This window comes from Pseudopipra pipra, chromosome 1 (genome assembly GCF_036250125.1).
Source record: "Pseudopipra pipra isolate bDixPip1 chromosome 1, bDixPip1.hap1, whole genome shotgun sequence".
Taxonomy (NCBI): Eukaryota; Metazoa; Chordata; class Aves; order Passeriformes; family Pipridae; genus Pseudopipra; species Pseudopipra pipra.
The window spans coordinates 25,205,444-25,349,622 of record NC_087549.1 but is presented as its reverse complement, the minus strand read 5'-3'; the positions used below and the strand labels follow the sequence as shown (position 1 = coordinate 25,349,622).

Below are 144,179 nucleotides of genomic sequence, written 5' to 3'. Positions count from 1 at the left end.
GCTGGCAAAGCCCACTGTGGCCCAGGAGACCGCTTAGGGTCTCACTTAGGACCACTGTGTTTAGGATTGGCTTTAGACATTAATAACTTCCCATCCTGGCACTAACTCAAGTTGATAATTACTGAAATTATTCATTAGTCCAGTAACAATGGTAACATTCCGCTCCAGTTCTGATTGAGGTGGATAATGTTCCAAGGCTAAGGGGGACGGTAGGGCAGGTAACTGATTATTTCCAATTCACTTCCTTGGTCAAGCAAAAGGTATCCCTGGTATGAATGGTGCCACTCCCATGGAAGCCATGCAAGAGTTCTGGTATGCTCAAGGGACACTTCACCAGCCAACTCACTGCACAAAGGCCAAGGTGTAATGAGAATTTCTGAGATTGTAAAGCAGGCCCAAAGAGGTAGAGAAGGCCCGCATAGGGGTAAGGGTGCACCACCAGAAGAAGTCTTTGGTTTTGCTCTTAAGGCTGCATGAGTAGCTCAGTCATGTTAGAGAATTGTTTTTTTAAGTTACTGTTATATTGCCACTCTAAGTATCTTATGTAGACTACTAGAGTATTGTTGACCTTCAGTAGGTGTTTGACTTATCCAGTGTGTTTTATCTTGCAATTCTGTCAACAGTGTAACTGATTTTTGTTGTCGGAGGACACTTTCTTTGATGAGAATTGTCTTCATAAATGCTGCTGTTCTGCCTTGTTGGCAACACAGCTGCATACTTAAATGATGCCAGTTTGATGACAAACCACCTATTTTTTAACAGAGGCTTAGCATTATTCAAATTTAGTTGCAGAAAATATGACCACCTGAGTAAACTAGACACTACTAAATACTTGTGTGACATACAAAAGTTGACCTGTGTTTTAACCGTTAATAAGGAGAGTGTTGGAAACTTCGGAAGTAGTGAATTTGCAATCCATAGACTTAATTCTGTATATCCAGTACTGTAAAATATTCTATTTGTATCATGTGCCTGAATTTAAGGACTGATTGTGCAAGTAGGCCTGTTCATTTACTTTCTCCTACCTGAATAGAAATAGAGCTTGTGGCTAAATTGGTGCCATAGTTACCTGTGAATGACACTTGCTCTGTGCTCGTACATGTCCTGAAGTGTTTTCCTAAGAGTGTGTGTCTTTTGGCTGCTAAAATCTTGTAAAGAGGCAAACAAAAACCCTGTATGGCTGATAGTTTCTGGATGAGGTGTTTCCTGATTAGTGACCTAACAAAGAGTTAAGCAGAACATACTTTTTTTTGAAAAGGAAAGTGAAAACATTTCTGAATGACTTTTGGGGGAAATAGACTTGATTGAGAAGCATCTACTGAGAATCCTTGTGAATGAAATGTGTTCAATTGCAAGAGTTATGACCCTATAACAGTTTTCTGTAGTAGTTTTTAATCAGATGCTTAAACAGATGATTGATGGATAAGTGTTAAACATGATGCTTCTGTTTACCTGTATCTTAGAGTAGTTTCAAAAATTTGTTTTATTTTGCTAAATGAGTGTCACAGGCAGAATGGAAACTTTGAACAAAGTTTTTCAGAGAAGCCTGTCCGAGTGACAAGGTTCAGAAAGGACCCACTTGCTTTCTAAACTCGTTCTCAGAGAGGAGTCTAGCTGCACCTGGATCCAGTCTTAGCCCCAGACTTAGTCAGCAGTTTATGTTTAAAGGATTATAGGTGTAGTTGAACCTTTATACAACTTTGCCCCTGAGGGTTAAGGATGGCAAACCAAATACGTTTATATGATTAGAATAAATTATTTTTCTAAATTGGTGATTATGATAACAATAATGATTAGACTAAAAGAGCCTAATCGGAATTATTTGTTACACACCATAGATAGCTATAACTGCTAGGATATTGTTGGTTCCTTTATCAGGAACTTTGTTTGCCACACCCTCACTGCTGTCAGTTTCTGTCAGGAAACTTGTTCTTCTTCAGAGCCTTTAACTTAGGGATTGGTGAGCCCGGCTGGTCTCAGTACTCTTCAATACCAAAAGCAGTATCACCCCCTTCTCTATGCAGCACTAATAACTTCTGCAAACAGGGTATTGTCGGAGGTATTTTACCCCCACTTAGGCAGAGTATCCTGCTACAATGAGCTGTAAAAACTTTCTGATGGAGATGGAGGATCTTTCAAGCTAAAATCCTTAGCCTGGACTCAGCTTCGCCTGTGAAGATCTTGTTTTGATATGTGTGGTTTCTTTCCCTTCTCAGCTTTTTATTTAGATTGAACATGTTCATGCTTCCAAAGGTGACATCTAGCTCATACAGTTACAGGGTTAGCTTTGTAGTTTTTCTTGAGAAGTGTTAACTCCCTGTCTTTTCCAACTGCTGGTTACACTTTGGTATGGAAGGTGGAGTCTTCTGCTTAGGTGTCACAGACTTGATAATGGCTGGCTGGATACCAGTGGCTATTGTGATGAGGAAAACCTTTTCTTTCCACCGATGAGCAGTGTTCACACTTCAGTATGTAAGAGAACTTACTGAAGAGAACATACTGAAGTATGAAAGGGAACAGCTTAAGTTTGAGATGCTCCTTTCCTAACCGTCTCTTTGTCAAGACTACAGAAAAAGTAATGAGCTGCATGACCATGGTTTGGGATATGAAATGCTCTACTTTTGGTTTTGACAGGTACTGCGCCATACACAGATCTTTGTGGCTAAAATTTGTAAATATGCCCATGAACAGAACTTAAAACTGTTTCAAAAGATGCATATCTTTATACTAATAAGAACATCTAACTTTTTTTTTTTTTAGACAGATTCTGTAGCTGATGGGGTTGCAAATTTAGAGCTTGAAGGAGTAGAGCGACAGATTCAGCATCCTCGAATATCAAAAGCACAGAAGAGGCGGGTATGACTTCACATTAAATATGTTACAAATAATTGATTGACATTATGTTCAGTTAAACTTTATTGCACTAACCAAAGTTAAACAATTTTGCAGGGGAGTGGCTAATTCAGTATTGATGCTGTACCTACTGGGTGCCTTGAAAATCTGTAAATCTGCTACCTAGAGATATGTAAGCATTTTATAAATAGTTGTACTTCTCTACCCTCAGCCATGAGCTGGGAATCAGAATAGGTCAGGAAATGGGAGACAGAAAAAAGAAATTATGTAAAGCAAATGATTTTTGAAAGCATTTCACTAAAAATTTATTAAAATTAAATCGAATTAAAATAATGGATGAAATTTTAAAAATTAATTAAAATAATGGAAAATACTATGTGGAAAATATGCAATAGTAGGACTTTACTTGTTTAACAAAAGAACATTAATACTGAACTTCTTTTAAAATTTTGAGTTGTTAAGAAACACTACCTGGTGTTCTGGCTGTTAGACTTAAATCTGGTTAAGCCTCATATATTAAGCTATGATGGATTAACATTTTCATTGTACTTGCATGAATATTAGTTCAGGGCCAGAGGAGTGCTGCTTTATTGCATAGTCCATCCCCTCTTACATGATCACTGCAAACCTAATAAAAGGATGTTCATAATTCATGGCACCATGTCTAGGCAAGCTGGGAGCTCTAGTCTGGTTTTCCTATATTGTGATTGCCTGAACCAGTCTGGTCTTGATTTATGGTGAATTTCAAGAATGAAAGTGAAAAAGATCATTTCCTGTACTGCTTCCTTTTTTATTTGCTTCCTCGTTAACTTAAGCATGAACTTATGAAACATTCTATGAAGGTAATTTTTGTGTATTATTGCATCCCTTCTAGTATTCTTTATATGCATTCTTATCCATTATTTAGGTTAGGAGCAGTCTTTTATGATGTATAGTACCTAGCCTGGGGGGGTTTGTTTCCTGACGTGAGCTCCATTATTCAATCATATGCTTAAGTCGTAGGTCTCACACTTATTATGTATTTTCTGATGTTTAATTAGAATTCCCCTACTTGAGTGGTGAAATAGGTGATCTTGAAGAAATAGCTATAATTAATAGCCTTTGTATGAGTGTTGTAAAGTGTTATTTTGCATGCTGATATAATTAAGACTTCTGTCCCATAATTTTAGGTGTATTGGAGACAATTAGGATATATTGGTCACTTACAATTTGCTAAAGTTTGAGTTTAGAAGGTCCCTAATGGGTAGTACCGATTCAGGCAAATATTTCACAGATAAAAATGTACTGAGAAAATATTTGAAGAGTTAGAAGCAAGCACTAAGCCAAGAACTGTACAGGCATATTCTAAATTTTAACATTTGATGTAATTTTTGTGTTTTTAATATAAGGAGAAAAAAGCTGCCTTGGAGAAAGAAAGAGAAGAAAGGATAGCTGAAGCTGAGATAGAAAATTTAACAGGTGCTAGACATCTTGAAAGTCAGAAACTTGCCTCCCTTTTGGCAGCAAGGCACTTAGAGATTAAACAGATCCCTTCAGATGGCCATTGCATGTACAAAGCTATTGAAGATCAGCTCAAGGATCGCCAGAATTCCTGGACTGTTGCAACTCTGAGGAATCAAACAGCGAAGTATATGCAAAGTCACTTTGATGACTTCCTGCCCTTTCTTACAAACCCTAATACTGGAGACATGTATAGCAAAGGTAAGACTTGTGACATAAGAGATTTAAAAAAGTATTATAACTGTTTCTGATAAATCTCAATATGAGGTATAGATGAATTGGGACCTTTGTGGTGTTTGTTCTTGAACTGTTATTTTATTGGTTTGGCTGTGTTTTATGGAACACAAAATTATGATCTGCTATGAAACTTAGTATACCTAAATCTTAGTAATTTAATTTTTTTTTTAAAGTAATCTATCAAACATTATTCCCCATTAAAAAAATAAAAATCACAATTCACTGGTTACTAGATGGCAATCATGTTCCAGGATGTGATTTAAGTTATTATAAGCAGCTTGTCTACCAGGTTAGGGATGATTTTTTTGTCAAGTTTTATTTATTATGCCTGGAATACCACACAAATGACTGCATAATTTTTTTTACCTTAATGCTACATTCAGTTAATAGGTATTGCTGTGGATTTCCTTTGGTCACTGGGGGCTGTCTTTCCATTGTTGACAGAGATAATTGTCACAGAATAAATGTGTCCCAAGAGAATACTGAATGAAGTTCTGCAGAGCAACAGGGAATCGTGGTTTTCTGTTATAAGGGAAATGTATGAAAAATAATTCTGAGCAGCCTTTAGAAAATCTGAAGATTCTTTTTTCTCAAAATCTGTTCTTAGGGTTCAGAAGCTTGAGGGCTTGGAATTTATAAATTTTAAACTCAGTTTCTGTAGAACATGATCTGAAAAGAGTTTATTTACCTATTTACAAAGGAACTATTTGGAATAAATAGAGTTAAAAAAAAAGCTAATTTAGAAATTTAAAAAAACCCTCAACCATTGAACTACATACAGTTACAAGACTTAAAATATACCTGACACCTGGCAATTGTAAGAACTAAGTGTACTGTGGGGTTGTTTTCTAGAGTCTAAACATCCCCTGAAATTTAACAGAAGGAAAACTGTGTGCAGTGTCATGTTAGTTGTTACCAGTTCTCTGAATAAAAAGTTTAAATTATGAACTGCACTTGTTATACTCAAACTTGTTTTTATTCCGGTCTTCAGCCTTAAATTTGCTTTTCAAAACAGTTACGAATTTGGGGTTTTTTTGGCCTCTGGTGGTTTTGTTTTTCTTTCCTTCTCTTCAGTGAAATACATATTTTGCTGTATAATATGCTTGTACTTTTCTGGTTCTAGTTCTTCATTGTACAGTCAGTATTTTTCCTTAGTTGCTTATTCTCAAATAAGGGAAGTACTAAAAGTTGTCTTGTCTTTCCCTGCAGAGGAATTTGAGAAATACTGTGATGATATAGCCAATACAGCTGCGTGGGGTGGTCAGCTGGAAGTAAGTATTGTCTTGATAATTTTTATTTGGGAAATTCTGAAGTGAGTGAATATACCTTAAAAAAAAAGTGCTTCTTAATAAAGAATGCCTGAACACATAAGGGAACATAGTCACAAGTAGTTTATTAAGAACTTCCTCCTATGGTTGTAAGTTGTTTTCCCAAAGTAGTAGCTTTTCTTGTGGTGCACTGTGTTCTAATGTATTGGACGACATGCAAGTTAATGAATTCAGTAGGTCTAAATATCATTAGAAAGACTGACACTATGAGTGGGGGAAGACTTAAATGGTAGCAAAGCTGCCTAGATAAGAGTAAGGTTCAGTTTTTATCATGTAAACAAGAACTTGAGCTTTAGAAACTACATATGCATTTTTGTCTTACTGTTTTATGATAGTTACCAAATTACTGAAAGTAGGCCAATGTTGTATCTTCAAAACGATGATTAGTTTAAGGCAAGCTGTTTTCAATTAAAGTTTTAAAAGTTAAAATAATTTTGCTTATTTTAATAAGTTTATTTTCTGATAATATTTGTAATGTTGTGTTTGAACTGTCTGCTAAAATTAAATGCCTAGTCTTCCTGTCTCCTCCCTACATTAGATTTAATCCTATTACTGAATTGTTTTTATGCCTTAAAGCTAAGGGCTTTGTCACACATTTTGCAAACACCTATTGAAGTAGTGCAAATGGACTCCCCTCCCATTATCGTTGGTGAAGAATATTCAGGCAAACCAATAACACTTGTGTAAGTATGTAATTTCACTCTTAAAATTAGTGCCTTTATTTCTATAACATAGGGCTCAACTTTGGTTTTCACTTGCTCTTTTACTTTCTTATTACGTATCTGACGTTGAAATGCTGCTTGAATAATGACCATGCAGGTCAGAAATTGTTTTTGATTGACACATTAGTTTGAAGAAATTGTAATTGGAGTACTTAAAATGCTGACAATGTCTGATGTGTATCAGTCACTGTGTATCAGCTTTATAGAATGCTGCAAGGTCATTTTCCCTGTTAAATAACTGTAAAATAATTGTGAAATTGATATAAGATCTAGGAGGAAACTTTTTTCCCCTCTTCCAAGTATATGTCAATATGTGCCTGGAAGTCACCAGAATTAAAAATTGTCTTTATTAATGAATGCTCTTCTATTTAATGAATATTTTCTTTATATTTTCTGTGATCAAACTTGGCTTTATTTAAGGTGTCTTCCAGTGTTGTTACTGTTTGGCATGACATGTACTTTTAGTTAAACTGAACACTAATTCTGTAACTTTTTTTTTTTTTTAGGTATATGAGGCATGCCTATGGATTAGGAGAACATTACAATTCTGTAAAACTTGTAACAGATACTGCTACAGAAAACAGCAGCTAGCATACAAAAGTGATACATTCGCATGGATAACAGTTGCATCATGATGTGTTGGGCTTCAGGCAATTCCCAGACAGACTGGAAAGTAGAACTAAATGGAATGTATTAACAATGAGGGAAAAAAAAAAAGACATGGAAGGTTTGACTATAAATCAGACATAGCTCTTGATTTAAAACAAACCCAAACCAAATCCACATCATAATATTTTGAACTTGTTGGTATTAATTATGTTTAGAAGATCTTCTCTAATATGGTGGCTATATAGATCAGATTTTTTTTTTTAATAAAGCTTCTTCCCAAGCTGCAGTGAAAATACTGAGTAGTAAATGTTTTGGTTAATCTGCATTTCTGCTGAACAATTAAGGTTACTTGAAGGTTCTTATTCCATTATTTCTGTTAGATTTTGATGATAAAAGAAGAGTTAAGGCATTTGAAATGATTGTATTTTGGTTGATGGAATATCCTCTACGCTGTTCCTTTAGTTCTATCAGGATCTACTTGTAAAGCTGTAGTAAGGATCTCCTTCTTTATTTGGACATAGAAGACCTGGAGGCAAATCCAGTAGTAAAATACCTAACTTGGCTGAAGGAATTGCACAGTTTTTTTTAAAGACTTTCATGTGAGATTTTTGCCAAGGATTGAGTTAGGGGTTTTTTGCAGTTGACAGGAGGAACTGAACACCTGTGCAGCAAGAGCATTGCTGTTTATGACTGTACATGTTAGCATTGATGCAAGTTAACTGCACTGTTCATTCTTCATAGTCTTTCATTTGTGCATTTCAATGATACAGGAATCTTACAAAGAGCCCCTCAATGTCCTCGTAAAACTCATCTGAACTCATCATTTATGGATCTGCTGATCTCAGCACTTTGTTATCAAAAGTGTAATGTTTTATAATGCTTAAAAAAGCTGGTTGCATGCATGTAGAAATAACCACTTTGGGTTTTATCAGTAATTTTAAAGGTGATCTGGAGAACAATTAAGTTTAATTGCTTCTTTGATGCACAGAGACTTGAAAGGTGGGAATTTTAGTGTGGCTTGACTTTTTACATTAGAAACATAAATTGTTGTCTTTAAGTCACTATAAATGTGACTTCAAAATTAGAAGCATACTGAAACCAAAGTTGTAATGCAAATGTTTTTTTAACAAGTGATTTTTAAATTATTTTTTGTTTAAAGCCTTAGTTAATAACATAATTATCTGTATTTTACTGCTGCTGAGTCGGTTTGGACAAAAGTGGTTCATATCCAGATTAGACACCTTTGCCCTGGTTTGAGGATTATGACCTAACAGTACACATCTTGTAGTCCTACAGCTAGCTAGTAGATTGACATTCCTGGAACGTACAAATTAGAAAGAAAAATCTGCTCTTATTTAAGAAGGAGATAAGTGTTCACTTTATGGGTCAGATTATGTCTGATTTAAAGCACTTTGAGAGAGAGGGAGGGAAAAAAATCAGATAATTATAGCAGGGGGTTTTGGACAAGCAGTTCTTTAAACTGGTGCCTGCCAGGAAAACAAAGTATTAACAAGACCATAAGTTTTTACATCCTTATTTATCTGTTACAGTATAGCAAATATAGTTGGTTTATATATCAAACCAGCTGGGTTACTATAGAATTTGGCTTACTACCTTGATTGTATAAAATTATGTTTTTAATTTCAAACAAAAAATAGGATACAATAGCTTGGATAAAATGTTTCTATTCATAATACCATTATGAATTTCACTAAAAATAATAATCAAAAATACTCTTCTCTGCATTTTTTTGAATTGATGTGATATGAAATGCACGTGCTGCATTTTATAGATACTTGGTGAGAAAGGTTCTTTGCTTTATTTGGGTCCCAGTTTTGTTTGATTAACCGAGAGAGAAAAGATGCTGGAATCAGGGAGCACCTGTAACAACAGTTTGTCATATTGAGGATGTTTACAGTTCGTATAAAGTTAAATAATGTTCTAATGTAGAGAGTGAAAGATTCTTACTCATGCTGTATGGGACTTGCCAAAAAGTAATAAATTGGTTTATTTGTGGCAAATCTTGTTGTTGTCACTTTTTATTTTGTACTCAGATACTTCACTTCTTATTTCTTAGTAAGAATAAGCTTACCCATTTACCCCTCGTGACTTTAGGGTTCTACTGTAGTATGAATTCTCAAGCAACTGTTTATATTCAAGCAGATAGAGCTTTGCTCTGTGTGAAATAAAAGTGTTTCTAAACAAAATTTATCCTCAGCAGTTAAACTTGGACTTTTCTGAAAAGTTGTGTTTGAAAATACTGTTGAACTTCACCATGCATAAAAATGATCAAGTGAAACCGAGAGGTTTTTTTCCCACAGTTTAGCTTTTAACTTCTTTGTCAGTTTACATTTTCTCTGCAGAACAGTGGTACTTCCTTTGAGTTTCTATGCATTTCAGTAGCTTTTCTTACTTTTATCTGCAATTCACTGACATCAGTTTCTTCAGCTGCTGTATGTCTTAAGGATTCTTAGGTGTTCTTTTTCCAGATTGAGATTAGTTTCCACTAGGAATGCTCACATGAACGGGAGGGAAACTGTCTAGTGATCCACAATAAATTGTGTACAATATTCTGAAAGGGCCGAACCAATTTGTTGTTGAAAGCAATGGGTATAATTAGGCAAATTAGGGCACAGAAGAACTCACCTCCTCTTGAAAGCACCTGTGGCATTTAGTGCTCTTCTCTGTCCCTTTCACTTGCTCTGCACCAGTCTCTGCTCCCCTGTGTGTGCCCAGCTGTGTGGGCTGCAGCTAGCCCTGGAGAGCAGGTGGGAGGTGGGTGGCTGTGGGAGGGAGTGCTCTCATAAACTGTTTAAATAGTCCATGAGTTCGAGAGGTTTTTTTTAAAGAAAGAAATAATATAAAATGCAATGAAGCTGTGATGCTCTTTGCGCGCATTTGTCCAATTCTCATAACTTCTTGTGTTTATGAATATTAAAATATTGCACCAAAGCTAAAACACAACTTTACGTTTAGAGTGGTTGAGGTGGTGTAGTTTAGGAACAACACTCCCTAATTTAGTGCCCCCCTCCTCCTGCCCCAAGACTCTCCCAAACCAGGCATCCTCGCTCCCCTCCCTCTTCCCATGGGAGATACAAAAGGCAGAGATGATGGATTGAGATGAGAATAATTTACTGTAAACAGCAGTGCGATGAGAAAATGAACAGTAACAGCAACAATACTAATAACAGTGTACAAAAGAGAGGGTGGTTTACATGCAAAAATGCTCACCAGGCCCAGGACAATGAAAAATAATGGCAGACAGACCCTCTGCACCCTCTTTTTTTTTCCTGCCTACAAGCCATGCCCACCTTCTTCCTGGATGTGAGAATCCCTGACCTTCACCCCCTGTGGTGACACGAGATGGTATAGAATAACAGCCCAGGCACACCCACATGATGCCAGGCTCTGCCCCCTCACACCTACTACAAAAAAATTAACTAAAATCCAGGACAGGAGGAAAAGCTACTGAGAAATCCGTTGGCATAGTCAGAAGAGAAACGCGTGTTCTGTGTGTTTGCTTCAGGCTGCAGGTCCCTTGTTAGTGTGTCAATATTGCTCAAAGGGACCACACTTCTCAGAAATTCTTTAGCTGAGGATTTCCCCAGTTGGAGATGAGTTTTCCAGCTTCTTCAGGCTCAGCCTTTTAGGTCACAGGGAGATGTTTGTTTGGGGTTTTCTGAGCACATTGATTGCTAGAGCCGTCTGACAGACTAGAACAGCTTTAAAGGTATTTCTTGTTATTCAGCCTATTTACAGTGCTGGTGTGTTGTATTCAGTAGGATTAACTCACCTGATGCTTATTCCTTTAGACAAGTTTTCCATTCCATTCTTATCCTTGACTCTGCCTTTCTCATATGAGCTATCATACTTAGTGCTTTTCAAATAAATTATTTTATTAGAAAATAGCTGAAGAGTTGCAGTGGTGGACTGTAGTCTCTGCTGGGACTGGAGACTGTTGAAGTTACTGAGGAATTTTACCATATGATCTGTTATTGCTGGGGACTCCCGGAGCTCTCAGCTGTGTACCGTGGTGGTTGTGAGCACATCCCAGGCAAAGAACTGTGCTTACCACTTTTGGGCACAAAGTCAAAGTGAGCAAGTCACCCTTGGTTTGCTGCTTGAATTTCAGTTTGTCATTTTTTGTTTATATTTCCAAGGACCTTTCCATGATCACACCTCCCTTCAGTTTAGCAGCAGCTGCACATCTCATTAAAGCAGTTTCTATTTCTTGCACCTTATTAATGAAGGTGTTACAAGACTGGACTGGACATCACTAATGGACTTTGTCACACAGCATTAGCTATCTCACTCAGAGGATGCCTTGAACTTTTATAATTCTCTCTGAACCTGTCTACATCATGGAACACCAATCCCAACAAGCATGGAGTGTTTCTGGCAGACTTTGTTATGTGGCACCAAATACTTTGTTAGCTGGACAAAAATTACCCAAGTTATTACACAGAAATCACTCATTTCATAGGCCTTTCACCTCTTGAAAAGGCTTCTTCATCTCGGAGTTGATAATGATTTCTTTGCATGTGCAGTTCTCACTGCTTCTTCTGTGACTGCCAGTAAGAGTTCCAACCACATGATGATTTTTTTCAAAATCTGGACTTCATCCATGAGTATCTGGGTGCAGGCCAGGGAGCTAATATCAAATAGTTTGTAGTAGCAATTCTCTATTATAACTCATAGAGTACGTAATGAAAAGAGTGACTTGGAAATAGAATGTCCTAAATTCCATGGCCATCTCCCTCAGCCAAGCAGTTCTCAAGACACACTTGCATTTATATTTACTTTCTGAAGCGCTGAAAGTCCTAATTTTTCCCTAGGTCCTCTTAAAGTTACAGAGTTTTTGGAATAGAGATTTGTGTGTTGGATAATGAACTTTCAACCCCATATTAAATGATGTAATGCAGTTAAAAGTTGCTCTTTTAACAAGCAAGAAAGAGGCTGAGGTGGATATGCCTCATTCCAAACGTGGGTGACTTAAAGGGTCCCATTATGGAAAAATAATTGGAGCTTCATACCCATAATTACTTTAGCTGACATGTTTAGCTGTGCAGCAATAAAACATACATCATCTTAATATATATTGTTAATCTTGCCAATAATTTATACCATCTGAAATTACCTCACCAGGTTAGATAGAATGAAGTCAGTGAAAAGCAGCTAAGCTTGATAATTAAGCTAGTCAAAGTGGCAAGTAGGTTTTTCACTGCTTGATATATGTTATTACAAATTATTTAAATGCTAAAAGATAACATGAAATTCCTTTCTTTTACCTATAATTAGTCCTGCTGTGGATGTGTTCAAACAAAATAGGTATTTCAGATATTTCATAACAGTAAATAGACATGGTTTTATTTCATTTGGAGAACTGCATTTCAATGTGCTAAGATTTTAGGTTAAGAAATACCTCCAGCCTTGACATTCTCCTGATAAATCATGGTTGCAAAACAACTAACAAGAGAACTTCATTGTTGTGTGTGTGTGTGTATGTGTGTTGGAGTACATTTCTGTCTGTACTGCTTGGGAAAGGACATTTTTGTTTAGGTTTGTTTCTTCCTGTCTTTTCTCACCTGAGAGAAGTCAACATGGAGGTGACAGAAACTGGGAATCTTTTTAATTTTCAGAAAATCAAATTGTGTAATCGTCTGCCTTTTCCATTTGAAGATGATTATTCTTTATCTAAAGTGTATGGCATTTGTACTTATTGGGATATTTTCAAGCAATTTAGCATAAAATGAGATTACATTACATTTCGTTGACCAACAATGTCCTTCTTTTAAATATATAGATGTATAAAAGCAATAGTTCAAACCTGAAATTTGGAAGAAAATAAAATCCATATGCTTTTAAACTTTTTCTTATCGTTGTTTGTAATTTTGTAACAACTTGGAGCAATTATCTTAGTCCAAGATTTTGAACAGAACACAGTTGACTTTTTAGTCATGGCTACACAGTTCCTTAAGGCCATTAGCACTTATTTTCTGTATGACAGTGAACATAGGAAAACACAAATGTCTTCAAAACAAAGAACTGATTTAACAAACTGTTTGTGGTTACTCCTAGTTTTTGTTCATGACTGAGTTGTAAAGGATATGCTCCTATGCAAGCCTAATTTTATGAGGTGGTGTGAATTAATGGGTTCTCTTTCTATGCTATCAGTTGAGCACAGGTGCATCTTTGTGCTTGTTATACGGGCCACCGATTTGCTGTGGTAGATAAGGTCATAGAGGTTAAATGGCTTGTCTGTAATATGATGAATTGTACAACAGGAAAGAGAATTGCATTACGCAAAGATGTGGGATGAGAAATTGAGATGGAATTGTAAATCTTTGGGAAGCATTTGGATGTGCAGTACTGAGAAACAAGAAATCCTGAGCATGTACTGTTCAACATGAGCATAAATATCTCTGGAAGTAAATGAATTTTAAAGTCATGAAAGTATTTGGATTTTAAAACTCTATTGTTTTTCTGGTTCTGGATGATCTTAGATAAGGAGACTTAGAGTACTATTAATTGAAGGACTGAATATTTGATTGATTTCTTGTATAGCTGCTTAACCAAAGGCTTTATTCTGTTTTAGAATTTATAGGTTTATAAAACATTTTGAAGACATCAAATATGAATGCATTTTGGATCCCAGTGTAGGTGATGGAAGGGAAGGTTGAGGATGGTCAACACCTTAGAAAGCCAAATCTCTTAAGAGCCGTTTGAAAGTGGAACGGCTCCCAGCCAAGAGTAACAGCTGGATTTCACAAGCTTAAACAACTTTCCAACTGGATGTTGCTTATGCTCCTATTTCTGTAGACACAGCTAACATTGTGAAAAAAGAGTGAGAAACTTGAGGATCTGTTTACAGCATCTGTATAGTGCTTACCTTGTTATTACTGGCAAGTCATCCATTTCATGGAGTCAAGAGTCACGGAATCGTCATGGTTGGAAGGGATCTCCTGAGATCATCTAGCGTAAGCCCCTGCTTAGGCAATTTAAATCTCTTGGTACGTTAGCTATGGATAGAAATTAAGTTAGGTTTCTAAAGATGTTAAACTGAATGTTGACTAGACAGTAATATTAACAGTGTCTTGTCTTTTGAAGTGAGGAGTTACTAATCTGCTGGATTACACCCCCTTGATGGGGAAAGCAGGGTGGAAGTCCCTGGTGTCAGGGTGGTCTTCCTCTGTTGCCACTCTGTGTGTCCTTCCTGTCTCTTTAGGCTTAGGCTGTTCAGGATCAAAACCACCTCTAGTCATATGTATGATGGTCAGCCCCTGGCTGTGAAGTCAAGTGGCACAGCCTGGCTGGTGTCTGTGTTGCTTTTCACAGCAGCCTGTCCCACAGTGGGAGGCACAGCAGTTGGCTTTGGCTCTCTGTTGGACCCTGCTTGATGCATGCATGGCTCTAAGAAACAATCTTTATCTTTTGTGTGCTCCTCTCATTTTAAAGTTTCTGAAGTAAACTGAGGGCAGTTTGTTCAGCCCACAAGGGCATTGCACAGAATGGAGGTGCAGGTATGCATGCATGTTTTAGAGTGCAGGATGAGGATTTTTAGGGGTTTGTGCGGATGGAAAAACTTCTGGGATATAGCATTAAATGACTGACTATGAAAAAAACCCCAGAACTGGTGTAACCTTATCCATACTGACTTTTGGCTCTGGTTTTTTTTTTTTTTTTCAAGTGAAACCTTCTCCAAACTTTGCTCCATTGCCTGGAGCAGCCCAAAAAAACGCAGGCAATGAGCAAAAAATGAAGGGTCTGATGCACAAATTTGTTTTCTAGCCCTCAGTTACTTATCAGTGTGGATGTTTGCCACAAATGCTAGTTAGAATATTATACTACTTAGAATATTATTTATACTGCATTATAAATAATAAATAAATTAGAAATTAATTTCTTCTTCCTAAATTAAAAATAATCTAAGTTGCTTTTTTGCTCTCAGAAACCTTATGTTTTCTTTACCAACATTACTTACTTCTCCACTCCTTGCTCAGAGTTGCACATGACATGGCAGATAACAGGGGACCCTGTCCTAAGGATCTTTACATTTAAGTATTAATCTTGAAGACAAAATTTAAGTGTAAATTGTGCTCTTTAAGCCTTTGCCTTCTAAACCATTTAAAAAGAACCAACACTGTACAGAACATTTGACAGAATAAGAATTCATCAGTGCTTGTGGTACAGATTTGTGGAAAGTGATCTTGAAACATTGGTGCTACAGTTTTTCTTAAAAAAAAAAGAAAGTACAGCACCTCTTATTTTGAGAAGAAAATTAAAATAAGCTGAAATATATACCTGCCAATATAGAGATGATGCTGTGCTCCTACCCAGTGTAGGATCAGTTGTTGCTGCTGTGCCATAGAGCAAGCAGGGAATGCACTCACTAGATCTATCAGATTGCTCTCTTTGGTATTGTTTACAATAATTGTTAATTAGTTTCCTAGGATAGTACCTCATTTGCGGTCAAAATAAAATGTACACCAGATGGAGAGAAAATTAATGCTGAAGCAGTAATCTATTCATATACATAATTATTCCTTGTAACTCTGTAATGGTGATGGTTCTGGCTGTTTAAACTCCAGCAACAGATAGATCAAGCAGATGACATTGCTTAAACATTATTCAGGGTTTTATTGGGTAAACCATACACAATTGATGCATGATTGCTTTTTGACTGGCTTCTTTCATGTGTTTTAATTTGATAATGTGATTAACATTTTTTCATTTAGAGACTTTGAGTTCAAATTTTGAAGTTGCAGGAAGTGTTTGGATGTACAGAAAGTGTTACAGCATTTTTGCTGTAAGTCCTAGTTTTGCTTAGTTTTGAGATTTGCTTTTAAAATATGATGTATAGATTTCTCAATGTAGAAATAGATACATTTTTAAAAAAGAAGGTAAAGAACCAGGTGTGAAATGTTTGGTAGTTTTTATGTTTGTTTGTTTTGCTGGTTTTTGCTTGTTTTTTTCTGAAACAGCTTTAAACTGAAGGAGGCTCTTAGACTTCATGGAAAGTAGTGACAAAGCATGAATTACTTTATCTTAAGAATGCTGCGTTTATAATCTGCCTGTGTTTTTATTCCTGTGGATTATTTCATTTGGAAGCAAGATTAGTGTTCCTTTCTTTTATGCTAAGAGTTTGATCATTCATGTTATTTCCCTCTTTTCTGAAACTGGAGTTTTTTGTCATTTCTCACCCTTTTAAAATGACTGTGTTGTTAAAAAGGTAAACTGATTCAGGAAACATATTCCTCAGTATGCAATTAGTCAGCAATTTCAGTGGGAGTCTCAATCTGCTTGAATTTAGGGATGTGCTTAGTAAGCTTCTTCAATTAGTCCAAATTTACTTTTTTAAAAATAATTCTAGTATGTCTTCTACTCTTATAATAGATAATTGTAAGGCTTAAGAATAAGTAAGTCAAAGTTCCATAAACAGATGCAGATTTTTTTTTCTGTGGCTTTTGTGTTTAGAATAAAGGATTGCTGGAATGCAAATGTTTCTGAAGACTTTTGGCCCTGTGATAGAGCCAATGGGGACTTTGGCCTTGATCTTTTCACTTTGAACAATGAGAGCAGCTGAGAGATGGTGAACTTTTTTTTCACTGCTGTGCAAACTGTGAGCGATATCTCGGTACTGCTCCAAATATTCTGTCACCTTCCTGAATCTGAACATTTCAGTAAGAGGGTGTTTTAAAAGCACTTAATTCTATTTTGGTTTTTTTGACAGAATAAAAATGTAAACATGACATACTAAATTCATATCCCTATCATGTTAAGAGGAAGTTAAGAAGGCTGTGGCAGGTGCCCAAATGTATGGAGGTGACAAAACCAGAGCTGGTTGGGGAACCATAGTTGTGCTTCCCCTTTAAGCATCTTTAGAAAGCGATGTTTTATGTGCAATCAGGTTGGACTTTCAAATAAAAGATCAGACTATTTTCATAGCTGTCTAGTCTAAGATATATCATTAAGCATGATATAAAAACCAGTTATTTAAAAAACTAAAAGAGAGTCTATACAGGTTATATTTTTTGCACTCAATTTATGTAATGTATGTAGTGCTTTTCCTTTGGGTAGGGGATAAATCAAAATCCATCAATGATGAGGAGAAAAATATATTACTGAAGTTTAAACGAGTGCTGTCACAGAGCAAATATTCATATGGACACTTGCACAAACCTTGTCTCTGTAGGAAGAAATTCACACATACAGGTTAAACATTTAGAAACCTTCCGAAAAATGTAGCGAATTCTGTAGAACATTAAAAATTCTCTATAATTTTATACAAAAAGTTATTCTGTCCAATACAGGTTTTGTTGTTAAATGTAGATGTTCTAATTCACACTGAAATGTTTGTCCTGTTTTCCTTTTTGAAAAGCAGTTTTAATTACAACATGATGTTGCGCAGTGTTTCCTGTTTGATGTTATATTGACATTAGTTTAAGTTGTTGACTTTTTAAATAACATACTTTACAAATAAATGTACAAAAAAGTAAGGCAACATAAAAGTGGTAGATAGTAATTATAAATGTAGATAAAATAAGTCTTTGGTGTCAGACAGGAGTCTCGTTTATCAGCCACTGGGATATAAGATGACTTGAGGCAGCAGAATGTAAAAGAAGAATAGGAAAATGAAGTCATGGTTTGGTGAAGTGAGTACTGGCTCTAACAGCTGCCCAAAACTTTGGGCTCCCAAGTGTAGGTTCTCGTTACTCCTTTGTAGTTCTTTGCAGTTTGTGTAAAGGATGGTCATGAGGCATCTCAGTGCTTTACTTTCTGATGAACTGCTAAGTAACGTTTCCTCCTTCCATTTATGGATGGACAGGGAGTGTCTAAAATGGAAGAGAGGATCATGCACAGGGCTCTTCTGTCCATGGAGACTGAAATGATAGCTGAATGTGACAAATTGGTGTCAGTACGTGCAGGTGAAATCAGTCTTGCTTCTCATTCAAAATGCTTATGTAAGGACACCAGATTTCTTTGAAGTCTGCAAAGGTCTGAAAAGTTTCTCTGAATTAATCAACGTTTCTTCCTCTCATTCTGGTAAATAAGTTTTCTGTAGAAATTGTCCCAAGATGTGTTTTGAAGCAAGAGTTTTTTGGGTTTGTATTTTGTTTTGGTTTTTTGTTTGGTTGGTTTTTTGTTGTTTGTTTGTTTGTTTGTTTGTTTCAATTGGTGTTTTTTTTATTTGGTTGGTTTTTTGTTTGCTCGGTTTGATGTTTGTTTTTTTTAATTACTATATCTTGGAGAAATCTTCCCCTGTCTCCTTTGAAATCCTATTACAATTTCAGCTTTGGCAAAATTAACCCAAATTAATCATAGTTTGAAACAACAAATCTATGCTATATATGCCTTATTTTATGTGCTGTTCTGCCCAAATATTACAAATTTCTGAATGAATGATTCATTTGAGGGAAGTAATTCCAAAATGGGAAAGTGTGAAACTGATCTGTAATAAAAAAAACCCAGTGAATAATTGTACCAATGCATTTGAGCACATGGAACAGGTTTTAATGGGGTGGAAGGGAAATGCCTGTATGGGATATGGGAATCAGAACATAGAAATCTTGCATAAGAGGAGAAAAAGATTTGTAAACCAGTCTAAGAGAAGACAAAGGCAACATAAGAGCTAAAAAGTCTAAATTTCAAAAGTAACAATAGAAAAGGAAACATGAGGGGGAAAGGCAAAAAAGTAATGGTTTGTGTCATTTGCAAAAATCAGGAACTAAACAAAAGTAACTGCTAAGCACCCGACTCAGCAAACTATCCAGCCACATGCTCAAGTGCATTTTCACTTAACAAAGCACTCCACAGTCAATTAAGCAATCACTAGGGTCAGGAGAAATCTTCCCGTAACAGCTATGAGAAGGAATCTTTCCATAACAACTTGAACTTTTTTCTTTTTTAATGTAGTAAAATGTAGGTTTCACGTCCCTATTGTTTAATTTATTGTTAATCCTATTGGATTACACAAAATGAGGCTAAGAAAATTATAAAGATTTTTATAATTTCTATGTAAATTTTAAATGCATATATAATGAAAAGCATAGTTTTCGTGACTACTTTCCAAAACATATTTGAAAAATTTGCATCAATTGCTGTTTTTCTGCCATGGAAATACACCTCAAAAATACAGGTTTTAAAGCATTTAGGAAAGAGCATTGGCATGGAATGACCTGAATTGTCTGTACTCCCTCTCCATGACAAGGAAGGGTGGCAATTTCATAAGGTTTGGAGCTATCTAGGGCAAATATTGATTATTTGGGAAAACATTGATGTTCTGCAACAGTTGTTTGATAGCAGTGGTCTGTTTATCTTGCTCCTATAAGCATGTTTCAAACAACCTTTTCAAACATGTTAAAAGTGTGAATTAATTAAAGTGCACACAATTCTGTCATGATAATGAATGAACCATTTCCTTTTTGTCAATCATGGCCAAAAGTCTTATCCTTCCTCCATGCTCCCTCAAGCAGGACAGAACAGTGTGATCCAGTCATCTTTATCAGCTGTTCACCCTGTAGTTGGTGCCATTTTCATACTGTGTTTTGCGATGTAGGAAATTGCCTAGAACCCCAGGAAAGGGATCATCTTCACAGCCATAAGGTGTTTACTGAGACTACCTAATTTACTATTATCTTATGTTAAATTGTCTAATCTAAGTAACAACTGATGATTAAGAAAGCTGCAGAACTACTGCCTTTTCTTCATCAATGATGTCATTAGCAATCACATCAGAAGAGAACAAGATTATATCTTAATTAGGATGTGAAGCAGAGGTGTAAAGACAGAATGCTTTCAGAATGCATTTGAGGTCACCTAGAAAAGATTTTTTTGCTGTGAATATAGATCAGTAAGAATTAGGGCAAACTGTCCAAATCATGGAGTCCAGACCATGCAAGATTGTACAAAGAATTACTTTTTTATATAATCAATTCTATAAATGTATATAGTTGCATGAAATGTACATAGTTGCATAAAAATGTGCAAGTAGCAGCATTTAATTGGGTTGTGTTCTCAATTATTCTGTAATTTTTATGCAAATTAAAATGGATTCTGATTTGGGAATTGGGGAACATGGATCTGTATAGTGGGCACTTTGGATAAAATATGGACTCATCTAGATGTCATATTTGAATGAGCAAGCTCTCTTTTTTTTTTTAGTATATTTTAATGGATTCTTAAGAACCTGGCATGCGAGTCACTGTGCTCTGAGTCATTGTACACAGATTGGCTTGATTTTGTTCCTACACTTTGGAAGAAATTGCAGAAGTAGCAGCAAGGTTCCTGATTTCACAGCACCTGGCAAGTATACTGTGAGATTTAGTTTGAATTATTTCTAAACTTTTGGAATTTAGAAATGTTATTTTTTATAACCTATGGATGCATGTACGGGGGAGTTTAAAAGACAAATTAATTTGTGTGTGTCTAGTCACTAAGTCCCAAGCAAGGATGAGACTTTTTATTGAAATAAGCAAAATAGTTCAGCACAACTGTTTATTGTGTGAGTTTTCTGAGGTTAATGTCTTGTAGTAGTAAAGTTGTTTAGAAAACTCATGTTCTTATGCCTCTATATATCCTTCATGCTTTTTTATGGATCTAGTAAAAGCTGATATTACAATTCAGATTATTATTAGCACAGATCTTTTTGTCTTCTGTCTAATTTGGCAGCAATGGATTTTCTGTGTACTTGCTGATGATTATTAGTTAAGTTAGTTTGGCAAACAACAACTTTGGGGAGAAAAAGAATTAAACTATTTTTTGTCTCAGGTTTGAAAAGTAACCCCTTTTTAATTCAGTATCCACTGGGCATTCTTCATGTGAAACTTTCTGTTAACTGTGCAGACTACAAAGTAGTAGTCTCCTAAAATACCTGTTCAGATATTTTAAAATGGGGAAAGAAAGGGCTGTGTGAATACATTAATGCTTCTAGATTGTTTTTTTTTTTCAAGAACTGCTTTAGCTGTTCCACAGGCTGCATGGAATTTGATCTGCTGTGATCCTGGAATTCTGTCAGTTTGCTGTCTCTGAGGGCAGCAAGATATTACCTACCTTAATACTAAATTTTAATTATTACTCTTCATGGTCTTTCCTTTTTGAATGGATGTATTTTCTTTCATATATTGTAAAATTTGTTATTACTGTGATTTATATTATGACTACCTACAGATCTGGATTAATATGCTGCCTTTTAAATACACAGTTAACTTAGTTTCCTCAGTGAGGTAATTAAGTATCTGTTTCAGTTGGCTGAAATTAAGTTAGTGAGTGAAGTATATGGACACTGAAATTGCAGGTTTTTCTGATTAGCACTTTCATCGACCGATGTGTGTCCGTAAAATACTTATCAGTACCACAGTGCACTGCCAAAGTGGGTAGAAATAAGGCATTTTGAGGTTTTGAGGCTTTTACATGGAAGAAAAGAAGTGGGATAAGATTATTATGGGATGCAAAAGAAGGAATTTTGTCTACTGAAGGGTCTGGAGGCAAGGTATTGCTGATTATTCAGATAGCAGTAACTTCTCTTTGTAGAGTGTCAGAACAAAAAACTTACTGTTGAAGAAAGGTTATGTAAATTGGGATAATCTGTGATTTATATTCATTCCTCTGGCATAAGATGATGTAACACTCAACAGAGAGGAATGCAGTGAGGAGGGTTAAGCACAAGAACAATTTGTCCCTTGAACTTGTGAAAAATATTCCTGAGCAAGGTTCTGAGCAACTTGATCTGGCTTTGAAGTTATCCATTCTTTGAGGAAGGTTTGGATGAGATGACCTTCAGAGGTCCCTTCCATCTTAAATTATTCTATGCCCCCAGGGTTAGCTGGAGATAAAGTTCTTCAGGAATGCTTATTTCATGATAGTTGTTCCCAAATATTTCTCAAGTGTAAGAGTTCTGAAATCTGTTTTCAGTCCATTCTGTGACACTTAACCCTGTTTAGAAATAAAAAAAAATTAAGCTATTTTTTATAATTTGAAGGTAAATTTGAAGGTAACCTTCAAACAGCTGCTAGAAACAATTCTAAAAGGAAATGAAAAATGATATTTTCTTTTCCAGATGTTTTCCGTAAGAGATGGACACTATTGGTTTACTTATGCTCATTTTAGATATGCCAAAATTATCTAATATATCTTCCTAATAATTTAATTTTTTTTTAATTCATTAACACGTGAATGGCAATTTATTAGCAGACAGCTGTAAGGATCTCATCAGGAACAGAGTTTAAGAGGACGGTTGCATTATCAGATCTTTTTTTTTGCCTCGTCTCCACTTTCATTTCTCATTCATTAGATGACTTCAGTGAACACTGTGCCTGAGCATTAAGAGCTCCCATGGTTCAGTGTCTTGCTAATCTATCAGCTGACCTCCTGTCTTAAATTTTCAACCAGTAAACATATTTAGAATGTAGTGAGTAAACCTTTTATTGATGATACAGAAATTGATTTTCAACTAACTTCGTTATTAAACTATGTAGTTAGTATTATCCAGTTCAAAACCCATCATATCATGAGGCAGCATCAGATCTAGATGGTGCTCTTGGGCCCTGCAATAACCAAATGAAAATACCAAGCAAAGCCACTCGATGTCAGTGTTGCTTCACTGAGTTTTGCCTGGCACAGCATCACTAATGGTGCTCAAAAGCCCATTTACAGAGAATATGTTAAAGTCGAGCTCTAGCCATTTGAGCCAGGTCCAGCTTCTGTTATCACAGTCTTTTTCAGCATGATGCTCCAAAGGGCCACGGCAGACCTCGATGATCAGGACGGTATCTACATCCGCACTGATGGAAGTCTATTCAATCTAAGGCGACTGAAGGCCCACACCAAGACCTTAAACCATCTTGTCCGGGAGCTGCTTTATGCTGATGACGCCGCCCTTGTCGCCCACACAGAAGCAGCTCTGCAGCATTTAACATCCTGCTTTGCAGATGCTGCTGAGCTCTTTGGGCTGGAAGTCAGCTTAAAGAAGACAGAAGTTCTCTATCAACCTGCTCCTCAGGAAGTCTTCCATCATCCCCATATCACCATTGGCGAATCAGAGCTCAAATCAGTCCAGCAGTTTAATTACCTAGGTAGCCTCATCTCCTCGGATGGTAAGATTGATGGAGAGATAGACAACAGGTTAGCAAAGGCATATAGTACCTTCAGAAAGCTTCATAAAAGAGTTTGGTGAAACAAACACCTGAAGAAAAGTACCAAGATCAGTGTTTACAGAGCCATAGTGCTGTCTACTCTCTTATATGGATCTGAATCATGGGTCATCTACCGCCACCACCTGCGTCTCCTAGAACGGTTCCATCAACGCTGCCTCCGAACAATCCTAAACATCCACTGGTCAGATTATGTGACCAATACATCTGTTCTTGAACAAGCAGCAGTCACAAGTATTGAGGCCATGCTGATAAGAACACAGCTGCGTTGGGCAGGTCATGTCTCCAGGATGAAGGACCACCACCTCCCTAAGATCTTGCTTTATGGTGAACTTGCCACCGGCTGCCGCATGAAAGGAGCCCCGAAGAGAAGATACAAGGACTCCCTGAAACAACATCTCAACCTTGGCCATATTGATCACCATAACTGGTCTACTCTGGCCTCAAATCAGGAGGCCTGGAGACACACCATCTATAACGCTGCTGTTTCCTTTGAGAACACACGCAGGATCACTCTCGAGGAGAAAAGACAATGCAGAAAGAACCATATCTTGCAGAATATACCACCTAAGGAGTCTTTCTGCTGTGCCTTTTGCAACTGGTTGTGTCTATCTCGTATTGGCCTCATTAGCCACCAGTGTGCCTGTAATAAATGTGGATAGAGCCTTCCTAAATCTTTGTTCGCAAAGCCTCGCCATGAAAAATGAAAAGCTTCTGTTATGCCTGAATGCTCAGCTTTATCTTGTGATAATTCTGATTACTCAGAGGTGTTAGTGTGACCACAGTGCCTCCTAAACATCCTGTATGATGAAGAGATGGAGATTTTAGCTTAATCTGTTTTGCGAAGGGCAAGAATCATATCTGTTTCAATTTAGGTCCACTTGCAAGTATTCGATGACTGAAATCAGAAGTACTTTTAAAATCAGGTATTATGGAAAATGCATTGCATCCAGCTCTGGAAGACAAATTGGTAAGCTTCAGAGTTTGTGAATTATTTCTGGTTTTGATGCACTGGAATTTCAGAGGGAGAAGTTATGTAAATATCAGTAAAAAGTAATTTGCATACTTAAACGTATGCTTCTTTTGTGGCCCAGTGTTGTGGTTTAACTGCAACCAGGTTTATGTAATACATGTGATTGATACTCTGTTTTTTTACAGATTTTCAGATTTCAGGAATGCTTTTTTGAAGGTGTGGATTTTTATCACTGTTTTTGTGTTGCTCAATTTGTCAGCACTTATATTTGTCAGCACTTATATTTGTCAGCTTATATATTATTCCAGTAGCTTATATATTATTCTTTTGTGCTGCGTTCTGTGATGTATGAACTGCACAATTTGGTCTCTTTGAACTAGTTCTTCTCACCCCTTTTTTAAAATCTGATTTCCATTCCCATTCAGCTGTGCTTTCTCACGCATACTTGGAATTTCTCATAGGATTTCTCTCGGAATTTTTACCATCTTTCCTAAAGATGGTGACCTTTATGTGGCCAAGATTTTTACCTGTCTTTTTTCTTAAATCTTTCATCTAGTATCCTCTTAATCCTTTAGCCATTCTTATCTGTATTTGACAGAACTATAGCAGTATCAAAACTGAGTTCATAGAAATTGTTGGTCAGGATAGAGGACAAGAATGAATGCAAATTAGTTTCCCCACTTTAAAAAAGATGAGGAAAGCTCAATCATTATATATTCAATATATATTCAGATCTAAATCTTATATATATTTTACCATGGCCAGCCAGAAAAGTATTTGCTTTGGATTAATGTTAGCATATACTTTCCTTTATCCAGTGATGGTAGATGGGAGAACATGAGGAATTTGAGTTTGATGCACTGCATGCACTTGGGGATCAAATGATGCACATCAGCAGGAATACACCTTTAGTTAGTCAGCATTACATTAACACTGGATATTTACAGATATTTAGTTACATGATCTGTCTGCCTGAGAAAACTTAAAAAGAGCAAGTCATACTACAGAATCACAGAATAAGTAAGATTGGAAGGGAACACAGTGGGTCATCTGGTCCAACATCCCTGCTCAAGCAGGTTATCCCAGAGCACATTGCACAGAATTGTGTCCAGACACTTCTTGAATATCTCCAGGAAGGGAGACTCCACAAACTCTCTGGGCAATCTGTTCAGTTATTTCCATCATGGCATCTATACCTGTCATAGGTGTGTATAACTTCATTTAACTTCTATGAGCATATTTAAATACAAACATAGTTTTTGAACTTTCCTGCCAGTTTATGTGAAGTCTAAAAGCAGTTCATATGCAAGAGCCCAATGATTCCTACAGAATCTGCTTCCATATGAAGTGGGGATTAGTGCTTCTCTGTCAGAGTTTACCAGGAATTTTTCCTTTTGGGGTCTAGGTTGGAGTAAGGTGTTTGGTTTGGGTTTTTTTTAAATCCCTTGAGGCTAAAGCTAGAGAATCAAACTTCCTATCTTCACATATCCACCATGTATGTAAACATCCCATATATATGCAAATATATATGACCCCCTGTGGGGGTCATTTTGTGGTAGGGGTTATTCCATTTTTTTAGAACCTGTTGTAAATCAGGTTTTAAAAGCCCACCAGATCTGATCCATGATGCAATAAATTTCTCCTTTTATATATTATCTGTATTCTAATTTTTGACTATCAGTAATTATCTTTTTAATATTGTACATAGATACATTACTAGAATTATACTTTTGTGCATTTCCAGAAAAAAAAACAAAATAAAAAAAAAATTTAATCACTTGAAAATAGGCTTTACTTGTATAGGAGCATCAAAAAGCTAATTATGAAACATCTAACATTACAACAATGAGTACACTGACTTAGATGTATAAAATCAAAGGTTCCTCATGTTTACCCTTTGCTGTTCTAGAAAACTGAGTTGTATATGCCTGTTCCAGAGCAGAAGAGGGTCTCATAGTCATGATAGCTCAGGAACATTGTGACGAAGTTCAAACTATGAAAGCCTGCATAGTTTGGGAGTGTATAGATTATAGGTTTATAGCTAAGGAAAACCAGTCAATGAGACAAAGTTTAAATATCACGTGTGTGGTACAATATGTGTTTCAGTTAGGATACTGATGTGTTTTAGGAAAGTGATGGTTTTTTATGTTTCTTTAAGATTCAAATGTTGGAATATTGTGTAGTGAGGTATAGGTTTGTTGTCATACATCTGTCTTATCTTAAAAATTTTGATTTCTTTGGGGGTTTGTAAATTAAGTGTTGCCTTGTGTTATTGCTAACTAAGAGTACTTTATTAATTTCAGAGTTACAAGGAAGAGTGTTTTTCAATAGTGATGATATTACCAACTTCAGATTTATTGATAATGCAGTTTTTTTACTTACCAAAATCATTGTTGGAGTAAAAAAGTTTCCACACAAACTTCACATCTGTTGTAAGATGTTTGTACTCACGCATGCACACACCCTTAGAGAGATATCATCACTTGTTGTTGGTGAGGGACAAAAGTCTGTTGATATTGCTAATCCTAGGAGTTCAGACGCTAATCTGGGATTGAAGAAAACTGTCCAGATTTACTGTCTGTGCAACTATGAGGTGGGAAAATCTCAATTACAGACTTTTCCAAAAAGCTTCAGCATTTTGATGCAAGAAGTTTTAAGAATGAAGGCTATGTTCTTGTGTGTTTAGTGATAGTTCTTTGGTTTTCTAATGGTTTTTGTTGTTTGTTTGATTTTTTTTTTCCTGTTTCAGAATATTCAGGGCTTCTAGCAAACCATGATTTAAACAAACAAACAAAAAACTCTTAGTTTCTTTTACACAAGTACCTATATTTGAGTGCGTTTTTGCACATGCATATCTATGTGTAGAAATGTATTTTGATTTTTATTTCCTAGTAAATGCTATTATAGTTAGATGTACTGAACATTTAATCAAAACTAAGCGATACCTGACTGCTGAGTAACTCTCACTCTACTCAGAAAGATTCCTGTCCACTTCTGACCACTGAAAGTAGGTAAAGATCTGTTTTGTTAAACACTTGGTATACATAAATACCTTGATTATGAAGTCCTTGAACTGCAATTTCAAATTAAAAGCAGGGAGTCACATACACAGAAAACCAAAACCACAAACCATATGATGGATCTTGCATTTTAACTTAAATCTCTTTGCTATTCAGAAACACAGATAACTGAGAGGAAAGCCCACTGTGTCCTCGCTTCCTATCAGACAGGGCATTTAAATGTTTTAACATTTAAAGTTCTTCCACTCTCTTATCACTTTGCGTCTGAGCACTTTGTATCACACACAAGGTACAAGACGTTATTACAAGAACAGAAGTTTCTTGGTGAACTATCTTTGCTGAGAGAGCCTTTGCTGGATGGACAACCAGGAGTAGCTTTAAAGAAGAATGATTGTCACAAATGCTTTTGGCATGTCCCATGTGAAGCTGATAGTTTGCAGTCCTTCACTGCACTTTGAGCTTGTTACTCTTCAGTCTGAGTCTTCAGCCTACAGAGAGACTCTGTGTATATTTTCGGCAGGACTTATTGCTACTTGATGTTCTGCATTTACTATATAAACAAGCTTTTTACTGTCTTTTAAAAGACAAAATGTTGATGGAGTAAGACAAGTTTTCTATTATGAGCTTTACTGAGGACTTAATGCCTTCTACCTATGGCCCAAAAAACTCGCCCCCCCCGGAAGAGGCAAGGCTGCTTTCCCAGGCTTGGCAGGGAGATGCCGGGTTCGCTGGGCACTTCCCGCTCAAATTAGCATAGCCCAGCCTATATTGCACACACTCCCAGTAATACCTCGTTTTGCCACTGGAATGAGGCCAAAAGCACAAGCATTACAGGGATATAAAGCAGGAGGTTACTGGAAAGAATCACAAACTAACGTGAGATGAGACTAAATTTTTGCAAATAGCAGAAAATGTGACCTTTGCTGTAAACAGTTCTTGCATTTCATGTAGCTGTTTATATTATTGAAGCTTTTAATAAGTGTTTTCATTGAGTATAGTTACAGAACAGCTGCAGAAATCTTAAGTGCTTCTGTTCATTTTTTTTTCTCTGCAGTTTTGGAACTGAAAAATCTCAGAAGAAAACTGGAGACTGACACAGATCAGGGTCACTCCTCAACCGTGCACCCTTCTGAGGCACTGCTTTTGTGAGGTGGGAATGATGACAGGGGCAAAAAGGAAAAGAAGCACAGTCTGGAGGAAAATCCAGGCTGTTCGCTTTGAAGATATCAAAGCCTGGTGTATGAGAAGGCTGCCCATCTTGAAATGGGTGCCCGTCTACAACTGGAAAGAAAGTTTGGTTCCTGATACAGTTTCTGGGATGATGCTAGCCATTCAACAGGTGACTCAAGGTACAGCTAACTCATTTCAGATTAATATTTAATATTATTTGACTGAATTAGTCTGGTCTTCCTTTTCTTTTCTTTTTTATTTTGTCTTTCTTGTTTTATATTATTATAAAGCTTTGGTTAAAACAATGTCATGCTTATAATATAAGGAAAAATGTATAGTCTTAACTCTTAATGTGTATATAATGGATATGCAAATGTGGACAGAAATGCATTGTGTTATTGTAGTTGATTTCTGTGGAACTTTACTGTGTATCCCATCCCTCTGACAATTTTTCAAAGACTTAATATAACAGATAAGAGAGCAGTAACTCAATTCACACAGAATATGGTTATATACAATGGTTTGTCATTTAAGTGACCACCTTTTTCTCTATTTCATATGGAAAATAAAATATATCTGAATGATAATTGCACTATAAGATATGTTATTCTGAAAAAAACATCTGCATGATACTATTACCTGTGAAAGTCCAAAACAGAGCAGGAAAAATGAACAACTTTCTGGGCATAAAGGGTGCTCCTGCCAAAGGCGTTACCCAGGGAGAATATTTGCTGGCATCTGTGGTTTGTGTGTGGATTTAATGCTGTATTGCATTACCTACCACATCTCTTGTCAAGCAGCAATACAAAGTAGGGGTGGAGCTAGACTACATTTGGCAGCTTAAAAAAAATTAAAAACAGTGAAGGAAAAGGAAAAACTCCCCAAACTAAAAGCCTGCACAATGATCTGCAGAAACCTTAAGGCCCAGTAATCTTGGTTAATAAAGTAATTGCTACTTGGAAACAAAGGCTTTTGTCAGTTTTTGATGTGTGGTTTATAGTGCCACCTTCTTATGGCAATATCTTATATTTGTCTTAGCCAAATCATAACTTCTTATCTGCCTCAGATGTACTTTAACTCCTTCCTTTATGTAAATGACATACATTGTTTCTGAACAGTCTTCCATATTAGCTATGCTTAACTATCATTCATGTTGTTAAAATATAAAGGCTCCTTTAATTGAATTATGCTGGAGCTGGAAACAACTGATTTGTCTAAGTATTTGTTCTTTTAAAGTAATTAGGAACAGCTGCATTGGCTTGATTTAACTTTAAGAACCTTTATACCATAACACTGCAAAGTATCTAATTTCCCCGGTATGTGTGTATACAACAATTGTAATTAAAATGCTGCTAATAACAGTATGTTGAAATTCATCAAAAATGCTGAAGAACAAACAAGTTAAACAAAAAAGTTAAACAGCATTTCTGCACTGCTGGCAGTTTTAGCCAGGATTTTCTTGTTTGACTCTTGTACCAAGAAGTTGTAACAGATAAATTTAAGGAGATCCAGTGAAGACAGAAAATACTAGTTTGTGCTCTCTAGATTATTTTTAAGTACTCTAGAAATAACTTTATCCTTATTTTATGCTGTTTAAAAAGGAGTACATTGACAACCTTCCTTCCTGTTTTTCCTTTCTCTGCTTGCTGCTTGTCAAGATTTTGGGATGATTTTAGGAAACGAAATAGGAAGACAGCTAGATACAAAAGCATTTTATCATGTTTGTGGTGCCTTAATTTGAACACAACATATTAATTTGGACCATTAGCTCCTTCCCTAGTGTTGTAAGCATTCCAGTTATACTTTCACAGAGAGGCTCATAGATGAAAAAAGTCCCATTTTTTATATAGCACAGAGTGAAAAAATCTCAAATTTTGAGAGGTCCTGTTGTGACTCTTTTCTTTCACCCACAAGATAAAACAAGAAGTTTTGTAATGAAATGAAAGGTAGAAATTCTAATAAAAGTAGAAAAAAAAGGTAACCTGCAATAATTGACTTGTAGAGCACAGTATCATTTGGTGTTGCAGCAACAGGTTTAAGCAAATTCAAATACATTAAAATAAACTTGAGTTATGGAAGTATATGGAAAAAATGTACAGCTGTATTCACATGCAACAGTTTTCTGAGTGAGAAGAAGGACAGAGAGTAGTCCAGTAGCTCGAGGATAATTAAGAAAGGCCTTCCAACTGACCTGTGTTTTTCACAATTTCCTCCTGTGTGGTTTCTTACTCATCTGGCATTGGCCATGTTCAGACTATTCAAGTTGGCAACTGCTCTGACCTGGTGTAATGTGTCTGTGTTCCAGCATCTAATCTAAATTTTAGACAAAATTGCTGGCTTCCCTTTGTAAAGTAAAGGAAGGAAAGACGAAAGTCACTGTCCTTACTGTGTCATAGTGAAAGGAATGCAGATAATGCTTCACTCTTCCTTGCAACAGTTTCAGAAATTGCTTCTGGAGAATTCATATGTAGCAGTAGTTTTCGGTGTCTGCCTCATAAGTGAGAAAAACAAAAGAGCAAATTAATAGAAATATCAGCAATCAATGTATACAGATAATTATCGCTCCAAAAAAGTCTTTGATAAAGGTATAGGATACTTCAGAATAGCTATTCTGTGACATCTTTTATTTTGGATAAAGTTTGAAAGAGCTACTACAATTCATTTGTGATTTGCAGTGCCAAAATTATTGTTTTCTAAATGTGACTTAAACCTTCAAACTTCTGTAGGATACCTTCAAGTTAGCTACTTGAAAATTGAAACACTTGAGCTCACATATCAGTTTATATTTAAAAATCTTCCATCATGACACGCATGAACTAGAACTATGTCCCGTGGTAACAGAGTCTAGGAATGGTGTGAGAAAAGAATGCCACCTGAGTGTTTGTTTTTACTTCCACGTACAATGTGGAAGAAATAGATCTTTAGAAGATAAGGCGTTACCTTGCCTAACATTGAACTGAGGTGATACCTGTAGGGAAATGGGAAGGAAAGGTGTGGGATCATCATGATGTGCTGCTTGGCATTTGTGATGAAAGAGTCTTTGCTGAAAACAAGCAGTCATTCTTTAAGTGTTCCTACAGTTGTTTCATTGTCTGCTAAAAATGCCAAAAAAATGTTAATTCATGAGTCCCAAAATTCACTGCTGAACTCTCATGTCCTGTTTAGCTATTGAGACAATACTTGTATTGTCTCTGTGTATGTCCTCTAATTTTAGAGTACTTGATTTAATTCCACAGAATATGGAGAAAGGAGTGTCAAATATAATTATGTTTCTAAAAATGTTATAAAAATATCCACTAGGAACAAGAACCTACAAGTTCTAACAAAAAAAAGCCCTTTCAAAAACACCAATTACTGGAAAGATTCAGTTGGACTTTATTGGTCTCAGACTGCAAAGTCAGTCAGCTACAAGTCAAAAACCAGTAAAGGAAATCAGGCTTCATCAGTTACAGATATTTAATATTATTTCCAACTATAATTTAATAATACAGAGCTCAATACCTTATTTTTCAGCCATAGAATCCTTAATCATACTCTGATACCTAACATTGAAGAAATAACCTTTGAATCTAAAATAGAAATCCAGTCGAGAAGTTTGCTATATATTTTCACAGACACTTAGGAAATTTGAGCTTTTATGTTTTGGTAATCACTACTTAATTTGTCTCATATTTTTTCTCAAAAACCTGTTAATGATAGACTAGAGCAAGATATCTCTAAATTAGCAAAATAGATTTATTAATTTTAATTAATTTTCTTGTTGGATTAGTATTCATCTCTCTCTTCCCTTTCCTTTTAAAACTTATTAATACCCCATCAACAGTCATTCTATAAAGATTTTACTTTCCATTTCATTCTTTATTCCTCTCCCTTGGAAACAAATTCAATTGCTAGGTCCATGTAGATGTCTCATAAGTGCCTAATATTTTTTTTTTCCTTTCCAAACTGAAATTGTGCTAATAGAACAAAGGGGCTGCAGTGCAGGTAACTAGTTCTCTGCAATCTGCTTTTGTGTTCGTTACTATATAATGAAGATCTGGTTAATAAGAGCTAGTGAACATTAAGCTATTAGAGAGCATCCAAAGGAGGGCAATGAAGATGGTGAAGGGCCTTGAGGGGAAGCCGTACGAGGAGTGGCTGGAGTCACTGGGTCTGTTCAGCCTGCAGAGAAGGAGAATGAGGGGACACCTCATTGTGGTCTTCAACATCCTCATGAGAGGAAGTGGAAGGGCAAATACTGATCTTTTCACTCTTGTGACCAGTGACAGGACTCAAGGCAACGGCATGAAGCTGAGCCAGGGGAGGTTTTGGTTGGATATGAGGAAAAAGGTTTTTCACCCAGAGAGTGGTTGAGCACTGGAACAGCCTCCCCAGGGAAGTGGTCACAGTACCGAGCCTGCCTAAGTTCAAGAAACACTTGGACACCACTCTCAGGCAAATGGTGTGATTCTTGGGGATGGTCCTGTGCGGGGCTAAGGGGTGGACTTTATGATCCTTATAGGTCCCTTCAAACTCAGTGTATTCTATGATTCTGTGCTTGTGAGAGGTGGTGAATGACTGGGTTTACATCACTTTTTTTTTTTTCGTTCACGTATTAAACTTGACTGAGAAGTTTTCTCACTTTTGCTTTTCTGATTCTCTCCACCATCCTTTGAGGAGGAGCAAGTGAGTGAGTGGCTGAGTGGGTACTTCACTGCTGTCTAGAATCAACCCTTCACAAATATGATTCATGCAACTGAATCTAATCATCTGCTTTATCTAATCATCTGATTAGATAAATAGGATTTCCTTTGAATGTAACAAGGGATTGGCTCAGGTGTAGACACTGATGAGTCAGGCATCAAAGTTTAGGTGAGATGTGCCTCAGCCATTATATCTTTAGCATTGTGGGTAATAAACAGTTCATGTTCAACGTGGTTAGAGACAGGTCTTACTGTTTTCTTTTCTGTAATTTATCCATTTACTTGTCACAACAATACCAGAATTATTTGAGGCTTTTTCATGTGACATGAACACCCCATACTTATATGAGAAGAATGCTTTGATCAAGCTGCGTCTGAGTTTTTCTTGATTTCCTTACATGATAATTTTAAGATGCATTATGATGCAGTCTTTCCACCTAGTTAAATTTCATAAAACTGTCATCATGTTTTTTTCTATAGCCTTTGGAACATGTACTATAGTCCCATCATATCTCTTCTGAGTGCAGGTGCTTAGCTCATTTTCAAAGTGGTAACTTTTGTTGCACCAAGCAAATTATTCATCTTTATTTTCAAGGCCTTTCATAGGTGATCCTTCCTGACATTATTTATTTATTACCAAGGTCTTGATTCATGCCTCATTAAACCATTTTGTTACCCTACTTCACCTAATCTTGTCTTTTCAAAGAAATAACTTTGTGCCTTCTCTCAGGATTTAAATTATGGAATGTATGTTAGTTGGTACATGACACCTCAGTATTTGCTTTTGGATTGCTATTTAAAATGTGTTTCTTTGTGGTTTGTTTCTTTGTTTTGCTGTTTGCTTTTTTTTTTTTTTTACCTGGGTAGAACTATGAGTACTATCCACAAAGACTGGCATCTAGAAACCAAGTAGCTAGTACTGCGACCCATCTGTAAGCTTCCCTGCATGTAAGAAAAGTAAAGCTGAGTTTGCCTAAAAAAGTGTATAAAATAGACTTTCTATCGTACAGCTGAGTTCATCACAAGAGGAATTATTCCCCAAGTTGTTCTGCTTGAAAATGCATTTTAGTGTAAATAGTTTATTTATGTTCTCTATATAGGTAGGGGACACAAATGTGTCTGAAGTATCTTGGTGTGGTGGGGGGAAACAGTTTTCCCCCTGAAGTTATAAAATGGTAAAACCCCAGGGGGTGGTGACCCTTGAGGTTTTACCCAATGAACGCTTCTGCAAAATATAAACATATCACAAGCAGATCGGAAGAGAAGAAAAGTAGTTGTAGCAGTTGTAGGAGAGGTGGCCATGTTCTCAGGCCATGAGGAGAAGGGGCAGGAACCCCTCTGGGGGGCTCTGGCCCCCCCAGCCCCCAGCTAGGGGGTGCAGGGACTTGGAACAGTGTAAGACTGGGCTAAGTGCCTGTAGCTAGAAAGCTAAAGAAGTTTTCTTCACCGTGAGTGAGCAGACAGAGAAGCAGCAGCAGCAGCGGCAGAATTGCACTGACCGAAGAAACAGTGACAGAGAGCCAAGAGATAAGAACAAGCAGCAAACAGGCATTGCAGCCAAGGAAGAGAGACACAGAGTTGTCTGAGAGAGCTGAGAGAGAACCGGCAGCAGAGAGAGGACTAAACTCTACAGAGAGAGAGTGAGTTGGGGTAAGAACTGAACCAAAAGACCCAAACTCCTTGGAGACCCCTCCTAGAGAGAGGAGGATGATGGACTTTTAGTCTTGGAGTGCTACAGCTGAAAAGCTCAGAGAAGGAATGCGGAGGGGTGACCTTGGCCCCCCCCGCTGCTTGAGACAGAGCACAGAGCTCTGCAAAGGGGGCTTGGATCCCCTGAAGATATGGACCGTCATGAAGGCTTCTGCACTTTGTTGATATGACCGTGGTGAGACGACCTTGTCCGGGTGAACATAGCCCATGGAAGAGAAGACCCTCGCTTGGAGACGATGGGCCGAGGGGCTTGGATACCCCCTCGTGTGTACTGGCAGAGATCCAGCTACAGCTGCTGCATGGAAGAGAGAGAGATAGACTGCTACTCTGAAGAGAATGCTGCTCTCAAAGTGGAAAGGATCTTTCCTTCTTCCCTCCTGGACTTTTATTTGGAGGGGAGAAGAGATTTGATCCATTGTAAATACTTTTATGTCTTGGTAGAAATAGTTAAGATTGTATATAATGTATTGTAGTATTTATTTTGTACAGTCATTGTAATATATAATCCCTTCTCCCCATTTTGAGTCTCTTGTGGTGTCTGGAAACCCATATTACACCAGGTTGAGATGTGGGAGGGGGTTTGGACTAGAGAATTGGATTTTGGGGCTCTCAAACCATGACACCTCGTTAGGGCCTACTGTGAAAATTAAGGGCTCTGCTTAACACCTGCAGTTGCCTTACTCTTTCTGGATGTAAATTCCTAATGTAGGTACCTAACTTCAGGAAATGTCAACCCTGCCCCCCAAGCTTCTTCCAAAATTGTGCTTGACATTCTGATAGTTATAATCCTCTTCTGCAAGCCATTAATGACCAGAGAGACTCCTGCTTAGACAAATATATGACTTAATTTCTTTTCTGGTCGTTTTGTGAGTGACGATAATGCTTGTACCCTCCACTTTTCATTATAGCAACTTAGAGCTCTTTACACTGTGCAGTAACAGAAAAAGTATATGGGAAAATGAGGGAAATAAGACACACAAAATTACTTTTGCTTCAAACAGAGAAATGATTCATGCAATGCTGCACTGAAAATTTATGGTGCAAAGAATTCAGATTTCAATTGTTTGCTACTAATATGAATGTCCAACATTGCAACTGAGTTAGACCCTTTCCAAAAAACCCGAACCCACAAATGTTTTTTCAGCCTTAAAAAAAAAAAGAGTGTTACAAAGGTGTGAAAAACAAAAACCTGATACTTTCTGTTAAAGTATTTGGTCTGAACTGAAGCCTCAGTACAAAATTAGAACTTTGACTCAGTTTTCCTGAAGGGCGATGACTTTGCCCATGTAGGAAATGGTCAAGAATGAGGATATGTAACTGAGATTAAACACAGAAAATGGAACTCATTCAAATTGAAGGCTGAGATGGATAATCATCATCTCAGAATTCTGAAAAATTAGGTAAGTGACATTGCAGATCTGGTAACAATTACCCTAGATGATTCTGTCAAATTTGAAATTATATTCTATGATTGATAGTGAGTATAGTGTATCCCAGTTACAACTCTGTATTGCAGATGAGGAAATGGACCAGATGCAAACAATAGAGGTGTATTTCCCTTTAGTGGTAATAATAATAATGAAATAATATTTACATGTAGAGCACTAAAGGATACCAGACTGATTGATTGTACTATGAAATTCTGAAGCAAGGCTCTGGGACATCTGGTGGGTTCTGCTTCAGATTTATGTATGCATTCTAAAGATGAAACTGCTGCTGTTCTCAGTTATGAGTAGTTTCAATGATCTTTTGGAAAATAATTAACCTATTTGAAAAAAAGAGTTGCTATGTGAGTTAGGAGCTGCACAGAAGCTGATGACCACTGGTACTACTGTCCATTATCTGAAATATAGTGTGTAATTTTCATTGCCTCTGTTCATGGAAGATGATCAGTAGAAGAAAAGGCTAGGAGAAGGATCAGGAAAACAGAGATTATATTTGGGAGAAGACTTAAAAAGCTCAGATAGGTTAATTAAAACTTGAGAAGGTTTCTTCCTAATCAGGAAAGGCTTTTAAAGTAAAAGGCAGTTGCAGCACATGGAGAAATGAAAATAATAATAATGAAAATTGGAAGCAGTTCTAAAAATATTCCATTTAAATATTGGAATAAGAAGATGAATCTCCTTATCGCATAATTCCATCCATAGAAGTGCTAAATTACCTGTTTGGCTATCATAAGGGGGAACAGAACACAGGGCACAGGGGAGTTCTTTCACAAGTTTATATTCCCTTTCAGTGTCTGCTGCTATTCAAAAGAATTGTGAAGTTTTGAACTGGGGTGTATCCATCAAAAAGTTAAGACAAAGCATGGGTTTTTTAAAACTAAAATAATGTCACTGTATTTCTGGATTCAATCTTTTCTTGTTAAGTTTCTGGTGTTAGGCTGGATTAATAAACATTAATAAACATGATGCTGTTTGTTTTGAAATAAAGATCTGTCCATGTCTGTGCATACTCAAAAACTCAAAAGATTTGGACTTTCAAATTTATCAGATTTTCAGTTATGTCAGCATTTGTAGTTTTAAAAAAATATCTTTTTTGTAGTCAACTATTATGTGATATACTTCATGTAGAATTTGTATGGAGTGCTATACATTTGCTGCCTTTCCTATGACCTATCATGAACAAGAAATGCTTTGGCTCAAGTGGGTTTTGGTGGGCTGTTTTTTTGGAGGGTGGAGGGCCCTTGAGACATATTTCCTTTAAAAGTTAAATATGTAGATGGCATCTGATGAAATCAGTATTGTTATTCCTGCCAACTTTTTTTTCTTTCGTTCGACAAACCCAATAATAACTCAGTGAATCTTGGTGTGGTTTGTATGTTTTAATTAAAGTTAATTTAATCTGGAGCTGGATTTATTGCTGAATAACTAATTCCTAAACACTGGCTGGAGACCTTGCCATTAAAAAAAATGAACGACACTGCCTTCATGCATTCCAGAACTGGTGTCCAGTGTTTTGGAAGGCATGATGCCAAAAGCTTATACTTTTTTTTTCCTTAGCTTTTCGTGGAGGAACCCCAGCTGTGTCTTCTCAAGGGTGATAGTTGTTGGGGGTTTATTTCAGGCTCTGACCATAAATGAAGACATTAATATACTCTGAGCTGACTAACTGGAGCTAATAATTTTATTAAGTGTAAAGCTGTCTTGTAAATATACATCTGGCATACAAATTGCATGTGTAGATTGAATAGAAATTGAATAAGCACATTTGGAAACAGAGCCAGAAAAATCTGCTACAGAATGCATTGGAGAATCCATGTAGTTCATAAATGAATTGTGGAAGAGAGTGTCCAGTTGAACTCTGTTTAAGTTCTCCCATGCAAAGAATAATGATGTAAGCTGAATATGAAATGTAACATGTTAGTGAGTAAACGTGGGACAATGTTTCATATTTTACAACTTTCCAGCAGAGACGAAAGGCACTTATGCTGCTGTGCATGCAATATTTAATTTCTAAAGACTATAAAAATTCTTCCAAGTTATATGCTTGGAAGTTTTGCAAGTTATATGTGCTAATACAGAGCCGTTTGACAGACTACCAGAAATGTGAATTCAGTTTCTGAATGACCTCTGACTCTTTCGGAGCCTCATGTCCGGATACACTCACCTTTGTGTGACTGGATGATCTGTGTGGATGTCACATCCCTACACTGTGGTTGCCTGAGCACCATGGACAGAGACTGAGAAATCCAGGAAATGTTGATTCCTGAAGGAAGAAGAAATGACACCACATGTAATCTTCCAGATCAGAGAGATCAGGAAAATTGTTAGTGTTCAGATCCTTGGCCACCAATTTGCCAAAATGGATGCCCTTTTCATGGATTTCAAGAAGTCCAGTTCCTCTTGATTAAGGCCTGTCATCACTCATGATAGGTTTTTGTTTCTCTGCAGTGTTGATGCTTCTCAAAAACTTCCTCATAGTTACCTGCTTGTCAGAAACTTCTTATGGCTTCATTCTTTGTATATTCTTACTGAGATGCAGAGGAATTTACCTATAAACCACTTTCAAAATGCTTCTTTTGTTTTGGAGATGGCCAGATTCTTCAGGTATTATGGCTGACTAATGATTATAGCTCATCGAAGTCTCTGTGTAACAGTTTATATAATCTCTGTTGTGTTCATATATTGTGTCAAATTCATCCTGAAGAGTTCTTAATACTACATCTTGGATTGTCTGTCAAGAGTCATAGGTTTTTTCAGGCTATTAAAAGAAAATACTAGATTTTTTTTTTAATTTATTTTAATGTGAATCTAAACTTTTTTAATGTACAGAAGGTCAAGCTTTCTTGAATAGAGAAATTATAAGTGGGTCACACAGCCCACTTGTTTCTTCTACCATAATGCTTGCAGATCTTTTTTGAACATTAAGATGCAAATGCCAGTATCGGGAGATCTGCAAAGTGGTAGAGTAGAACACTGTTTTCTCAAACCTACCTTTGATGCAGTTGCCAGATGGTAAGCTGGGAGAGCTGCATTTCAGATACTATGACTAACACAACTGAGATGCTTAATTCTCACCAGACCAAAGAAGACTATTAGATGGGAAGGAACTGCACTGAACTTTCCTTCAAAAAAGAGACGATAGTTGCTAACTGTGTGGTGTTTAAAAGATTTATGGTTCACCATTCAGAATCTGTTCTTCCATCTTGCCTTTATGTTCTTCCTTTGTCTGAGGCTTTGAATGACAGAAGAACCAAGGAACGATTTTAAGCTCTTGATACTTTTGTCATTAAATAACTCAGACAGAAGGTACAATCCACACTTGTAGCCCCAGCAAACGGAGCCATTATGAAACAGAGATCTCGCAAGCACGAGGTGAATGTGCATTGAGAGAACTGCTGTTGATCTTCTCGGTTTTTGGAGATAGATGACATTATTCCCAAAGGATCATTTTGTGTTAATAGCTTTTAATCAAGTCACTGTCAAAGCATCTCCAGAACTGTAGGTTTGTATAGGAAAGCTGTTATGAAATATAATATTAAAAATGTTTTCTGTGGTGGGTTTCTTCAGTAAAAGTCAGCTATCCTGGAGTTATAAATTGAAACCTGTGATATGAGTCATTGGGCGTTTGATTTGTTAGTTTTCCAAGAAGGATAGATAGGAGACTCATTAAATATGTATTAATTCTACATTTTAGGGCATCCACAGGAAATACCTTTCTTACTACATAAGTCAGCTTTGTGAACAATGGGAGCAATTGTACTTTTCTGAAGCATCAGAGAGAGTGACCTCAGCTCTGCAGATAGCATTTTTGAGTGGGATAAGATGTATTAGTGTCATTTTGGGTTCCATAAACTTGTGGCCTGACCATCTTGATATAGTCAAATTTGAGAGTAAAAGGTTACAATAACAAAGAGTTATTTGAATATACACTTTATCAGAAAAAAACTTTTAATTTTATAGCTTTTCACAGTAAATATTAAATGATACAAATTTTTATACTCCTCAAATTAATTATAGGCTTACTACTTTTCCTGCTTCATTTAATTTCTGGTTTGAGTATCCTATTTCCAAAAGACGTGGTAGAGCTGTTCCTCAGAACAGTTCTGAGTTTCCTCAGAACTCATGTATCATGACTGTATTTCCAGATGCAGAAAATTGTTAACTGACCATACTCTGATGATTCATGGGTCTTCCTATGGAAAATATTTTTTTATTGCCATAGTTTTGGCACTAGCGTAGCATTGGCCTCTTTAGCCACCAGTGTGCTTGTAGCAAATGTGGGTAGAGTCCTTCCCAAATATTCGTTCGCGAAGCCCAGCCATGATTGAGTTAGCAGAAACTATCAACTTAAATGGAGACCTTTCTCCTGTGGTAGGAGATGGCCTTGTTTCTATTTGTATCAAGCCTGTTCTTTTGTAGGTACTTGTGTTTGACGCTGGTCAGCAGTGGTGAACATCTCTTCCTTTTCAGCACGGTGTGCCAGAGTATTGTTATGCACTTGGTGTTAATTGGAAAGGATGATTTTCAGTGAAAATGTGTCCTACAATGTTATCTTATTATAGAGAGGTAGTTAAAACAAACAGTATTAATGTACTGTATCTGAACTTACTGTTCATTATGTGTTTGCATTTCTTTTCATGGAATTTATATTCTTATATGAAAATCTTAATGTCACTGCCACAGGGGTTTCCTCCGCATTATCCGTGAAGATTATGTGAGATCCTTATTTTATGATCTATTTCTTTCGAGTGTTATTACTGTTTGGAATGAAAAAATTAAAATAATGTTTCATGTCTTTTGACTAGTTCTTGAGCATATGGAATGCATTGCAGTGAAGTTTAATATGAAAATTAAGGAAATAAGTTGAAACATACTACCAATTATATCTTTAAAAGTATTTCAACCCTTAGAATATTTTATACATAATCAGAAAGCCTGAAGTCTTTACTAATTCTATTTTATAAAGCCTCTCTGCTCTTACACATGACTGACATACTTCAATAATGAGAGTAAAAACCTAACAAACAGAGCCAGGACTTGAGTCAAAGGCTGGTAATTTAACTCTGTCCTGACTGCCATGACTTCATCATGAAATAAAATGACACACTGCTTCTAAAACTTAATACAAAGAGAACAGGGAAGGTCTGTGCATGAAATGAAAAAAACAAGGGCAGCAGCATCTGCGAGTAAAATCAAAATTCCTGTTGGATGCTGAGGGTTTGCTGGGCAGGATAGCCCCATTTTCACAGTTTTATAGGACTCATGCCAGATTTCTGTTGGCCAGTTCTTCTGACTGTAAGGGTTCATTCAGCTTGTGCCTCTCTGTTCCTCTCAGCCCTGTTCAGAGAGCTGAACTGAGATGTTGACACAGTGTGTGTGTGTATGTGACTTAGGGCTGCAATGAGCTCTTGCACTTTACCCACAACATGTACAGTTTGTGCTGGATCAAACACAGTCTGGCCATGATTGTCGAATGTTTCAGATTCAGAAGATCTTAGGAAACATAAAACCAATGTAAACACGTAGAAAAGTGAGAATTGGCTTTTACAGCTAGATGATGACAGAATATTTTGTAGTAGCTGAAGCCTTGTTTTCCTTCTAAATGTTGAGAGGAAAGAACAATGTATACTGTTCTTAGCCCTGGATTGATTGATTTCCATTGAATAGTTAAAGAGCTAGTGGTCCCTCTTCTGAAACTAAGTTAGCTCAGCCTGTGGCATAGTATGTGCCCTTCAGTTTTGTTTTGTACAACTTCTAAGCTAATTTTCTCTTGACCTGTATGATAAGGTTACTTAAAAGTGAAACATAGATTTTGTAGGGAAAATTTCAAGGTCCAAAATTAACACAATTGAAATATAAACTTTAGAATGATATGAACATAACCTATTTTCTGCAAAATGAACTTGATATTTCAAAACATATCTTTCAAAATTTCAAAATTTTAACCTTTCCCAGTAAAGAGGGAGCTTTTGTGCTTCCCTTGTAACACGAGTCCACACAAATGGAGAAAAGGATGCAAGGAAGCGGGCATGTAAAGGAACTCACCAAGGTGAGTTGTCTATGCATTGTGTAGATAGGTGTTCTGCACAGTGTGAATTGAAATTTTTGGAAATAGTATTGTTTTCAAATGAAAATGTTCTATATTTGAAATTCTCTGGTTAGACAATTCCCTCCATTTAATGAGTATCTTAAATATAGAAAGTTTTACAGATCATCTTAATTAGGATTTTTAGACCTCTTCCCAAAATGCTGGTTCAGCATTCAATACTGAATGTTGTGTATTTCCCTTATGCTTGTCTGCACAGACAGGTCCCTTCATTTCAATTATGTTGTTATAATTAAAGTGAGGCTGAAGTTGTACTTATTTTTCCGATTCCTTTACTTTTTGGAGAGTAATATAAATTAACCTTGCATAATGCTTTACTGAAAGACTGGAATATCTATGTGAGTACTATTCTACTTTTTATCTGCTTTTGGTTTTGTTCATAAAATGGTTATAAGGGAAGAACTTTTCAATGTTAAACAAGCCTTAAAATTTCTTTCTCCTATTCACTATTTCTCCCCTACCCCATTCATAGTCAGTTTTTTCTGGATAGGGTCATGCAGTTCTCTCCTGTGTTGTTTTTATTTTCCTCAGGCACACCCTTCTGTGTTTCTCTTGGGTCAGCATCTTCTTCTACATCTATTGATCATATGAACATGGATGTCACACTACAATTTCAGAGATCTTTCTGGTTTATGATAATGCTGTGCTATGAGAAAAAGGCAGAAGTGTTGATCAATAGATGCACTAATTAAAAGAGCAATGAAGTCCATTTCAGTTAAAAAGTTGTAAACCAGACAGACTTTGATATATGTCTTCTCCTCTCCAAGTCATAACTAATAGTGCTAGTTTGCTGAGCCCAGTATGGATGAAGATATCCATGTAAGACACATCTCAGCAAAATCTTTGCCATGATGTTTTTCTAAGAACAGATGTAGTACTAGACCTTGTCTGCTTCACACGGAACTTGACACTTCTGATCTTCTGGCATTTTCTTGCCTCCCCCCACCATATTTTTTATTTTTATTTATCTTTATTTATCTTTATTACAGACTCTAATGAAAATTCAAGGAGTTTTTGAATCAAAATGTTCACAATTGACGCATAAACCGAAGCCCCTAAGCAAAGACACTCTTTGGCACTCTCAATAATATTAAGGCCCCATACACCAACATTTCAGGTAAAAAATGCTTTTTGGAGCAGTCAGGAAAGCTTGGTGAGAACAATTAATCCTACACATTTAATTTTCTTTGGAGATTTTAAATGTAAACAGAAGGCAACATCATTCCATAGATCTCAATCACCTCTGTTGCAGAGCACACGTGGTCATTCTCCCAATACACACATGTATGCACTAGCTTGTGCATCCACTCAGATTGAAGGTGGACTTCAGGAAGGCACCTTGTGTGTTACACAAGCCAGTCCTTTCGTCCCTGCTGCACGATGAGGTATTCACCAAGATTTGTGGAGAAACTCTGCAAAGTTCTCCTACTCTTAGTCTCCAGTAGTAAGAATTGTGAAATGGCAGTAGAGCTTGCTCTCGCATGTTCTGAGAAGTCTCTCTTTCTGCTGACTTGAAAGGAGTCAATGCAGTCTGGCTTGCTATCTTGGGTATCTCAAGTTGAACAGCAACCAAAGCTCCTGCTTTGCAGGAATGTTTCTGTTAAAAGATGAGTTCTTGGCATATTTTGAGACTTTCTAAGAAAAAGATGGATGCTCTCTTCTATAGCTAAGCGATGAAGGTAACTAGTAAGTCTATAAAGTTAAACCCTAACCAATTCAGTTCATTCTTCATCTCAACATGAGTCTCAAATACTTTCTGTTTCTTTACAGAAAGTTTCTTTCTTCAGCTTTAAGTAATGAAAAAAATGTTAATATCTAAAGGCTTAAAAAACCCAGGCACCTAAAAAGAATGAACTTTGGAACATTTTTTTGTTTAAGAAATTAGAAGAAAGCAGAATGAAGGGGTTCCATCCAAACCAAAATTATAGATTTTGAACTGTTTGTAAGAAATAACCATCTCACTGCCTGGAGCCCTGGCAGTCTCAAACCCGTGTTTGTGAGGGTGGGAGTGAAACAATGCTACCTTCTCTTGCAAGGCCTGGCAATTAAAAAAAAGTCTGGAACTACTGATGGAGACAACTTGGAAACATGGTAGCTGGTGAACCAGTTATTTCTGCTGGTGACCAAGACTCAAAAGAAAATAAGAGGATTTTGATGATGAAATGAAAAACCTTCCACAGTTTTCCTGATTTTAATTGTGCAGTTGTTGACATGCTCTAGGTTTTAATAAATGAAGGTGGGTTTTTTTCTGCTCTTAATAAAGTTGTAGATATTTCCTCATTAAAAAAACCAAACCAAACAGAACAGTTTTATCTTCATATAGTGAAATAATTCCATTTAACTTTCTATAGGGCTGGCCTTTGCTGCTCTGTCTTCAGTCCATCCAGTTTTTGGTCTATATGGCTCTTTCTTCCCTGTCATAGTTTATGCCATATTTGGAATGGGACGTCATGTTGCAACAGGTAAGTATCTATTTCCTAAAAACCTTTTCAAAAATAAAAAACTGGAAATTGAACTTCTTTTGTTTTAAGATCAATGGAAGGAAAATATCATCTATGACTAAACATCAAATTATGTTTTTGTGCTTCTTTTTACACCTATTTTTTGTCAATTTAAGTACTTTAAAGAGCCTCATTAAGAATATATTGGAGTTACTTCTGCCATTATAATTTAAAATTGGATTGACACTTCTTTTGTAAGTGTAACTTATTAAGAGTTTCTGTGTTTTAACTCTGCTTTAGAAATCTGCTTCAGGCTAAGATTTTAACAAAGGGCTCTGCCAACAAGATATATGCAAATGGGACTGAAAAAGGCTCGATTGCCTCTTAAACCATAGAAAACACATTACTTCTCAACTGTCTAAACCACAAATCCTGCATTTTTCAGGAAAAAAAAAAGGCTTTTTGTGCCTATTACTTGCTATTGTATTAAAGCTGGAGACTCTCCCAGTGAGGGCTGCTGTCCACACTTGTAGACTAGTTAGGTAGGTAGTGAAAGGTGCTCCCTGGCTACTATGCTGGTAGTTATGAGTTACTTGTTTACCCTCAGCAGTCACAGCAGCTGCGAGAATTGAATGGCTTTGATCTCCTAGGTTAGGCTGTTAATGCTCTGTTTCTGATCCCAAAGAAACTAAATTATATGTGGAAGCTGGAAATAGTACTCATTACGTTGAACCACAAATTGTTTGCCATGCAGAAGTTGGCACTTGGTGGCCTCTGAAGTTTGCAACTAGGATGAGACAGGCCCAGTAGTAACACACATCATGACTGGGTAAAGGGAAGCAGCCTCTGTGGCTGTCAGAAGATTTAAGGAGGAGGAGGGATGTTTTCCTTAAGGAGGAGAAAAAGTCCTGAAAGGAGAAAAGATGGTTGTGGGTAATCACACACAAAATGAACTCTGCAGAACCTCATTGCTCTCATGTATGCAATGTTTTAGTAGGCAGATAGCAACATATTTTTGAGCACCTTTTTTGATCAAAAACATTCAGTTAAATTACAAAAAAAGAAAAATCTAACCAGCTGTAAATTGTCTTAGAGCAAAAGTAAAGCTGAAAGTTTGTTTTCCCTAGATACGCAAAAATTATTTGAACCTTGTGATGTTCGAAAAAGATCTGTGGATGCTGTTAGTGTCCTGATGTTGTAATGACTGTACTCAGCCCATGTGAAAAAGAGAAGCATTTGAAAAGAAGTGAAAATTTAGAATTTGGAAAATTAATTTTACTCTTGAGTATAGACAGATTAGTACACTTACTAAAACATGAACCTATATTAAAAAACTATATTAACAAGTGTTGTCAGAAGTTTGTTGGTGTAAGATTATTAGGAAGACAAGAATCCATCATATGTAGGAAAGCAGATAAGTAAGTATCTGGCTGGCATAAATTTTAGTAATTAAAACAGATGATAAAATAGGTAGGTACAAGCTGTTAAGTCTGATGTTTTATTCTTGGGAGGGAATGATGTTCAGAGAATGACTTGCTTAGTCCCACAGCTTCATGTCTGCAGATTTCTGCATGGTCACTGGTGTGGAAACCTATTCCTTCACTGATATCTATTACAGAATTTAATTTTAATCAAAAAAGGGCAGCAAAACAGTTCTCTTGCAGTAATTAAGACCTTTTTTTAAATTAATAAATTTGTGTGACATATGTTGTCAATCATTTCAGCAGAAAAGTCTCATGCACTCCTCCCACCACTCGGTTGAGCTGTTGAGCTGTGTAGGCTGAACTGGAGCTATAATGCCTGCCTCAGTTTCCCAAATGTTCCATAATTCCTTGTGGACATTGAAGACAGTCTCTTCACCTATCAGCATTTTCTGTAAGATCTGTGGTGCTCTCCATATATACACAGGCTATAAAAGTGTCCTTTGTTAGTGAGGTCAGTCATGTTAATATGAAATGGAAAATTCATCAGTGGCCCAGTTCTGTCAGCTTTTACTCACTTTAAATGTCTCTTCTTTGAGATGACTGATCTACTTTAAAAGATTATACACCTGAGCGACAAACACCTACACCTTTTCCTTCACTGTTTGTGATATGATTGATTTTGAAGCATCCTCTGAGACAACTTCATCCGTCATAATAACACCTTTAGGTCTTTGATTTAAGACAGAATTTTATGTAAACTGTTTTCAAATTCAATTTTATGTAAACTGAATTTTTTAAGTAAAAATGAGAGAACAGGCTTAAAAGAAAAAAAAAGCAGTCTGAAAACCAAAATATTTACAGCTATCCTGTTGCTTGAAAAAAATGTATTTTTGGCCTAGATAAAAAAAAGAAAATGTAATCAAAATAAACTCCATCATGGTTTGATGGGAAAAATTAAAGGGACTCTCTTGAGAAACAGTTCGCCACTTGAAGAATGGAAAGCTTGGCCATATGAGGTGGGCAGGAAAGTGATGAAATGTGACAGGTCAAACATATGTAGGAACATTAAGGGGCTAAAAAAAAAATTTAAAGAATTCCGTGGAGAGTATGATCAAACTGGTAGTTAAAGTTTCTTTAAATCCTCCAAAATCAAGACAGTGAGAAGTAAACTGGTGGCATATCTTTCTGGCAGAGGTGTAATTAGGACATTCTGTGACAAGGCCACAGGATTGTCAAGTTGTCAGTGTAATTTCATTGTCATAAGGGCTCTGCGGGGAATGCTGGGAATGTCAGACCTGTTGGTAATAAAAATAAAAATACTGAATCATAGAATCTTAGAATTACAGGATGGCCTGGGTTGGAAGGGACCTTAAAGATCATCTAGTTCCAACACTCCTCTCATGGGCAGGGACACCTTTCACTAGACCAGGTTGCTCAGTGCCCCATCCAATCTGGCCTTGAACACTTCTAGGGATGAGGTGAAAAAAGATATGTATAATTGGAGTCTGTTGGAGAGGAGTTAATATGACTTCTGTAAAGGAAAATCCTACCTCTCTAACCTCCAAGGGTATGTATGAGTATCAATAAGCACATGAAGAAAGGAAATACTTTGAATATAAGATATCAAAATGGTCAAACAGCTACTGATAAGGTTCCACACCAAAGGTCACTAAAGAAACTAAGTTGTCCTTGTGATAGAAGAAAAGTCCTTTTATTAATTATTAGTAGATTAAAGGTTAAGAAGCAAAAGGCAGGACTTCATGGCCATTTTTCAGGGTGGTGGTGTTCCTGGTAGGTTCCCAAGGAATTCATGCTGGGAATCCTGGGCCTTTATGAAGGCCACAGTGAAGGTAGCACATTGTTCACTGGGTCCTGTAACAGTAGAATAAAGGTGAGTTCAATGAGATATAATTATAAAAGACTTTTGAAGTATAGATTAAATAAAACAGTACAGCAGACAGTGAACTTCTGGAACCCGCTCTCAGAGGACATTGTGGAGGGAGAAATTACAAGCAGGTTGAAACAAACCTTTGACAAATTCATGAACTAGTCCACAAAGTCTAAAAGGGCCAGGTAAGGATGTACTTTAACACAACAGCTATGGATGCTGGCAATAAGGGCAATGGCCTGCAGAAAATGGCCAGGCTTGTGTGCTTTTCCTGGGTAACACCTCTGGCTGTCATGGCTGGAGGCAGAGTACTGGGCAAGATGGACAGTTGATCTGACATGGTAAGACATCTCTTATGCTCCTATAGCTCTTCATGAATGAGTTTGTGCTTATTAAGCTATTAGAGGGTGTCCAATGGAGGGCAACAAAGTTGGTGAAGGGCCTTGAGGGGAAGGTGTTCGAGGGGTGGCTGAGGGCACTTGGTGTGTTCAGCCTGGAGAAGAGGAGACTGAGGGGAGACGTCATTGCAGTTACAACCTCCTCTTGAGGGGAAGAGCAGGGGCAGACACTGATCTCTTCTCTGTGATGACCAGTGACAGGACCTGAGGGAATGGTCTGAAGTTGTGTCAAGGAAGGTTTATGTTGGGTATTAGGAAAAGGTTCCTCACCCAGAGGGTGGTTGGGTGCTGGAACAGGCTCCTCTGGGGAAGTGGTCACAGCACCAAGCCTGACAGAGTTCAAGAAGCATTTGGGCAATGCCCTTGGGCACATGATGTGACTCTTGAGGATGGTCCTATGCAGGGCTAAGGGTTAGACTTTTATGATCCTTGTGGGTCCCTTCCAATTTGGCATATTCTTTGATTCTGTAATTCTGTGATTTATCTGAGTGTCAGTAAACTTGCTTTATCTCAACTGCTAAAAGTTTCTCTCATAATGTGCCTCCATTTATTAGAATGCTAGGTGCTATGAAATGGGCTAGGTACCATATGTATATCATAAATTAATTGCCCTAGAAATTTGGTTCATGAACACTTGGGATTCTCAGACAAATAGCTGTTTGGTCATGTCCAGGGTGAGTTAAAATCATTTCTGATAACTTGAAATAGTTGTAAATTGTTGTATTTGAATCTCTTTCGTAAACATGTCTAAATGAATGTGCTCAAAAAAATGACATTTAATTCACCTGTAAAAATGGTATTTTACAGGAAGAAATATGTGTTAAATAGAAAAATTACCTTAAAAATTGTTCTTATCATGACAGAAATGTACAAAATGGTACCTTTACTCATAATGGCCAAGTTTTGAAAAAGAGACCATGAGTGATGAGTACATACAGATATAAAATTATTTTTCACTGATTTGTGGCTTTTTTTATAGGAACTTTTGCTTTAACTTCCTTAATATCTGCCAATGCAGTTGAGCGTCTTGTTCCTTCAGTCACCACTAATTTCACTGCAAACAATAATTCGGGAATTTTGGGCTTATCGGAGTTTGAAATGCAAAGGATTGGAGTTGCAGCAGCAGTTTCATTTCTAGGAGGAATCATTCAGGTTGGTAGAGGTCTCACGTTTACTCATGCACTGCCTTTGTGACAGCTGTGACATTTGTAATACTTTTATTTTTCTCACTTCTCTGAGAACAACTGATGAAAACATCTGGTCTGATGGTCATGAATGATGAAACTAATGTGTTTTAAGAATTTGCTGCTCCTTTGTTGAGGTGTATACATGCTGCTAGTGTGTTACAATATGAAGTAAAACCACATTCAATCAGCTCTAATATAACGCTTAGTTGCTGTTGGTGCCCCTTTTTCTTCTCCTTCAGAAAAAAGACATGAATCAGCTCCTGGTAAGCACTGACATATTCCTTTGGATTTCTGTTGCTCTTGGCTTGAAGAGAAATACTATACAATATCCAGTGATTAAAAACAGCAGGGAAAACGTTTAAATTCTCTCCAGGGTTTACACACCCATCATTAAAATGAAATAGTAAAACAGATGCCTTTGTATGATTCTCCAAAGCTTATTCAAATGATCAGAGGTCTTTTAAATTTCTTCTTTTTTCTTATTCTGACTGCAAGTGCTGAGTTCCTTTATCCATTGCCAGTTGCTTAGATCTTCAAGAAGGCTTCTCTCTTTCCTTGTAAGTATTAAAATGGAGGAAATGTTCCAGCATGCAACATTGCAACACCTCCTGGGTACCTGGCCTCCTGAAAGAAACCCAGACTCCTGCACTTGTTGCTTCGGATCCCTCTACCATGCAGAAGATGAGCAAAGAAGCCCAGGGCATCTCCAGTGGCCTGCATGCTTGGCAGGAACGGGGCATATGCTTATGCTAGTCAGTAGGAAATATTAAGAAGCATGACAATTTCTGTTGTATTTTTATTATTCTTTTATTGGATACAGGATTATGCTGTATGGTAGCAGCATGAGGGAAAGCCTGTGGACAATATACAAGGTAGAACTGGTGCTGATTGTGCCTGGCTGTGCATCCACGTGCTGTCTCATTGCACCAGTATGTGCAGTACAGCACTGCATCTTGTACAGTGTGCTTGTAAGAGCAGAGCATGCACAGAGCTCTTTGCGTGGGAATCCTGTGCTCACAGCTTGGAAATCTCCTACATTATCCCCAGAGAGGTCAGAATGCTTCAAGCAGGAAGTTGGTACCTGCATTCATTTGATCTAACTTCAAAATCCAATGCAGAAATTTTTTACTTAGTGGATGGAGAATCCCATTAGGTGTGTAAATCCTTAGACCTCTTACTCTTTCATATTGAAAAGTTCTGCTTTTTTCATATACCTTCAATTGGATCAGCTGACTTAGCCTATGTCCTGTTTAAGCTTGACTGAAATGAGAACAACTAAATCCTCTGCCTGCATCTTCAAAGCAGGTCTGATAGGGAACTGTGCCACGTGCATGGGCTCCTCTCCCGGGTCAGTAATGTCACTTGCATTGGAGTCATGCTAGCACAGCTGGTGCTTGTTGTACTGCCACTAGTCCTTTATGTGAGTTTAATGGTTAAACTCACACAAATGGTTTAATTAAAATACTTATTTCCTAGAGAGGTGCCTTGAAGCTCTTAATGCAATATGCAAGTGAAAGTCTGGATCAAGGCTGAGATTAAATTGTGCCATCTTCCCAGGTGCTGTTAAGTGTGGGAATCTATGTTTCTCATCATGATTCCAGTCTGACTAACAGTTCCTGCAATTCCCAGATAAGATGACAGGGCACATCTTGCTGTTAATGGAGAGCTGTCAGTGACCTGCATCTATTTATCAGATTAGACTAGAAATTATTTAATAGCCTGGAGTAAATGTATATTCTGGGACAAGAGAAATAGTGTGATGCATTTGGGGGCAAGAGTTTTCCACTGAAGACATCCTAAAATACAGAAAGAAACTGAATTGTCATTGTAGCTGGTATTTGGGATGGTACTTCTCTGGAAAGGGAGCAGACCTGGGCTATGGTATCTACTATGACTCGTTATTGTGAAAAAAACAGTCAAAATGCAGTGCTCTAATCAGCGCAAAAATCTGATTTCGCAAAAACAACTGATGCTGTGATTATTCCATACCTTGATCAACCTCCATATGTAGGATGAAAAGTCCCTGTCCAAAACAGCTGTTTCCTTCTATGAAAGAGTAGGTAAAGAGCTGAAGGTCCTTGGCATGAAAAGCAATTTGATACTATTTTTTCAGTAGCCTGGCTAAGTACTCTAATCAGCAATTAATGTCAAAGAAAAAAAAGGAAAAACATACAAAATAGTGAGTCATGGAGGGAAAGCAAAGGGTAGAGGTGTGTTTTTGAAATGATCTGCTGTTGGCTGCTGTATGTTTTGTGCAGACCATAACTGTGCATTTGTGTGTGAGGCAAGCTCTGAGCAAGCTTTGTGAATCTCAGTGCCATCTCGACATGAATAAATTAGAACTGTTTTCTCATCATCAGGTGAAGCTTATGAGATTTGAAATTTGGTGCTTAGTTGCTTAAATTTTTTCAAGTAATAAATTTCAGAGTCCTAAACAGCTTTTTAAATATAATGTTTGAGGGACTGTTTATAAAAGACGAAAAATATTTAGTCATCTTAAGAGGCTTCTGATGAGGATAAAATAGTATTAAAATAGAAAATAAGTAAATGTAAAATAAAAACTGTAATTACAAAAATAATATAATGAATTCACTATTTCATTTTTTAAAAGTAGAAAAGAAGGAATAATGAAAATTTTTTCCTATATTTGTGTAGCTCCTACTCTATTAAGATAAACAGGGCATGGAAAACTAGTCAAGTTAATAGAATTCTTTCCTGATATTAAATACATCAGATGTATTGATGGGGAGAGGAAGTGAGGGAACATAACAGATGCCTATGGGATAATTTTGTAATTAAAATTGGATGATGCCTTTATAACATTAAAAAAAATCAAAAAAGCTTTTGGATAAGATTTTTTCCCCTATTAATATATTATATGTGCAAGAATGCTTGCATAAATATATGTGTCTATGAAAGAACCTCAGCATACTAAATTGAAATTCAACATGAAGATTTGCTGAATAGAGGAAAGCTGCTTGCAGATCAAAATGAGAAAAAATAATTTTTTTCCTACAAAAAAAGTTTTATTCTCTTAAGACCACAGTGTTACAGAGTTCAGCTGTGCTACTCTTCTGTAAATGAGAAATAGCTGCTTATTGCATTCCAGTCTTCTACATTTTCACTAGTAAGTTTTTCAACTGCTGTATTTTGAAAACTAACATGTAATTAGTTGCTGATATAAAGTATTTGAAATAAAAATGTTTCTAGTTATCAGGAGAACAAATTTACATGGTATATTATCAGTTTACTTAACAAAAAAGGAGCACATTTGAATATGAAGGGTGTTTTTGTAAGGCTAATATTCTTGTCCAAAACTTTTCTTCCCTGTGGGGAATGTTATGTTGCTCTATTCTACGCTACACATAGTTTTTCATGAGATTATAACATGAGTCTATTATAAGTGATAATCAGGAAAACAGTTAATTTTTCTTTTACAGTGGAAATAACTTCTTGCAGGTTCATATTCTGTATCTTGAAAACTAAAAGTAGGCTAGGTGGGACAACTGGTTCCCACAATTATGGTGCAGCATACAACGTGTTAGTAGAGAAAGACCATAGAAAGAAGACTTTTTCAGGTCCTGGAGTGTGGAAAGATCACTTTCCACACCATCAGAAGCTACCAGACACTCTCGAGACAGCCATAATGAATATGAGAGTTGCAATGCAGAAGACCAAAAGCTCACAATTAAATGTCTATTGACACAGGCTGAGAAGAGTTTTAAACTGATTGCTCAGTGAAGCTGAACTGCCCACGACTGACTGGTTTCTCTACATGGTCCATAGATGTCTTGACTTTTGCAACCTCTGACTTTGAGATAACCAATAAAATGTACTAAATGAGAGTCTCACACTCTGTAGTGTTTCCCTCCAAGAGATGTTCCCCATTCCTGACCTTGTCTTCTCAGCCCATACAGCAAATCATCAGAAAGGGTACCACCACTTTTATTTGCTATAACAGTGAAAAAACCTTCCAGGACAGTGGAGTTTTAAGAGCATTAAAATTCATTCTCCAAAACTGAATTTGTGCAGCAGGTAATATGATATCAGCCTTTCAATTACTCTCAACAGAAAGTTTGATATTAGTAATTTTCAAAGAGCTGTTAAGTGATAAAAATTTTTACTGGCCATGAAGTTAAATTGACTACATGTTGAATGGAATTTTAATAATAATAATTTTAATAATAATAAACTGAGTGCGTTGTCATGGGAAGAAAATATTGAAAGTGGACAAGAATCAAAAGGGCTTGAATTTGCTTTTTGCAACTGCTCATTTTTCTTCTCCTGGCTAAATCCCCATTCTCTTCTACTTGTTGGAGTAAAATTATGGAGCAGTAAAGACAGCTGCAAGAAAAGGTTCCATTTGTATTATCTTTGTTTCATCTTGAAATTTCCTTTTTTTTTTCTATAATTTTTTTTTTTTTTAGAAATCACATCATCCACCACTTTTACCTAATTATCTGGTTGTATAACTTGTTTCCATGATCTCTTTTCCTTTACTGTGCATTCAAGGCTACTTTCTCTCACTTTCTCTTGTGTTGTTTTTTTTTTCCTCTAGCAGCTCTTGTTTTCATTTATATGAATTTAATCAAAAATGCATACCTGGTGAAAGCAAATTGTCTGACATAAACCATACTCACGGTTTGGATGTATTTTACATAACCCACAGTTATTAGCAAACAATAAAAAGTATGTTGAAATGTGATCTTTTAGTTACTATCTGTAAAGCAATCTCTTAAAATGCTGAAGATAAAAAAAAAAGTTAAGAACCAAAAAATAAATCTGAGAGTGATGCTGAAGTTTCTAAGTTCAGCAATTATGACACCATTTTCCTGTTAATCACAATAATAACTTTCTCTGAAATGCTAATAGTAACTAACACTTCTGTGTGATATTATGTAGTTCAAAGAATTGTCTCTAATTCCACGGCTAAATAAACATACATCTAATTCTCTGGAAACTAAGCTATTACCCAGTCAGAAATATCACCTTCATACAATAGAAACTGATCTTAGAAAACAAACAAAAATTCACCAGGAAAGGAAGAACTTAATTCTTATTCAACATCATTACTGTGAACAGTGTTTTAAATATCTTAGTAGGCAGACTGTTAGAACAAACAGCTAAACAAAATATCTGAAGTTAGTAATTATCAGTTTTAGGCCTGACTAACTAAATTACTACTCACTGAGGGTATAACAGTAATTATCATTATTGGAGTCCAATCTTGAACAGCAATCAATGTTCCAATTGCACGTGATACAGAGCAATTTACATGCTATTAGTGGGAAATAGAAAAAAAAATCTCAGATTTAATTGCTCAGATGGAAGAGGAAATTGCTCATGAGAGATTTTTGTGGTAAATTAAAATCCACTTTGGTATTTTTGTTTCTTTTTGGGTACTATGCTCACAGCTCACTGCATACAGGTGAATTTTATGGTGAAAAAATAAATAGTGTTCAGGCATAAAGAATGCTAACATTTGGAAGTGATACTTTTAGCTTCGGAACACACAAAAAAGCAAAGGACACAGTGATATATTCCAAAATGATGATATTTAGTGTGGTAAACACAAAATAATCCTCTTAGAAAGTATTGTAACAAACAACTATGTGCCAAGAGCATGTAACTTCAGGCAGAAGAACAGCAAATGCAAGACCATAGAAGCAAGAATCTGCAGAATTCATTGTAAGGGGAGAAAATGTAAATGTAATTTAACATGTGTCAGAAAAAAGTTAGGCATTATGTAAACTACAATAGCAGCTGTAGTCATGTAACAACTTTATTCAAAGAATTAACAGCTCTCAAATCTCATACCTCAGAGGAAAAGAATGTTTGAAGTCTGGAATAAGGGGAGAAAAGAGTTGAGCCCAGTGGTGCTTTGAATATTTGTCCTGTATTCCTATGAACTATCTGCAATAGTTGTAGGTTCTGCTGTAGTTCAGATTCCTGGATTAGAGGTCTCTCCATGAGACTCTCCATACCACTTCATAAATTTGGCAATTACTGTTGGAATTACTAATGTTGGGAATCTTGATATCAACATGATGGTAATCAGTAAGCTGGATGAAGATAATGATCCTTTGCCTACTCAGGCTGGATAGCAGTGGAGCAGGAATGAGTCTTAACAGCATCCTCACTTTTTAGGTTGCTTTACTTCCTTTTGCTGTGTTGAACTGATGTTTTCATGGTGTTGATTGTGCTCATATATTTGAAAGGGAGAGAATACTAAGAGTTTCTCTGAGTGCGATTTTGTTACTAAACTGATGTTAGAATCTGGTAAATTAGTGGTGCAAGTAAAATAGTGCAGGTAAACCCAGAGAGCTTCAGTGGATTCCATTTTCAGCTATATTTGTCCTTCAAAGACTTTTGCTTTTCGTCTTCAGCTCTTTTATCTTAAAATATATTAAAAGAACTGTGGCTCATTGTCCTATCACCAAGATGGTGCACTGTATTATAACTGCTGATACTCCTGCCTTTGTCTTTTAGGTAGCAATGTTTATGCTGCAGTTGGGCAGAGCCACGTTCTTGTTAACAGAGCCAGTAATAAGCGCGATGACAACAGGAGCAGCTACACACGTTGTGACTTCACAAGTGAAGTATCTGCTGGGAATGAAAATGCCATATATATCGGGACCACTGGGATTTTTTCATGTGAGTTCAGTGAAAGAGATGGCTTACTTCATTAGCTAACATTTTATTAAATAACATATATAGCTATATGCTATATAAAGAGTAAGAAATTTGTTATGCACGTGTGTGAATGAGCACAAGATGAACCTTCATCTTGCTTTGTCTGTTTGTAAGAATGGATTTGGAAAACTTGATGAAGAACTAGCAGAAATGGGTCTTATTTTAAAAGGATACAGTAATCAATTTCAAATAAATATATGTGTTAAACCTGATGGTCATTATGGTAAAAGGAAATTGGCCCATGATTTGTGGATCTCCTATGCAAAAAATTACCCAAAATACGTTACTTGTTGCCTTATGACATGATAAACACAGCAAGTGGATAGCTTTAAGGTAATGTTTATAAAATTCATTCAGCATTTCATACAGTAATGTTCCCGTGAGTGGTTAAGCTGCTTAAAGGATCACCATCAAAGGTATTGGCGAAAAAACAGGTTTTAATATGAACTTATGAAAGAGTGACTAACAGAGTTCAATGGCAAGTTTCACTCTATTACTTATTCCATGGATGAAGCATACATAGGAAAATTGCATTAGAATCAATTTAGAATGATTTACATGGAGACTGAGGATGAAACAGGGTAAGGATATGGATGCAAAAAGATAAGGTGTGCAAAAGGGCTGAACAGCACTTCATTATGGATTAATTTAGCATTTACGAAGTGATTAAATAGAACTTGCTATAATTATAACAGTGACCTAATTATAGATTCACAATGACATTCACACCATGATCATTTCACACTCACAGACCCAGGCAAAGATGTATACATCTATTTCTGTGCATGTACAGGTACCTGTCAAAGATTCCCTTCAAGTTCAGTGAAATACTAACAGCAAATACTGCAGTGTTTCTCAACACTTGGGTTGCACCCCAAGGTGTTTGGGGGGGTGTGGGGGTGTGTGTGTGTACCAGCCCAGGCCTCATCCTAACCAATGGTCTTTCAAGTATTGCAGACTTGAAGGTTGATGAGGGTTGAAGAGGTGCCCATGAACCCAGAGGGAGGTGCTGGCACAGCCCATTGTGGCCCAGGAGGGCTCAGATGGCCTCTGACTTAAGACATCTGTGTTTAGGTTCACAAGATGATTTGTTTTAGTCATTAATCAATTCCTATCCTGGCACTAACTCAAATCAATAATTAATGAAATTATTCAAAAGTCTAGTAACAATGGTAACATTCTATCAGTAAGCTTCCACCTGGGCCATAACCCAGCTTGGTAACTACGGGAATTTCCAAAACATTTGGAAATCGTTTCCAAAACTCAAGCAACAATGGTGCTGTCCCAGGGCTGTCAGGGAATGACTGATTATCGTTTGTTCCCTGCTTTGGTCAGACAGCTGAATTTGCTGCCACAGTGTTTTTCCCACCTGTGTCGTGCAAGAGCACCTGGTACAGTCAAGGACACTTCCACCACCCAGCTGGTTTGGTCAACACTGAGATCGTAGGGCTGGCCCAAGGGTGCGGGGTGATGTGCCACCCCAAGTATCATGGTTACTGCCTTTGGAAAGTACATATTGCTGGCTGAAAAGTTAAAGAGCAAAATATATTCTTGATGGTAACTTATTCCATCAAGCCCTGAGTTTAGATGCTGTGAGCATAATCTCTTGGCATTAGTAATATTATGACAGTAGCTGCCAAAAAGACATTTTTCTCATAATAAAACTTTACTTACTTGTTGAAGTGATACTTACATTGCACTGATAGTGAGGCTTCATTTAGTTAGCCACTAAATCAGGACACCTTATTTAAAAGCACTGACTGTATCTTCCTGCCCTGCTATGTGCTTTATTTTTTGCTATTATTTTGAGAAATTTGTTAATGGGAAATCTCTGATAAGAAAATGTTGCTTTTTAGAATGGTTTTTCATAGTATTTTATAAATTTGATAACTTTTTGTATGGATAATTCATTAATAATTTTTTTACAGGACCAATTCATTAAAGAAAATAAAGGGCCTATAATAAACACAAGCAATTTATCTTGTCGGGGCATAGCTAGAAGTATCATAGCCATTTTTATGAGTTGGCTTGTGAAACTATTACAAATGATTCATCATATATTAAATTTTTTTTAATTCTTTAAAAATCTTTTCATAAATAATTTTTAATATAAAACGTGACTAGCCTCTTTTTCATGGTGTTTCCATCGAGCCTATACTTACATATAGGAATATTCTCATCTTGTACACATAAGTGGTGTTAAGTACCACAGCCAAAACATAATCAAAGTATACATTATGAGCAATAATAAAGAACAGCAGTGATATGAAGAAATAATTCCGTGTTGGTGTGCTGATGATATCATAAATGAGGTCATTCAAATGCTTTGAAAGAAATCTATTCCCTTATCGCCTGTATTTTTTAATGTATCTGAAACAAGTTCCTTGCCCTTCACTTCTCTTTTGAAATCAAACCCCTTTGAACATTTTCCAAAGAAAAATTTTCTTGATTTTTTTTAAGGTTTTGAGTTGCTCTGTAGAATTGACCAAACGAAATTCATTCTGTACAACTTGAGAGAATAATAAAAAAGGGACAGTTTTACCATAGAAGTGTTTTAAAAGGTTTCTAGTATCTGTTCAGACTTATGGGTTGCCTTAAGAAGGTCCAATATCTCAGTCAGAAGTACCAGATTTAGATTTTAACAGCAATTTTCTTCTGTGGTGGTAGTTTTATATGAAAATTATACTAATTATGTATAAGTTAGTTTGCACATGTAACTAGAGAATGAAAGGAAAATTTGTCATGTTTCTCTGGACATGTTCTTTACTTCAAATTCTCGAAACCCAAAGACTGGTATTTTGCTTACATTTTTCTTCTTTCTCTACTCCAAAACACCTCCCACTCACAAAACCTATTGCTTTGCCTCAGGCAGCCTTTGGGTTGGCAAACCAAGAATAAGAATGTTTAATAAAGTGTGATAGAAGAGTTGCAAGTAAAGCAAGGCAGTGAAATGGATTCTTTATAGCAAGTGAGATCATGATTGAATGAACTTTGCATGTGGAGAACAAATTTAGTAGGTTGGCCTTGAACCTATGGTTTTTTTGGTTTTTACACATGGTTTACATAATTTCATTTTCTGTGTACATGGTCTGTAACACTGCAGTTAAGATGCACAGTGCAGCATCAGTTGATACTTTGCAATGGAAAAGGCAGGGTGAAGGTGAAGAAGAAAAATGATGAGGGAATACTACATGATATCTAATTTTACAATGGACAAGAAAAGCGTCATCAAGTTTTACTTAGCATCTGAAAACAGAAGAAAGTATCTGTATTTGCCCTTTATTTATGTATAGATATATTTCTCTTTCCACATGTTTCTGAGAAAATACAGCACTGCAAGATGAACTGCAAGTAAGAAACTTGATTTGCAAAACAGGATTTTTTGTGGCTGTGTTGCAAGTTTGTTGTCCTTGTGTGGTTTTGTGCAATTATCTGAAAAAAACCCTTCATGTTCCCACTATCAGCTCTTTTTTTTCTCCTTTTTTCCCCAATTTGATCCCTATACAATTCACAATAGTTGCCTGTACATTTTCCCTCCAGTGTGATGTATTTGTCTAACAAACTTTGGAATTAAATATTTTTGAAAATGCAATGAGGTTTTCCACTCTTAAAATGTATTAAGTATTTTAAATAACAAGTTCCTTTAATTCATTTGTTTGCTTCAGCCTCTATACTCATTTTACAGCTAATCTTTTGGGGTTTCATATATGCATTAAAAAAATCCCTCAGAGCATTTCATTAATACATCAGAATACACATCCTTTCTAGAATATAAACCATTATAATGTTCAATATTACCCTATGAAAGTATGTGAAAATACAGGGACATTCAGTATCTGTATACATATGTGCAAAGCTAAAATACTGCTTTTTTCACTTAGGTGCAAATTTGCATTGATTACCAAAAAGTTCCTTGATTCCTCTTCATATTGTCAGATAGGTTCCATTAAGAATCTTTACAGAAAAGTAGCTATAAAATTAAAACTACAGGAGGCAAACAGCTCAATTAATTTATTATTACTGATTTTAAAACCTTTTTTAAATTATATAGTGACAAATATTGGTTTTTACACTGCAATATAAAGCTAAATTCTGCTGCATAATTTCTAAATTATTTCAGTAAGTGCGTCCTCAAAATATGTGAAATACTGAATTTATAATGACGTTTGTGATTAAAACATTTGTAAATATCTCTTTGAATCAGATGCTGGTGCTATTACATCCTTGAGCTTTAGGTACTTACATTTAGGATATACAGTTTTACTTTGGATGAGTAGAGTAACTGAGTGGACAGAATACTATGTAAAATGTATAGTATAAAGAGATGGCTATAGTATGTTAACCACATTCATGTTAAGGGCCATATACTCTTTCTTTCTTGTGAAAGGTCTTCACTGGTCATGTCATGAATTGAGTGCTTTTAGGTTTTCAGAATATGGTTATCCAGGAACAGACTAGTCAGCAGAAGCTCTTTAGTCTTATGTATTTATGTATTACTGCCAGAATTGTTTCAGTGTATTACAGACACTTTGGGGATAGGGCTGTTGGGGCTACTGAATTCATATGGGCTATTAAATGTTGGTAGTTCCATTCTTTTTCATTTATTGGCTGATGTAGACTACATCCTGAAGGGTATGATTTGAAGAGAAACACAGAAGAATATTCTAGGCAGTTCACATAATGTTTTTGTTGCAAAGTCTGAAAAAGCTATGGCAAAGATTTACAAGATTTGGCTATGTATTTTTAAAATGAAATGGAAGTGTCTTTTTAGTAAATTTAAAAGAACAACAGAAATTCTTAGAGCTTATATATACTTCTCTGTAAGTCTTCATTAAAAATGTATTTATTCAGTCAATCTTATGTCTAACTTTGTCTAGGAAAATTAGATTTAATGCCATGAACACAGATAGCTAATGCTGCCACTTTCATAGACAACACTCATTTCATAACGAGCCCACATCTCTTTGATTTTGGAATCAACTCATTTCTTCCCTTTTCTTAAAAGTCCATAGTAATAGTAAATTGGTGATTTTCTTCCTTGTAAAATCTAAAGTATAGGCCAGTTTGTCAAATAACTCAGCTTTTGCAGTATTGATTCAGCTCTCACTGATTATTTAAGATGTCTGAAGTTGTGTAGAAGATGCTGTAGCGCGTGATCCAGAATACACTTTTTGACCTGTAATTGTTATTTGCTGCTCGCTGTAGATTTATGCCTACGTATTTGAGAATATCAGATCAGTTCAGCTGGAGGCTTTACTTCTCTCCTTGCTGAGCATTGTGGTGCTTGTTCTTGTTAAAGAACTGAATGAGAAATTTCAGAGAGACATTAAAGTTGTTCTTCCCATCGATTTACTTCTGGTGAGTACAAAAATTATATATCAGGCTTTTTCTTAGAAAGCTTTAAGTGGCTCAACTAATCTACTAAAGTTTACTGTGCTGTCCATAGTTACCTGCACCTACACCTGCCACTTATTCTACTAAAGTTTACTGTGCTGTCCATAGTTACCTGCACTCACACCTGCCACTTATTAAATGGACAGCTAATTTTCATGGCTGTATGTTAATTGTAAGAACAAGAAACAGTTTGGCTAAATAATTAAGAAAGAAGTGACATATGCTCCCAATTTGTATAATATTTTTCATATGTTTACTACTTTTTACATAGTCACAAGAACACAAAACCTAGTATGTTAAAGTGTAAGAAGTTTGAAATAGAAAGTGAAAAGTAACCAGCACACGGTAACTCCAGGCAAGTTTTGTGCTGAGTAGTTGTGGCTTAAATATTGCTTGTTATTTATTTGTAACAAAGTTAAATATCTATGTTGTTGCTTTATATAATTTTACTATTTATTTTAACAGTTTTCCTTTAACGTGGCAGAGACTACATTGAAATTAACTATTGGATTATAAACCTCTGCTTTAAGGATTAAGCTGTAGTCATATGATCAGCACCAGGGTAGAAGGTTTCTGGTTTTCTCTAAGCCTCTAAAACAAAATACAAAATATGAAGGACAGGTGCTTTTCATGGTGGATTGTCACAATTAATCTTCTTTTGCTGGAAAAAGTTATTTACAGAAGAATAATTTTTATTGGGCAAAATGCTGGAAAAGGAGGTAGTGTGGTTCTCCTCCATGCTTTAAGATCTGTTCCTATGTTACCTTTTTTAAAATACTGGATAAAACGTACCAGTAAACTAAGGACTGAGGACTGGAACCCATGCCTGTTCTACTGGGATTTGTGTGTTCATCTCACAAAAAGTATGGGAAATGATTTTGAACCTCTTTGGGGTCAAACTTTCCACTCCTCAGCGAGATTCATACCTGCTGGAACATAAAAATAAGAAGCAGACATATATTCTGCTGTCTTTTGTGCTGAAGTCAACAATGCCAATCTGGATTAGATGTGCTCAGAGAACATCTGCTGAATCAGACTGTACAGGGACACCTAAATTACGCACTTCTTTAAGCTTCTCACATGAATGGCAGTGGTTTGGGGAGCAGGCTGAATAGAGGGAGTTTGGACCATGATTGGTAAGGTTCCTGAGGCTCTATAGAGGCTCATACAAATCTCTTTCATTACCACAGAATGTACAAACTGCACAATAGTCCTTCTCCAGCCATCTTTTCTAAATTCATTATTGTGTCCAGATATCAGTTTCTTTTGACTCTCTTCCATATTTGCAAAAATTTCATAATAACACTTTGCTGTCTTACTAGATTGATCTAAGGATAAATGTATGAACAGTTTTATGTGCTTAGGTGTGTCAATAATAGGGACCATGTCAGAAGCTAAAATCAATAGAAATATAACGTCTTTTTCTATGTTGAATCAATAGATAATTGCTACATCCATTGCTTGCTACTATGCTGATATGGAATACGTCTATGGCCTAGAAGTTGTGGGACATATTCCTAAAGGGTAATGTGCTTTTTATTTGTTCGTGGCTTTTAAATATATTTATTTCTGAGAACAGTCTCTGAAGAGGTCAAAGTAGTTTTCCAAAATAAGGAGAGAAAAAAATCTATTATATTCATTTCCCGTCTCCTCAAATACTCTCTCACAATTCAACCCCACGTTAACAAGTTTTATCTGTATAGACGCCATTGCAAAAATGTATTCTTGTACATTTTCATAGCTTTTTATGACTTTATGGAATAAAAAGTAGGCACTAAATACTTGATATATGAGAGAAGGGCAGAACACTCTCTACAAGATTATTGCAACCTGCTTTTTCAGAGTTGCCTTGGGCTATTGTAGCAGAAAGGACTTGCAATAAGATTTATCAATTACTACACTTCATTCTTCATATAGTAATTTTAGACAATGCAGTTTCTGAGGAAATGTGAAGGATTTAATTATGTTTAATCTAAAAAAGAGCATTTTTACTACAGTTAGTGATACACTTTTCTCCATGACCTTGAAAGAAGGCAAAAAAAAAAAATCAGTATAAGTAGCTGGAAAGAGGAATGAGATTAGTTTTCAGACAAAATGTTCAAACTCTACAGGTTGTTATGGAAGAGCACAGCTGTTGTGTAACCTCCTGTTTGGATATTGCAGGATTTCCCTAAATATCACAAAGTACAAGTTCAAGATATCGTAAGTGCCTGTGTGGTAGTTTGCACTGATACAAATAAAACAAGGGACATTTCTGAGAACAAAAATTGGTTTTAAGTATTTAGGGCATGCTATGAATCTGAGATTAAAACAGGGCAAAGTGTGCCCCTTCAATGTGTAATGAACAGGTAAATTGTATTTTTGCAGCTTTAATCAGGAATTTATTTTCTGTCTAACTTAACACGAATAGTGCTGAAAAACAGAAGCAGAGCCGGAATCATTCCTGAGTATTTTTAGTCATTTACCTGAAATATCTAACTGCCTTGCCAATGAAGAGCATCAGAAACCTTAAGAGCACAATTTGTTTCTCAGGTGGTACGATTTGTGCTCTGGAGAGACCAAAGTCTTTTTGTGGGGTACAGTTTAGGGTGATTTGTTGTTTTGTAGCAGTCCCCATTAGAAGGTCTCCATTAGATGAAATAAATGTCCATACTGTCCATTACCTACAGGATATGAAATTGTTTAAAAGGTTTAAATTAAACTTTACAGGAAAGCCAACTATTAAAAAAAAAATACAATAGGGTCTCTTCTACTGAACATTAAAAAATTAGTGAATGGTTGCTGATTTTATCTCTCAGTGAGGGAATTAAATTGAATACTCCATCTGAAGCTGTTTTATCTTCTTCTACAAATTCTCTTCTGCAGTTCCCGACAGATTGAGATCTTATTAATCTAAAATATTGAAAAGTGTCACCTTACAAGTAGCAGAAAAATTAGCCATGCATGCAGAGATCGTTTTCCTTGTATTTCCATTAATTGCAGGTTTATAGAGACTATGTATCAAGTTTTGAAAAAATTCTTGTCTTTATTTTTTATAGGTTGCCATCACCGAAAATGCCACCCATGAATGTCCTGCCTGAAGTAGTCACTGAAGCTTTTGGAGTAGCACTGGTTGGTTATGTGGCCTCACTAGCTCTTGCTCAAGGCTCTGCTAAAAAGTTTAAATACACTGTGGATGACAACCAGGTAAAGCTCTTTCTCCTTCCTGTTACCAAGCCTTGACATCACTTCATCATTTTGGAAAAGTATTATAGATGAATGTCCAGTAGGAAAGGGTATGTTCCCTATGGCATCTGACGCCTTCTAGTGATTACAGAAACACCCAAATCTTGTTCAGATCATCTCTGCAGAACACCCTCGCTGGCTGAGGCCTTCTTTTAGGGAAGTGCATCCTTCAGGATAGTCTTGTAAGACTACATTTGGTGCAGCATTTGGACAACAAAGCATTTTTCACTGCTCTAAGGTGAGACAGCCTTTCCTCTGGAAGAGGAGCTCTTAAAGACAAATTATGATGTTAAATCAGCCACTGATTAATGAAACAAAGCAATTCTAAAACAAAACCAGGTACTTATAAGCCCCAGGACACATCTGATGTTATAAAAGGAAGTTATTTTACGTGAAGTAGAAGTCTCATCTGAAATAAAGGTTTATTTGTACAAAAGAAGTAGGGTGGGTTCAGAGAGTGCTGCCAAATTTACAACCATAGGAGCTTTCTTTTCAGATTTCCACTTTACAGAGGACATGCTTAAATAAAACTGGGGCATTATTTCTACACTACATTGCTTGTCATGGTGGGTGGGTAACTCCAAGTCAACTGGAAATCCATGGAGACAATAATTCAAGCACTGTGGTAAGAAATGCTCAGTTGCAGATAAATGGCAATAGTACTGTGTGATGAAAAGGCTACCTCCACCTTTTTGTTAAGGGATTTGGGATGAATGACATAGAGTTGGCTTTGCAGCTGGAGGTCTATTTGAACCCCCTATTTAGACAGGTCAGTCTTGCTACATCAGTTCCTCTGCTTTACAACTCTTACGTCATTGGAAATTATAGTGGGAATGGTCTTGCCTACTCAAGTCTCTAAAATATTTTTCAGTATGAATACACTGGGCCATGAATTTCTGTTGATGCTTCAGAGCCATGTTTTCTAGGGAGCAGCAGGAAAGTGCTTTGAGCTTAACACAGGCCAGACTTCACAGTACCATGCTGCTTTGTTTCAAGGGCACTCAATGGAGCACAGCAACCTGTATGTCTTCCTGCAACTCTGGAAGTCTTGTAGCTTACACAGCTAATTAATGAAGCCTTGGAAACTATGTGTATGTCTGCACTGAATAATGGAGCAAAAGAGCAAAACCTCCATGAGAAGAGAACAGTGGTGTGGCTGTACTGCATTCAGGGGCCAGGCACAGTGCTCTGCATGGTGCCATGCGGGAGGGTGTGTGTGAGGCTGCCTGGGAAGCTTTTAGGAGGTACTGTGCTGTGCTGTGAAGATAAACTTATGATCAGGTGTTCTCCTGGCTGGATACAGTACCATTTGTGCCCCAAGCACTTCTGAGGTCTTTTCTTACACATTTTCCTCAGCAGACCAGTATGCTTCAAACAGTCTGGGAAGAAAACTGATGCTGGGTGGCCAAGCAGGAATGCTTCCTTAGAAAACACTGTTCAGCTTAGGCTGCATGTGCAAGGTGGCTTTTCCACTTTTTCTTCTATAAATCTTTGGTCAGACATGTATGCATTTTGTCTGTGAACAAACATCAAATACATTTGTGATGAAAGACAGCATGCAAATAGTACGGCTACCACACTTCACTTTCACTAAAACATCCTCTAAAAGAAACAAAATCAGTGTCTATCTTTATCCAGTAGAGTCATAAGCCAGAAATGATCTGGACACTCTCCAAATATAACTATCTGGGGCTCTGGCCAGTTAAAAGGCAGATGTAGATCAAGATGTAAATATTTTGGTTGAACTTTGTCTTCAAAACTTAGCAATAGCGTTATTGTATGAACAAAATGTGCCTCCTGCTTTTGATGAATCTGGTTCAGCAGCTCTATCACTCAAATTAATTCTGAGTTGTGAGAAGATATATTCTGTTGGGAAATCCTTTTTCATGAACATATGTGATTTTTTTCCTTCAAAAATATGCCCATCCTTTATCAGTTATTTACATCGGGGACTCCTTTGTTGGCAAGAGGCATTGAAATGACAGAACAATAGGAAAAAAAACATCTTCTGTTTAACAACTTTGCAGGAATTTTTGGCTCATGGCCTCAGCAACGTGATTCCTTCATTTTTCTTTTGCATACCAAGTGCTGCAGCGATGGGACGAACTGCACTTTTGTACAGTACGGGCGCCAAAACACAGGTAACAGGTTAGAGTGAAGTAAGTCAGAGAATTAAAACTGTAATACTGCTCACTGGAACTTGTACTGATTTGTGCATTGTGTTTCCCTATTATCCCTTCTCCTCTGTCCTGGGAATGACTCTGCCCTCTCATTTTTAACAATCTGCATGAAATTGCATCTGATCAGCAATGTCTTCCTAGGAAAGCTAATGGTTCCAACTTACTCATTTTTACCTGCTTAATTCAATATAAACTGTCAGGTCTGTGGGATCAAGGAGGTTAGGAGTTGTGTTTTCAGGCTGCAGAAAGCTACGTAAAAGCCCTTTCAGTTTATGTGAATTTGTCAGCAGTGTAACAAAAGTGCCCTCCAATGGTGTTTAATGGATTTAGTAGTACAGCCTAAACTGAGGTTTTTAGGTTTAATAGTGAGCATGGTGGTGGTTCTAGGTTGATGGTTGGACTTGAAGACCTTAAAGGTCTTTTCTAACCTTAACAATTCTACAATTCTGTTGTCATTTTATAACTGTTGCTCTTGTCTGTATAAAGGCCATTAGCTGCAAGGAAAAAGGTAATGAGGTACAACTGAAAAGGCTAAGTACAATCCATAGGTATTGTTTCTTCTTGACCATGTCCTGCAATTATTTCACATGCAGATGTCACAATACTAAGGAATTATACAGGGCTTTACTTCAAAAATCTACATGTTAATTACTTGCTAATTAGCCTGCAGGGTACTCCTAACTCAAGTAATCATAATGAATAATCTAATAAATAATAATCTTGAAAAGCATTTATATGCAAATAGTTTAGCTACCACTTGTTATTAGTTATTTCATATATTTTCATTGGATTCAATGCCGTGTCTTGTGCCCTCATCCTTATAGACATCCTCTTCTGCAACCTGTCAATGTACTGATTGTACAGTTTGTAGTTGTACTGCATCATGTTCTGCTGGCTTTTTCAAGGAAGATTTAAGGAAACCTGAAGACCTATACCTGAAAACCTATAACCTGAAGGCATATAGGGTATTTGAGCACTTTGGCTTTGGTACATGTAGGCAAAGGCCCTGATAGAAGGTTATTCAATACACAAAATGGAAAAAGAAACCACCATAGTTTGATTTCAAGGTAGGAGATGCATGGCAAAAATCTGCTTTGTTTTATACATTGGTTTCACAGTATAGCAGAGCCTGCATCTGAAAGTTAGAGTATGGCTATGAGAGTACTTCAATAAATGTAACGATCTTTCTCCTGCCTTTATTTTTGGAAAGCAACACATCCAGTTGATCCTCCTCTTTGTGGCTGCCTAGGCAGAAAGAAGAGATGAGAAAAACATCACTTGTAAATGTTGGTCAAGTCATAGGCAAAAAGAAGAGAGAGGGGTTACTTTGATTACATAGAGACAAATGAGTTTAGCATAGGTCATGGAAGTAATGCAAAGAGACTTTCAGAGGCGCATAACTGCCCTTTTTTCTCAAATGGCTATACCTGGGTTTCAGTTTTGCCATTTGTTCTTCAGTGATATCTTTTCCTGGGAGAAAACAGAAGTGAGGGACTCTATCATGGACTAGAAGTGTCCTTCAAACAGAATCAACACTTTTTTTGCTTGCTGTTTGTGAAGGCAGAAGGAGGGAAAAGTTCCTTGTGACTTCACCAGCAGATTTTCTGTCCCTTTTTCTGTAAACACTCTGTCTATCTTTCTTGATGGTATTTTTAAGTACACCATGACTTTAATTTTCTAGTGTTTTAGCAACTTGTCTGGTTTTGTTTTTAACGACTTGTCTCTTAAAATGAAACCTAATTATTTAAGTAAAGAAACATATTATCGATATAAATTTAAAGTGAGCATCTGTCTACTTATCAAAAACCTTCTGTGAATCTGAACTGTATCTTTACAAGAGCAGAAGAACTCAGAGAACACTCAGAGTGGAGTAGGACAGTGCAATTTTACTGTAGTTTTCAATCAGATGAATACCATAAATACTGTGAAGAAGCATCTAATTATTAGACCATATATTTTTCTGGATTAATTTTACCTACATTAATTACGATTTTTAAAATATTTTTAAAAACTGTACTCACATTTTCTAAAGTCAAGTCCACTGATATTAACATGAAATCATTAGTGGTTTTTGACTTAACACAATACTTTTCTCTTAGTGTTAATTCCAGTAAAAGATGTTAAATGTCTTCTGCAAAAATGACAACATACATAACTTCTGCTTAGTGCTATAACAGATCTGCTATTTAGTGCAACATAGGGTGCATGGCTATAAATATGTTACAGAATGACACTGGGTGCTAAGAAACTTCTGGGATGAGATACTGCACACACATGCTCCATTTAATTACCAAGTGCATAAGTGATGCTCTGCTCTGTGTCTGTGTGCTGGTAGCAGGGTCAAGCACAGATGTCGAGATTTCTCACTGTGTTTTCACTGTAGTTGGTTGAAGGTAATCACCAGATATTAAAACTGAAATTACATGCATCTGCTATTCACAGATGTGTTAACAGGTAACATCTTCAGCATCTGATTCTTGACTTTATCTACAAAATTAATTAATTTTGTATTATATATAATTAATCCTTTTCACAATTTTATTTGATGGTTGTTAGACTGATGATCTTCATTTCTTGTTTATTGTTTTAGATGGCTTGCCTTATCTCTTGTGTACTAATTCTTGTGGTGATCTATGCAATTGGACCTCTGCTGTACTGGCTTCCTATGGTATGGTACTTATCTTTTTTAAAGATTAAGATGTTAAACACTTCTAATGAAATTTTTTTTTCAGGGAAAGGCAGTGCTACCTCTAAAACAGCTCTATTTAATGTCATTGGGGGAAAGGATAGTAAGGGCACAGTAAGTCTCCAAATCATAAAATACAGATGTGACAACGTAAGACATATAGATTTTACACATATATAGTTGCATATATAGGCTATCACATAAGTAAATAAAAAAAAGTGCATTTCTCTTCTACTTACTTTTGGCCTGTAATTTATGAAAAACATACAGCAAAGTTGCTGTGGATTTGTAAATTGACAAAATGCGCTAGAAATTAATAAAGATTTTCAATATTTCTCCAGGTATGCATATGATACATGACTTTGCTCTTCAAATAAATTTGACACAAATTATTTTAGATAGTGATCTAAGCTTAATTATAGAAAGATTATGAAGTATTCTTATATCTCTGTCATGGAATACATCTTCTGTGTTAAGACTATAAAACAGTGTGGCATCTTTTCACATAAGCTATATTTGTCTTTTGGTATTACAAATTAATGGTTAATTTTAACTAGAGGCATGTCAAAGCTGCAAAATACAGCTCCAAAACTGTCCACAATTTTGCCATGTTTCTACATGAAGTTTTAGCTCAACTATATTTTAAATTTACTTTATGCTATTGTTTACATGGTGTCATGAAAGTTCTCACTTTTCAAACAGATCCTTTTATAGCTTATTTTAAGCATGCAAAGTAAGGACACTTGAAGAGGGGTGTACAGTATGTCTTTTTTTTACTTTCTTACTTTTTTTTTTTTTACTTTCCTACTTTCCTACTTTAATTTTTTAAAATGGATTATATGTAAATTTTGACTGGTTTATTGTAGGCATTTTTCCCCATATTTAAAATATACTTTTTCATTGTTGCTTTCTTGATATTTTATTTCTCTTCTAATATGTTTTTTCAGCCCTCCCCACCTACCCACTGCAAGTTCATTGGTTTGTACTCCATTCTTTTTGGCTATAGATCATCCATCATCCATATCCTCCTTTTTTTGATTCAGAGAACAACAAATTATTTTGTTTGCTTTTGCCCTAGAGGCCTTTGCTAGGGGAAGGAGAGGAAGTGAAGAAGAGGAATTAAAATTCTTCCCTGTGTAGAAGTAGAATGTTGATTTGCTTGTGAGTACTTCAGACTATGGGAGAATGTAGCTGGTCTGGTGACACATGGAGAGTCTTGGGTAGTCCTGAAATTTCTGTAATTTTTCTCACAATTAGGTGGCCCATAGATTGCATTCACAAAACAAACAAACAAACAAAAAACCCCAACAAAACAGGGTGACGCTCTTAGTGTTTATGTCACAAGGACACCTCTGCTTATCCCATTTTTGAAACACGAACCATTTTTTTTATAATTTCATTATAACAGTGACTGCTAAATAAAAGAAAGAGCATTTGTTTTCATTTACAATTCTGCAATTCTTTTGTTTTTATGTCTTTGCAGTGTGTCTTAGCAAGCATTATTGTTGTGGGCTTGAAAGGGATGCTAATGCAGTTCTGTGACTTAAAAAAATATTGGAATGTGGATAAAATAGACTGGGTAAGTCAAACTTAATCTAAGGAGGTTTTCCTGAGACTTTTTAACAAATACCTAATAAATAAACTTTAATAGTTCTGTGACCCTAGAAGATATAAGTGCAAGCCATTAGTATTTTTGTGTACTATTGGCTCAGAATAACAGCATCTCTAATATCAGTTGTATTAAAAAATGGCATTTTAGCAAATGATAAATAATCAAAACTAATTTAATGCTAGCAATGTGTATACAGACCAATCAGGTTAATGTGTGCAAATATGTGTTTAATTTTTATGCCTTCTCTATCTGGTTGACATAAGCTTTTGCTATTGTAGTATTATTGGAGAGATTTGGGTATCATTGTCCTCTGGGGACATGGAATGACCATACAGGAAAAAACAGAACTGGAAACACTGGGGATGCAGAAAGATACGTGTTGAGGGGTTGTTGCAGGTAAATTGCCTTAACTCTTTCAGATTTTGCAAACAGAATATCTATTGTTCAATCATAACGAAAGATTCTGCGCTATGAGGGGAAGAATACATCAGAAATCTAGTTTAATACAAAGTCTGAATAGTCTGACAGAATTTGCACAGAATTCCTAGTGAATAGTAAAGACAAATCCATGTGTGAGAAAAGTCCTGGATTTCTCCTCTGTGGAAGTTTTTGAATGTATTGGCCAGTTAGTGGAACCAAAACTTCTAGGCACTTTCATAGATACATATATACTGACATCCCATATATTTAAGGTAACTAATATTCACAAAGATATTTTGACAATATTGTCCTTCTCTGTGGTGGGAGATACAGTTTACTGGAGTTAATATTGGGCTTTGATGAACTCACCAGTGACTTTACAGCAGTAATGGTTAAGTCTGACTAATCATTTAGACTGAGTAAAATGTTTTTTTAATGGGGTACTGGATTTAAGTATGGGAAATAGAGCTGGCTAAACAACAACAAGTTTGGTTATGTGAGTTTTTTCACATTTAGTCACAAAAAACTAGAGGTTTTTGGTTTTTGTTTGGTTTGTTGGTTTTGGTGGGGTTTTTTGTATCAGCCAGAAGAAAAGCTTTATCTTTCATGCAATCTTATGCTCCTCAAGCAGTAAAATTCTGAAAATATTTTCTATCACTTGTACTGTATTTGATCTTCAGTTTAACACATATTTCCAATGACAGAAATGGTGGATGATGTGGATCAAGAATTATTTTGGCTACACTGGACTTAAGAAAATTGGTAGTTACAGGAGAGAGATATATCTTCTCTATCAGTGCACTGAGACAATAAGTAGTTAAGTTTTCCAGCAGGATATTCTGCAATGTCACTAGATTTGATGCATCTTCACAGTTAGACTTGCCTGATTGATTTTTGCTTTTCTGGTTTTGGCAGAAAAGGCTGAGTGAGTAGTTAGTTATTACCTCTCTGATGTCTATCATTTCTAAGAGAGATTATAGAAAGGGGGAGTTTGCTGGGTTCATCTTTTTGACTGAACATACTTGAACAATGATTTATCTTCAAGTAGTTGCACCATCAGTCCTTAGCTTGACAGGGTATATCATCTTGCTTTAAATAGAATAGTTTAAAGTAAGGCTATAAACATTGATCTTGCATTGCTGCCTGCTCTGAGGAGCCCCACCAAGCCCAGTGATTTGTATAACTACACTGGTGTTATTTCGGCCTGAAAAGATTCACTGCAGCAATTGACAGAACACTGGAAATGAATTTTTCAGTCACCCAAAAAAAATTGTTTTGAAGATAGAAACTCTAACAAAATATTTGGAAATAATTAGCAGTTGTCCTTTCTGGAACTGATTCTTTGAAGGGTGTGTGTCATGTAGCATTGAAGTCAGCTTTGTTTTGCTTATAAGTCTGGCATGATAGTGCATGGAAACAGAATATTATGGTGTTTGTTACCTTTTTTCTTCACACTTCCTTAAGCTTCTCATTGAACACAAATGGGATGAATAACATTTTCTTGTTGATTAGTTCTTTATAAACATAATCCTTTTAAATATTAAAGGTTCAGCTCGAAAGGTACTGTTCAGGAGTTGGGCTTGAGGATCTTCATTCATTCCTTCCATCACAGGATATTCTGTGTTTCTATGAAATTTCTTCTTTTAGATACGGATGGCTTTTCCTTTCAGATTTAGTGTTTAGGATCAGCTGAGTTCAAATAAGCAGCTAGGCTGACAGACTTTAGTAGCCAATACCAAATATTATTGCATAAATTTGTTTCAGTTTTCTTTTGACTTGTTTTTTATCAACTCTCAGGGATGTCCTGTTTCAAAACCTGCCTCTCAAATCACATTCAATTGCTTTCCAGATAGTACCCCACTGTCCTTATTCCACAGATCTCTTTCCTGCCATTCACAGCATCCATGTGAACTTCAAATGTCTCTTGCTTCTCTTGCCTTAAAAAGCTCTGAGGCATCACTTCAGTTAAGGTCTTCTGTCAGTCCCTACACCTTCTTGGTTGGATGACTTCAACAATCGCAGATTAATAATTTCACTATTGCACTGGGAGTGATTTGTCCTGATTTTTTTTCCTCTTTTTTTGGGGAACTATCAGGAAGCTGATCTGATATTCGTCTGTGAGTATATGTCACTTCTCAGGTCCTGAGATCAAAAGTTGATTTCCATATCCGTCCTGCAAGCCTAGATTCTAATCCGGGCCAACTTGACTAACTTGCCTTTTTATTCTCCAGCTTGACAGTGCACTTTGCTAGAATCAATAAAAAGGCCAATAAAGTTCTTGTTAAGTCTTGATTTTAAGGCTCAGCATCCCAGATAAGCTGCCTTTTAAGCTAGGCAAAAACTACTGCCTGGAAATGGACTGTTGAAGAGCAATATTTTCTTTGCTGTTAATAATTGGACTTGAAAGTGACCAAGGATGGGGAAAAAGTATTTCAGAAGGTGATGCTCTAAGTGAAAAATGATAATAGAATAAGGATTATTTTTATAAGTTAATTATATAGCATGGATCTGGGGAATTCTATGTGGAAATACTCTGGCATTTAAAGAGAAAAAACTGTTTTAAGGTTGCACATATGACTTGACCACAAAATGACCACAGTTGAGACAAAGCCAGCTTCATGATTGACTTCATGATTCATAAAGCAGGAAGAATGGCAAGAATTTATGGTAAAAATTACACATTCCCTGCAAGGTGTTGTGATATGAGAGGCAGTTATTGATACATGAATTGTAAGTACATGCACATATAATAATATTTAAGGATGTAAAGAATGCTACTAATTCAGAAATTAAAGTAGATCCAACAAGGAGGGTCTCATTTTTGACAAGTATCCTCCAAGATCTTGCCAGTGTTGGTTTCTGAGACATGGATCCACCACTCTTTCAATATATTTTGTCAACATATTTAGAGAAAAGAGCCCAGGGAGGGTCTTTCTTGAAATTTTGGAGTTCATTAGTGTAATTTCTTGGGTTTTTTAGAACTTCTTAACTTATTATCCTCAGGAGGGATATGGCCTTTTAGATTTGTCACACATGGGTCCTGATTCACGAGAGTGCTCTAAGAGCTCTGAGGACTTTGCTATATAAACAATTTTCTGCAAGGTAGGAAACCATCTCTTCTGTGAGAATAATTTTCCATCCATGCTTTTAGCTTATGACATCCTAGGGAGATTTTCTATTTTTCCTGCATTAGTGAATATGCTACTCTGAATTATATTACTTGTGCTGTAGTTGATCTCAGTGGGGTGGCAAGGAATTTGCAAATGCTTAATCCATTGAAAGTATGCTTGCCACATAAATAATTTTTAAAGAGTAATATTTGTATCAGTTCTTCTGTCTCCAGGGCTGTTTGAAAAAAAATACTGTCTTAACCATTGTGTATGGAATACTTGTGAAAAATTATAATAAAGGACTACCATACCACTTTATCATCAGAGGATCATTTAGGTTGGAAAAGACCTTTATAGACCATCTAGTCCAACCATTAACCCAGCATTGCCAAGTCTACCACTAAACCATGTCGCTAAGTGCATTAAGCAGTTCCTGCTCTATGTCTGGTGGTTTTCACTTCAGCCCTTGAATCATAAGTTTTGGTGAAGGGTGTGCTGGGGATGAATGCCAGTATCAATCATTTGTCTGCAGAAGGACGTGGGAGCAGGGTCATGTCACTCAGCCTCCTTAGACCCAGAGCTTCCTCCAGGACTCCAGCATCTTCCCTGCTGAGACACTTCCTGAATGAGTAGGACTTTAATGGGATTCTTCTTTTGGTTACATGATGGTGATGGCAACATGGGCCTCTCTCTTTGAGCAAGTCATCACAGCCTCACATTACAGATAGTACAGAATTGGTCAGCCGAGTCATGTTAGAGTATGATTCATCTCTTCCTCAAGTAAGCAACAGCATAATCAGGTAGGAGTTAAGCAAACTGCATTCTAAATTCTCCTCACTCTGATAACCAAATCTGCATCAGTTATGCTAGGAAACTAGACAGCTGAGCTGCCGGCAGTTAATGCCAAGTGAGAGGAATTCTACCCATTCAGGCAATAGCTGATTGTCTCAGTTTGCAATGAAAAAGGGAAGTTTATAATCTGATTTCAAAATGGTAGAGAAACATTTATTTCGCCATACCTTAGCATTGCATAGTTTAGCCCTAGGTTCAGAAAGTGTTCTACAACTTATTTATATGCTTTTTTCCTACCAAGTTCCCGTTTCAGATGCTCCTCAACGGTGGGTGATTAGATCCTATGAAATGGAAAAGTCTAGATGGAGGCAGCTGCTATATACACAGTCACTGCACCTCTCAATGCTTCTGATACTTTCTCATATATACAGGAGTCAACATAAGTCCATTACTTCTGCTTGTTTCTTTGCTCCCTCTTTAGAATTTTTCTTTAAATTAGTACAGGACAAAGATACTTTGAAGGTGGATTTTGTTTTGACTTTTGAGAATAATGTGTCTGTAACACATTGTTGCTAAGATTTGAAGAGTGATTAGGTTCTATCTGTCCTGGACTATGCACTAACCATCTTGAAGTAAGTTGCCAAAGAAAACTTTAATATTTTTATGACTTCTTTGATGAACCTTGCAATAGCCCATAAAAAAAGTCTATCAGATCAACATAACTTCTTTCTACAAGTTTGATGCTACATTAACTAAAGAAGCACTGACTCCAGGCCAGCACAAAGCACTGAAAGGGTGATTGACTAATGAGAATATAATTGTTTTGGCTCAACCTCTACATCAATGGCAGTCTCTGATTACAGTTAAGATGTAAGATACTAGGCTGCTAGAGAGGCACTCAGCTAGCTTATTCAGTACTCAGCAGTACTTAATGGCTTTTATTTTTCCTATGCAGACTTTGTATTGGGTTTTCATGTTTTCTTCTGAGATGTAAGAATTTTGCAGGTCTAGCAGCAGTGATTTAGTTAGATGTGATGAGGCTCAGGTCTGCAGCTGAAGTGAATTGCACTGAAGTGGATTCAGGTGTTGTCAAAGGTTCAGCCTTATCAGGATAGGCTAATTCTTGATCCCACCTGAACTTCAGGTTTGTGGTATTTTTGTTAGCCCTTTCATGTCCAGTGAGCTCCTTTAAAAATAAACACTGGCTTTGTAAATCTTAGCATTACTTTCTTACTGGTTAATTAAAAGTCATATCTGTTGCTCATAAAGGTATTTTTGTGAATATACACACAACAATTTGTATAAAATATCATGTTAAAATACAACTGGTGATTGAGGACAGTCTTAATGAACTGTCTCTTTATCTAGCAGCTGTGCCATTTTAGAAATTGCAAAACATTTTGCAGAAATTAGGAATCTTGAAGTTGAGGGAGGGAAAGGTTTCTTGATAGAATCATGTAACACTGTCCTCTGTGAAGCACAAATTAGTGCAGTATGACTTACATTTTATAATTCGTAAAATAACAGTGCTGAAATCTGCTCAAGCAAAATTCCTGTGGTTAGGCTGAAAGTGTTCTATTGTCTCTGGCTTTCATGAGTTAAGTAAAAGCATCAGAAAGGATAATCTTAACATTGATCGTTTCATTGTAATGTGACCTGTTATTCTGCAAACATGAACAAGAAGCACTACAAGAAGTAATTGTTGAAATGGGCACCTGTGGGGATTGGGATATTGAGAGGAGTGAAAATAATTTCCATTCTTCTTCAACGCCTTTTATATAAAGATTAGGTGGCAGTCTTTGCTTAAGGCTCCCCCAAGGAAAGAAATTTGTGCTTTATTGTACCAATTAGGTTGGTATAAGAAATAGAGTAATTTGTACTTTTCTTCTTTTAATTGTAAAATCTGGGTATCTCTCAGCTATACACATCATTGTAGTATGGAAATAAAAATGAACATTTCTGGTAAGAGAATAATTTTAATAAATGAAATGTTAATTTTTTAAGTTTTTTTAAAAAATATTTTAAATTTCTTTTCAAAGTGACTTTAGTTTCAGATATGCTTTTGTATATTTTTTTAATTTTAATTTAAGATGAATCCAAAATTTTAGTAATCAAATACTGAAAGGTGGGGAAGTAATATGAAATCTCATCATTTCTCTGGGAAGGAATTAATTCCCCAGTAATTTTTGTTATAGAATTGTTTTAGTCAGCTTTACTCTGATAAGCACCACTTTTAATCAGCCTCCTTGCAAATTATAATTCCCACATTAGTGGGAGAAGAGCTCTCTGTATGTGACCTCATTAGGGTACATTCTCATTGTGTCAAAGGAAAGGAGGATTTAAAATCTGTGCAGTCAAGAAAGTGGCAGAACTTGCAGTGTGAGATATAAAATACAGGTTTTACAAAACTACAGTTCAGTCTGTTTATGCTGTTAGCACAAGTACATATGTTATTTTAAGTAACTCTGGAAGGAATCTCTGTGATCAGTAGTGCCATGTTGCACGTGGTCTCCTGTGGGGAGGCATTACTTTAATTGCTAATTCAGTCTTCAGTATTTGCCAGTTCAAAGATCCAAATGTTCACATCTGAGAAACTATCTTAGTTTTAAAAGTCTTTTTTCTCATTCACAAAATGCACATTGCTATGAAATTTAAAACTAATCACTTCTTTTTCTTCCCTCCTTCAAGAGCATATGGGTTAGTACCTACGTGTTTACAATATGCTTTGCTGCCAACGTGGGACTGTTGTATGGCATTGTCTGCACTATAGTAATTGTGATTTTCCGCTTTCCCAGGTAAGAATCAATTTATTGGAATGTTCTACTAGCACACCATTATGTTTTCTTTCTGCCTATTCATTCATAGTCAGGATGGACATACGGTATACTGAATTCAGTATTTTAGTTGCAAAAAATTACAAGGTAAGACAAGTCAAAAGGAAAAGTCACACCCGTGCATTCATCATAGACTAAGGATCTCTACAACATTTTATGAAATGGCATTATTTTGTGATTTCTCTTATTATTACACATCTATATGATTCATTATGTGAAGGTAGAAAAAACCAATAGAAAGATTAAAAATATAATTTTTTTCCACTAGATATTTATTTGGTCCTTAATGAGAAACTGTGGCAAGCCTTAGGAACTCTAAGCACCTTTATAAACTCCTAGGTACTATGTTGCACAGGAGTTGGTGGTTGACGTTTGCACTGCTAATATAGATTAATGAAACATAATTGCACAACTATTCTAATATCTAATAAAAAGTATCTGTTCTGTTTATGAATTAGAAAAGCCAGAACAAATAAACTAGAGTAATCAGAAATTCTTATATTATATATTACAGTTGCTACTTTGTATCATCAGTAAAGAGAATATATCAGCTGAGGTTCATGATTGATTTGTGCTACAGAATTAATTCACAGATCACCAGACCTGGAAACGACTTGCTGCTTGCATGCAGTTGTTTGCATGAACATTGAATCCCACTGAAATTAAGCATAATATAGACAGCTTGATTAAATGCTTGTTAAAGTTAATGGTGTTAGCCATTTGTGCACAGCTCTGTTCTCTTGGAATAAGTTGCAGAACCAGCATGAAAATAGTTCAAAATTGCAAGGCAGTTAAAAATTATGGAAGATGATCTCTGCTTAAATCAATCAGTACCTTTGTGGTAAAATTCTGCTATTCAGCAAGCTAAAATTTTGGTAAATTCTGCTAGTAAAGCAAAATGCAAGTTTTCATGTTTTTACCCTGGACCTGAATGTTTGAGGTTCTCCAACAGCAGAAAGGGAGGGATATCTAACACAAAAGAGCATGATCCTCTGTTGCCTGATCTAACAGAGACCTCAGTCTGAACCTGCACTCTTCCCGGTGATTTCTGTGTTCTTCAGTCAAGCTGAATGTGATTGTTCACACCATCTAAAGGCACTGAACAAGGTAGCAGCCTTAAAATCTGTACTGTGCAGATGTGGTTAGTGAGACAATATGTAGTAAGCCATGCAGTCATGAGCAAAAGCATTAGCAGAAGTGAAGCAAGTAAAATATCTTAGATTATTTATTGAGAATTTTCTGTTCAGATGCCAGAGTATTGGATGTGATACATGTCACGTATCAGAATGTAAATTAAAACCAGCAGCAGCTACAGCCTAATTTATGCAAAGATGAGAGAACAGCTGACTTTTGCAAGGCTCATTTAGCCAGCCTCAATACCTGCAAATACTCTTTCACACTGACGCATCTATTAAATGTTTGTATTCTGGGATTATTTCCATTGCCTAGCTTTAGGCACAGAGCTCAGATAACAGCTAATTTGATAGTCTTCTTCAGTAAATTTTGTTCCTGCAAATGCTGCATTGAAGAAGAAGGTCAACCTACACTGAAGGTCAAACTACACCTACATCTATACTCACCTACACTGAGCTGCCTTTCCAAGGCAACTTTCTCTTTTCACAGACTGCGTAGACAGCATAGGGATACTGGCCCTTTCCTGTTAAGTCCCCGATTTTGATAGCTAGAGTGCAGTGTTCTTCTTCATCATACAAAAATGTGTCAATTTTAATGACAAATAAAAGTCTTTATTTTTCATGACCCGCAGCTATTCAACACATTTAATTCCCCTTTCCTTATGTTACGATTTTGCAGGTAAAAAATGTTAATTGAATCTCTTTACTTTTGATGCTATAGATTATATATGAGCTACTTTGGTTTGAGAACAGCTGTCTGGCCAGCTACAAAACACTAATGAAAATTAAAATTAAGAAAATTAAAATGAAAATTGAGATTTTATTCACCAGAGACTTTCATTATTCATATTTTCAAAGTGATATATCATAATTCTAAAATGAGTTTTTACTCTTTAACTGGATTATCAAAAAGATAAGCTCTATGTGCACAAAAATATAGACAAATTGCATTGTCCCAACTTCAAACTTCTCTGCTGTAGTTTGGCATGTGTCTCTTCCTGTTTCTGTTCAAGACTACTAAGGATTTGCCTTACAGATTTTCTCTGTGTATTGATTACAGAGCAAAGACGCTGAATTTGAAAAATGTGAAAGAAGTGGAATATAAATACAAAGTAGAAGATAATTGTGTAAGTTAATTTTTTTTAACTTGTGTGTGTGTGTTTCACTGATTTGTTTATTTTCTCTAGTTGGCTATCAGATTGTAATCAGGGAGTCAAGGGAGCATTTTCATGATATGACCACTTGAAATCTAAAGCCCGTATGATATAGTAAATACAAAACTAGCTGGCCATCAGAAATTGGAATATCTTCACGATCATGCTGCTGGTCTGAAAAGCAAAGTTAGGCAAGTCCTCTCAGATCTATCTATCTTAGTTTATTTGTCATTTTAAGTAAGGAATTGCTCTTAGTAAAAGTTTCCTAATTCCTAAGTTTAAGGAAATCTCTTGCCAGGAATGGCAAGGGCAATCTGAGCAGACAATACCAGTCTCTGTATTCTTATCAGATTTCCTCACTTCCTGAAAGTCCTTTGGTATTCTCATATCCACAATCTCTTTTCTGATCCCATTTCTGCCACCAGTCCCTTGTGACTGGACTGTCCCAAAGGGCGCTGTGTGTGGCTGGGAAAGGAGGGCCAGCACCATGAAGTTGTCACAGACTGCTTCACACATCTCCTCACCCTATGCTCAAACAAGGTAGCCTCTCATGAAAACGGATGGAAGAATCTCTTCCAAAGACCGTGCTTTTAAAATTTGGCTTTCTACAAACTCAAACTAACCAGTCAGATTCTTTTGGTTATTTTCATTGCAATTATCATCAAAGCTGCTTGTGGTCAGGCCTATGGTAAGAAGAGAAGGGTAATGACCCAGAGAGGTGAACTCCCTCCTCAAAGGTGAACTGGTGGGTCAGCAGCCAAGAGAGAAGTAGAACCATGTGTCCTTTCAGCACAGAGCCCCATCACTGGGACATCTTGCCTTCTCCACTGTGACACTTTCTACTATGTCCTTTTTCCTTTTCTAATGTTTATGAAGGGTATTATGTATCAGTAAGCCACATGCTCAGCAGTTATTGCCTCACCATTAAGAAGCTCTTCTTTAAAGAATTTATTGTTTCTGGCAAATGTCTTCCATCAGAGCTATCTTGGGCTCAAAATCTGAACTTTCAGGGGCTCGGAGGCATTTACGGTTTTGGCATGATGAGCAACACTGGAATGTGAAAGGTACATAAGAATGGGAAGGACTCTGAACTGTGAATTAAAAACACTGTTTTTGAGGCTGGGCTCACTGTCAATTATTATATCACTTTTCATTCTTAAGAAAAACATTGGAGTAACGTTGTCAGAGATGGGTAACCAAAATTTTATTTGCCTGTTTTTTTCCTTAACAGTTCATAAAGTATTTTGTACAAACCCCTATACATCTTTTTTTAAGCTGTGTTGTTTTTTTTTAACTTAATCATTAAGATTAATGCCAGTAACCTAGTAATAACAAACCAGTGTCTGCAGACATTGGGGAAAATAACATTTTGTTAAGGAAGCAAATTGCTCAAGGGCTTATTACACAAAACAAAGAAGGAAAATATTTTTAAGATTGAGAAAAATGCCTTTAATTGAATTTGGAGTCACTGGATTGCAGCAGGCATTTAGGGTAATTTTTAATATATGAATGTTACACTGATCCAAGTTTCCCTGGTAAATAACAGCTTAGACATAAACAACAGGACTTTTAAACATCAAAATATGCAAGCTTAATGATCTACCCTGCCATTAAGGTCTGTGGATTTATAGGGGTTATTTCACCAATAAGAGAAAAGACACTTTAATGTGGAAAAAAATCAAAGGGTATTTAGAAGCTTATGTGAAACACATTGCATCAGAGGTGTTCACTTATAATGAACCCTTACCCAAGCATAGATGGTGCTGTGCAGAGTGCACTGGGCAATTGCCTGTGTCCTTCTAAGGGATGGCAGGGACAGGCCACCTGAAATAATTTTCCCACTTTCTTAGCAAGTACACAGCAAAGAAGAAGTTCATTTTTCTCAGAACAATTCTTTTTAAGAAAGAACCAAACCAGAACCCGGAATAACTGAGTCAAATTGGGCACATTTGACCTTGCCCATTCTGGACAAAAAAAGTATACCTAAGTCTGCCATCATTTCAATCTGACTTTATGATTTGAGCCTTTCAAGTTTTCCACCTTGCACTTTTGGAAGCTTTTTAGCCTCTTGATCATCACAGGCTTTTATCTTTGCACATCAGCCTTCCTTTTTCCTCAGTTTTCATCTTTTACTTTACAGTGCTGCTAAGGGACTGAAATGCCCACTTGTCTCCACACCAAGCTGTGTATAGCATAATTTTTAATGGGAATCTGTGGAATGTCAGAGTATTTCTCCATTCAAAAATATATTGCCCTCTGTTTTGCCCTTATTTTAGAGCTTTCTTTCATATAAACTGAGCCATTTCAACTGCCATGCTTTGCCAGTTGTCCGACTGAGGTATGTTGGTGATGTGATATTTACCACAATTGCATTCATAGGTAAATTGCACAAAGTCCCTATACATAGTCTGGTGCTCTTTGCCTCACTTTGGGATGTTTGAAATGTTTCCTTTGTATGATGGTCACTGCCGTGGTGTCCAAGATATCGTCTGGTTCCCAGAAGTCTGAACAGCAGTCTACAATAAGGACATAGTTTTTGTGGTTTGTGGTGAAGATTTTCATTCCCATTTTACTTGAAAGTCTGTTGGGAAAACTGCATATCTTCGATGCAATCCCAAAAGATTTTAAACTACTTGAAAAATGGTCTGTGTCAGCTCCACTTCCTTTTGTTTGAGTGTGACCTTCTTGTATGACTTTTGTTAGGGAAAAGAGAGGCTTTTTGACCTATACTCTCTTGCAAATTTTTTGGTTTTATTTCCATTGTCACACAACCTGTGGAAAATTTAGAGTTCAGTAGAATTAACTTAATTCTACCTCCTACAAAACCAGTATTTAATCATGTGATTGCTGATATCCAATATATTTATATATAAATAACAAATTTTTTGCTGGCTTTAAGGGTTTTTATGAGTAAACCTCGAGAGTGAGAGAAATTGCATTTGTTTTGTGCAAAACGTTCCTCACTGATGCCTGGGGTTTCTGACCTTTATCTGATGTCATTCCAAAATTGTTCTGTTGTGTAACATCTATGTTTTGAGGTACACAGTGTGACCCAAGGTACTGGTAAGCTGTTTGTAACTTATTCAATGAAGTGCAGAGACAGGATCAAGGCTGACTGATGATTCTTGTGTAGACTATTGAGTTGGTTGTAGATATGTGCTGGTAAAGCTTTAAATGTGCCACTCAAGGTTGCTCTGGATCCACAAAGTATTTTCGTGGAGAAATAGCTCTGTACTAAAGTTATCTTCAGATGACTACGATGAATATTGCCAGCTTTCCCCAAATCACCTGCAGTGTTTGCCCCAAAACCTTATGTACTTTTTTTCAAGACATGTGTTTGTCTAATAAAATATATTCTCTGTCTGCAAGTGCTGTCTTGCTTATATTTAGGGATCATACCAACTGAAACAGTGCTATTATTTATCAGATAATAGTTCTTAGTATTATGCATCATCATGAGTATGCTTTTTTTCCATGGTAACTAGAATTGAATGTAATTTTCATTATACATTACTTACATTTCCATTCTTACTTCAGCTGTGTGTGAAGGCTAATCAAGAGAGTTATCTGTTGAATCACTCTCACAATCCAAAGCTCTTTCTCGGTTAATTTACAGGTATTTTCAGGATTTTTAAATAAATGAGTTTGGGTTTTAGTCTCCAAACACAAGATAAACTTTGCAGCATTATGTTTATTTAATTCCACAGGAATCATTGAAACAGGTGAAAATAATTTCAGTCAACAATCCATTAGTCTTTCTGAATGCCAGGAAATTTCATGCTGACCTGATAAAGATAATCCAGAAGGATAGCATGAGCAGCCAGGTATGTGAAGATGTAAATGAGGATATGCTATTTGCTTCATTAATCACAGTGACTGTGTTGAACATTGTGCTTGCTTTCCTTGCATTTCTTAGAGAATGCAATCAGATACTGAAACAGACATAAAAACGTAAAATTGCAAATGATTCATTTAGAATAAAGTTAATCCTAATCTTAATCAGATTCAGTATGGATTATTTTTAACTATTACTTGAAAATAATATCTTCACTATTTCTGTGTATGATCCTTTAAGAGACATTAAAGCACTGATCCAAAACTCTAAAATTTATGGAAGAACTTATATAACCTCAGATGATGTAAGGCTGGGATTCTAGAAAGACAGAGAGCAGCTACAAATGTGCTTGAATGTGATGTGATTTTTTTTCCTGGACATGAGTCCATGAGAGATAGACACTTCATTTCTAACTATAAGTAAATTCTGGAGAATTGGGAAGAAGTTACAAAGCGGGTAAATTTTCTCAAAGGTAGTATTTCTTTTTCATTTTTTGCACTGATTGTATTGCAAAAATAAACAGTATACAAATTATGTATAACACTTTTTTTGGAAAAAATCCCTATAAATATAGTATTTTCCAAGTTTATCTGCATATGATTACTGCAACTTCCTGCAACACTTCCTAAAAGGGAAAAAAATAAATTATCATTTGTCTATCAGTACAATGAAGACATTTCAATACTATACAATGCTTGCTGTAGAAAATTTCATCCAGTTTGGTAAACTGGGCTGAGCAAATCACAAGCATGTCTTAGATGGGTTGTTAAGACAGCAATATGTGTCTACCACCTCTGCTGTCCCTTGACAAAGAGTTGTGCTACTGATGTGCACTTTAATAGGTGGAAATTCAGGATTCAGCTCAGAAAATGTGATGCTTTCTATGCTTGGTTCTGCTAGGCTAACTGATTTGGATTGGTATGATAACAAACCTCCAAAGAGAGAGAAATCACTTAGGATGTGCATGGAATTAATATATGAGTTAATTTAATAAGTGTAATAAGTTAATTTAATAAGTTAATTTATGCATTACTTACTAGGGAGATTTTATCCTTTGTCTCTTCTGTAAGGTACTTGGCAGTACAGTTGCCTGAAGTACTGTGCATAAATTTTTTTTGTAATTTTTTTTTTTGTGGAATAAATGTCTTTCTGTAGGACATAATGGATGTGGAAAAAAAAATGCAGTTTAGATTTTGTTTCTGTGCTCTAGTTCTGGCTTCAGCTCCTATTTCTACTGAGAACTTATACATATTGAAATAATTTTTATAAAAACTCTCCAAATAAAGATAATTTTTAATAAATTTGCATATAAAAATGTTCTTACTAAAATATTAGCATAGCAGATGAGATTGCAGCAAGTTAATCTCATAAAATCACCTATCTTTTCAAGAACATCTTTCCCATCTTTTTAAAGAAAAGCAAAATATCAATTTGAGTATGTATCTCAGTATTCTTCTAAGGTTATACCAGAAAATAATATACATTCAATAGGGTGTTGGATAGAACATGACTTCGGAGGGAATGAGTTAACTTTGATATTGAGAAACAGAATTCATATGCATTGCATTGATTTTCTCTGGTTACTGTGCATTGAACTAGTTTTCCTTGGTATGTTATTAGTTTGTTGCTTTTATTTCAGTGTGAGCAGAACACATTGCTCTGTCCATTTTCCAATGGAAGTTGTCATGGTGAGTTATCTATAAATTATATTAAAACCAAGATGGATGTAAGTGTGCAAAATGGCTCCACATTTTTCTATATATTTCTAGATGAACTCAAGTTGTATGGAAATTAATATTTTCAGTTAGACCAAACATTCAAGGAAACATGAATGCTAAACCATATTAAACTCTTAACTTTGGTCTAACAAGTCCTGTTTCTCATTTTGTTTTTGACTGACTTTTTCAGATTTCAAAAGTAGGGTACCCATGAAAGCATCTTTTCTGTGGGAGTGGAAGTTTATAGTGGAAGACTCATTGCCCATGGCAGTGGGGTTGGAACTAGATGATCCTTAAGGTCCCTTCCAACCCAAACCATTCTATGTTTCTGGGAGTGCCTGCTCATTTCACAGGAACAACTTGTGAGCATAATGAGCCAGGTACGCAGCAGGGGAAGCACTTCCCATGTTGCTGCCTGCACTGATCTTCAGATCAGGCCCAGGAGGCTGTTTCGCTCAGCTCTGGTCATGTTTTTTTCCATTCACAGAGTTGAATACTAGTATGGAAAAGTAAAAATAAGATAAGATTTTTACCATGTTAAATCTGTGTGATCTTTAAATCCACATGGTAGAAAATCACAGAAAATGTCAACTGAATTATCAGTGACACGATGACTACCAATATTGTACTGTATATCAATACAGTATAGAATAAAGAAAAAACCTAGGAGTTTGCTTTCAATTAAGGATTAAGCTGGATAATTCCACTCTTCCCACATTTTATAACATTTAAATCAAACCAGAGGACTCGCATTCTCGTGGGAGAGCTGCAGCAACCTTTTGCAGAAGATACTTTATACAGATGATTTAATTTTGGATTGAATTAAAACACTGTGTTTATTTAAAATGCTTATAAGCATTAAGGCTGCAGCAGATAATCTCTTCGGGAGGCTGTTCTCTGAATTTCTGCATTTATTAACCAGACTCATGACATTTTTATGATGCTACAGTGTTTAGTTTACTTGGGGCTGACAGAGTGCTTTGATGTAGCATAGCAACCTGTAATAATGGCTGCCAAAGACTATATTGTATTGTATTGACTATACTGTAAAATACTATGTGTGAGAAGATCTTGCCAGTATGTATTTCAGTTGTCTTGAAGATAAACTGGTTTCTCACATTACAGAAGTGACAGACAGTATAAAATCTCTTTTCTGAAAGCCTGAGTTCTAACCTGAGGACTTAAATGTTCTGTTGTTACTTGTACCAACCAGCCTATGGTGATTCTTTGTGGGGCCTTTAAAATAAAAAGCAGGGAGAAAAAAAAGAAAAATGCCCTTAAAGAGAAAAACAAAATGTGGAGTTTAAATTTTCAGGAAGGAGGAGAGGAAGAGGACACAAACCTTAATCCTTATGGTAGTTGCCCTGGAAAGCATGGCAACTTACGTCTTTGTCATAAGGAAAAAAAGAATCTTTCCTTTCTCCTTCTGGGGAGTACTGTCTGTATCAGCACCAAATGAAACAGCTGCTGTTGCTCTTGCACTGGTCCAAAGAGGGAGCAGGTGTGTACCTATCCCTCCATTTAGAAGCCAGGCAGCCTCTAATGCAATGCAGCAGGAATTATTACACTAAATAACCTAGCAGATCTCGTAAATCCTTTCTAGGTTTCTATCACAATAATGTCAGATGGGAAGTTCCCTTTAAAATTCTGTATTTTTGTTTGGTATGTATCTGTTGTTGTATGTTGGACAGTACAAAGTCAGTAAATCTCTGGAGATGCAAGTCCAAAAGGCTCTGGCTCTCAGACTACTGTCACAAAGGAATTATCACCATTGTAAATTTGCATCATGGTGAAATTCTAATTCCCCTCAATAGTTTAAAATCTTTACCTCTGCTCTACCAATGCCATTTAGCTTAACTCATCTTTACATCCAGAATTCCTTTTCTTTATCTTTTTTTTTTTTTTGAGTTGTGTGCATTATGATAACAAACATTTGTTCACAGAATAATGTAAATAAGATGTGCATTATTTTCTAGTTTTCCCATTATGAAAGCCAGGAATCATTTATCTGTGTGCTGGTTCAGGATGCATTTAGAACAGAATATGTTTAGATTAAACACAAGGTGGCCTGAAGTTGAAGAATAAGACCTTTGCAAATCTTGCCAACATAATTTTTTTCTCCAGCAAAAATATGTGATAGTATATTAAAAAATTAACCAAACAAAAGCCAGCACAGTAAAACCTTAGGAAAATGAAACACTCCACTTTACATATTCTTCTTCCTTATGGGTGAATATTAAGTTAAGGTATAGGCAGGTTTTTAGGTACTATAGAAATCAATGTCATATTAGAACTTAAAAGAGTTATATTTTCTGTGTATCCCCTGAAAAATCTTCCAAACAAGCCAAGTTATTATCATGACTCACTTAGAAATTCAAATTTGAAGAAACAATTGTTTAATTATTGAGATACTATGCTATCTAAAACATCTCATTAATAATATGTTCTGCCTGTCATCATTTCATCCCATTGCTCTAAAAGTCCTTCATTTGTGCTTCTAAAATGTGCCATTTGCTTGCTTGATACCCCAGTACATACCCCAGTAAAATTTTTATTGTGATAATTTGCCCTTATTTTGTTGAGCTATCATTACTCTTATATCCAGTTCTTGACTATTCTCTCTTTTAATTAAAGTTTTTCATTTATCCAATGTGCAGGTGAATCTGTGCAGTCATGTCACAGTGAGAGATGTGTTTTGATATTAGACTGCAGTGGACTGAATTTCTTTGACTACACTGGAGTCTCAGTGCTTCTTCAGGTATTCACGATACCAGAAAAATTCTGTATATATTATAATTACACATATGAGTTATTGTGGGCAACTACTTCACCTATATCAGTGGATAAACATGTGATTCATGGAAAGGATGAACACAGATCTGGTTTTAAACTGCACTGTGTTTATACATAAAATTGCATTAAAATATTTATAAATATTATGGTAACTGCAAATGTACATATCTGCATGAAAGGAAGATGTTTTTCTGAACTTTTTTTTTAGTGTTTTTGTTGGTTTTTTTTTTTAGTTTTAAAGTTGTTTTAGATCATATTTGACCCTGTCATGTCAGTTGCCATGGAGCCACGTATAGATTTACCCCTTTAAAATTCCAGCTTTTAATTCTGTGATTTTATGTGTATGTCCTGCTTTCTGCTAAGCCAGAGGTCAAAACACGACCTCCATGTTTTCTCCTGTGGGTGACATATCCAACAACTGGGTTCAGGCATTGCCAGAGCTCCAAGGTGCTCCCAGAGGACTAAAACTGCTGATCACTGGTTACTGTGGTGAATGGAACTAAACTCGGGTGGTGGCTGGCCACAACTGAGGTTCCCCAGAGCCAGTACTGGGCCCAGTCCTGTTTAATATCTTTATTGATGATTTGGACGAGAGGATCAAGTGCACCCTCAAGAAGTTTGCAGAGAACACCAAGTCAGGCGTGTTGATCTGCTGAAGGTTAGGAAGGTTCTGCAGAGGGGTCTGGACAGGCTGGATGGATGGACCGGGGCCAACGGTGTGAGGTTCAGAAAGGCCAGCTGCTGGGCTCTGCACTTGGTCACAACAACCCCATGCAGCGCTACAGGCTGGGGGCAGAGTGGCTGGAAAGACATGGCTTAGCAGTGGACTTGGCAGTGCCTGCTTAATGCCTGGACTCATTGACCTTAAGGGTCCTTTCCAAACTAAACAATTCTATGCATAAAAAGAAGTTCTATATAGTGGATGAAAAATTATGTTCAAAAGCTGTTCCTTACATTTCCATCAGGTCTGGAGTTTAAAAGTTGTGTAGTGAGTACAGAGTTAAATAGGTATGCAAGGTTTGGTTTGCATAATTTTTCTGAGTAAGACAGAAGACTAGATTTGAACTTGGGTCTCAGCCCAGGCCTTTTCTTATCCTAACCATTTTTTCAATTTTTTCAATTACTTCACTTACTCATTGTACAGTGAAGTAAGTGTTGCCTTAAAAGATTTGAAATTAAAACTACACATATAGCTAGGGATATAGTAAAAAAGAGAACTGGAAAAATAAGGTTAGTGGGAGTTATTCTTTATTACACATCCCTTCAAAGCACAGGGCATTCAATAAAGTATTAATTAAGAAAAAATTGTGAAACTTATTTCCAAAAGATCTTAGAGACCTCTGAACTACAAATTATGTCAAAGAAGTGTTTGACAAATTTGTGGGAGGTAAGTCTGACATGGGCTGTGAAGTGCATAAGTTGGGAGTGAAGCCTCTGGATGAATGGCTGGTCCTAAACTGAGTTACTCAGAGAAGAACACACTCAACCTGTTCTTGTTGTTACACTCCTCCCAAAATGTCATCACTGATGCCAGAGATAAAGGCATTTTTGGACTGAGTATGGCTTTCGGTTTATTTTTAAAAATAGGGTATTCTGATGGGCTTCTCACTGAATCTCGTCTTCCAAAATTTTTCCACTTTATATGGATTATTTAAACTTTTTTTTTTAACGCAGGAACTGCTTTGAACATTCCTCATCTGGCAGAAAAAGGCTTTACTCTGGTTTTAGAGTCATTTTCACTTTTTTTTTCTCTTTTACTTTCTCTCTCATTCAGCATTTGGTCTCTGTGGAGTTGACCATTTTCAAAGCAAGTATAAAGAACAACTTAATGCAAAATGTAGCATGATGGTTATGGTGCTTTTCTGATAAACTCATGAAGTGTCAGAGTTTCCTAGGTCTGATTTCTTTTTGTGTGGACTGGTAGGTAAGCATATGGCAAGGAGACAGAAACAGGAGATCTGGAAATAACCCCCTCAAAAATTATAGTAAAAAATGAAAAATTGTTAATCAAATTAAGTTTTAATTCTTGGCAGAGCTGTAGCGTACTGTGAAGAGGGGGTAGGAAATCAGTGTCGGTTGGTGGTGTTTGCATAATAGAAGGGCTCACTCTGGTGGCTGCTGGCAGTACAGCTGCTACAGCAGCATTCCAGGCGCTTTGCCTACCTTGGATATAGGGTTTTGTGTATTTTACTGTCTGTTTAAACATTTTTTTTTTTTAATTTCATGTTTTCACACATTTAGATTTACATGGACTGTAAGAACAGACACATCAATGTGTTGCTAGCACACTGCAAAGGCAAGTATCATCTCACAGCAAAAATTTTAATTTGATGGTATATATATCCTCACTATTTTATCAGTGCTCATGAGTTTGTTTTATTGCAGCTTCCTTGATAAAAGCAATGCAGTACGGTGGATATCTTGAATCTGAAAATCCTGTCTTTTTTGAATCTATTTCTTCAGCAATTGATGCCATTCAAATTCACAGGGTAAGACTTACAAGCAGGGGTAAGTGAAGTGGCTTCTTGGATGCTCGCAGCAATTTGTTAAAGTCTGGGAAAGTCTTATTTACCCACTGAAACTTTTGGGCAGAAATCTTTTATCTATCTATTCTCTACAACTGGTCGTCAACCTCGCAATGCAGTTACCCAGTTTTTTGCTGCTAGCACTCTCTTCCCACCACCATCTCTCCTTTTGCAATGTGTTCTCAATCTTCTATGCTAGATTCAGAGGCACGGTGTTAAGGTGCATTAATCTGGGCACATTCTCCACTTATGTCTCTAGAAACACCTAACACAGCCTCTCAGTGAGGCAAATTAACTCACATCTAGTTCTGCATTACTGAAACTACTATCCCTCCTGGGTTGCTTGAAGCTACTTCACACAACACCACTCTGGTCTGACTGAAACCCTTCTGGATCCCCAGCAAGTTTGGTTTGAGCTACTAAGCTTGTCTCTGCCTTGCACTGTAGCATGCCGTGTAGGCTCTCTGGTGGAAGGAGGGGAGAGGAATTGCACGAGGTGGAAGAGAGAGCTAGAGAGAGAAGAAAGGCTTGGCTCAGAAATTGAGGCTTGAGGCTTGAACACGCATTGACTTACTTGAGCATATATTTGCTTGCTCAATGATTCTTGCATTCCTTATTAAAAATATTGTAAACCTGGGCTTTCCTCATAAACTATGTGATCCTTTTCCATTGTAATGCCAGTGTAACCGAGTGTGCATTGCAAGTAGTGTGGTTTCCCATGGTTTTATTTATGATTCCAAACACGACTGGAGCTTGGCTCAAGCCTTCTCCAAGAGATGTTAAACTCATCATGGTCTGTGGTTTGGTTGTTTGGGTTTTCCTTAATTTTTTATTTTACTAATTAAATTTGAGTTGCCTATGAAAAAAAACCACTTTCCATTGATTTATCCAGATTAAATTGAGTTGGCACAATTGGTCTAGTGGATTGACCAGAAAAACATGGTCTTTGCAGCTCTTTCCAACATTTTTCATTATGTTGCCCTGCAAAAAATAATTTACTGAAATGGTAACTGCAGGGCAAAAATAAAAGAGATGGCTATTGTATATTTTGTCGGGATCTGATTAGGTGATTTAGAATTAACGTCGTGTCATAAAATGCCTGCATTTTTATTGACATTAATTAACTTTCCTAAGATTCTTGTAAGATAGCTGTGCACTAGCATTCTCATTGTATGGCAAAGGGACATAGATAGACCAAACATTCAAAGTGAAATGGGGGAGTTACAGCTCAGAAGTCCACTTTTCTAGGAACTGACCACATGTTTCTACCAGAGCTGCCAGGCAACTCAAACTTCGTCATAGTGGCTTAGTAGTTTAGTCTGAAAGGCTTGCATCCAGCCTTAAAATTTAAATGTAATTATGAACAATGTATATATGCTGCTAATGTTTCTTCAAAGTATTCAAAGTATGAGCTTCAGAGGATTTTATGTGTTTATTGTGTTTAACACCTGGGGAGGGGAATGAAAAGGTAGGGTGACCACAGTAGCAGCACCACACTGTAACTACCAGTCTGTCTATATACTCCTCCTGTGACTTTTTGAGATGCTGAGGTCAGTAGGACTTTTGACTGTTTACATTAAGGAGTAGGCAGGATAGAAAAAAATAGGAGGAAGGAGCTGGAGACTAATAGAAAGTGATTCATTCCGACTTACATTTCAGCTTCCCACCACAGAAAGGAATAGTCTTTCACTGTCAGAAAGGTAGAGGCAAGAGGGCTTCATGGTTCATTTCCAACTCTGACTCTGTTCAGAAATGCAAAGATGCTCTTATCTATATCCTCCAATGATAAGGTTGTGTCATTCTAATTTTTATGTTTATAAATTGATAAGAAAATTGCCTGTTGCTTTATTCAGTTCATTCTAATAGTAAATAAATTTTTGGAATATTAATCTTTATAGTGGTGGCATTTTCAAGCTAGCACTCCATCTGCTAATTTTACATTATATTCTTGGAAAACTTTATAATACTTTTTTTTCTGTGTCTCTCAATTTAGAATTACAGCAAGTACAGTGAACAGAGTGAAGTGTGATGCCCACTCATTGAGTATGGCTAGTTTCATCTGCTCATATTCAGAATGAACTACATCATGGTTTCTCCTTAGGTTTTTTTCACCAGTGGATCTCGTAGATGATCTTTTGTATGCCATATATATTTAGTACATTCAGTAATGATTGATCTGCCATTAAGAAAGAAAGTCTTTCAGCTGCTATCACTCAGAGAATGTTCATGCAATTGTTCTATAGCGGTTTTATATAATATTTTTATATCTAGATAAAAATTACATTTAGATAAAAATTATTAAGAAGTAGACATGAGGTACTGACTCTGTTTACCAGTGAGATATATTCTTTTAGATATCTTTTATCATACCATTAGTTGCAATGTGCCTCTGTAGTTTTGTGTATGAAATAGAGACATTTTGAATTCTTAAAAGAGTATGTTATCATTGATAGAGTATACGCAGGGAGCCATGTACCAGTGCATACTGTTTCTAATGTCTTTACTTACCCTTCCTTCTGTTCAAGACAGCCATTTGCTGTGACAGCATCATATCACAGCTATCATATGCTTCCATTTTTCATTCTTTGTATACTTTTTAATGCCTGCCCAGGTCCATGGGAAAATTGTGTATACAGAGAAGGCAGTTGCATGTTGATTAAATGCCCCTTAGATTGTCCCCCTCCTCTAGTAGTTGTCATGAGTTATAAGTTGCTACATTTTCAAAGCCACAGGTGTTCTTTAGCTCAGACTGAAGAGGAAAAACTTTTTCTTGTTTCCAGCATAGAATAGTCTTTATTTCCAGTTTGAGCTGTGACTTGTTTGTTATTGAAATCTTCAGCTATGGCAGCTGAGAGATGACAGTGGAGACACATAAAGTGTGTGCCACATTTCAGCCCTAATCCTGATATGGGATGTGCAGTACTGTGTGTGAACACACAAAGTGGATGGAGGAATTCACAGGTTGAGTATTTGGTTTGTATTTGTAGATTGTCAGCAATCATACTAGATTATACTATCACATCAGTATCATGTTATATGGCAACACATCGAGGCCTTCCAGTACCTGAAGGGAGCCTACAAGAAACATGTGGAGAGAGTATTTACAAAAGCATGTAATGACAGAAGGGGGAATGGCTTCAAATCAAGAGAGAGTAAGTTTAGCTGAGATATTAGAAAAAAATTCTTTACTGTGCAGGTGGAGAGACACTGGAACAGGTTGCCCAGAGAAGCTATGGATGTCCTAGGCCTGGAAGTGTTCAAGGCAAGGTTGGATGGAGCTGTTAGCAATTAGTTCTAGTGAAAGGTGTCCCTGCCCATGGCAGGGTGTTGTAACTAGATGATCTGTAAGCTCCCTTCCAACCCAACCATTCTATGATACTACGTACAACTTTTTTGCTCTTGCCCTTGTTGCCATATGTGAACACCAGCAATAAAATGCGAGCTGAAGAAAAAGGAATCAAAAAATGAGAAAGGATGAGGTAGTAGGATTTTTTTTCTCACTGACTTAAAAAATCTATTGAAGCTAACTGCCCTAATGGCCATCTTAGCACTACAGAGAGGAGGGAAGTACAAGAGTGCTTTGTGCAGCTGGAGTCTAGAGGAAAAATCTAGTGCTGTGTTCTGTTTTCAGCAGCAGTTACATATGTATGCTTGTCTGGGCCATCCTTGCTCTGTCTGCCCAAAGCTGCTGCCTGAAGGAGATGAGGTGGCTCATGGAGTGACTTTCATGTCCCTGCATATAGTTGTGTTAAGACATTGATAAGCTTTTCTTCTAGTCTTGATAATTACACACTGCTAGATGACAATGGGAGAGAGCCATGGGGTTTTTTGCCTTTTCAGTTATGAGTAACTCTTGGAGTTATTCCCCACTTTATCTCACAGATGACCAGAAACGTTCTGTACATATTCTTCTGAAACTGCTTTCATAATTACTATGCAAAAGGTTGATAAATAACTGTGAGAAGCTCATTATGCACAGAAGAAATAAATTCCGTATAGTGTCCCAAGTGCATTAATTTCAGATGCTGTAGTTGATTGCAAATGACTCATTACATCACTGGACTCAGTAACAGGCTATAACATTTGATTAATAATTTCCTCAAACAGTTTTAGTAATTTATTAACACTTTAGAAACTATTTACAATGTACTTTAATTGTAGAAGCATCAATTTTATGTCATGGCTGAATGGAGATTTCTACTTAACTGCGAACTGAATAAATGAATAAATGGTATCTTTTCTACTAAGTTCAGCATTTATTCTTTGGTGGGTAAATGTTTTTTTTCTGAAGATGTACAGATAAGTTGATTAATGAAATTGTTAAAAATAGGGTCTTTAGCAAACATAACATCTACCAGGAGACTTTCAGTTTTGTTCTGAATGATTTTTTAAATGGAACAACACAGATACTTTTAAAATTCCTTGTAGTGTTAGCCCTTAATGAAACCCTCTGCATCAAATGATCAATTTTGTAGTGCTTATCAAAATTACTTCCAATTTCTACTGCTTTCAATAGGAATAAATTTTCCACAGTTAAATGGCTGTTTTGGGATGGACATTTATCTCCCATTAGCTCAAAGATCTTCTAGTGACACAGTGTCATTTTTAAAAGTGTTTCACCAGTGTAAGACTTCAAATTCAAAATGTCTTAATGCTGTGATTACTGCTTGATTGTCTCTCAGGGCAGAATCAGGGATGAAATATATTTCTTCCCTTAAAACATTTAATCATAACTCTGAATTTCCTAACCTTCCAACTCTGGGCTTTTGGATACTAGTAATATTTCTGTAATATATTCGACCATATATAATTAGCCTAAATAAGCTACCATTTCTGAGAGTATGTATTGTTTATCAGATTCCCTTTCTGGCAAGTGGCATTCCTTAGGATAGTTGTTTCTCAGCAGAACAGAGACTCGTGAAGATAGCTGCCATTTCAACTGCTTCTAAAACATCTGTGTTGAGTTTAGGCCTTGTAAAACTGCTCCATAGAACCATGAGCACCCAGTGGCGGAGGATCATTTCTCTTTTGCTATTGACCTTGAGGGGCAAATTACTTCACTACTGATACAGTTTCCATTTCTTCACAACCCACCCCTCTGAACTCTTGAAGTTTACTGAAACTGTGCTTGCATATGGCCTGTGTTCAAACCACCAGGATGAGATGCCATCAGACCTCATGCACCTCATGGACTGCCAGATCACCGATTGCTCTGCTGGTGGGATGGGAGCTGCTTCGTGTCCTCCCTGAGTTGCTCTCTGCAAATCTCCGGTGATGGTGTATTTGTGCCACTGAGTCAACTGACAAACAACTGCTTAATTCTTTGGTGAAGATTTAAGGAAACACCCTAAACCTTCTAGGTTAAGTTTTGGAGGCAATTTCATCTATCACTTTAAACCCTTCCCTCAATAGTTCTCTGTACAGACTGTCCACTAGCTTCCCTCTGGCTCTCAGGAAAAATCATTATGTAAATATATAGAAACCAAACCCAAAACATCACAATTAGCTTCACTAGAGCAGAATGGAATGGAATGAAATAGAGTAACATTTGAAAGAAACCAACAGTGATCATCTAGTCCAACTGCCATTATTATAAAATGATAGAATGTTATAAATAGAATATACCATATTTACTCTTCTGATCCGGAAGGGTGAAACGAGCCAAACTCACCCTGTAGGATAGAGCCTGCTATCCACACGGAGGGGAATTAAAGTCAATAAAATAAGCAGTTTAGTTATTGTACCCTCCTGAGGCAGACACTGATCTTTGTACCTTCAGCTTTATTTACTTGAACATCCTTAGGGAGTTTTCAGAATAATGCGAAGTTTTATTAACTGTGCTTACGTATGTGAGCTTATGCAGTGTTAGCAATAAGAGCAAAGTGTGGAGGTCTCACTGCTCTTACTGATTTCTTAAGGTGCAAGAGATAGACTGCATATGCCAGCAGAGGCTCAATGAAGCCTCTTATTTACAAACAAGTTTTAACTAATGAAACCAGTGAATTTACTACTCTGAGTAGTAAGCAAGTCTGAAAACCTAACCATTCCCTTTGATTCCCATATGTATACTTATACCTATATGCTCAGGTTTTACATTTCTAAATTCAAAATGTATCAATCACCCCGCTTATGGAAATCAATGCTTCAATATTCTGCATTTCATAGGAGAACTTTAATATAAGATTGCTTTCCAGAGACGGCTTGATGTGTTTAGGAATTTTTAGCTATTTTTAGGAATTAATCTAAATCTTAAATAGTACCTCATGTTAATGGGAAGTTTTCCACAATATTTAAGTTTTGCTAATCAGAATATATTAAAATGGGGATCTAATCAGATGCTTCTTACAGAATTTGTGTTTCACACATTCCAAAACAAAGTGAGCAATGAGGAAAAAAATGGAGTGCAAACTGATGTTAAGAAATGAATATAGTGGCAATTAAAAATTTTTAAAAATCAGGCATAAAATATGTAATAAGGAAAAGACTGTTAACATTATATTTATGCAAATTAAATGTTTCTAATTCTCATCATATGTCTTTCATTTTAAAGGTTATTTACCCTGATTCTATGATTCAAGTGTCACAAGGTCTGGCTGTAGCTGCTTTGACAAAATTTATTTGACAGCTCTGTGTGTCATAAATATATAATGTAACAAGGAAAGGTATCTTCACTGTTGAATGAAAACATTAATGTGTCAATACTGGGTTTGAATACTGTTTGACATTTACTAGTTACAAAAATAAAATATACAGTATGCCTTGAAAATATGGTAGTCCTATTTTTGGAAGATATTTCTTTGTCTACAGAAACTAGTGTGTCATAAATAAATGGAGTGCAGTTCCAGAGTGCATGCTAAATGGTGCCTTCATCACTAAGATAGATTTTTAGTAAAGATCACCTAATCTGTATGTTTCCATGTGTTTTACAATGCAATTAATAATTTTTTCTTGTTCAATTCTGTGTATTAGCATATGCAACAATAAATTTATACTGAAATAAATTGGAATATGAGACAATTTCCATGTAGAAGGAGGAAAATGCCCTCATTATTTCCATTAGCAGCTTTTGAAAAAAACCAAACCTGTACTAACCAATCTGTAATGTATGTTGCCTTCTCCAACCTTGCAAAGTATTAAATCTTCATAATCAAAGAAGAGAAACTGCCTTACATTCAGAAGTTTGACTTCCTCACAGCTTTTACGGGAGTATAGCATCTAACAGACATTTTTACCTCTTTAAGACATACAGAAGTCTTGGGCCATTTTTTCCAATATTGCCTCCTTGCATGGGCTGTTGCTTGAATATGTCTTTTTTAATTGTCATTTGCATATACAGATGGTGCACCTCATATCCAATTTGTGCATACTGATGGTATTGCTTATATACAGTCTGTGGCTTATCCCAGTAGAGAGGAAATGATGGGTAAACCCTCCCACCACCTCCCAATAACTGTGATGACATTAATGGAAAATGGATTGACATAATTTTAAAAATTTGGCCTTGAAAGTAGCAACTTGATTTTTCAAGCCTAGTAGTTTATGAAAGCATTTGCTTCTACCAAAATGAATGCAACCTCTACATTTTTTTGATTTTACAGTAGTTTGCAAAAATATAAACAATTTTCAGTTTATATTCCTAGATACTACACAGCTAAATATTCTTAATGATATCCTTAATGATAAAGGCTATTTTCTAGAGCTATCCTTCTCAATTACACTCACGCAATATCAAGGAAACTGCTTTGGAGTGAGATAACTGAGCAAATATTATTTTCATTCCCAGAATGGATATGTAGAAGATCAGTTTTCACCAGGAACTTGAAAGGCAACTTGAGGAGCAACTCCTTCCCTAATGGGAATCCCCTGGCTCCGCAGACGTTCTGGAGAGCATGACATGCAAAAGCAGAGACATGGCTGTTTGGTTATTTTATTTCTAAGGTGTTTTCCAATAAAGAGGTCTTTTGTGCTGGATACATTGAGGTGGTTAGAAATTAAGAAGAACCGAGGGAGTGGCTCATGTTGTTGCTCTGACTGACTTGACAATGGTAGATATTTCTCATCTCCATTGTGCTTGGATTGTGATGCTGTTGCAGTTTAAAAATGCAGTGAAATCTTAGAAATTCTTGAAAGCTCCACAATGCTGAATTAAGCTGCACCTTGTACATTCACTTAAATCCTGCAAAGTATATCCCGCTAATTAGACACACTGTCTTATATTCCATTTGAGAGGCGAAATTATCTGATTCCTCAATTGTTGCTTACAACTAATAGTTTTTGGTGAAAGAACTTTTCTACGTATTTGCTGTCATTTGTAGGCCCAGGTGGTATAGTCAAAAATGCTTTCTGCTTGTTGGGTCAGGAAATAAGTTCTATTAGTTCACAGGCAAAGTGGTGGAGTGTTACAGAGTGATACCCATCATCCCTTGAATGGCTTCTGATTTGTACCACTTGTAGCTTCTGGGGTGATTGCACCAGTAAAATGATAGAAAAGCATATGATTTTATAAGCAGAGGACTAGAAAGGATCTGTTTCATCACTGAGTTGAGTTGCATTTTCCTTGTGATTTGGCAACCATGCTTTATAATCTAAAAGAATGATCTTTGAACTAATGATTGCTCATTACATGACTTGCTGTTTCAAATTTTTAAAGCCTGAACAGGTGATTATAGTAACAATTCATTTGTGGTAATTTATGGATGGAGAGATTTTTCAGAAATGAAAAGTAGTATTCCTCAAAGAGCAGTTGTACATTTCCACTCTGAAATACATCATACACCTCCTCTTTTGAGGACTTGTGACTGACTTGCATACACAAATGTCCCTCGTGCCACCTCTGCAATTTGTAAAGTGCTCGGACAGACTGTAAATCTGCCTATGAGCTTGAGGGAGCAAGATCCCTGTCTTTTGTTCTCCTGTATAGAAGCCGGAAGGAGTAGATGATATTTGCTAATTCAGTCTTGAGAATAAAGTAATTGGCAGATCACATCTGTCCTGCATGCTCTCCATGACAAAGAAAGAAATATGGTGTTTTGTTAATCCTGCAGCAGATGCTGAATATCATGTCTGCTTTAGGATCCAACACATCCATGGTATCAGAGGTCATTAGTTTGCTGTAATGTTTATAACTTTCCATTCTGCCTCCATGGACCTGTTCTGTTTACATCTCTGTTAGTAAACCCCTCTAAAAAGTAAACCCCTTTAAAAAAAAACCCTTTAAAACCCTTTTAAAATAACATAATGACAATTGCTTTGCAAGATAATTTAGTGGTCAGAGTACTGGAATTGTTAGCTGATATTCCAGTTAGTTTATACTCCAGTATAAACTAATAATTTCAAAAACTTTAAGCATTTCGCGTCAAGTTTCTTTTTCTCTTTGCCCTCTCTGTGATTATTTTTAAGTCTCAGGAACTTCATTCCTTTCTGGTCTAGATTGGTTCCTATATCCAAATTCTGAATTCAGAGTACCTCCATAAAGGAAATGTTTAAAAGAATGAGAGCAATCTTATCAGTTAGGAAAAAAAGTGCACTTTTTTGGCCCTGGAATGATTCCAGATTTGAAACATGTTTTGGAATATTACATTTGCAATCTGTGATTTGTGATAATTTTCATCTTATTTTTAGTAATAAAATTGTGTTTAAATCTGCTGATCATAGCTTAGATTTGGTGCTGGCCTGGCTCCACTGTTGCCCCCATTTCATACATCTCCAGTATGCCTCTTCTCTTCAGTTCCCAACCCCATGAAACAGAGACGATGACCTGTAGGTGGCCCGTGATACTCTGCGGACCAGGGGATTGTATGCTTTGCTCCTTCCTTCTGCCTATCTCTCCTATCAGGAGAAAGTCTGCTCTTACAGGCTGCATAGCACAAGGTCTCATGGCTGCAGCACTGACTGAACTACAAGTGAGATGGTGCAGATGCAGAGCTGGAGTCCAGGAGTAAGATGCTGGTGGGTTGTGAGACTGTGGTGAATGGGATTGGGAGAGGAAGGGCACTGGGATGGATAGCAGGCTATGGGAGGAGGCTAAACAGGGGAAGAAAACTCACAGGAACAAGACTGTGATATTGTACATGGATAAACAAAAAGCTGAAGAGCAAAGGTGCAGCTGGGATGTCAAGCTGCATGGAGATGCTGGATGGAGGGAAGGCAGACCATAAAAATTTGAACCAATTCCTATTAGCAGGCTCTTGATCATCACAAGGTCATTTTCTTCAGAGGTGGTTTGCCTCACACAAGGATAGTTTCCCCATGCTGCCACTGATCCTGCTAATGTGGTTTTAGCAGCATTTCAATTACTTCATATCAATAAAAAAAGAGGTTTGGTGGTGTGGGTTTTTTTCTGGAGTAAGACCTCTTTTTCAGACAAATGCAGCATTTATAGGTGTTTCATCCATGTAAGTATGAAGTACATGCATAAACAAGCTCACATCTGCCTCTTTTCAACCTCACAGACTACACCTTTTCAGTGAGACAGGTGGTCCACTAGGAGGTACAGGTGTAACCCATGTTGCCACCTCCATGTTATGGGCAGTCATTGCAAACACTGCACGCAAAGCACTTCAATCATTTCTCCATCAATGTCACCACTTAAATACTTCATCAGGATACAGCAGGGATAGTGACAGCTGTGTTCATGTCATGCATCAAATAAAATTTAGCATAGAACTAGAAGTGTGTAACCAAAAGAAAGAAAGAAAGGTAAAGGGGAAATGCTTTCAGTTGAAAGATTAATTCAAAGCTAGGATAATAGTTTTAGAATAATCAGTCTATTAGGACTAGTCAACAGTTAGCTACAGACAACGTTGATAGAGTTTCATTGGGATATGGCATCCTGTGCCTTGGTGTGTGCTGCCACTCTGCCTGTGCAGGAGAGTGCCAAACCAGGTGGTGCAGTAGAGAGCCGTCCTCGGTGTTCTCCGTGCACCTTCAGAGCTGTGCTGAGATGCACTGCCCTGGAGGTGTGTGAACACTACACAGAGGACCAGTGTGACCTACCTAGCATAGGGCAACCAGGCTTTAGGGTAGGCAGAGACACTGTTGCACCTTTTATCAGGAGAGAGACATCTGTGTAGGTTTGGCCGGCTGCTGAATCTGTCTTTACATGGTCTTCAGCTTAGAATGGGATCATCCTGCCTGCCTGGGCTGTGTGCACCAAGGTGTGGTCTGGCAGCTTGAACTGAGTATTGCCAGATCACTGAAATTTACTGTGCCCTGGTCTGGACATACCAGTAGAAGAGATGGCCATATTGAAGTTAGATCAGCAAAAGCCGTGAAGCCTGACATAGGAGGAGAGGCTGGTAGAGGTTTAGGGGTATCATCTTTGTGTACCCTATGAGGCAAAAAAGGAGACAGTCAGACCCTTCTCACTGGTACCCAGGAACAGGATGAGGCAATAGGAACAAACTGAAGTACAGGAAAATCCATTCAGGTGTACTCTTACTGTGAGAGTGTTCAAACACTGGAGCAGGTTGCTCAGGGAGGTCATGAACTCTCAATCCTTGGAGACACTCAACCCAACTGAACACGTCCCTGAGCAACCTGTTGTAACTAACCCTGCTCTGAGCACAGAGGTTGGACAAGAGACCTCCAGAAATACCTCCCAACCTCATCAGGGACTCTCTGAGTCTGTGTGCCTGAGGGACAACAGTGACTTTGACCAGTTAAACTGCGACTTTCTGCTATGTGTGCTGGCTGCTACCCTGGCCCTCACTAGCTCTTATACAGGGACCTGCAAGACAACCCTCTCCAGACTTGCAACAAAGGCTGATGCAACTGATGCCACACTCTTAAATACTGGCTATCAACCAGCATGGAAACAAGCATATAGGCAGATGGGGTTTGGACAGTCTTATGTGAATAGTGCTCAAACATAAAACACATCCTGGGTTGTGGAAGCCATGGTGCAATAGTCCCTATTTTCCAGCCCTGACTTCCTGAAGGTAAGTACTGAGGACTTTTCTACTAACAGAATAAAAAAGAGTCACTCTTTCCTTTTCAAAACACAGCTGGAAAAGGGCTTAGGCCTTCTGTACCCTTTTATGTGCAAGCAACGTCCTGAGAGCTGAGATGTCCAGATTTAATCACTGTTTCTGGCTGGAAATTTTCAGCCATTCCTTTCTTGTTCTTCCCTCAGGCTTGTGCCTTAACTCTTCTGCGATTTGTCCTTCATGTGGACATTATTGAAAAGAGGGCAACAAGATTCACTGGTACCAAGGGCAAAGGCAGCAGAGGGCATGAGCTGGCAATTCAAGTTCCTAGGATCTGGTCTTTGTAATAGTGGTTTAACATTAAATATATATGTTGTCCTCAGAAGAGGGACTGGTACCCAAGACTTCTCAACTCCTATGACTTCCCCAGGCACTAAAAAAGGGTCTCTCCTCTTCCCAGTCTGCCCAATTTAGGCTTAAACTCTTCTTGGTATATTTTTGTTGGAAGGTATGTACATTTATACCCATCAGTTGGAAGGTTATTGCTCCAAACATAAAACAGTAGATGTGAATTTTGTCATCCTGAGAAGGCTGTAATTTCTGGATTTCTCAATTCATGTGGCAAAAACTGGGCTATTGTACTGAAAGAACTGCCCTAGCTTATGTCTGAAATGAGGACTACCAATATGTTAGCTCTCTGCTGTGAAAACAGTGGCCACACTGGAGAAATCAATCTTTATATTTCTGCAAGGAGTAAGGGAAGTGCCCCACTGCTTGGTCTGGTAGCTGTGGGACAACTCTGGTGTCATCAGAGCCACAGGTCTGGGCACTGGATAAAAGCAAATAGTATTCTGATACTGCCGCCCCCCTTTAGTCATGAGCAACTGCGAAAACCTTTTACCAGGTGTTGGAGGTATTTCCTCTGCCCATGCAGTTGTCAAAAAGGAACTTTCTACAGAAATACTATTTCCTTTAGCAAGTACCAGAAAAAAAAAAAAAGGTGATGTTTAACTCTGTGGCATGCAAAGTGTATCTGCATCAGTATTTTCTTCCCCATGAAAAATGGCAGGTAAGTTTTGGTGACAGTCAAGCTTAGGCTTTTTTTTTTCCCTCCAATTTCCTGGCATTTGTAAATTTAAGATAGATCCTTAATGTTATATTAACATAGATTTTTATGTGTCAATTAACAGCTAAATTCATTATGAAAACTCATTTAGGAAAGGGTTGACACCAGACAAAGCCTTGAGGCAGCTGTGGAGTGCCAGGATGAAACATCTGCTCCATCAAATTGCACTCAGGTGCTCCCATTTCTCAGCTGTTTGCCACTGCTCCACAGCATCTCAAGCAACTGCTTACCTTCCCAGGGCATGCAAGTTCAGACACAGACCCACAAAGGCCAAATGTCTCCATCAGTTCTCCCAGGCATAACCAGCTAAAGAAAGTTGTCAAGACATGCAACACTTTCACTTTGTGAAGAAAAAAAAATCTGAACAAGCTACATGCCATGTTGATTTTTCAAGTGAGACTTGCTTTTGTTATTTACTCAGTATTGAATTTGACAACCATTTCAAATATTAAATCTACCTTTGGAACCCACCTATTTTCTATGTTATGATCCTCATTTGATATGTTAGCTAATGTAAAAATGCCTTCCATTACTGGTGGCGTTGCTTCTCATGACATAATAGAAATTGTCTCAGAAAGTAGCATATGCTGTTATCACCCATAATAGATAAGCCACATCTCAAAGATTGGAAGCCAGAATTACCATTTGGCATGTCTGTAAATTGAAACATAACATCTGTCCCAAGCTGAAAATGAATGGAATTTTATCTATTTTATATCATCATCATCATCATGGCTGGGCTTCGCGAACGAAGATTTGGGAAGGGCTCTACCCACATTTGTTACAAGTGCGCTGGTGGCTAAAGAGGCCAATACAAGACAGGCATGTTCAGTTGCACAGCAGAAAGGACTCCTTAGGTGGTATATTCTGCAAGACACGATTCTTTCTGTGTTGTCTTTTCTCCTCAAGAGTGATCTTGCGTGCTTTCTCAAAAGCACCAGTGGCATTAAAGATAGTGTGTCTCCAGACCTACCGATTGGAGGCCAAAGTAGACCAGTTATGTTGATCAATATGGCCAAGGCTGAGATGTTGTTTCAGGGAGTCCTTGTATCTTCTCTTCGGGGCTCCTCTCTTGCGGCAGCCAGAGGCAAGTTCACCATAGAGCAAGATCTTAGGGAGGCGGTGGTCCTTCATCCTGGAGACGCACTGGTGCTGCTATTTTATATATATACCTCTCAAAGGCTTTGCTTTCACCACTGCCACAAAAGATTTTTCATCTACTATTTGTGTTAAAGTAATTCTCCGTGGGTGTTTATTGTTGTTGAAAAGCTCATCAGACTGCAATTTGTAAAACATGTCTCCTTCTATCTCTCTGCAAATTGTTTCTTCCACTTTGAGGTTCAGTGCTTCCAGAAACATAGAACTGTGAGAATGACCTCAGAAGCTGTTTTACTGTCTCCCTGTCCCAAGGCAGGACCCACAAACCATTTCCAGCAGGTATTTCTTAACAAAATAGAAGTCAATACTAAAATATTATACATTTATACACTATTCCTTTATATCTGTGTAGTGTATAGAAAAAATTCTTCCCTATCGGCTGGCACTATTTTACCTTTAGCTTTTAAAGAACTGATGATTCAGAAAAGGGCAATTACTGAGAATGAACTTTATCTGAACACTTTCAGAACAGAAAATTCCCTGACAGCAGTCAGATTTCCATGCATACATAATGGAAGGATCAGACCTTTCACGGGTAGCTCATTTCTGTACCTGTAGTTGTGGTGCCTTTTCAACCAGCACACAAGCTCCTTTTGAGGGTGTGTTGGGTTTTTTTACCCAATTGTACAAACTTTTTTTTAGGCAGCCTCTGCCACTAAAGTGTTTCTTTTCAACAGCTGTGGTTTCTAAATGGGACAAGTTATGCATCCTGTCCTGCAAACCTGCCTGCAACGAATGCCTTTAGAAAGCAGTGGAGCTTTCACATGGCAGATGGCTCCCTGGGATTGAGCTCTACATAATTTTGCAATATTTTAGTTGGGGATATTTTAGTGGCTTTTTTCCTATGCATGACAGCCCGATTTGCTGGCTGCTAGAAAATGTCATCAGACCCTTTCTCATTCCACAGTGAAACCTTTGGATTTATGTTTGGGGTTTTTTTGAATAAGCAAAAATATTTTTTTCCCTGTTGTACAGAACACTCCTATCTGATGAAAAATATTTCCAGATAAAAACAGTTACAGTAGAAGGGTAGAAGAGCAAAATAGCCATGTTGTGATTCAAAATAGACATGAAGCCAAAAGAAAGGGGAAGAGGTTTTGCTAAAAGCCTTTAAACAAATGTCTTACTATTGAAAATGCTGCCATCCCCTAAAATCCTTGTGGAGGACTTTCTCATTATTTCATTTGTGGTGTCATCTGATTTCTCCTACAATGCAATAAATGCAAAACTATGATAAATTCACCAAGTTGAGCTTTTTTGCATTCACTCAAAAAGCATAAATTCAAATGGTTATTGTATATCAATCCACGTACAGACTGCATCCTACAAAAACATAGCAAAATTAAAAAAAAGTTGCTGCAAACGTCTCTCTGTTTTGCCAGCATTTGTGTCAGTCCCAGAAAGAACTATTTCACTATCCCTGTCCAGGCCTATATCTGCACACAGTGATTGCAGTGGATTACTTTGCACTAGTTTTGTCAAAGGACTTTGCAGGCAACATTATTCTTCAAATTGGTCACACAACTGGTTAGTGGTAACAAGACATATTCTGACCTGCCACTGTAGTACTTAAAATGGACTTGCACATCCAACAGATCTTTAAATTCAAAAGACCTGTCAGTGAGTGAATCAAAGGATACCTGGCTCCCTGGGCAGTCCTAAAATCACACAGGAGCTCTATTCAGACAGTTTACATTTCCCAGTGTGTCATTCCTGTAGAAGATATATGTAGCTATGACTTACCGTGTCTGGCTAGTAAGATCGATTCTGCCATCAGGTTTTTTTTGAAATTTTATAATTCTAAGCATCTATGTCTGTGAATGGATATTCTGTGTATATCTCACTCCTTTCTAGACTTTGTAGTCTTTAATATAATTTACAGCACACACAAATACACAAAAAATACACAGCCCCCTTTGTATTTTTTTTCTATTCTGATCTTGTGAATAATTATTCCCTTCCAAAGTTTCTGCTTGTTTTCATTAGGCATTCATTCTTCTTTGATCCTTCATTATGGTGGGTATTCCACAAAACTAAAATTAATGTGGCTTCCTTGTTTCCTTCTGTATACAACAGTGTAATCAATAATATCAACTGACTTCTGGAGACAGGAACTGTTGGTTAACCTTCCTTGCCGCTCTTCACTGAACAGTTGCCTGGCATTGCAGTGTGTAAGATGTTGTAAATTACAGAAAAATTGTGGCTATCTTTAAAAATATGGTGATACAACAGTGATTTTAACAGCAGGATATTTTGATTCATTGTTCACATTCAATATTCACATAATAAGCACTTCAGATTTGAGTCTGGGTTATTGAAGAAGGGTTCTTTGTTCAAAATAACCATTGTACGAATGATACTCTGAGTTAGACACTAGATCAGAAAGGTCTGAAGTCTTGGGGGAGTATTCAGACTCCCACCTGAGATCATGCAAATTTCATGTGTTGTCCTGCCTAAGCATGGAAATACAAATTGAAAAAAAATTCCCTAAAACAGCAGCACTGGGCATGATGAGGGATCAGAATTATTTTTTTTTAATGATACTTTGTCAAGCAGACAAGAAAAAGTTGTAAGAAAGGAGAATGGATAACAAGGAGTTTGCTTTGGCTCTTGAGAGTCATGAATGTGTTTTGCACCTGGGAACCAATACAGCCAGGGAGGAAGAGTGCTCATGATTGCACCAGCGACAAGAAGTCAGTACATGAAGAATTAATAAGCCCATATTTAGAAAATTAGGGAAGCAGGACCTTGAGGAAGCCCTTTAAGGCCTAACATGCAAAGCCATTTTTGCTAATCAAAGAGGCATTGCAAACTTAGCTGACATTTGCTTTACTGAAAGACTTTAATTTTTGTCCAGCTCCTCCACAGAGTTCAAAACTGTGTAGCTGAAACTCCAAATTGTCTAGTATTTTGTCCTGAAGGACAGAACTCTTTTTGTCAACAGAGAAATCAATGTATTGTGCATTCCCATTGACCAGACTCTCTCCAGCCAGCATGAGTGACCTCTTGCTTACGTTCACAGACTTGTAGACCTAACTTAGTTCACGAAGAAGAAAAGGAAATAAATATTGCTATAGAATTACTACATCAGATTTAGAATTCTTTGTACAAATTTACTGAACCAGACCAGTAAGTTCCTTTATACAGTCACTTCAAATTGTCCCCCATTTCCTAAATACACTAACACTGCTCTCCGTATTTTGGAGGAACTTGTTTTTTGACATTGTTGCCTAAAAGCAACACATCTTAACATATTGTCATCCAAGTAGTAGCTTTCACATACACATGTACAATATTCCAGAAAGAGGCAGTCTCTTAGTCTCCTTTTATATTGTAAAAGCTAAGTTGCATAGTGGATTGTAACATCAAAACTGATATATCTGTTAAAGTTGTTCTCTGACATGGTCCTTAAAAAATTTAGTTAGTATAGCTTACATCAGAATTCAGTCACAAAGGAGAGAAAATAGGGAATATTTAGTATCAGAGGTAGTGGGGTTTTTTTTAAATTTTCAAAATAATATTTTGTGGAGCCACATCTAGATTAAAGGAAACAGTGTTGTTGTCTCCAGTCTGAGATTTGAGGGGAACCAGGCCTTACTGTGGCAGAAAAGACAGAGCACCTCTGAGATGCTAGAGATCACTTCATTGACCATCAGGAAATATCATTGAAAAAGTCAGGAAGAAGAGTTGACATGCCTGAGATATACCCTGCCCTGCCTAGAGGGTGAATTCTGACAGTACCCAACAGCATCCTAAACAAGAGCTGATTAAAGAGAGGATAAGTACATCAGAACAAATTAATTTTTATATTTTATTCTGAAAAAATAATCTTTATTTTAATTCTTCAAGAATGGATTGCGTAGGGGAAAGAAGATGTTTAGATGAAAATAACCCCTTGTTCCACCAGTTATACTGATTTGGTACCTAAAATATGAATGTAAAGTGCTTTTTGTCCATAAAAGAAAATATATTTAGAGTTTTCACTTGAATTTTTGCACTATTAATTAAAAGGATGGATATTTTTTAAGTCTTTTAGTAAAATTTCTTGTTAATTGCAAAATAATTTTTCTCAGGGTAAAATATTTTGATAGAAAATTGTCAATTTAGCCTGAGGTAAAAGAGAATTAAATCTTTTTATGTTGCTAGAAAATAACAATGATGTAAATGAAATTATAATCTACCATGGAAAAGCAAGTTTAATTCATAGGAGGCAAGAGCCTCAGTGGCTGTTTAGCTGAAAATCCTTAACATCCTTCCAAAGCTCAGTCTGAGTTGCATCCGATGTTTTAGCTGTTTATGAGATCCAGATTTTAATTGAGAAGATGGAGCTGTCTTGACCAACACTTCTGTGGTGTTGAGTTTCCAGGTTGTAACCCATTCCAGGAGATGCCAACACATACAGATTGTGAAGGGCTTACACCTTTAATTACTTTGATGCTGTTCCATGAACTTTCACTGAGCTGCTTTATATTTTTTTTCATCTTCCATTAATAATAAACAGCAACACAGGTAATTAATCCATGTATTTATGGGCTGTCAATATGGAAAAAAGATAAATTTTGGTCAGTATTGGCATCTAATTCTTGTTAACATTTAAACAACAGACCCGTAATGATGCTCTATTTCATTGATAGTGAGTTTGAAGTATGCACAGCTATGCTTGAACTCCATTTCCAGGAATGAAATGCAAGATAAAAATGCTCTTAATCTAAGAACAGAAACAAATGCACTATTTACATTAGATACTTATAACAATAGTATTGATTGTGTAATCCTAACTACCATTATTGATTCCAATAATTTTTTGGCATTTAAGTAGGCTCCTACTGAAAACTTATTGCACTCGATTTGTGTTTGAAAATATTTTTAAAAGCTGAACTAAAACTGAATAACAAACTCTATGGGTACTTAACTGACTAACCAGATTTGTGACTTGCTACCTGAGTAGCACTGCCTGAAAACAATTTTGTGAAACAGCTTCCTGACAAAATTGCAATTTCACTATTTTCAAAATATTTAATCAATTGATTTTGAGAAAATGTACCATGAAAAAAGTAAAACCAGAAGTGATTTATTCTTTAATTAGTTTAATTTACTATCCTATTCAAATGCATTGAATATCATGCTATATTTAAAGATCCTAATGTAACATAAAATACCAACAAAATATCTAGAATTATAACCAAAAACTTAGAATTTTTACAATTTGAAGTTGAGTGATTTTTATCTTGTTAGAATGACAGTATTGGGATTAGAATAAAATAACACTAGATAGATTGCTAAAATAGATTGCTTCATTAAGCATGTACTAAGGTTTTCTGCATTTTTCTGTCATGATAAATTTCAGAATTTCAGCTCCCCATTTCAGATAATTCAGAGGAGAGAAAAAGGAAATTATTACTCAAAAAATTGAATGGCACTGCAAAATAAACAAACTTAAAAACAATGAAAAAAGAAGTAGGAAAATCTTGGTTTATGAGATTACACTTATATGCATGAGGACTGACATTTCTTATTATATTAACAAACCTGCACACATGCATATGTTAAATGAAAAGAAGGATTTTGACATGACATTTAAAATATTCAGGGTTTCATCCTCTGTATTGCCCTAGCTCGTAGAGTGTATTTATCACTTTTATGAGGACACATAATTTATACGTTCTCTTCACTTGACCTGAGCCACTAAAGCAAGTGGATTACCATCAGTTCAAGTCAGTTTATACAAAGACCCTTTTCATTGACAATGCACTGCACCAGCACAATAACCTAACAAAGGCCCCACATAAAAGACTTTGTAGTGCTTTTTAGGATACTTTGTATAATTTTGATCTACTTCAGTATACTTTGCATACCTTCTCTGTGTTGATATTATTTGAGTTTTAAGTACAATGGACTTTGTATAAAACTACAGAGGAATGAAATAGGGAATTAAAGCAAAAAAAAGAAGAATCCCTTCAAGGCTTTCATTTGTGGTCAGCCACCACTGTACTCTCTCTCATTTCTTTTGAGATTTGTAGCCAAGCCAAGATCTACGGCCATCTGTTTTTAATCTCTATTCAGAATGATAGTCTGTGGATCAATGAACTCTAGCCACAGTCTATAGAGAAACTGCAAATCTTTTTGGGATAATTTCCAGAGGATAATAATATTCACAAGAGACTTCTTTCGCCTTCCTTATCTCCAACTACAGTTTTTCATAAAAGAATGGTATCATAGCTGCCTGTTCCAACAATTGCTTCTGTCATGATGCATTATTGCCAGCAAGCTAAACAATTGAAGTCATAAATCTTTGAGCTTTTAACTATGCTACCACTGCCCAAAAGAGATTTTGTGAGACTGCAGTGAGCTAAAGAGAGTCAAGTGACTAAATGCAAGAGAGTGAAATGGGACAGAAAAGCTTTCCTTCTAAAATACTGTTCAGATTTTCTTGCAAGAAAAACATAGCATGAAATAAAGTTCCTTGGCAAGTCTGAAATTAAACAGAGTGCACTTGCTTCAGTTAATGCCCAACACACACTTATCATATTGACATAAAGGAGTAATTCTACTGGCAGTACAGAAAACACTGAGAAAAACATATTAGCAGAAAATAAAAACTACTGCATGCTGTCCTGGTGCCAATTGACTTGGCATCTTCAGAGAATTAAATGCACAAACTCATATGCTAAGGAGTGCTAATCTACCTGGCTATCACACAGTTCAGCCCCTTAGCACTCCCCTGTGCATGACCTGCAGCCATCTGGCCAAAGCCAAAAAACATGTGACTTTGTAAATCCCTGAGAGGGATCTGTAGTGCTGCTGCTTCTCCCCTCCTCATACTGAAGAAAAAAAGTGCAGAGAGTATTTTGAACTGAGGGAGATACAGGTTCTCCATTCCCAAAATGAATTCAATATAATACTGATGGACCACACACTACTCTGCTTAGTTGGCTGAAATTGCCAGCCCCTAAAGGCTGCTCATTACCACCTGTGCATTGCCATTCCTTGCAGAGAGGCATGAGGGCATGACAAGTCAGCCTACCAAAGTGCTTCAAAGAAAAAAAAAATTAGCAGCAGTCCTTAACCTTTAACTCTCCCAATGTGCTTTGTTATTTCTTTCAGAAATCTGTCCGAAATGAAACTGGCATAAATTCAAGAATTCTTTCTAATCTGAGATGCAGGCTTCCTATCCAAACTGCATCACTGCACTTAAAAATCACATCCTTGTTGATGCGAATACTCATCTTTTCAAATTATTGTTATATATGCCATATATATATATATATAATGCTGCAGCATTCGCATTTCTCTTGAGAAAAAAACTAAGCTGACCATTCTTTCAGATTCTTGCAACATTTTTTAAGTATGCTGAGATTCTGCATTTTAAATATGAACAGCTGAATTCTCCCCTTGGATACATGAAGCAATTCCCATTGAAATCAATTAAAGCTGTCTTGAAATCTATAGAGTACCCTAAGCTTTATATCCATTTATATCTTGGAAGTAATTGGAGATATATCATGTGAATTGTCTAATGGAAGGATGAATTGTCCCCATTTCACTGTCTGGAAGGAGAGTTTGGATACTTGATACACAGCTTTTCACTTGCTGTAAATTTTCAGAACCAGAGCTTCTTTGTAAACCTGCATTTGTATAAATTATTTCAATTTTGCAGTGCTAATCCTCTTTTTTATGATCTTCATATGGGTTTCCTGCCAAGAAAAAAAGAACTATGGGGAAAAAAAATAATTTTTGAGCAAGTCTACTGTCATATATAATAATTCTACTCTATAATATTATGGGCATCATTTTACAACAAAGCGGACTTTGTAAGAAAACAGCAAAGCTATGGTATTAACCTGGGAAATATTCACAAGGAGAATGACTACAGTGATGGAAATTCCAGTTGTTGCAGACTAGTGCTTACCCAATCCAAGTCAATAGATTTTTTTGTTACTGATTTTTGTGCTGGACAGAATTTCACTCTGCTCAAGGGGTGGGACTTCTCTCTTGCCAGTGGGATCTTTAGAGCATGTGAGAAAAAAAATGAAATGGAAATTTCTTGCATAAGATTATTGCAAGAGTCCACAGAAACACTGATAAGTGTGTTGGTGATTCTAAAATGACTTTTTAATTCCAAGCTGTCTCTAGTTTCCATTAAAAATAGTAAAGACTCCAAGCTTATGCAAAATATTCCTAGTTAATTGCAAAATATTTTTTCTGAAGCAATTTCTGAGATATTACTTTCATTGTTTTAATAGAAATGTTGTCTTGGTTTTAACAGTTTTAATTTAGATTGAAGTAAAGTTAGGTTGGGGTGGAAAATCCACTTTTAAAGACATATCTGATGGCTGGGAGATATAGATACAGGTCAGAATCTATTAGTAGCCCATCTAGATAGCCTGTGTGAAGCATCATCCTCAGGAATGGGAGTCTGAGGATAACAGGTAGGCAGCATCTGGAGCCAAGGACAGGAGGAAGCAGCTTTTCTGTCTTCCTTTTGTTTCTACCACAGAGTTAGCTAGCTTTGGCTTTACACACAGAATTTCCTTCCTGACCATACTTTTAATAGAAGAGCCATAAACTTTTAATTAAGAGGTAATCTGAATGAAACAGAATATTTTCATAGAGTAATAGTCTCCTGCTGTCAGCAGGAAAGGCCTTTACTGAAATGAGATTTGTCTTCAAAGCAGAAGTTATTGATCCTATGCTATTACAATAACAGTATTATTTCTTTTACCAGGTAACTGCTGGTGAAGCAATGATTTTGATTGATGGATGTCAGTACACGGGAGAGACAGTGGTTTAATGTGGTTACTCAATGGCAGACCTCTAAATAGTTCAAGTCATAATTGTCCCTTCTGGGGACCAGAAAGCTAGGACAATTTTAGAAAACTATGGACTTGAAATACCATGATTAGTATATTTCCTGATCAAGGAGTTTGTAAGTATTTAATTACAGTAATTTTAAATTATTTTAATATTTTCTTAGAAATAAAACTATTTCACTAAGAAAGTATAATAAAGGACAAAGAATATTCTTTTACATTCACCCTTCTGAGTTTTACCCAAGACTCATGAAGTGTTTCTATGAACACAGAACGCACCTGTTGCAGTCACCCAGTTGTGTATTTTTGAGTGTTGACTTTAATTGTCCACAAATTTCCTACTGGGATTTCCAGTTCCCCTCTCCTGTGGGTATGAGAATCTCAATTATCTCTTAAGATTGGTGAGGACCTCAATTATCCCTCAAGATCGGTGACGAATTCTGTGTCTGTGTTGTATCTGTTCTGCATCTGTTCTGTATTCTGTATCTGTGAGGTGTGAGAACACACTCTCCCTTCTGATCATCACTTGGGGTACAGCCCTGCCTAATCTTACTTTTGGCATCCATTAAGAGCCCTAAAAACATCCACAGTTCATTCATCCTTTCTCAACATATACGGAAAGTATGTGAAAATACAATTCTTTAAAGAGAGTTGGGGAAATCCTGGTTCTTTTATCCTGGCCATTTCATGCTGAAAGTTGTAAGCAGGATATCCTTCCCAAGAAAAATGGTAAGAACTCCATATATGGTTTGCCCCCCCTTTTTTTCCCCAATTCATTTTATGTCTTCTTCCTAACAGTATATCTCACGAATGATGGAATCTGCCCTAAATATTGTGGTTTATTATTTTTCCAAAGTTTTGTGCCTTTCTGTGCTGAAAAAAATGATACAATGACATTGAGTAAAAGTGATTAAGCATTTTTATCTTTATTTCTGCTTCTTTAATTAATTTACTGGAGATTTAGAAATTGTGGAAAAAGTTTTTTCCTGTAGCCTCTTGGATTTTATGGTGGATCAGGGACCTTACAGAATACATGAGAAATGGTACTCATCTCTATTTTCACGAGTTTATTTTGTGGGCTTCAATTCCTCTGTACTTTCAAAGAAAAATAGATGTAGGTATAAATAAAGCATTTTTAAGTTTGGAAATAATCACAGAATATGCTGAGATGGAAGGGACCCACAAGGATCATTGATTCCAGCTGCTGGCCCTGCGTAGGACCATTCCCAAGAGTCACACCATGTGCCCAAAAGTATTATCCAAACACTTTTTGAACTCCGTCACACTTGGTGCTGCGACCACTTCCCTGGGGAGCCTGTTCCAGCACCCAAACACCCTCTGGGTGAAGAACCTTTTTCTAATATCCAACCTAAACCTCCCCTGACATAACTTCAGGCCATTACCTCAGGTTCTGTCACTGGTCACAACAGAGAAGAGATGAATGTCTGTCCCTCCTCTTCCCCTCACAAGGAACTTGTAACTGCAATGAGGTCTCCCCTCAGTCTCCTCTTCTCCAGGCTGAACAGACCAAGTGACCTCAGCCACTCCTCATACAGCTTGCCCTCAAGACCCTTTGCCATCTTCATTGCCCTCCTTTGGACACTCTCTAATAGCTCAATATCTTTCTTGTATTGTGGTCCCCAAAACTGCCACAATATTCAAGGTGAGGCCACACCAGTGCAGAGCAGAGCAGGACAATCCCCTCCCTCGACCGGCTGGAGATGCTTTGCCTGATGCCCCTGAGGACATGGTTGGCCCTCCTGGCTGCCAAGGCACTGCTGACTCATATTCAACTTGCCATTGACCAGGACCCCCAGGTCCCTTTCCACAGCGCTGCTTTCCAGCATCTCATTCTCCAGTCTGTACAAACATCCGGGGTCGCCCCATCCCAGGTACAGAATCCAGCACTTTCCCTTGTTCAACTTCATATGGTTGGATTGACCAGCCCTCTAATTTATTGAAGTCTCTCTGCAGGGCCTCTCTGCCTTCAAGGGAGGCAACAGCTCCTCCCAGTTTTATGTCATTGGCAGACTTATTTAGTATCTCTTCCAGTCCTGCGTCCAAGTAATTTATGAAGATATTGAAGAGCACAGGGCCTAAGATGGGGCCCTGTGGAACCCCACTAGTGACAGGTCATCAGCCTGATGTTACCCCATTCACTGTTACCCTCTGTGCTCAGCCCATGAGCCAATTGCTCACCCACCACATGGTGTGTTTGTCCAGCTGTGCTGGACATTTTGTTCAGAAGGATCCTGTGACAGACAGTATTGAAAGCTTTACTGAAATCCAAACAGATGACATCAACTGGCTTCCCTTGATCAACCAGGTGGGTTACATTGTCATAAAAGGAAATCAAGTTGGATAAGCAGGACTTTCCTCTCATGAAGATGCACTGGCTGTGATCAATGACAATGTTGTCATTCAGGTGTTTTTCAATATCTCCCAGAATAATCTTCTCTGCAACTTTACCAGACACTGAACGAGACTGACAGATCTGTAGTTTCCAGGGTCCTCTTTCTTGCCTTTCTTGAAAATCAGGACAACACTTGCCAGCTTCCAGTCAGCTAGAACCTCTCCAGATTCCCAATATTGGTCAAAAATCATCGAGAGAGGTTTTGCAATGATATCAGTGGGCTCTTTGAGGACTCTGGAATGAACCCCATCAGGAGTCATAGCTTTGTAGGGATCCTGCTGGAACAGCAGATCCTGCAAAATTTTAAGGTCGACTGGGAGTTGATCGTTCTCGCAGTCATGGTCCTCCAGCTCAGGTCACTGAAACCCCTTTGGTCTGTCATCCATGTTGAAGACAGAGGCAAAGAAAGCGTTAAACATCTCTGCCTTGTCTCTGTCGCTGTTTGTGAGGTGACCATCCTCACCCTGTAATGGGCTAATTATATTTCTATACTGCCTGTTACCATTAATATATCTGAAAAAACTCCTTTTATTGTTCCCCACCAAACTCCACTTTGCTCACCAGATCCAATACGCTGACAAGCAGCAGATCAAGGAGGGCATCTTTCCAAGTTGGCTTCCTTATGACCTGCTCCATAGAGTTGTCATCCAGGTTTTTTAGGAATCTTATGGCCCAGATTGTACCAGATACATGATGCTTCCAGTTAACTTCTGGCAAATTGAAATCCCCCACAAGGGCAAGGGCAGTTGACTTGGAAGTGTCCCTTAGTTTCTCAAAGAATAATTTGGCAGCGTCCTGGCTGGGAGGTCTATAGCAGAATCCCACAATGACATTGGCATTATTTGTTTGCCCCTTGATGCTTTCCCAGAGGCTCTCAACTGTGCCATTGCCAGCTGTGAGCTCCATACATTCTAACTCTTCTATTATATACAGTGCCACCCCTCCACTTCTTCTGCCCTGCCTATCCCTTCTGAAGAGCCTGTAACCGTCTAAGAGGGCACTCCAGGCACAGGACTCATCCCACCGGGCTTCACATGCCAATGAAGTCAAATTTCTGGGACTGGGCCAAAGCTTTGAGCTCCTCTTGTTTGTTCCTCATGCATGCAGCATGAGAGGTCTGGCACTGTCTGCCAAATGTAGGTTCCTGCTGTGTGTACCTAACAAAACAGTCCTGCTAAACTCAGTTCTCATATTCCCTAAACAGGTGACCAAGGACAAGAGGCTTTGAAGACCTCCAAAGGCAGATTTTTTCTGGCAAGTTGAAGCATCTAATTAGCCTCCTTTCTGGGGGCCTGCAGGGCAATCTAGAGTTTCCTACTGATTATACACAATACTGCTTTAGCCAGATGATTATGCCAAAGTCTAGATGTTCATTGGTGACTCTTCTGACCAAATACTGCCTCCCTCCTGCAGGGGAAGACAGGGACAGGGATAGGGTGCATGAGCTGGACTTTTGGCCTTCACCAGGCGTTTTCTTGGCTCACATCTTTCTCTCTGTGTCTGCTCTGGTATCAACCCCAGCAAATGTGGATTTGAGTTGTTGGTAGCTTTGCTGCTGTGGGGTATAGGGATGAATTGAAGTTTGGACATGAAAGGAGCTGGGATACAGATGAGAATAAATATGGGACTTTCCTTCTATTTTTAAACCTTGCCTTCTATTTTTAAACCTGTCTTTGCTGCCTTGCTCAGTAGGATTGAGCCATCTCGGTGTTTCGGAGGCCCGGGGAGCGACCTACGTGACGTCCGTCTGCCCTTGTCCATCTCTCCGGGCTGCCCCGCAGCATCTACAAGGATGCTGCTGCCTGCCATGAGGCAGCTGCCTGTCCTCTGGGATCAGCCCTGTCCGGCTCCTTCCACCCGCAGGGAAGAGGCAGGGTGGGCAGGCTGTGTCCCAGGGTGCCGGGGCGGCCCTCTCCCCTCTCCCCGGCTCCCCCCTCGCTGTGGCCAGGGGCAGCGGCGGAGCGGAGCGGCCCTGGCCCGGCTGCCCGGCAGATGCCCCAGCCCCGGGGGGAGACGGGCTCTGCGTGGGACACAAGCTCTTCCTGGCGCCCTGTCCTTGCCGTCGCGACCGGCGCCGCCGCCGCCGCAGGCGAGACCCCCCCGCTCCCCTCCCAGCCCCTTGCCGCTTGCGCTGCGGGCGCAGTTTGTCCTTCATTTGAATAAAACCACCATCAAAACCATTCAGTTGAGTCAGCTAATAAACCGCTTAATTCCCGAATCCATACCATGGGTGATTTAGAAAAGACAATTAAAAAGCCAGGCAACAGTCTCTGTGGCTTTTTATTGTGAGCTCCATCAGTCCAGAGTGCTGCCTGCCATCCGCTTCGCTAATAAAAGCCTCAATACACGGATTGCAGTCGTGTTCTATAGGTGCCTGCTTTGCTTCTCCTCCTCTGCCCTAGACTGTCAGAAAATGCTTTCTTGGATATAAATAACTTTTTAATTTTATTTTATTTTATTTTGCTCTCCCTGCAGAGTTAGGGCTGGACTAATAATGGTCACGGCATAACCAACAGAAAGAGAATGGCAATGAGACAATCACCCAGTGTGAGATCAGTCCTGACTTGCTGTGAGCTTAACACCCTTCTCCTGGGCAGAGTAAAGGAACAGCAGGGCTTGGGAATGAGCCAGCTCCATCACAGCTCTGCTATTGCGCCAGCAATGCTGGAACATAACCCTCCTCAGGACTGGGATCAAGGGTCCAGTTTCACCTTTGCTAGTCAAAGGCAAAGAAGATAGGACTTATACCTGCAATTAAAGTGGGCACAGTTCTGCTTTAATATCTATTAACTCTGGAGTAACAAAGCTAAGAGAAGAATGACTAAAACAAGACTCACAGTAGGATTAATTTGGAGGTAATTTTTTGTTCTTATGTTTTCCTCCTGCCTGCTCAAAAACAAGCTAATATCATGCTAATGTTCCTTTTATAGACACTGTATGAAGCTTGCCTGTTTGCATCCTGCAGTATCTGAACAAGAACCTGTCCCAGATCGTATGTTCTGTGTCTCCATTATGTGCTGCTGGGTCAAACTGCTCTGTGAAAAGAGATCTCCAATAGCTCGCAGTTTTCAGATAAATTAGCAAGAATCTGAATCGTCAGAGATTTGGATTGAATTCAGCTTTTAATTCAGAAAAGTCCAGGCTAACTCTTGACTGAAAACCTTCCCCTGTTTCCCAGGCTAGAGGAGTGGTTGGGAAGGCCTTTGCCCTCACTGCCAGAGCAGAGCAGGGCATGGTGCTACAGCAGCAGGAGTGGGAACTGCCTCTTGTGCCTGGAGTGAAATTTAGCAGAGAGAAGTTCCTCAAAAAGAGTTAATCTAGTTCACAACAGAGATTCCTGACTGTGCTGTGTCCAGTGTGTGGGCCTTTGTGAAAGCACTTTCTCTCTTGTTCTTCTCTTTGAAAATTTGCCACCCCAGACAATTGACAAGGCAGTGCTTCTCACTGGATAGCATTAATGGAGTTGTGTTTCCTTGCAGTTTCTACAACTGTCTGGTCTTCTACTTCTCTCCCTTTTTCCGTTTCCTGTTGGCACTGCATCCTAAACTCCTAACCTCTTACACACATGCACTGGTTTTTTTCACTTGCTGGGGGAGGTGCTACACAATGAGATCCATGTAGTGAGAGTTCAATTGCTACATGTCAGAGCACGGCATATGCTAGCCAGTTTTCTCACCCACACCCGTCTCCGTGGGATTTCTCAGCACATTTGCTTCCCAGCTCCTGCACTCAACATGTGCTGCAAAGTGTAGTGGAATATCCGGGTCTGAGGCCCTGCAGTGTACAGGAGGACTCTTTCTGACTTGTATTAATATTGCTGCCAGTGAAATCTGTGGCATTTTGATTGCTTTGGAGCTCCATGGCTGAAATGCGTTTCTCTCCGCTTACCCATATGACTCTCCTTTCAGCTTTTTGTCTTCACATGAAAGAGAGGGCAAAAAAAAAAATCTTTTGATGTTTTTGAGAATATTGCAAGATATTCTCATGAAAACACCATTTCATTTGCTCAGGCGCTTGTTCATACAGGCTTTCATGACTTCCAGGATTGACTATTTTAATTTGTTCCTGGTGGTATTCCAGATTGTTTGCTAAACTGGCTGCAGATGGTTTTGAATGTTGCTGCTGCCAGAATTGTTACTAGGACTTGATCTACAGATCATATTTCTCCAGTCTCACGTTCCCTCTACCCTGGTGCCTGTTAAGCAGCATATGGCCTTAAAATTCTTTACTGACTTATAAAGCTTGCACTGGCCCCGATTCTTTTTACCTTCCTGACCTTATAACACTTTAGACTTTGGCTAAGGCTCATGGCTTATTTGATGTAATGGCCACTGACAGTTCAGAGCCAGCATCCAAAAAACAGGGTCAAGTATGGCTTTGGGTTTTGCTCCTTGTCATACTTTTCTTTCAGTGAAGGAAGTGGGTTTATTTTTTGCTTCTATTGGTTAATATTCAAATTATTATTCCAAGTTTTACACTAAGCTTTTCCACGTAGATTCACACACAGACACAGATGCACACAAAGTCAACATATAAACAGTATGCTGCTCCTTTAAAATTCAAAAGTGCAAACAAAAGCAGTTTGGTTCCCAGCTGATGTAGAAGTGAACTGGTCTAATAAACTCTGGAGAGCTGCTTTCTGACAACAGTGCATGAAGAGGGAGAGCTTCTTGTATGTGCATGGCATGAAAAAATTTTGGAACATTGCCGCCTTTTATTTGCATGCCCTTCAAGTACTTTGATTACTGAAAGCTAAGGAGTGTTACTCTTAGCTGCCTGTCAGCTTTGTATTGCTTCATCTGAAAAGCAGCTATGCAAGAACACTGCCTTGCATGGGTATATTTTGTCACAAAGCATTTGATTCCCCTGAAACTAGTGAGACTGTGCTGCTGGTTTTGATCCCTGTCAGATGCAGAACCAAGGACAATAGAAGGGACCTGGGTTCTTTTCACCTGTAACTGAATGTGGTCATAGACCTTTTATTAACAGTGGTATAGCACAAATTCACAGTGGGTGAAATTTTGTATTTACTGAAATCTATGGGAATTTTTTTGGTGGCTTTGTTAGAGACAGGGCTTAAAGGAACAAGGTTTGGAAGCAGAGTTGGCTTGGATTGCAAAGTTGGAAACTATATAGAAAGAGTTCTCGCTGTCAGTAACTTAAGTCAAGATTGCTCTTGGAGGTCATTGAGATGTTATCAGGGTTGTTATAATTTTAGATCCCCTTCTAGAGAAGAGCCACACTGCAAGCTCAACTGCTGGTATTCATTCTTCAAGGGTTAGGTCAGGGAGGGTTCTTATCCTCTTGCTAGCCTTGAGCCCCTCTGGAGAACTGAGCTGTTTGTCGCCAGCTGGAAAGAATTCAAAGTGCTCTCTTCTACTTCCACCTCAATCTGCAAGACCAAACAAGGACCCTAGGGCATTCCACTCCTCTGCCTTTGCTGACCGAAATGCAGTTATTTCTGAGAAGATACGTAAGAATTTCTTTGATCTGAGTAGGTCTGAGTTTACAGATCTCTTTGTCTTCTTAGACTCCCCAGTCTGATTTTCTTGGTGAGATCCTTTATATTTTGTACTTGTTCCTTTTTATTCTGTCTTTCAACAAAGTATAAAGCAGAACATAGGTTCTACTTTCCCTATGGAAAACCATTCCATGCTTTTTTTCTTCTTTCACTTGTTCTAGAGTTGATCATAGTTGCATATTAAATAAATTTCTAGAAATAAAAAAAGGGGGGGTAGAATTTGAATAGGAAAAAAGGGGGGAAAAGAGAAAAAAGGGAAGAAATAGAAGAACTTGAAAACTTATGTTCACTGCCATTTAATCTGAATGCATTCTGTCTGCTTTTGTGTTGTTCTGTCAAAAAAAAGAGAAGAAGAAAGAAAGAACGGACATATCAGCACTTCTTCATAAAAAAATCTTTCAGGAGAATTGTATATTTTATGAAAAAAAAATTCAAAGTTCAGATTACTTTTTGGATCATAGAATATATTAAGTTTATTCCTGTATGGTAAATTTGTAAAGGGAGAATTGTAGTACTCTATAAAAAGTTAGAGTGCCCTAGTACAGTTGGAAAGTATTGGAAAGGAACTGTAGTTATAAGGCAGGGAACACAAAACAAAGGACATGGAAACTCATTAAAGTCCATGACAATTTACTGCTGTGATATTGAGGCCAGATGACTTATGAAGTCCCCAGGTATACAACCAGGTCAGCAATAAGTAGAAATCAGGAGTTACTTTTCTCCTGTGTGTACAGACTAGTATGAGAACATGGCACACAGGACTGCAGTCAGCTTTTTAAACAAGATGTTGAGTGATTGGAAAAAAAAGTTAAGGAAAATGAAGAGAAAGTAAACAAAATTATCTGAAAGATAGAGAAGTTACTTTCTCTGAGATCTAGAGGAGCTAATTTCTCTTCACAAACTTTAAGATCGGTGTGTTTATTCGAATTAAAAGATAGATGTTGAAGTAATCTTTAATTAAACATATCTGGCCACAGCAAGAGTTATGGGTGGAAACTCTGGCCAAATGAAGTCAGAAGAAAATGTGAAACAGGCCCTGAGCAGCAACGGCAAGAAACTACTGCAACACAATACCAAAAAAACAGTGATATTGCCTAAACAACTCCGAATGCTTTTCTGAAAGACTTGTGTTCACTCAATACAAGTTTTACTTTAGTCACACATATTACTGAGCTCGCTCACTATGTGAACATTGAATAAAACACTGTGCTATGGGATGTGCAGTAGAACAAACTGAAAGAGATGTTGGCCCATCCTGACCTTAAACTTTGGGAACCTGGGACATAACTTTCTGGGGTAGGCCAGGTTTCTGTTACCCCTTGCTTCACACAGAAAGAGGGAACAACAATCCCAAGAGGTTACTTGTCTTTACTTTCAAAAGGAGGAAAACAATTGATATCAATATTTTTACAGAACTAGTTAAAATGTGTTTCAGCAGATCCTTTCAATTCCTTTGACTGAAGTTAAATGCCTTAACATTTCCAAATAGAATTTTCATTTTGATCTAATTTTAATTTAGTGACTTGAATGTTTTAGTTCAGGACTCAGGGGGACTTTGATTCCTCATGGGAACCATAGTTCAAATGCAGCATCCCCATTTTTCCTCTGTTGGCTTGGGGTCTCCAGTTCAGTTGGATCTTGTATGATGTTTCAACTTCAGTAATGTCTATGGTGCAATTCAGAAATGGAAGCTTTTGCAAAAAAAGAAGAGCTGGGACATGTATTATCTGAACTAAAATCCTATGAGGCATTTCTCTGACTTTCCTCTCATTTCTCTGACCATGAGGTTTAGTCTAACTGATGTGGTCTGAAGTGGTTTAACTAGTTAAAATGTTTTCCTTGGAGTCAGTGTTGTCCGGTGAAGATTTGGAAACTTCAAGGAATATTATTAATATTTCCTATCAGTAAAGTTCAGTTTTGCAGAAAATACATTTTATATGGGAAAGCATTCATGGAAATTTCCTGAATAGTTTTATTTAAGAACTAGAGAACCAGCTCTTAATTAAAAGGGGGAGAGTGCCAAATATTAACACCCCCAGGGACAGTGAGACTGATTAAATACGTGTCTAATGTTCTGTTTTTAATCCAAAGGAAACTGCTTCGATGGCATACATGTTGTTTTAAGTTTTTTCATTTTCCTGAAAAAGTGTCTAAGTAAAACAGCATGTTCTTTATGCTGGGGTGCCATTCCCTGGGGTTACTCTCATCATGCTCACAGCACATAAGTGCTGCTTATTTCTCTGAGTGAATAGACATGCCAGCAGCATGAGGGCTAGAAACAACAATGAAGAAAATACTGTAGTGGTCCTTTTGTGTGTCTGACTAACTGCTAGGTTGTGACCCATGGTGATCTGGAGACCCGAGCTTTCTTAAAATTGTTGTCCATTGATTTGTCCTTCCTGAAGTTACAGCTCTTACAAACAGGTGCACTTGATGACTAAAATGAATGGTGGGACACTAAAAATGGCAAAGTTGCTGCTGAAAAATCCATCTCTTTCCAAAATCGCAGAACCACAGATTATCTGAAGTTGACAGGACCTCTGGAGGTCATCTGGTTCAGTTCACCCTGCCCAAGCAGGACGACCCAGAGCCAGTTGCCCAGGACCTTGTCTAGAAGGCTTTTGAATGTCTTCAAAGATGGAGATTTTACAGCCTCTCTGGGCAACCTGTGTCAGCTCTTGGTCATCCTGACAGTAAAAAATGTTTCCTGCTGTTCAGAGGGAGCCTCCTGTGCTTCACTTTGTGCCTACTGCCTCTGGTCCTGTCACTGTGCACTGCTGAAAAGAATCTGACTCCATCCTCTTTGGACCCTCCCTTGAGTTAGTTACAGCCACTGATGAGGTCCCCTTGAGCCTTCTCTTCTGGATAAACAGTCTCAGCTCTCTCAGCCTTTCCTCACAGGACACATGCTCCAGGTGCTTAATCATCTTCATGGCCCTTTATTGCACTCTATCCAGTATGTCCATGTCTCTCTTATACTGGGGAGCCCAGAACTGGCCTGAGCAATCCAGGTGTGGCCTCACCAGTGCTGTGCTGAGGGGCAGGATCACCTCCCTCGACCTGCTGATAATGGCTTGCCTCATGCAGCCCAGGCTACCATTTGTCTTCTTTGCCTCAAGGGCACGTTATTGCCTCATGTTCAACTCAGTGTCCACTAGGACCCCCAGGTCCCTTTTGCAATGCTGTTTTCTAGCGAGGTGGCTCCCAGCATATAGTGGTGCATGGAGTTGTTCCTTCCTAGGTGCAACACTTTGCATGTGCCCTTGCTGAACTTCACAAGGACTTCCTTATAAAACTATGTGTTATCAGATAGTAATCTTTGCTGTTCAGACACAAATCACATTAAAATATAGAAGCTAATTTACAGAAAATAATTCTGATCTTCTATCAACACTTACTGCATATGTATTCACCAACAGCACAATCAGTCAATTAAGTATCCTGCCTCCTGCTATACCAGATCCACTTTTTCAGAAAATGTGCACGTTGTTGATCAATGTGCTCTAACAGTGATGAATATCTAAATATGTGAGCTATTGAGAGTACTCTTAATGCTGAAATAGCATTACCAAACCTTTCAAATCTCTGCTGCCAAGAGGAGAAAGCAACATATCTTGGTTTTTATCCCTTAACTTACTACCATGCTGGGAGGCACAATGTACCATCTCTGAAAGAAAATCCACATCTCTGTAGTACCAACCTTTAACTTACTGACAGTAATCAGATAGTCTATTGCAATACAGGCAGGTGACTTAAGGAGATATGGATCACACTCAAGATTGCTTTGGTAGCTCTAGATTTTCAAAGCCTTTAAATTCGCAGGATGAGTTATAACAATGTTACTGTAATATCATCTGTTTGAGTGCTTATTAACCTGCATCAAACCACATGATTTTTCTTGAAATGCATCACACATTTGTATGTGTGTGCATATAGGGGTTTTTTTAATTGAATTTGTAGCATGTTCAGCTGACATAAATCTAGATGCAGTGCCACACTCTTCACTGGCACTTATTTCCTGGAAAGGCTGATGAATAATTGTAACTCTAGCAAATATATTTTCTTAGGTGACTCTAAGGCTGAAAGCCATTTCTATAATCTGAAGTATGAAATACAATTTAAGAAAAAAATATCACATTCAAAATCAGAGTAAATGTAGGCAAAGGTTAAATCAAATCTGAACCTCTTTTACAGTACAGAAATGCAGACCAGAGGTTGCCTTAAAACCACAATCCAGTTTTGTAGACAATACCCTGAGAAAAAAGCAGAAATTCTGAGAAAAACTCATCCATCCATAACCAGCAGGTTCTTCTCATCAGTAAGCAAAAAACCAGAGAGGCAGAAAAGACCAGCAAAGCATTAGTTTACTTTTACCACTAATTCGTGGATGACTAATTGGAGAGGACTGTGTAACAGCAAGCAACAAATGCTCAGTGTTTATATCAAGTAATCCAGTGAAATGGCCAAAGACAAGCCAAATCATTTACAGGAGGCTTTCAGTGTGGCAAAGGGTTTCAGAGTGGCCTTGTCAGTACACAACTAAGCTCTGCTGGAGGTGTTGCATTTAACTGATTCTCCGTGACCCATCCCAGTCTCTGCATACAAGAGTAGTAACTGCGTCTACCTGCGTAAAAGCATTAGGTTTCTGGCTGCTGCTGTCTCTCATATGGCTAGGAAAATAGAGTTGGAAAACCCTTCTGGGAATGCCAAATAATCTCTAGCAAATAAATGCATTAAATATTTCCTTTCATAAAAGCACCTTTAAAATATGATACAGAGCTAATAAATTTTGAAGTCACAGTAAATTAAAATTGGAAGAGTTGGGAAGCCTTTCAAACAGCAACTTTACAAGATACATAAACATAACAGTTCAGTGAGGTGTGTATGGGTAGGAGGTCATCTCTCATCTTAAATGCTGAAGACATACCTAAGGAGGAAGTGGAAGAGTTGCAGTGATTGGCACTTGTTTCCAGATCTGCTCCTGGATTAGATTAGGACTGCTGTATTTGTGACAAGGGTTTCCTGGCCAGAAGTATGTGTGCGTGAACCACCCAGATGGCCTACACATGGACTGGAAATGCATCCCAACCTCAGCATTTCTGATGTACTGTGCATGTGCTATGCAGCTGTGCACACACAGTCAGATGGATCCAGTACACACAGCATTTACACTGTCATCTGTACAGTCTATAAACTACTGGGGGAATCAGGCATATGACATATGTACACAGTGTAACACTTCTGGTTGCTTTTAGTCTTCCTACATCCTAAAATTCATCATGGAGGTAAAAAGAGGACACGCATGGGACAACTCAGATAAATGGGGAACATTCTTTCTTACGTATGATTTAGCCAAAAGGTGATTTTGTAGAAGTTGAAAGATACCTGTTGTGCATTTATGGACTGGGACACAGACAACATGAGCAAAACCAATGCTTTGTTCACCCAGTGAAAGAAAGTAAGTGTTTAATACATGACTTCTGGACCAAGCTGCGAATGAAATCATATCAAAGCAAAAATGCACCATTCAAGCAATGCAACATAGCTCCCAGATGCATAAACTTTTGGAGTAAAATAAAACCACATGATCCCCATTCATAAAAGCAGCTTTTGGTGGCATTTGCTCTGCATTTGACTTGCAAACATTCAAGTGTGAAAGCTTTTGTTCATGAGGATATCTGCAGGGTGGCGAATAGTCCTGCACGTACACTGCTGATATTTAAAACTATATAGTTATACAAACCTCTGTGTAAATAGGCATCTCCTATAGTGATTATCTTGAACACTTTGTTTTGGGAGTCAGGAAGCGGGTAGTATATGGTTTTGATGAGGAAATGCAGACTTGGAAGAACAGAGCAGATAAGCAGTTCATATAAATTGCTATTATACAGAAGTATTTGAAGAAATGTGTGAAAATCAATTCTGTACTTTGGTAAAATAATGTCTGGGAAAAAGAATATAATGGAGATGATGCATTGCTCATAGTGATTAAATGTGCACAGTTGTCAGCTGTGTGTATAGATAAAATTTTATTGTTCACAAGGAAGAGGCTTGAAAGATTTACAGAAAGGAAATTCACAATAGAATAGTAGTAAGCATTTTTTGCCAATAACAGGACCTCTTGCAGAATGTTTCTTTCCCTTGTCATTTCAATTCAAGACCTAAATGTTATTCACTGACACACAAACTAACAATGACATTTTAAAGCTTGCACAGTGCATATGCATCCAGCTCCCCTAGGAAAAGTCAGGCAAACACCTGATGCCTGCTGGGAATTTCGCTGTGGGTGCCAGACAGCTGCTGCCCATCAGTGTTTCCAGGTGTGCTTATTTGGTTAGGAGGTCGCTCCAGCTGCAGACACAATCATAGCAGGGACTAAGGCAAGCTGGAGAGACAGCGGACATGCTCAGATTTTGCTGCTTGGGCTGCCTTGGTTTTGCCCTGATTTAGAGCACCTGGCTTGTTGCAGGATGCAGATGTTTGCTCTGTTGCCCAAGAACCAGCACTTCATTCCCTTTATAATGAGCACTGTGACCTGGGGGAGTTATTAAATCTCTGGTTCAAAAGAGTCTAGTTTTCCTCTCTTTTTGTTTCTCAGCTGACAGTCTAAAGTTCACAAACAGATTAGTGGAAGGAATATATAGAAATTAAAAACTTAATTTTCAAAGTCCTCTGAGTCAAATCTAATTGACAATTTGAATTATAGCCTGTGCTGTTCTTTGTTTCATTTTTCTTTGGGGAAATCCCTGGTTGTAGATTTGCTTTGTCCTTTACTATAATTTTACAAGCCTATATTTAAAAATTATTCTGAAGCAACTTCTAGAGGCTGAAGCAATTTTAGGACTACTGCAGTGCTGGTGTGAGACCATGCAATATTCAAAATTGAAGAGATTATACCTTACTCAGGAGACTAGGTACTTTTTTTAAGACCATCAATTTAATTAAAAAACGCAGGCTCTATATTAGCAGCAAGCTTATGGATCATCATATGCCAGTCAAACATAATGAAATACATGCAAATGTTAGATGGCATATTCTTTTGTCTTTGAAATTAACAATTTCAGTGAACAATTTCTGTACTTTATGTAGGAATTTAATTATTTTTTTTTTGCTTTATATCTTAAAAAGTGCTTGTCCGAGTGTGTTCCTTTTGAATGGTAAGAAAGGTAAGAAATAATCAATTGTCAACCATGTTTTCTTTACAGCTTGGCATTCTCATCTTCCATTAGGGATGTCTGCATCATGTACAGCATAACATTGTGGCAAGGTGTCCTCTTTCCTATAAACACACTTTTGCTTTTGGAGACTGTTTGCATTGAAGGGGAAAAAAGTCATGAAATTGAAGCCCTGGAGAAAATAATTTATGCTCAAGAAACACATTTTAGCCTTTCTGTCTGAACACGTTTATTTTCTATTCCAACTTCATTCTTCATCACTGTCACCCATCCACTCGGCCATTTGTATTTGAGAAGTCAGGGGACAGGAGAACATTTGCTCTTTGTGTTTCTGCCACTGTCAAGAGCTGTAGCAGAAACTAGAGAGCCATAATGTTACAGTTCCAGTGACTGTGTGTCTCTGAGAATCTTAATAAAAGCAAACTAATTTTCAGTAAGGGACAACCTCACAACTGATAAATATGTAAATAGAGTAAAATATATTGGGAAAAAAATCCAGAGTATGAATTTGATATGAAGACAACTGCAGAAATAATCTTTCTGATTTATAAATCTGAAATAAAAATAGAGTCTTTAAACAAGTTCTTAAGGATGTCACCAGTATATGACACTAAGTTTACGCCAAAGGGAAGGAATTCTACAGTTCTTTTCTTCTAAAGAAATGTGATTCTGATATTATTGCAAGGTCTTTGTAGACTTCTGTTAGTATAATTTTTGGTACATTAAATTGTTACAGCTCTGTCTAAAGATGCTTTTTCTATCAGTATAGGGTCATCAGAAGTTCTCTATGTAGTGTAAAAGGGTCTTGTGAGGAAATTACCTTTTAAATCAATATATGAGAATATTTCTTTTTCTTCATGAATATGACCATTCTTTGCTCAATTATTACATATGCTAGTGCTCTCAGCTTGCCCTAGAGATATGTCATTACATTCTGAATAAGTTCTATTCCTTCAAATACATTCTGATAACAGCGATAATCAAAGTATTTCCAAAGACAGTAAGTCATAAACTCCTAAAGGTGCTTTTCACATCTATTTTAAAATTTTTATCTAATTTATTTTCTTTTATTATTATTATCATCATCTATTTTAAAATAACCCTAGTCGGTTATTTTGTAATACATTTTATTTTATTTATATTTATTTATTATGTAACCCTAGTCACATTTATTAAATGTCTTCAATTTCCTGATGCCTGTAATCTCACACATACAGAAAGCTTACTGCACATGTAAAGTGTTGTTTGGGTCTATCTAATCTTGTTTTTTCATAGCCAAAATTTAGATTGTTCCTGCTAAGTTATAGAGAAAAAGAGAAAGTACATTCAAGAAAGGGTAATGATAAAATATATGCTTTTCCTATAGTTGAACCACAGGATGTCACTGTTTCTCTTTCACAAGAAACAAGCTTCAGATGTGAAAGTAGACCAGATTCTTCCTAAAATTGCAGAAATGCACAAAAATGACATAAAAAGCACAGAAATTAACTCAGACGTTTCCTTTTGTATGTGTGAGTCAATCTAGGCAATGTGTTGCCTATGTAGAATAACAATTTAATATTCAATTCAGTCTCATCATGTACCAAGATTGATATATTTTTGGTACATCCCTCCAGACAGAACTGACACATATCAATATGTCCCATATTGCATAAAGAGTCAGGCAGAGCTGAATAGAGTTCAGGCAAAAGTTAATGTAAGACATTAAAACTTCTTGTAACCTTCCCTAGTTAGCACTGAATTTCTAAAATTTAGCACCCTTTGCAACCACAAAGCTGGATCTTGACAAACACATGCTGCTTCTAGAGATTTAATATGATCCCTCCACAAGATCTTTGGTTGCCTTCATATACAGTGTCCATCCGAGATGTCCCATAGAATGCCGGACTCTAACTTAGAGAGGCTTTAAGATGTCAGTGTGCTTCAGGCAGCGTTTTACATAAGTCTCTGAGGTCATTGCAGAATAAAGTCCTTTCCATGCGCTCATTCTGATGCTTTCTTTTCCTCATTGCAGTACATGGGGCAACTCCCTCACTCTCCTCAAATCTTCTTCAAAAGTACCTTGTTCAAAACTCCAGTTCTGGATCCCTTTCCCCACCCTCGACGTGGGGGAGCCCAGTTGTGGTTCCTTCTCCATCTGAAGGACCATTCCGACGTCTTGAAAGGACGGGGAAAGGGGACTCCAGCGACAGGGTTTTTCAGGCCCCGAGCCTGGAGGGGAGAGGTGCTCCCCCCTCCCCCCAGCACCCACGTGGCTCCATGGCAGGCACAGAGACAGCACACCGGGCGTGGAGAGGAGGCAAGAGAGTGTTTATTGTTGGGGATGCCACATTTATAGGGTTAGGGAGAATCACAGGTTAACCAATTAGAAGTCTCAAGGGGCTTACAGGAACACCCAATCACAGGAAGGGGTTAACAAGGACCAATGGGACACCTCAGGACACCTTTCCCAGGACATTCCTGCATGGGAGATAACAGTTGCTGTGGGGGGTGGTGGGAAGAAGAAACACGTGTTTACAAAGAGACCACAAAGAGCCATCCTAAGACATGTTCAAACAAGTTTCTCATCAGACTTAGTGCTACATCCAGTAATATTGATCTGCCAGTTCACACAAGTCCAAATGCTGTTTATTTAATTACCATTTGCTGTTGATTCCACTTCTAGCTTTCTTATGTTTTCTTGGGAGAGATCTTGTTCTTTCTGAATTATTTCTCTATACTGAGCACACTGATTGCACGTGATACCTAATAAAGAGATGGGTTAGTGTCATAGATTTCTCTCATACTCTAAAGTCTAGTGACATAGGTTTTGGGAGACGACTGCTCCCTGTTTTTTCTGGAATGACTTGTGTCAAATGCAGGCATTCTGACACATTTTACTCACCTTTCTGATTTCTATGCTTCTCACAATTTCAGTAAAATGGACTCTTCTATTTTCATTCCTCTTGTGGGATGACATGTGAAATATATGGAAAATGTGTAGGAAGATTTTTCACAATCACCAATTTCATCCCTGCAGCCAACTGAGATCTCAAACTGAATCACACCCCATCTTCTACATGTCTGAAATAATTCCCATGCTATTCTTTAAAACGGCAGCCAGGAGTCAGTGAGAGGCGGGTGCAGAGACGTGAAACAGAAGAGAGTGCAGTACCTGCAGGATTCTTTTTTCTGAAGATCATCTAGCATCTGTCTGAAATCTAACTTTTCCTATCACGAAGGAACTTCTAAAAATAATTATACATTTAACCTTCATTATAAACAATGAGGGTACTTGGCATGAGTCAGTCTTAGTAGTTCTCCTTCCAAAAAAGAGAGGAGCTAGCAATTTGGGGTAAGGGATTGTGTAGTGGTTAGCAAGACATATGGTGTGCAGCATAAGGACCATACTGGAAACAACTCAAGACAGTAGCAAAATTCCCACCCACATCTCCAGATATGAACCTGGCCCATAAACACTTTCTTTATTTGACCAAACACAGTATAAATTACTTTCTATTTTATAAATGGACTTTATAATTCCCCCTAAATAAGGGGGATTATGAATGCCTTTGAGCTCTCTGATGCCAATGGCATCCTCATTGCCATAAGAGCTAAAACACTTGAAATGTGGGACAAATGTACAGAGGTTAAGAAGGGTTTGTAGGACAGGTAGCTAAACCAAATATGTGGTGACAAGCATTTCCTAGAAAAATTTCCAATATTTTGAGGAATATATGTATTATATGTACATATATATATATTATATATATATATATATACATATATATATATATATGTATATAATGCGGAGGTAACCATAGGCTGAAGAACAGGGATACAGTATTTTATCTATTGATACAAGTGGCCAGGATGACACATTTGTGCCTCAAGCTTTCTGTTTCCACAAACTGCAATGAAAACTGGGTCTCCCATGGGTCAGCCCATGCTGTTCTAGCGGAGTAGAGTGAGAATCTGATAGCAGTATGACAGACGCATCTTTAATAGCCTCAGCAAGGCTAAAATATGAAACAGCAGAAAGGAAGATGGGGCAGCACTGATATCCTCCTAGGCTACCAGCTAAACACTCCTCTTGTGTGACAAAATGTAACCCAAAATGTAACTGCAGTGTTACTGTGGCTGGTGAAACATGGCATCTTTGCTGCAGTCATACCCTTTGGTTCAGTAATACATTGTTCTGTGACAGCACTTTCGTTGAAGCTTCTGTCCATATGCATTGTTGACAGAATATGGAAACAAACACACCAACAGTCCTAATGCACAACAGGCAGAGTTAGGGCAGTAATATTTTTTGCCTTTCCCAGACCATGTGTCAAATTTTACTTTTCCCTGAATGAAAGCAGAATTTTCTCCCGAAGAAAAGATAGGGAAGATCTTGTTAGATTGAGGACAGAATGCCATAGGGAGAGTGAGCAGGTTACAAAACTCTCCAGTGTCTTTTTTTCAGCTGTATTGATTCTTTTTTTTTTTAATTTCTATTTCATTTTAAATGAATAAAAATAATTTGTAGGCCTTAGGACCCTCAGGGATACTGAAGCCTGGAGCAAATTTAAGCATACTTACCACTTCAAAGTGAACTGGGCTTTCTCTTACAGCAGACTAGTTAGCATTTCATGGGGAAAAATTCCAGGATATTTCTCACCGGAGATGAGTGTAGAGAAAATGTGCTTGGCTTCCAGCAGAAATAAGGTGGTTTTGAAATGTTACCTTTTTTATATGGGACTGTTCCCTTTAATATCTTCTCAATCCTTGGTTGTCCAGACAGTCACAACTGCAGTCAATATGTCCTGCACCATTCAAAATCTCTCCAAGTTTGGGTGAATGGACATTCTGAGGGCTTTCGTATCTGATGAGTTCTGGTTTTGGTGATCTTAGGGATGTGTGGAAAGCTGTTTTGGTTTGATGAGACAATTACTATAGATTTTTTGTATGTGTTATGGCTGGACCAGAAGATCCCATCAGAGATCTGTGCCCAGCTGTGCCATGTGTCAGGTGATAGTAGATGTGAGTCTTAATCAGTAAGGGACTATCTGAAGCACATACTTAGTGCTTTCAGCATTGTTTACAAATTGTTCTGGTGGTGAAGCAAATTAAGAGCTTGCATGAAAAATCCTAAATTTGATTCATAGTCTAGCTGAGAGTGCTGACTGAAAAAACAGATTTCATGAAGTTTTAACTGGCAGAAACTGGAGAGCCATACCCTGCAGATGGAGCATTGGTACCAACCCATGGAAACCACAGGTGCTTGATTGCTGCCTACTTGGCGAGTTCTGCCAGAATTTCAGAGACAGAAAGTTTGTTTGGCACTGATGGCATGTTAGCTATTTGCAGTGTCAAACACTCAGTAACCTCAGTACCTCAGGCATGTCCAAGATAAAGGAGCAAATGAGGGGAGTAAGTCTAAAGAGTAGACATAGGTACCAAGTCCCTTCCTGACTGTACTTTGTCATAGTTTGAAATTGGCCCCCCCTGAGAGGCTGGGGGGCTCAGAGGTGACTGGGTGCCAGGGCAGTGTTCCCTGGAGAGCCAGTCACCATTCGTCTTTTGCTTCTGCTGAAAAATCATACATACACAGCACTGGAAGCTGTTGGCAGTGTTTCTGTTGGTCTCTGCTGCGTGTGGGTGTAGAAGGCCAAGGAGTGGCTGGGCTCCTTCTTCCCCCCTTCGGGGGGGGAATGGGAGCCCTGCGGCCCCCCAACTCTGCCTAGGCCAGAGTTAAAGGGAGCATTTAGAGTGAGTGTTTGTGAGGGACGTGACTCACAGCGCCTGAGGTAAGAGGAGAGAGGCAGGCCTTGCAGTCAATCCCTCTTCCCCCTCCTTTCTACAGTTAAGCTGTGGAGGGGGGCCTTTTCTTTCCCTCCGCTGTAAAGTGGAGGAGAGGCTCAGAATTGGAGCAGAGCCAAAGTGGACGGGCTAAATATAGCTCGGAGCCAGGGAAAGAATCCCAGGTGAAATTGGAGACGGACTGAAGAGAGAGGCCGTGAGGATGTCTCTGCCGTGATCTAAATGCAGGACAGCCGAAAATCCGGAGGAGGAATCAACATTCCAGGATGCGCACATTGATAAGCTACACTGCAGCAGCCTACAAACCAAGGTATGAGACTGAGAAAGAGAGATCACACAGCAGACCGAGGAGAAAGGACTCAAAGCTACTTTCTTGAACTTCATGAGGAGAAAGACTGCAACAAACAGCTGGAGCTTGGTGAGGGGGGAGCGTTCGGCCCCGAACACTCCCACGAGGGAGACACTGGTTACTTCCCAGCCTGAAAAGGCTTCTCCTGCACTGAAGTTAAAGGGAGGGGCTTAAAGGACTGATAGAAGTGTAATAATATATATATATGTAGCTGTCTTTAGTTTGTATAGTATTTATTTGTGTAAATAAATGTATATACTTCCCCCTTCCCCTATAGAAGCCTCTGGCCTGAAAGTTTCTCTCCGGTGTTGGGATAAATTGTGGGAAGGGGTGGGGGAAAGCCTGGAAATTAGATTTCGGATTTCTAATGTGGCTCAAACTGCCACAACTTATAACTGAAAATTTTGTGAATAATTTTCCCCAGCTCCTTTTTCTCCAGTATCAACACTATCAATATCAGGTCTATCAGTAAGTGATGTCTTAAAAAAATCCCTGATTCCTTTTTAAATCTGTCTGATTAGCTGAAAAGTGCCTTTTCTCTTGTGTTGAGTGAGATCAGTTCTAAACTTGGTACAATTAGCAACAAGAACAGATTAAACACCTTGGTTTACTTCAAAACCCATGATAAAGCCACATCAACAGTTTCACCTGTTTCTCTCCAGTCAAAAGTACACAGGTTATATTTTTGAAGATCAGAACTTCACAGGCTTCCTGAAATAAATGGGGTGCAGAAGAGAAGGGAAGAAAACTGGTCTCTGGATACTAACGTCCTTCTTGCTTAAGCTAGCAGGTCTCATTATGATTTTGCATCTTTCAGATAACTCTGAACAAAGTCCAGCACCTGATGATATTGTGCTCATTTATTTTATGGCCTAGATCTCTATGGGCTCATAAAAGAAGTGCTTATTCTTAGTTTTACTATATTTCCTTTGCTGGTACAAGCATGCAAGAAGATACATCTAGTATTCCAGACTTCTCTCTCATAAAATAAAATCAACCTACAACACAACAGTTTCAATCATCAGGAAAACATATTTTTCATCTCAAGGTCCTCTCTGCAACAACCCCCAAGTCTTTAAAGGCAAGCACTGCACTGGGAAGATCATTAAAACTTTTTTTTTGGACCAAGTGGAGGAAGCAGGTTCAAAGAAGAAGGCTTCCCACAGAGAACAAATTATTCTGTGAACGTCTGAACTACTGGAGTCAGAGTTTCTACTAAGCTGTGTCTTATGATTGAATTTGGTATCTGAGAAGATGCTATTTTGATTGACATTTGGGGGAGTATTGTTTCTTGTTTGTTGGGTTTTTTTCCCCTTTTCCCCCCTGTAATGTAAGAATTGTGAAGCCTCTCTCTGGAGTAGATTCTTTGGTTGCTTTCATGTGAGTGTCTCATAGGGACTCTCTCCTTAACTTTTCATGTTTTCTAAAGATGTTAATTTCCTTTGAATCATCTCCATCTGTGTCAAATTTGATTGAATCGATCCAGAAGGATCAAAACCCCTTGTGTTTGTGTGGGAAGCTGGACTTGCAAAACATCTGCAGACTTTAGTTTTAGGAACTCAGATTCTTTAACAGTCCCCCTTTTTAAGTGACAAGGGCTGACTGGTCTTTGCAGATTGTAGCTATGGTGAATCCCAGAGATGTGGGATCCCTCCTCTACACAAGGGTGGTATGGATGTGACATCACTTCATGAGCTATCCAGGCACAGAATGAGAGGTAACTTGCAAGTAGGATCATTTTACACAGGAAACCAGGTTTACTGTCACTCATATTCACTCCATTTGCCCAGTTGTGGCACCAAAGCTGTGTTCAAAGGTAGCTATCCCATCACCAGTGATTCCCTAGACTAAATGGTTTCCTTTCCCACGGGGCAAACTGCTAATAGACACAGACTGTGAAAAATCCTTCCTTGTAACCTACATATATGTTGCCTTTGCTGTAAGGTAAAACGTCTGCAGGTATCTTCCCCAAGAATGCCAAGGCAGTGGAAAGGGTTCACAAAGGGTTTGTTTAGGAGGCAAAGACATTAAAACTTACAAACGTCTCGGCCCTGCCAGGCAGTACCAGGCCTCAGAGGGAAAGGCAAGTTCCCACTCTCTCCAGGGCCTTTAGTATCCTCTCTGTTTCTCCCTGGCCTTCCCAAGACCTCTGTACATGTCTATTAGGGTTATCTCTCTCTGCTATGCCAGAGAGAGATAACATAGCTCTCTCTGCAGCCGACTCTGGACTGCAGAAGGGAAAAAAACATCTAACCCTTCTGAGAAGGTACTTTGCAGTGCCTAAGTGAAAACGAGTACTAGCTTTCCGTTACAAATTCTTCTGAAATCTCAAGTATCCCTACAGCTCCTTACCTGTTTCAAGACCATCTTTATTAAAAAAAACCTACTGACTTTCCAAACAGTCAAGCAAAAGTCTTCTTTTCTCTTCCCAGCCTCCCCTGCCCAAATATCTGTTTTAGAAATCTAACAGCAAGGTTGGCTTAGAGACACCTGGCTTCCCTAATGGTGTAGCACCACCTTATGACGATGGATAGAATTTAACAACACTGTGTGAGATCCAGTAGTTTATTTTTGTGTGAGAAACAGAAGAAAAAAAAAAAAAGGAAAATGGCAAATGGGCAAATAGAAGGAGGAGCTAAAATCCAGGAGGATCACCTTAGGGCTGAGCAATTCCCTGCTCTTTAAACCACCTCCTGTCCAGAGTGACTTGTTTTGAAGCACTTAAAAGTGCAACTGAGTGGAAAAATTGCTGAACAAAACATGTTATAGTGGGTGTTTCGCTGAAGTGAGAGACGTTGCACACTGTTTCGTCTACTGACTAATGCCACAGTCTAAGGGACAAGCATCACATTAAACAGATGAGAGCAAGAAAACTCAGTGGCAACCCCCACTCGCCCCAGCTGTGCTGTCTTGGCTCTGCACTGAGCATGGTGATCATAGTCTGGCAGAGCTGTTGTAGGAAATGAGGTCTGGAACATTAAAAAACATTTTTGAGTGAATTCTGTTTGTTAAACACCACTGAGACCTTTTATATCAATTTTCAATCCTTTCAATAACTTGTTTTCCAACAGCACTAAATTATCCACCTCTTCTTCAGATCTTAATTAGGCCATCAATTAGTTAAATCACATCTGTTTGTCCTTTTCACCACGGTTCCCCATGTACAGTAGTTCTGGATATTTTAGAGTATACATCCATGCTGGCAAGGCGAGATTGGCATTGCTCCCAATGCTGTTGCCACCCACCCTCTGTTTTCGCAAGGGTGCACACAGATGCAGCAGGGTTGAGGATCACTTCTGCTGCAAATGAGTTGGGTTTGAACAAGCGAGTTACTCTTGGCTGAAAACCCCTTAGTATATGCAAGTATAAACAAAATCAGCAATAAACGTGATCAGTTTGCATGACTGTATACTCAGACTAATGATGGAATAGTTCTTGGGCTTAAACGGCTGCCAACAGCTGTCATTCTGCATATTCCATGTTCTGTACAACTTTTCCATGGCATGGAGAAGTAGGCACTGTTTTAAAGAGGATGCAGGTGTGGACTCGCACCTGGAATGTTAGGAGGATTTACCTCCTTCACCCTGCAGGCCCACCATCATGCTGGCAGATGGAGTCTCAGGAACTGAACAACTGTGGCTTCTCACTCACACGTACTGTGTGCAGGGTGCCAAGGACATCCCTACAGGGCAGGCTCTCAGTCTTGCCTCCAGCCCTAATACAACTCTCTTTTGCCATTTTTGTAGGCACCAGCTGTTTACCTTCCTTGTTCACAACGGCACTGAGCCCACTCTGAGGGTCCTCCGTCAGTTTATTAGTCTCGACCGGACTTTAATTTTGTGTCTTAAACTTTTGTTGGTATAGATGGTATCAAGAGGTCCCGATTCCTCCTGCACTGAATCTCTCTCACTCATCAGATGGCTTTCACTTCAGTATCTCACAAATTCAGGTTTCTTGTCTTACTAGACGCAACTGAGGAAAGAACATTTAAGTGGGTGAAGGTTGCAAAATCTGACTTTGGGATTATAGGTCCTGACTCTTCTCGTCTGAGCTCCTCATAGAGTCATTGCCACTAAGAAAATATAAGTATGGAGTGGATGTAAAAAGCTACTACTCAAAACTCCCCCCTCAGAAAGAAATATTGTTATTACACTTCTCACACTTGAAAACTACACACCTAACATAAAAGGCAGTGTATAATTGGTCCTTCATCATTGATTTTCTTCTGGAACATAAAAATAGCATGCATATTACAGAAGAAGGAAGATTTTACAAGGATTCCTTTAACAACTTAAAACAGTTGGATATGTTAAAATTATACTAGACATTTCAAAATAAAAAAAAAAGTTTCAAATTTTAGCCTTCAATTAAGTGAAAAATTTATTAAATTAAGATAGCATCTAAAATTTGCTATATTAAGATTGCATCTAAGACTGTTGTTGCTATGTGTGTGCACTTTGAAACAGACTACTTATACGAACTTACAACCTCTCTGCTAGATCCATCTCATCTGATGAACAGTTTCAAATGCTCTGGTGTTATGATGCTGAAGAAGGGTGCCATTACCTGGAGGATCCTTGTTAAAGAACTTTGGAATCTAATTAAGTGTATTGGAGGCGAAGAAATTATTTCATCACTAGTTTAATGAAATGCAAGTTTAGAGAGCTGGATCTAAATCTATGGCACAGGATTCCTCTGTGATGCTCAGCAAGTCACAAAAAAACTTACTTTCCTGTGAGACTCGTTAACATTGTTTTGTGGACTCCTTGTGCAAGTTTCTGAAGCCCAGGCTAGCAGAGATGCGAAGTACTCACAACGGCAGGATTGGTGGATCGGAGCCATGAGAGAATGTGTTATGGGCAAAAAATTGCAGTCATCTGAAATATCAGGACTTCATCAACTTCAGTGTTCATTCAAAGGAAGAAGCTTGCACTTACCTGAGATTCGGTTCCTCAGAGGTTAAATTGTTGGTGTGGCAGGAATGTCATCCAAATGATATTTTTAATGCCTGTGGAAGAACCAGAAAGAAGAAGCTCTGTGAGAATGGAAACTGTGATCAATATCTAATTTGAATGATGTCTGCTAAAATAGTCATGGGAGTGCTTGGCTTTGTGCTTAATGGGGAAACACTGGGGAAAGTACTGAGTAGCATCCTCAAGCAAAAACCATGTGGCTGCTTCATTACAATGCTAAATCTGTGTAGTGGGTTTGCAGAAAGGAATGTTACACCTTCATGGACAAGATAGACATCCTCAGTGTTCCCCTGGGCAAGGTCCACACTCCAAATTCACCTGGTCTTGAGTAAGTTGGGGAATATGTTTTTGAGTTAAAAGAATAACACATATATGACATATACCAGTCACATCACTCCATCATCTTCTGGAAAGCAGCAGGAGATACTGCAACAATGGAATGAGCTCCAATGGGAGCTGCAGTATGCTAATGGTTCCAGGGCTCATGGTAGCATAATTTTGGCAATTAATTAATGTCTCATTTTCTTCCATGTTTTCCGCCCTGTTGATTACCACTCTCCAGTCTTCCCACTTTTCTTCTGAGATGGAATGGATCACAGGAGCAAAAATCACACACATTGGGAAAGTTACTACCCAGTGAGGAGGCATCAAAAGGGCTTTTCCTTCCTCTCTTTTTAGCAAAAGAAATACATTCCCAGGAATCCTTACCTGTCTCTGAGAGGGCTGTGAGGACCCTGGGAGCATCCCCTTCTGGAGATCTAGCTGCCAGCCCAGAGCCGACTTAGAGACAGAGCAGCCTGGAGTGGTCTGTTCTTTTGGTGGCATGGAGAGATGCTCCCAGACAGCCTGACCTCCTGTTCCAGCCTTGGCCAGTCTTTGCCCCAGGGAGTTGCCCACTGTCTCTCTGCCCAGGCTGCCCCCTGTCCTGCCCTGTCCCTGGCTGGGGTGGAGGGGCAGGAAGGACTGAGAGGGAGCCCCCAGCTCGTGCATGACAGGGAGGGTGAAATTTTTCATCAAAATAGCTAGCTTCTCTTTCCTTTTGATTTTTTAAAATTAGATTTCCATTTTAAAATGCCAGCAAGAAAGTGTTCTAAGAGGGTGATACCAATATATGAATGTAGGGGGTTGACCCTGGCCGGATGCCAGGTACCCACTAAAGCTGCTCTCTCACTCTCCCTCTGCAACTGGAGAGATGAGAGAGAAGAAAAAAAACAGCTAAGGATTCATGAGTAGAGATAAGATCTGGGAGAGGTCAGTTACTGATTACCTTCATGGGCGAAACAGACTCAAAGTGGGGATAGTACTTAAATTTATTACTAACAGGATCAGAGCAAAAGAGTGAGAAATAAGACAATCTTAAAAACACCTTCCCCCCACACCTCCTTCCTTCCATACTGTGGTGGAATTTATTTCCTGATAGTAGCTCTGCATTGGTAGCTAGAGGAGTGTTGATAACACACCCATGTTTTGGCTACTGCTGAGCACAGCGCTGTAACAGTCAATTGAGGGCGAGATCCTAGGAGGTGACACAAGTAGGCCAGCTGACACACACGGACCAAGGGGATATTCCACACCATATGACGTCAACCCAGATATAAAAGCTGAGGGAAGGAGCAGGACCGGAGGCACTCATTGTCTCTGATGGCTGCCTGCTGACAACTGTTACGCATGCTGGAGCCCTGCTTCTCAGAGAAGTGGCTGACCATCGCTGCTTATGGGAAGCAGAGATTAACTGCTGGATTCTGCTTTGCGCGCAGGCAGGCTGCTTTTGCTTTCTTTTTTTCACATAAATATAAACTGCCTTATCGCAACCCACGATTTGTGTTGTTTTCTTTTCCCACCTTAGTATCTCCCCTGTCTGGATGGGGAGGGGAGGGATAGAGCGGCTGGGTGGGTACCTGGCGTTCAGCCAAGGTGAACCCACCACACATACTCTCCCTCCTCCCCCCAGCGTTGCAGGGGGACGGGGAATGGGGGTTGTGGTCAGTTGTTGTTTCTACTGCTGCTCAGAGAGTGGAGTCCTTCCCCTGCTCCCTTGGGGTCCCTCCCACAGGAGACAGTCCTTGATGTCCAGTGTGAGTCCATTCCTCAGGCAGCAGTTCTTCCCAAACTGCTGTTCCATGGGTCACTCCTCCATGGGATGCAGTCCTTCATGAATGAGTTGTACCGATGTGGGTCCCCCACAGGGGCCACAAGTCCTACCAGGGAAAATCTGCTCCAGCGTGGGCTTCCCTCTCCATGGGCTGCAGGTCTCCGGCTGGACCCTGCTCCATCTTGGGCCTCCCATGGGGTCACAGCGTCCTTCATCCACCTGCTCCAGCATGGGCTCCTCCATGGGCTGCAGATGGGTCTCTGCACCCTGATGGTCCTCCATGGGCTGCAGGGGCACAGCTGCTCCACCATGGTCTGCACCACGGGCTGCAGGGGCCACAGCTCCGGTGCCTGGAGAACCTCCTCTACCTCCTTCTGCACTGACCTTGGTGTCTATCTTGTTGTTCCCATGTTCTCACTCCACTCTTCCCTGGCTGGAATTCTTCTGCACAACAACCTTCTGTTCTTAAATATGTTATCACAGAGGCGTTACTATTGCTCCCAATTGGCTTGGCCTTTGCCAGCGGCAGGAAGTCCGTCCTGGAACCATTTGGCGTTGGCTCCATGGGACAGGGGAAACTTTTAACAGCTTCTAACAGAAGCCACCCCTATAGCTCCCCACCAAAACCCAGCCACAGAAACCCACTACAATGGGGTTGTAACTCCATTATATAATTTGGAGTTAAATGTGACTGAGAAAATAATTTTCTGCACCCATATATAAAACCAGTGCAGAAAAATTGACCTTTTCTGATAAAATTAAGTCTTTTTTCCACTCCAAATCAATTCATCCTGCTCTGCTGACCACAACTGTGTCTGGATGAGCTTTGTTTTGCAGGGCTAGACACCATGAGACCATTTATTCTTCTGATGAGAATAGTGTTCCCTAACTCAGTGGATTCCACAA

At 37.8% G+C, this 144,179-nt stretch overlaps 2 protein-coding genes and 1 long non-coding RNA gene across 5 annotated transcripts in view; all 3 read left to right on the top strand.

Annotated features, from left to right (window-relative positions):
* Nucleotides 1-9,270, top strand: part of OTUD6B (OTU deubiquitinase 6B) — a 12,746-nt gene extending 3,476 nt beyond the window's left edge. The window contains exons 3-7 of one of the 2 annotated variants that reach the window (XM_064649115.1): nucleotides 2,761-2,856; nucleotides 4,242-4,554; nucleotides 5,800-5,861; nucleotides 6,495-6,601; nucleotides 7,147-9,270. In XM_064649115.1, the coding sequence (XP_064505185.1) occupies nucleotides 2,761-2,856; nucleotides 4,242-4,554; nucleotides 5,800-5,861; nucleotides 6,495-6,601; nucleotides 7,147-7,231 (663 nt within the window). In that variant the 3' untranslated portion in view covers nucleotides 7,232-9,270. The remainder of the gene's footprint in view (nucleotides 1-2,760; nucleotides 2,857-4,241; nucleotides 4,555-5,799; nucleotides 5,862-6,494; nucleotides 6,602-7,146) is intronic. The other variant, XM_064649126.1, reaches the window with a different exon arrangement.
* Nucleotides 9,271-28,153: 18,883 nt separating this feature from the next.
* On the top strand, nucleotides 28,154-99,021 carry SLC26A7 (solute carrier family 26 member 7). Of its 2 annotated transcripts, none has more exons than XM_064649093.1 (19): nucleotides 28,154-28,266; nucleotides 28,445-28,739; nucleotides 44,855-44,965; nucleotides 49,634-49,806; nucleotides 56,331-56,495; nucleotides 61,740-61,892; nucleotides 63,370-63,452; nucleotides 64,967-65,114; nucleotides 67,181-67,294; nucleotides 69,924-70,001; nucleotides 71,503-71,598; nucleotides 78,642-78,748; nucleotides 80,981-81,047; nucleotides 84,782-84,898; nucleotides 86,549-86,597; nucleotides 89,285-89,385; nucleotides 91,662-91,716; nucleotides 91,806-91,909; nucleotides 97,058-99,021. In XM_064649093.1, exons 2-19 carry the CDS (start codon nucleotides 28,547-28,549, stop codon nucleotides 97,193-97,195), a joined length of 2,052 nt encoding a protein of 683 aa, XP_064505163.1. In that variant the 5' UTR covers nucleotides 28,154-28,266; nucleotides 28,445-28,546; the 3' UTR covers nucleotides 97,196-99,021. The 2 variants fall into 2 exon arrangements, with proteins under 2 accessions (XP_064505163.1, XP_064505172.1); XM_064649102.1 differs by lacking the exon at nucleotides 97,058-99,021 and adding an exon at nucleotides 93,939-96,192 and having other exon boundaries at nucleotides 28,157-28,266.
* A 20,984-nt stretch (nucleotides 99,022-120,005) lies between these two features.
* LOC135411477 (uncharacterized) lies at nucleotides 120,006-130,299 on the top strand. The gene is made up of 2 exons (XR_010429169.1): nucleotides 120,006-120,234; nucleotides 130,106-130,299. It is a non-coding gene; the product is annotated as an uncharacterized LOC135411477 (long non-coding RNA).
* Nucleotides 130,300-144,179: the final 13,880 nt, after the last annotated feature.

Bases quoted from the DNA above. Each gene is read 5' to 3' on its own strand.
- SLC26A7 (XM_064649093.1), top strand. From the start codon at position 28,547: ATGATGACAGGGGCAAAAAGGAAAAGAAGCACAGTCTGGAGGAAAATC. The intron at 44,966-49,633 runs GTAAGTATCTAT...CTTTTTTTATAG, and splicing joins GGGACGTCATGTTGCAACAG to GAACTTTTGCTTTAACTTCC. The intron at 91,717-91,805 runs GCAAGTATCATC...GTTTTATTGCAG, and splicing joins GTTGCTAGCACACTGCAAAG to CTTCCTTGATAAAAGCAATG.